We start from the raw sequence: 144,179 nt of genomic DNA, 5'->3' as shown, positions 1-144,179 counted from the left end.
AGTATGTATACACTTATACATAAAAAGATTATAGACATAGATGAAAATCTGGGAGGGTTTACATCACTATGTTAACAACAATTGACTGTTGAGAGAATTATGAATGCTTTCAATTTTCGTATTTTTGCTCATCTGTTTCAAATGTTTTTCCAACAACAAACATGTAGTTCACGTGAAAAATAATTATACTTATGTTGGGCAGATAAAATATATTATGCTCACTTTGTTAAAGACGGCACTGCCCACGAGGAGGCCATCGCCCAGGTGATATTAATGTGTGTTAGGGTGGGTTAAAGGCAGGCAGAATCCTTGTAGCCTGGGGCTTGGTTTTGAGATTAAGCCTTTCCTACCCTTTTTGATGTGGGGCGGTACAATCCAATCATGCCTCAGAGAAGTGTCTTTGTATTAGAGACTTCCCTATTTTGTATATTGGATTAAAGGTTTGGAATCTACACTATAAAATGGGGGCAGAACGAGAGCTTGCTTTCTTGGATCCTGGGATGATTAGCATGAGAGAGCAGAGAGAGCAGAGCAGAGAGCAGAAAGAGGCCATGTGGCCAGGAGAAGCAGCCAAGATGGCGGAGTGCTGAGTGAGATGTCAGTTTGTGCAGAGATTGTATCTGGGATAAGGAAGGAGATGGGGAACTGAGGAGAATAAGGCTGGTGAGCTAGAAACCTTTGATTCTAGGAAACTCGGATAAGTCAGTGGCTTTGTGAGCACTGAATGTGAGTGGGTTTTGGAGCCCAGTGTGTGTTTTTACTTGCCCGCCGGGTGCAAGCTAGAATTAAAGACTATGGCCCATCAGTTTTTGGCTCCATTGTTTCTTTACTGACTGTCCGAATCCAATGCAAACCTGCATGGGCCGGGCTGCTTTGATAGTGGCCCTGGCCCTGGCTACTGGCTTTACAACTTACTTTTCAAATTCCAGGCTTTCTTGTTTCTTCTCCTCTTCCTTAGTTTTTCAGATCTGTACTTCAGGGAACTAGAAACAGACAACATTCACTAAACCCTTAGTGTTGGGCAGATAAAATATTGATATATTATGCTCACTTTGTTAAAGATGGCACTGCCCACGTGGAAGCCCATCGCCCAGGTGATATTAATGTGTGTGGGGGGGTGTTGGGCAGATAAAATGTATTATGCTCACTTTGTTAAAGAGGCCGTTGCCCAGGTGGTATTAATGTGTGTTGGGGCGGGCTAAAGGCAGGCAGAATCCTTGTAGCCTGGGGCTTGGTTTTGGGATTAAGCCTTTCCTACCCTTTTTGGTGTAAGGTGGTACAATCCTATCATGCCTCAGAGAAGTGACTTTGTATTAGAGACTTCCCTATTATGTATATTGGATTAAGGGTTTGGATTTCTACACTATAAAATGGGAACGGAGCGGGAGTTTGCTTCTTGGTTCCTGAGGTTAGCATGAGAGAGCAGAGAGAGTAGAGCCAGCAGCGGGAGGAGGCCAGGAAAAACAGCCAATATGGCGGAGTGCTGAGTGAGATGCCAGTTTGTGTAGAGTTTGTATCTGGGATAAGGAAGGAGATGGGGAACTGAGGAGAATAAGGCTGGTGAGCTAGAAACCTTTGATTCTAGGAAACTCGGATAAATCAGTGGCTTTGTGAGCACTGAATGTGACTGGGTTTTGGAGCCCAGTGTGTATTTTTACTTGCCCACCGGGTGCAAGCTAGGATTAAAGATGACAGCCCATCTGCTTTTGGCTCCTTTGTTTCTTTACCGACTGTCCGAATCCAATGCGAACCTGCATGGGCCAGGCGGCTGTGATGGTGGCCCTGGCCGTGCCTCCTGGCTTTACAGGGGGGTCGGGCTGTGGGCAGGCAGGATCCTTGTAGCCTTGGGCTTGGTTTTAGGACTAAGCCTTTCCCACCCTTTTTGATGTGGGGTAGTGCAATCCCATCATGCCTCAGATAAGTGACTTTGTATTAGAGATTTCCCTATTTTGTATATTGGATTAAAGGTTTTGATTTCTGCACTAGAAAGTGGAGGAGACCAGGAGCTTGCTCCCTTGGTTCCTGAGATTAGCATTAGAGGAGAGAGCAGAGAGGAGAGCAGAGAGAGGCCACATGGAGGAAGCCAGGAGAAGCAGTCAAGATGGCGTAGTGTTGAAGGAGAAGCCAGTTTGTGCAGAGAGAAGGAGATGGGCAACAGAGGTGAATAAGGCTGGTGAGCTAGAAACATTTGATTCTAGGAAACTCGGATAAGTCAGTAGCTTTGTGAGCACTGAATGAGTGGGTTTTGGAGCCCAGTGTGTGTTTTTACTTGCCCGCCGGGTACAAGCTAGGATTAAAGATGATGGCCCACCAGTTCTTGGCTCCATTGTTTCATTACCATCTGTCAAATCTAATGCGAACCTGCATGGGTGTTGGTCAAATAAGTTTGTAAATATGATATATATGTTTGCTCGCTTGTGATTTATATTGGGTGTGGGGGACAGGCTATAAGCAGGCCAGGTCATTGTAGCCTAAGGCTTAGTTTTAAGACTAAGCTTTTCCCCACACCCTTGCCTGATTGTATGATCTGGGTGGTGCACTCTCATGAGGAATCCCATTATGCCTCAGATAAGTGACTTTGTATCAGAGACTTCCTTATTTGTATATTGGATTAAGGGTTTTTGTTTTTCTACACTATAAAGTGGGACAGACCAGGAGCTGCTATCACGATTGCAGGGGCTTCCCTGATCCCTTGCCCTTCATGGGAAAAGCTGGTTTTCTGCTTTTCCCTTGTCTTCTTTTGTGGTTTGCCTGTCTTGGTGAGACACCAATAAATAGGATGGCCCACCATCCTCCAACTCCGCCATTTCTTTACCATCTGCCTGAATCCAATGGGAACCTGCCTGTGAATGGCCACGATGGCGGCTCCTGGCCTTACAATGGGCCAGGCAGCTGTGATGGTGGCTGTGGGTACTGGCTTTACACTCAGTTAACAAGCCTGTTTTGAGTGTTCACTCTAGACCAGGCACTGGTCCTCACAGACCTTATATTTTAGAGGAAAACTCAAAATAAAAACATAAGGAAGGGGAGTAGACCAGACCCCCCCCCCCCCCATGCAGATGAAGTGGGTATAATTCTAGCAATATCCATTGCCTCCTCTGCCAAGCACCCTGTGGTCTGAGGTCCAACGTCACTTATTTGGATAAGGGCTGCTTATCTCATGTTAAAGTGCATGATCCCCTTGGGAGTGTCAATAGTGCTAGCTTGTACCTGAGTCTGAGTCATTTTCTGAGAGCAGGTGAGCTCTGCTGGGAAGGGAAAGGTGAGAGAGTGAAAGTACTACACTGAGCGGAGATGGGGGGAGGAGGGGACCTGGTGTCACAGCCTCGCCACCTTCAGAGAAGTAGAGGACAGGAAGATGGGTGGGGGCGGGGGAAGGGGGGCAGGGTGAGCCTGGTGTGCCTTTGACACTAGCCCGGAGAATGGGTCTGGCAGTGTGGTCGAACTTCATGCACTTTTTTAGGTTTCCATGAACTGATCTTGCTTCTAACAGCTTTCCCAGAGGGCTGAAAACAAGTGTTGCCTTCTGTAAAGCCAGCAGCCAGGGCTAAGGCCACTATCAAAGCAGCCTCCCGGCCCATGCAGGTTCGCATTGGATTCGGACAGTCGGTAAAGAAACAACAGAGCCACAAACTGGTGGGCCATAGTCTTTAATTCTAGCTTGCACCCGGAGGGCAAGTAAAAACACACTGGGCTCCAAAACCCACTCACATTCAGTTCTCACAAAGCCACTGACTTATCCGAGTTTCCTAGAATCAAAGGTTTCTAGCTCACCAGCCTTATTCTCCTCAGTTCCCCATCTCCTTCCTTATCCCAGATACAAACTCTACACAAACTGGCATCTCACTCAGCACTCCGCCATCTTGGCTGCTTCTCCTGGCCTCCTCCACGTGGCCTCCTTCTGCTCCCTGCTCTGCTCTCTCCTTTAATGATAATCTCAGGAACCAAGAGGGCAAACTCTCGTTCCATCCCCATTTTATAGTGTAGAAATCCAAACCCTTAATCCAATATACAAAATAGGGAAGTCTCTAATACAAAGTCACTTTCTGAGGCATGATTGGATTGTACCACCCCACATCAAAACGGGTGGGAGAGGCTTAATCCCAAAACCAAGCCCCAGGCTACAATGATCCTGCTTGCCCCCAACACACATTAATATCACCTGGGCAACAGCATCTTTAACAAAGTGAGCATAATACATTTTATCCGCCCAACACCTTCCCTTCTCTTTCCCTCTTCCAGTGCTTCCCCTCCTATTGTTCAGAATGATTCACTTCTTTCTTCCTTTTTTTTTTTTTTTTTTTTTTAAAGTGAGAGGCTTGAAGATAAAGAGACTGTTATAAAGTACCCAATCCACAATTTCACAAGTTTTTGTAGAGGCACATAGTCCAAATAAGTTTTGAAAAGTTTTATTAAAGGAGGAAATTTATTAAATATGCCGGCCACATATAGCTTATACGGGGAAGTCCCAAAGCTCCAAATTGTGTGTCTCATTAATATTCCAGGGATAGGTTATATATCCTTAATTATACATGGGCGGGGAAAAAGCATGACATCACAACCTTTGCCCAGAGATACACACATTAACTACATGCTTTCAGGAGGGAAGAGGTAGGGGACAAATGCCTGTAATATAAGAAAATGTTTAATTTAATTTTTTCTCTGCCTGTACCTGGATAGCTATTCACCTATTTCCCCACAGCTGTCAGAGAATCCAAGTCTCCTTCCCCTTTGCATTTATAACACAATGCCATCGACCATCTTGGTTTTATGCTAACCACACAAGTACAGAGATCATTTACAAAATCTCTCTGTATGCCTAGCCCAAGTTAATAAAATATTCTTTAAGATTCCTAAAATATTAATGTTAATTCTGTAGCCTTTGGTACCTTACAACAAGACAAACTCCCGCATGAGCCCTGACCGGGATCCACCTGGCAGCTCCATCTGGGGCCCATGCTCGAATCAGCCCGGCTATCCTCAGTGCACTGGCCTATGCTGAAACCAGTTGAGCCACTGACTGAGGGAGGAAAAGAGTGAGAGAAGGGGGAGAAGAATATGGTTGCTTCTCATGTGTACTCTGATGGGGGATGGAACCCAGGACACCTTCGGGTGGGGCTGATGCTCTATCCACTGAGCAAACCGGTCAGGGCCGGGATTCATTTTTTTAAAGAGTAGTTTAAACATTACCTATGCCGTAAGGCTTGATAAGTATTCACTGGATAAATTGAATGACTGACCCCATGAATATAAAATTTGCTACATTTGTGGGCCATGCAGTCATTCACACTGGGTTTAACCCATGGCAGTGGCCAGATGGGGTCCCTTGCCAGGGTTGTGCCCCCTTGGCACCCTCACTCTGGGCCACAACACAAAGAGAGAGGAGGAGCCTGGATCTGAACTATTGGAGCAGGGAGTTGTGGGGGGGGGGGGCAGCTGGTCTTTAGCCAGATGATTCAAGAATCTAGCTGTCAATCTAACTGAGTGGGTGGAGCCAATACAGTGGTAATCTTGGGATACTCTTGTATAGATCAAAAGAATCTTTGATTTTTCTGAGGGAAGGGGAGAGCCAGGAGAAGGAGAAGAATGCTGGGATGGTAAAAAATTTCAAATACCAGCTAGGTGTTTCACAACTGAGTCGAATTCCATACATTTCCGTTTAATGCCTGGCTGAGTGAACCTCCCCCCCCTTGGCTCTCCTCCAGCCAAAGCCAATGGTCTGAATACCCTTGAACTCCTGTAAGCGGGGGAGGCTTGAGTATTTATAGACCACTGGAGACATGAGAGCAATCATAATAATTCCTGGAGTGCATCGCCTCCTCCTGCCCAGCAGTGTGGGTGTTCTAATCCCTTCCTCACCCAAGCCATATCCGCTCTTTATGCTTCCCTAGCAACTTGACAGCAGGCAGAGGGGGATGGGAGGCTAGGAAAGGAGCGACTATGAACAGAATGATTTATAGCGAAGGTGTGTGGCTGGCAGAGTTGGCACAGCAGAGGGCAGAGGGGTTGATCTTACCTGGACTTCTCTTGTATTTCTCAGGTTCATCTCTCCTAAGACCCTGGGCTGTGTTAGTTCTCACATCCGTATTAGGCGCGCAGGGTTCAGCACCCACTGCTTCCAAGTTTTAGAAAGACAGCTCAAAGAAGAGCAAAGAGGGCAGAGCGAATTATCCTAGAGCGTAACATTTGACCAAAATTATTGTTAGATACCTTGTATTTTTACTCTGCTATTATTTGTTTCCAGTGTTCCCACTGTGGAATGAAGACGACTGCTACCAGACAACACAGAGAACAGCTGTTATGTTTCGGGAGGTGCGCTGTGAATGTCTGATACAGCCGAGGCGCTGTGAATGTCTGATACAGCCGAGGCGCTGTGAATGTCTGATACAGCCGAGGCGCTGTGAATGTCTGATACAGCCGAGGCGCTGTGAATGTCTGATACAGCCGAGGCGCTGTGAATGTCTGATACAGCTGAGGTGTCTGTCCCATGTTCTGCAAGCTCCTTTTCCTGCTCCACATCAGACTTTATTTTGGGGGGGGGGGGGGGTCAGGATCCTTTTCTTTTGTCATCAATAGTAAATAAATTATAGAACACACACCTATAAATATAATGCAATCCATTTCAACAATTTTGCAAAACTAATTTTTTTAAAATTTTATTTATTTATTTATTTTTTACAGAGACAGAGAGTGAGTCAGAGAGAGGGATAGACAGGGACAGACAGACAGGAACGGAGAGAGACGAGAAGCATCAATCATTAGTTCTTCATTGTGCATTGCAACACCTCAGTTGTTCATTGACTGCCCTCCCATATGTGCCTTGACCACGGGCCTTCTGCAGACCGAGTATCCCCCTGCTGGAGCCAGGGGCCTTGGGTTCAAGCTGGTGGACTTTTTGCTCAAACCAGATGAGCCCACACTCAAGCTGGCGACCTCGAAGTCTTGAACCTGGGTCCTCTGCATCCCAGTATGATGCTCTATCCACTGCGCCACCGCCTGATCAGGCTAATTTTTTTTTCTTTTTTAACGATTCAACACTTATTGTACGCAGACTGTGTTCCATGCACTGATCTAGGCCTTTGGGACGCTGGACAGATGAAAACCCCTGCATCCATTCTAGTTGGGGGAGAAACTAATGAATTAAGAAAATTACACAATATGTCAGAAGGGGAGAACTACTGTGGAGGCGACAGGGAGAGACAGGGGCATAGCATAGCATTTTAATTAAAAAAAAAAAAATGGGTTTGCAGGGCGGGCCACCCTGAGAAAGTGGCATTTGACCAAAGGGTGAAAGGAAATGAGGAACAGAATCATTGTGATATTTGTGCAAGGGCCTTCTGAGTGGAGGAGGCGAGCCGGCAAAGGTCCGTGGCTGGGGGCAGTGTGGCCCCACGAGCGGGGAGCTGGGCTCAGTCTGGGGCACAGAATGCACGAGAAATGGAGTGGAGGGGTGACTCCCATGAGGCAGGAGGGCAGAGCTTGTGGGGTCAAGTGAGCACTTTGACTTCAGGCAAAGGGGAACATTTAAAGGATTTAGGCAAAGAAGGGACACGCATCTTCTTGTTTTAAAAATCCTCAAGAGCTCAGGAAGACCACTTAGGGCGGTACTCCAACCATCTAGGCCAGAGGTGCTGCTGCTCAGACCCAGGTGGTGACCGTGGAGGGGGTGAGTGGTCAGATTCTGGATGTGTTAGGAAAGGACTGCTAATAGGGTTTCCTGCTGGGTTGAATGTGGAGCAAAAGTTAAAAAAAAAACCAAAAAACCTCAATGTGATATATATACATATGTATGCTGGCTCAGTTGTACTGAGCATGGTGGGTAGAACACACAGGGAACTGTTCACAATTGTCACCTGGGGGGTAGAGAAGGAGAGGAGAGGCAAGTTTCGGCTATATAGGCGTACCTTTCAGTGCTGCGTGGCCTGTTACAAATCACACTGTTGTTTTTTTGTGGTTTGAAAGAAAAACTATCACTAACTTATTTATACAAAGGTTATCCCAGCTGCTCCTTTGACTTGCCCTCATCTGTGTTTAAATCTTGGGGCCCCCTGAATGACTTGTCCCTGGCCCATTCCCCAGTGTCTAAAGCAGGACTCTGGCTGTCTGTGTTAGTTTTATTTTCACCGTCTGCCAAGTTCTTGGCACTGCAGTAGTGGGTACCCTTTGGCCCCACGCATATTAAACACAAATAAAGAGAAGAAAGTATCACCCTAACACTTTTGCTCTCTCTGATGGCACTGGGAGCTACAGGGGACTGCCTCAGGCAATTGGGGGGGGGGTTATGCCACTGGCTACCTAGTTGCTTCTTTTTAAACATTTTTTTGAGAGAGAGACAGAGACAGAGACAGGAAAGGAGAGAGAGAGATGAGAAGCATCAATTCGTAGTTGCTTCACTTTAGCTGTTCATTGATTGCTTCTCCTACATACTTGATGGGGGTGGGGGCTTCAGCCAAGCCAGTGATCCCTTGATCAAGACAATGACCTTGGACTCAAGCCAAAGACCTTGGACTTCAAGCCAGTGACCTTTGGGCTCAAGCCAGTGACCATGGGGTCATGTCTATGATCCCACACTCAAGCCGGTGACCCCATGCTCATGTTGGTAAGCCTGTGCTCAAGCCAGTGACTTTGGGGTTTCGAACCTAGGTCCCCTGCATCCAAGGTTGAAGCTCTATCACAGCTTCTTCTTTTCTTTAAAAATTATTTATTTATTTTATTTTTTACAGAGACAGAGAGTGAGTCAGAGAGAGGGATAGACAAGGACAGACAAACAGGAACGGAGAGAGATGAAAAGCATCAATCATTAGTTTTTCATTGCGCATTGCAACACCTTAGTTGTTCATTGATTGCTTTCTCATATGTGCCTTGACCGTGGGCCTTCAGCAGACCGAGTAACCCCCTGCTGGAGCCAGCGACCTTGGGTTCAAGCTGGTGGAATTTTGCTCAAACCAGATGAGCCCGCGCTCAATCTGGCAACCTCGGGGTCTCAAACCTGGGTCCTCTGCATCCCTGTCCGACGCTCTATTCACTCTGCCACCACCTGGTCAGGCTCACAGCTTTTTCTTAATATCTGGTGTCATTAACACAGAACAAAGAATGAAGCACGCTGTGCCCCAGCCTCTAAGCCAAGAGGTGGGCGAAGGAAATGGGCTGCCAACATCTCCTTCCCTTGAAATTTCTTTCTTACTTTTCTCCCTCTTTCTTCTCAGCTATTGTGGGTCTAATGAAGCCGAGATGACAATCACAGGAGACAGCTGCAGCTCTGTCCTGTGACTGCCCCCACAGACATTCCTCCTGCTCAGCTCACAGAGTTACTATCATGGTGAAAGAAAGGAATGCTTTTTAGAGTACAAGGACTTCGGTGGCCTTTGCCAACCCTATTCCCTGGTGGCGGGGCTGTGGGCTCAGAGAGGGGCAGGGTGCTGTCCACATCCTGCATAAAAATATCCTCAGGGTTTGATCATGGTAAAAAAAAATATCCTCAGGGTGCTTCAAAATATCTGTCCCCCACACAGGGAAACCTGTCCCCCTCACTGAGGAGCCTTGGAAAGGAGAACATAGAAATGATTGCTGGGAGGACTTCCCAATAGCAATTCGAGAGACGGAAGGTCTTAGTCTTGAAGGCCAAGATCTCAGCTTTCTGCATTTTTTTTTTTTTTTAGAGAGGAGAGGGAGAGACAGAGAGAGAGAGAGAGGAGAGACAGAGAGAGAGAAGGGGGGAGGAGTTGGAAGCATCAACTCTCAATTGTGCCTTGACCAGGCAAGCCCAGGGGTTTTTTTTGTTTTTGTTTTTTTTTTTTAAAGATTATATTTATTCATTATAGAGAGGAGACAGAGAGAGAAGGGGGGAGGAGCAGGAAGCATCAACTCCCATATGTGCCTTGACCAGGCAAGCCCAGGGTTTTGAACCGGCAACCTCAGTGTTTCCAAGTTGACGCTTTATCCACTGCGCCACAACAGGTCAGGCAAGCCCAGGGTTTTGAACTGGCGACCTCAGCATTTCCAGGTCGACGCTTTATCCACTGCTCCACCACAGATCAGGCTTTCTGCATTTTTTTTGCATCAGATTTAGCTCCGTGTTCTGCTTCCTTTGCTAAGTGCAAACTTGAACGAAGCACTCAGCATCACTTACCCGTGACCCCAAGATTCGTCCGGGTGTGGGGACCCATCATACCGCAGGGACAGTTCTGACTGCCCTAGTCAGGTGTTGCCTGGTCTCCATCAGATTTGTTAAGCCCTCCCAGGTGTCACTCTATCCAGGCCACTTGACCAGTCACTGGGCGGAGGGTTCCCCCTGAGGTCCCACTGGCACGATTCTTTTCTCCAGCGGTGGAAACTCAGCTTGTGATGAGTCAGAACATTTCTTTCTATGCTTGTCAATGACTTATTTATATTTGAGCACCTTCCCCAAAGACGTTCCAGTTACCGGTTCTGAGGCAAGCATTTTGGACATGCGCAGAGCTGTATATCTTCAGACTTGGGCTGACAGAGCACGCTGCCTTTGCTCACCCTGAATTGTCAATGAAGCTTATAGCAATGTGCTAGTTTTCTTTTTCTGTTTTATTTTTCCCTCCTCCATAAAACACATACAAATTCAGTTGTTGCCAAATCCCTGTAAAAGCCATGTTTCCCCAACTTCTCTGATGTGTGACAGGACTCCCAGTTTCTTCCCTGAGCTCTCTTTTGAGGTTGCCTCTATTTTTGTTTTTGTTTTTTTCTTGTTAATTGTACACATTAAGGGAAATCACAGGGCAGTTTCCTTCTCCCATCCATTCTGAGGACGTATTTCCCGTGGACTAAAACAAAATTGAGCACTGTTCCTGAAGAGTTGGGAGTCTGATAACTTGGGTACCTCAGTCACTGCCTTGGTGTTTCCACTGATAAACTTTGAACCGTGCCCCGGGCCACAATTGATTTTTACTACAGTGTTTACTCGTTAAACAGTTTATTTTTATTGATTCAACTCTTACAACCCACATCCCTCTGCTTCCTTTAGTGCAGTGGTCCCCAACCTTTTTTGGGCTACGGACCGGATTAATGTCAGAAAATATTTTCACGGGCCGGCCTTTAGGGTGGGACGGATAAATGTATCACGTGACGGAGACAAGCGTTAAGAGTGAGTCTTAGATGGACGTAACAGAGGGAATCTGCTCTTTTCAGACTTAATTATAAATAAAACAGAAATAATGTAAGTTATTTATTCTTCTCTGCGGACCGGTACCAAATGGCCCACGGACCGGTAGCAGTCTGTGGCCCGGGGGTTGGGGACCACTTTTTTAGCATACTGCTTTTGACCTTAACTCTATAGTTCATTCTTTTAGTACCCCAGTTAGGAAAATGAGAATTGTCCCTTTTCAGTAGGTATGGAGAAGATGGGTGTGACTTGTGACATGTGATAAGATCCTCAGAACAAAGGGCCTGGTAAAGTAATGGGTCTTATAATTAGTGATAGCAGAAGTTTACATCCCCAGTGTGAATATACACAGCCTCGCCCATGCCAGCCTTCTAAAATTTGCTTGTAACATTTGGAAGCACAGTTTTTCTGATCACCAACTGAATTCACACGCAGGTGGAAAGAGCCCTCTAGGATCTAACTTGAGTCCTAGATTCCCCATTCATGTGTGTGAAGTCATCCAGATTAATTGCCCTTATTTTGTAAGCTGTAGGATTCACAATACAGAACCAAAAAAAAAAAAAAAGATTATTAGTGATCTGGATAACTAGGGTAAAAAAAAAAGAAAAAAAATCAAAAGAGAGAGAGAGAAAGGGAAAGATTTTTATCTGTAGAGAAATTTTACCCTTTGAGAGAAGAGACTTGGGGGCTAATACCCCTTTACCTTGCATAATGTTAGGTAATTGTCAAGTTATTGCTCCTTTAAATTTTTTTTCTTATTATTGATGTTAGAGAGAGGAGAGAGAGCTAGAGAAAGGCAGAGGGGAGGAGTGGGAAGGATCAGCTCGTAGTTGCTTCCCGCATGTGCCTTGACCGAGCAAGCCCAGGGTTTCGAACCGGCGACCTCAGCATTCCAGGTCGATGCTTTATCTACTGCGCCATCACAGGTCAGGAAACTATTTTTTTTTTTTTTTTTTTTTTACAATATTGATAAGGACAGCATTAAGTAACTGTAAATTTGTTTATAGCTATTTCTGAAGAAATATATAGAGGGACTTAAATGGAAGAAGATTATTTCTCTCATTTCAGAGACTATCAGTAGTCTAAGATAAAATTTTGAAAAAAAAAAACCCGTCTTCCTGAGACTTTCACTAAATTCTTAGCACATGAAAGTCCTAAGAATAGCGGTGAAGAGCATGGGCCCTAAAGCCACCAGGTCTGGGTGTCAAGCCTGGCTATGCCGCTTGGGCGACCTTGGAGGAGTGGCTTAATGTCCGTCTCCTCACCTGTAAAATGGATGTCAGAACAATCAGAACAATCAGTGAGTCACAAGGCATGCGAGAGGTTTTCGTAACAATCAACATTTCCAGAACATGTCCTGTTTAGCGAACACTTCCTGTTTCTAAGAACTTAATTTCCCCAACAACCCCAGGAGGCTTACCCGTATAAGCAAATTAAGCCATGCATATAAAGCCCTTACGACTAGGCTTGTCCGGACTAAGACTCAATCAAGGCTACATAGTATTTTGTGTCCCCGGAGAGGGACACAAAGTAAAATCAGCATGTCTTTGGAGCAAAATAAATAATTTAACAGGAGGGAGGATATTTTAATATGAGGCAGTCTCCATGAATCTTAATTATGAAGTGAGTTCATTTGCCAACAACCTTCTGCTAAATGAGATCAGCTGGAGAGCTACAGTGTAAGGCTGTGATTAAAGGGTGAATTAAAAACAGTGCCGGCAGGGTGGGTGGCACGGAGAGGCCTGGCAGAGCTCCAGGCATGTTAGCTTTTGCTTCACCTCCTCTTAAATGTGACCTGAGAGTACAGTGGCTTAAAGTAGTGGAACAGCAGTGACTCAGGGGTTTGTGGCAGGTGTGTGAAGCAGCTTGGATAAAAAGCAAACCGATGAGCCTGACCAGGCGGTGGCGCAGTGGATAGAGCGTCGGACTGGGATGAAGAGGACCCGGGTTCGAGACCCCAAGGTCGCTAGCTTGAGTGCAGGCTCATCTGGTTTGAGGAAAAGCCCACCAGCTTGAACCCAAGATCACTGGCTCGAGCAAGGGGTTACTTGGTCTGCTGAAGGCCCGCAGTCAAGGCACATATGAGAAAGCAATCAATGAACAACTAAGGTGTTGCAACATGCAATGAAAAACTAATGATTGATGCTTCTCATCTCTCTCCATTCCTGTCTGTCTGTCCCTGTCTATCCCTCTCTCTGACTCACTCTCTGTCTGTAATAAATAAATAAATAATTAAAAAAAAAAAAAAAAGCAAACTGATGAAGGGGCATTAAAACCACTACAGCAGTGCCTGACCGGTGGTGGTACAGTGGATAGAATGTCTGGGATGCTCAGGGGCCCCGTTCGAAATCCCTAGGTCACTGGCTTGAACGTGGGCTTGTTGGGATCATCGATATGATCCCAGGGTAGCTGGCTTGAGCCCACAGGTCGCTGGCTTGAGCCTAAGGTCACTGGCTTGAAGTCCAAGCTTGCTGGCTTGACTAAATGACTAAAGTGAAACAACTATGAGTTGATGCTTCTCATTTCTCCCCCCTCCCCTTCCTGTCTCTCCCTCTCTCTAACCAACCAAACAACAACCCACTGGAGCAGTGACTTTCAAACTTTAAGTTTCAGGACTCCAATATACTCTCAAAAAATTATTGAGGACCTCAAAGAGCTTTTGTTTGTGTGGTCTGTTTCTATCATATTTACCTTATCAAATATGAAAGCTGAGAACACTTAAAGACATTTATTTATTATTTTACTTCAAAATAATAAAAACCTATGTCTATAAGATTTTATCATTTTAAAATGGAAAGAACTATATTATCCAAAACAGAAAGTTAGTGAGAAGAGTGCTATTGTTTTACCTTTTTACAAACCTCTTCAATGGTTTGGCTTTTTAGTAACTACTGGATTCTTATATCTGCTTCACTATTATATCTGTTGGGATGCATCCTTTTGGTTGAAATCTGGTTTGTCACAGATGTATTTAGATGGAAAAAGGAGATGTAATTTAATAGCATTTCAGAAAATCATGAGTCTTCTTCTGTAATAATATGCCAAAAATTAGTTGATTCTTAAAGATTAGTTGCAATGTGAAACATCAAACTCTATCAAATGAACTTTTTATACTCTGTACAAATGTGAGCGAGGAGACTGAAAAGGGAAATGATGCTTTCTTTTCTTCTTTCTCTTATTATTATTTAAATATTTGTTTTTTGTTTGTTTGTTTGTTTGTTTTTTTGTATTTTTCTGAAGCTGGAAACGGGGAGAGACAGTCAGACAGACTCCCGCATGCGCCCGACTGGGATCCACCCGGCACGCCCACCAGGGGGCGATGCTCTGCCCCTCAGGGGCGTCGCTCTGCTGCGACCAGAGCCACTCTAGCGCCTGGGGCAGAGGCCAAGGAGCCATCCCCAGCGCCCGGGCCATCTTTGCTCCAATGGAGCCTTGGCTGTGGGAGGGGAAGAGAGAGACAGAGAGGAAGGAGGGGTTGGGGGTGGAGAAGCAAATGGGCGCTTCTCCTATGTGCCCTGGCCGGGAATCGAACCTGGGTCCCCAGCACACCAGGCCAACGCTCTACCGCTGAGCCAACCGGCCAGGGCCTAAATAGTTTTTTTTTTAAAAAAAAAATTAAATAGTTTTGATGTCAAAGTCACCCTGCAAAGAGGTCTTTGGGTCCCTAGAAGGTCCTAGAACACATTTTGAGAACCACTGTCCTAGGTAAATGATCACCTCCTTTTGTTAATATTTTTTTATTTCAGCTCTTGTGGTTGCATAGAATAAAGACTTGCTTAAGTTTCCTCAGAAAGGCAGTTTTGTTTTATGGGTACAAATGGCCTGAACTTGACTCGTGCAATTTTCTCTGGCTCATTTTTTTGGACTATTGGTGGGCAAATGAGTTTATAAAATTTGTGTGTTTTGAGTTTGCTCACTTTTATTGTTAAAAATGGCACTGGTCTGTGAAATTGCTAATTACCTTCCTGCTTGGGATGGGCCATTGCTATGCTAATGTGGCTTGAAGAGGGGTTTCACGCCAAAAAAGTTTTGAAAAGAGCGGAGAAGGAGGAGAAAGAAGCCAAGATGGCAGGGAAAGAGAGAAGGAGATAGGGAACGGAGGCGAGGGCGTTTGTGAGCTCCACTGAACCTGGTGGGGTCTTTAATTCTAGGGAAAACCAGAGAAGATTATTCTGGTTGGTTGTGGAACCAGAGAAGATTCTTCTGGTTGTGGAACCAGAGAATGTGTAAGTGGCTTTTGGAGCCCTGTGTGTGTTTACTCGCCGGCAGGTGCGAGGCTAGAATAAAGGAATGGCGCACCATTTTTTGGCTCCGCTATTTCTCTACTGTCTGCCTGAATCTAATGGGAACCTGCACCTGCCTGGCCACAATGGTGCTGGCCCCTGGCCTTACAGCTATATATTGTTTTTTTCCATGACATTCATCATCTCCTTTCTTTCCTTTCCTTTCTCATACCTTTGCTTCTTCAAATTCAAGCCTCCTCTAGTCTCCTAAATATTAATACATTTTAGCCCAAGCCCCTATAGATAATTGCATGTCTCTTGATGTTTTTGAGCTCAGATTTAGAAGGGAAGAACTCTAGTTGCTTATATTTTTGTGCCAATCATGTCATATTCACTGGCGACCCTGTGGGTCAGCTGCCCATGGGCAAGGTGTCCCTTCTGAGACCATCAGCTATGGGTGGTGGAGCGGGTCACCTGGTACAAAGCATACTTCTCCTGTGCTCTTTTTAAGGTGACTGAGAATTCACTCCATTGTGATTAAACTTGGAACTCTTAGGCATTCTCAGTATTATTCAGGGGCTTCCCCTAAGATCCCAGCTTACCAAGAAGTGAAATGTAGCAGTGAAACAAATAGGTTCCGGAGAGAGCTGATTGGATTTGAATCCTATTCTATCTTGATGGCTTACTACCTCTGTGACCTTGAACACACTATTAAACTTTTTAGTCCTACAGCCATTTTTTAAGAAGATGTTATTTGTTGATTTTACCGAGGGAGGAGAGCGGAGGATGGGGAGCAAGAACAATCAGCTCAGCTATTTCACTTTATTTGTTCATTGATTTATTGCTTGTCATATGTGCCTGGATGGGTAAGCCGATGTGTTCTAACTGGAAACCTTAGCATTCCAGGTCAACACTCTTTCCACTGCACCACCACAGGTCAGGCAGTCCTAAAGTCTTAAGTGAGGATGATATTTGTACCTACCCTTAGGGTCATTGTTGGATTATGTAGGGTAGAGAGGGTGAGGAGAATCTGTGTAAATCACTCAGCATATAGTAAGTATCCACAGAAGTTATGCTCATCCTTATGGGTGTTCCCACCCTCTCACCATTGAAAAAATAGAGACAGTTTTGCCAGAGGATGGAGACCAGTTCCTGAACCAACTCATCAAGGCAGCTGATCCACCATGTCACCAGTGAATATGTCACGATTGGCACAAAAATACGACCGATTAGTGTTCTTCTCTTATAAATTTGAGCTTGAAAACATCAAGAGATGTGCAATTATCTATGGGAGCTTAAACTAAAATGTCTTAATATCTTAATATTAAGGAGACTAGAGGAGGCTTGATTAAGTTTGAAGTTGAGGAAGCCTGAACTGTTCCCACCACTCACCTCCCCGTCTTTAGCCAATTCTTCTCCTTTCTTTATACCTCAGTCTAGATGTCATTTTCTTAATTCTGAAGACAGTTATGACACTTGCTAAGGCCCCCACAGCATTATGACAACTCCTCCAATAGGCCCTACGTCACAGTGATGCACTCACTGGTTTGTCTGCCCGGCTTCCTGGTCTGTGGATTGCGCCATAGCAGTGCGCTCCTAGCTCCCAGCACAGTGCTTGTGCTGATGAAGAATGCCCATGTAGAGCATGTTTCAAGCAAAGATCTAACAAAGATCAGGCAAAGATCTGATGGACTGCCAAAATAGAAATGATAACAGATGTTAGGTACTACATGGCCAGTCTTGTACTAAGCACTTTTTGTTATGAATCAATTCTCACAACAAACATGTGAGGCTATTCCTATTCTCATTCCTATTTTATAAGTAGGATAAATTCCTCAGGTCACTTGGCATTTGGACTCCGGCAGAATGGGGCCATAGTCTCTGTTCCCTCCCACTGTATTACCTGGCTCCTTGGATGATAAACCACCACCCCTACACACCCTCAGAGCTCCATTGGAAGGGGCTAAATTCAACACCTTGTGCTTTGACAAACAGAATTTTCCCCCTACAGTAGTTTGAATTTCAGAGTGAATTAAGAGAATTAAGAGAAGGGATTTGGTGACTTAGATGAGCCCCTATGATCTTACTGTTTGGTGTGTGTGTGAGATAGAGTGACCGACTCATCGCCATTTGCCTGGAACTTCCTCAGTTTTAGTGTGGAAAGTCCTACATGCCAGGAAACCTCTCAGACCTTGGAAAATTCAGATGCTTAATCACCGTAGTATGTGGTTCCTGTGCTTGAATCGGAAGCTCTCCTGCCACAGCCAGGCCAGATGGACCCTGGAAGGGAGGAGACGAGTTATTGAGCTGCATTGGGTTCCCCATCCAGCCCTATTCCCTCATCCTGAGCCTGTTTTCAAATATCTTACAGATCTCCCCAGGACGGGGGGCCCTTGATGCCCTGCCCATGAGAAGAATTTGCCATCAGCCCACCAATCTGGGAATGTGATAGAAGGAATGGAATGATCAGCCTCAGCAAGCCAGATGCTGTGATTACAAACATGCCCGTTTCTCCTATGGACAGCGGAGGAGATAGGGTGTGGGTGAGGCTGGAGCTTGTTTCACTGAGGAGCTGTGATTATCCTTTGGGAATCCATCGCCAGGAAGAAACTCAACTTAATTCATTTAAAAACTTTATTAGGTGAGCCTGATCAGGTAGTGGCACAGTGGATAGAGCGTAGACCTGGGATGCTGAGGTCCCAAATTCAAAACCCCGAGGTCACTGGCTTGAGCGCGGGCTTATTCATCTTGAGTGCAGGCTCACCAGCTTGAGCGCTGGGTTGATGGCTTGAGTGTGGGATGGTGGAAATGACCCCATAGTTGCTGGCTTGAGCCCAAAGGTCGCTGGCTTGAAGCCCAACGTGGCTGACTTGAGCAAGGGGTCACTGGCTTAGCTGGAGCCCCTTCCCCCACTTCAAGGTACACATGAGAAAGCAATCAACGATCAACTGAAGTGCTGCAACTATGAGTTGATTTTTCTCATCTCTCTCCCTTCCTCCCTTCCTCTTTGTCTGTCAGTCTGTCTCTCAAAAAAACAAAACAAAACAACAACAACAACAAAATGATTAGGTAAATATTAACATATTTATACAGGTTTTCCCATGCCTCCATTATAATCACATCAAATTATGCCAGTCATTCCAGCTCTTTAGCTTATACTCAACGGGAAACATCATTTTAAGAGAAAAATAGTATTTTAAATGGTGTCTTTTTATTACTCTGTGACAAGTGCCAGAGTGATTCACATGGCCTAGGCAACTATAAAATATTCAGGAATTTCACTAAGTAATTATGATGTCACCACACTGTGAAGTTTGAGCAGTGACCTCACCTTGCTAGCTGCCAACACCCATTTTATGGATTCTCCACTCCCCCGTTAGCTTTACCCTTTGATCTTGGGCTAGAAAGTTATGATGTAGTGAACCCAAATGGGAGCCTCGAGTTGAATAATTTGTTACTTTTGTAGTCTAATTTAATAACAGACATTTTTAAAAGTTGTTAAAAAGATTTTATTTATTGATTTTAGAGAGAGACAAGAGAGAGAAAAAGGGTGGGGGGAGGAACAGGAAGCATCATCATAGTAGTTGCTTCTTGTGTGAGCCTTGACTGGGTAAGCCTGGGGTTTCGAGCCAACAACCTCTCAGCATACCAGGTTGACACTTTATCCATTGCGCCACCACAGGTCAGGCAACAACGTTGATGTTTTTTTCTTATAATGAAATAGCTCTTTAAATACCAAGCCAATGAAGTTTATTAAACAGACATTATGAAAATAGTTTATAAAATTTTCAATTACTTATATCATACAATGGCTTCCTTTCTAAGTAAATAAAACATACATTAACAATATAATCTTAAAGAACCCAGTTGACGAGAAAGAAAACATCCTATGGCACAGTGACCTTGGTTCCCTGCCCCCTCCAATTCAATATTTTCATCCAACGTTTGAGAAGAATTTTAAGTGGCCTGATTTTAAATTTGGGACTGATACAAAGCTGGGAAGGAGGGCTAACAAAGAGTCAGAATCCAGACTCAAAGTGGTCTCAGTAAATTCTATTGACAGGCATCTACAATTTATATAAAAAAATCTAACAAGGGCAAATTTTTGCCTCTACTCAGACAAAAACAAAACAAAACAACTGAATAAGGATAAGAAGCAATTTGCTTGAAAAAGACAAGCTGAAACGGACTGACAAGAAGACAGTACACATCAACGGTGGCTGTCATATCGCTGCCGAAAATCCAACGTGGCGCTAGGTGGCTTTAAGGGGAAATGGGTTCAGCACAAGGTGGGTGGTGGTCTGTTATTTTTTTAGATCGTACTATATTTAGGGACTTTCCTAAAATTCTAGATGCTGTATATTCCGAGGCACACTGACAAACTAAAATGCCTTCCGAGGAGATTTAGGGTTATGGGTTTTGGAAATAATCATGTGAAGAACATTTGATGGAAGTGGGCTGTTCTTCTAAAAAAACAGAAGGCTTTTGGGAGACCTGAGAACTATTCTCAAACACCGAGGTTAGTGGAGAACTCAGGCTTGACTTTGGGAGAGGGAGCGTCATTAGTTTCTCTACAATCCCCCTTGAAATTTCTTTTTTCCTTGGAGAGTGCACTGAAACTAGAAGAAGGTTATTTTATTTTATATATAAATCTTAAGAAATGTTTAGTGTTATAGTACTTCCTTCCTATTGTTCTATTCTTATTGTTTTAGCTATTTCCTGTGACGAATCATAGCTTCCACAGCAAAGTAGTCTCCCCTCTATCCTCATCTTTAGAAATACTGTGATTTATCTAATACATTTCATCCCTCTAGGTTTAGAATGAAGGTCTAAATGCCTTTGAAAATGACTCTGGTTTGAAGGAACCAACGGATCTGCTCTCTTGTCGTTCTCACACCTTCGAAGCTCTTCAACTTCTTGACTTGCTGTACTATCAGAGGCCATGTGTCCGTCATCCAGGTTCAAACCCACAAAACCAACTTTAACTCATCTCCTCCTTCATACTTGTGATATCACAAAGCTCCAAGTCCTGAGATGCAAGCAGATTTTGTCCATCACACGGTGGCCAGGCCCAACCCAAGGACATTGACCGGAAACGGTGGTTTCCACAATATGTGGTAATGGTTTTTATATTATCAAAGGCTCCTGTTATGAGCAAATCAGAGATTCTTGACACGAGAAAGAGGCTGAGGAGAATTTGAGGAAAACTCCTCCTTCTGACTCTGCATCAGAATGTCCAACCCTGTTCGTTATCTATGAAAGCTTCATCCTTGAAAGGGTTTGGAAGATGTATAAGGAAAGTCAACTTCACAAAGCCACGAGCGTATTTCACGATTGCCGTGTAGTCCCTCGGAGGTAGGGAGATGGCCTGGACGATCCCCAGAGTCCTTCAGCCGTGGCACAGAGAACAGCTACGGATGTGACAGGAAACTGTAGAATATGGGAATTCAGCACGAGGCAAACATGTCTTGTTTTGCTGTTCTCTGACTCCCGGGTCTCCAGGGCTTAGGGCCAAAAGTCAGATACTGGGAAATGCAGGGAATGGTGTGGTGTGTTTCTGCAGCTCTATTTATTCAGATCAAGGCTTAGATCATCAGTTTTTAACATCTGGATTGTGAAAACGTTTCTAGACAAGTCTATTGGTTTTAGAGAGTAGTCAGAGGTCACTGTTTGCTTCATTTCTCCCTCTGGGGGCAGAGGTACAGCCTAAGGTATTCAAAAGTGCATAGAGCTGGCCTCAGAGATATCAAAGGCCTCTCCCTCCCTAAGATAGGGGATCTACCTCAGGCATCCCGGCCAAGAAGTTATCTTTTCAATAAGTGGCCTTAGAGCTGACCTACACATGTTTTTAAGGGGCTGCAAGAAGTTCCCAGACACTAGGAAGCCTGGCAGGAAACTCTGGGATCTGGGGACATGTGTAAGCCCTTGTTCCCAGTCCATGGGCTCCCAGCGTGTGGTTCTAGGACACACGGTCAAAGTTGTTGAGTCTGGGGAGTGCCGTGCAAAGCGAGCTGAAGCCCTGTCTTCCTCATCCTGCCTCAGATGATCTGCTCTTGATGCTACGTGGTGGGGAGGTGTAGCCAGCTGATGTGGAGAGTCCTCAGGGGTACCTCCTTATGCAGCCTCACTCCATCACTGACTTTCCAGGAATTGTCAGGAAGGGCAGGTGAACCCCTGTGACCTCCTTGGCCCCAGAGAGTCTATTTGGAGCAGCAGGCCAATCACAGCTGAAGATTTTGAGGATGCATTACGGGATGTTCACTAAATCACATCTTTTTGGAGGTCCTGCCCATAGCAACCGGCCACGGGACTGGCTGTTCATTGGTGGGAAATCCTTGGTGAGGTGGGAAGTGAAGTTGCCTCCATTCTGCTGCTGGAACTTTTTCTACCCAAGATGATAGGTTCCTGTTTGTTGTTGCCATTCCTGTTTAATGGGAAATTCTTTTGAGACATATTTATTCATAGCATTTTTTAGTTTCTAATAGAGACAGCTGTTACTGCTGCCCCATCTGTATTTCCACGCATGCCAGGCCAGTATTTTCTAGATAGCTTTATTGAGATGTAATTGGTATTTCAAAAACAAAAGAAAAACTGCACAAACTCAAAATATACAGTTTGATGGGTTTGAACCTACTCCTGAGAGACCATCGCCACAATCAAGATCATCAACATTTCAGGACCTTCAGAGCTTCCTCCTGCAGGAAATTTGTCTTTGGAGGGGGACTCTTATAAAGCAACAGCAACAACAACGTAATAATAAACAATAATAATTTACTGTGTGCTTGCCTGGGAACAGTGAGTAGGCTAAGCGCTTGTCATGATTATCGTATGCAATCCTTTACAATGAGGCTGTGAGTAATATACTAGATTATTAGCCTCATTTCTCTGATACAAAAGCTAAGGTTTCAATAAAGTAAGGCACCTTTCTGAATCACACAGCTACAATGTAACAGAGGGAGGATGTACCTGAACACAGGTGGTCATCTTCCCTTTCATTATTGCACTGTGGTGTCCTATTCTCCTGACCTGGCTTTTGATATTCAGCTATGAACATACCAGCTATGATGAATTCTTCTACACAAGCTTCTTGAAATTTTAAAAGATAGGAAAGTTTAAATTTTTCCTTAAGCAATATTTTTTATATCACTTACCTCATAATTCATTGAAGAAGAGGTAGAGAATTCAGCCAATTAGAAGAAAGAAAGAAATAGTAAGAAAGAAAGAAAGAAAGAAAGAAAGAAAGAAAGAAAGAAAGAAAGAAAGAAAGAAAAAACAAATGAGGAAGGGAGGAAGGAAGAAAGGGGGAGGGAGGGAGGCAGAGATGGAAGAAGGAAGGTAGGAAGAAAGGGAGGGAAGGAAAAAAGTCAAGTCTAAACTACTTATATTTTGAGTTTATTTTATTCTGTAGTATTTATCTAAGGCACATTGCTTGAAGGAGAAAGAGCCCAGTAAAAATGTAGGCACTTGAATCTTTACTTGAAATACAAATAGCTTCCCTGACGTGGATGAGCGTGTACAGCTTGTTTAGAAATTCCAAGGGGGGCGGAGCTCAACAGGTTACAGGGATTAAGAGTAGAAAATGTGTGAAATAGAAAGAAGAGGAGATTTCAGGATCTGGAGTCCTGCAAGCTGGTCTCATCTGGCTCACTGTGGCTCTGGAAGGCAGGGGCAGTCCTGCAACTAGAGTTTGCTTTGGAGTCTGGGCATTTCTTCCTAGGATCTCCCAGTTCTGATTAAGTCACGCAAGCAAAAAACAGTGGCTATTGTTTCTGTCAGTGCTGGAGGGGATCATAATTTAGGCAGTTGGATCCTGAGTATAGTTAGAGAGAGAGAAGAGTCAAGATAGAACAGGAAAATCTTAAACTACTTGATGGTAAGTCATTGGCATCCAGCCGTTTAGCAACTGTTCTTAGCAATGTGGTTTGGGGGTTAGGTGGAGATAGGAACCAGTAGGACTGGCCATTTATTTACTTATCTATTTATTTACCTATTATTTATTTTCTGATATTGTTTGTACAATTTCTCTTCTTTGAGAAACTTTCACATTTTGGTGTAGACCTTAATGGACAATTTTGGCATCTGTCTATCTTCTATAATTTGTGTTATAAAATTTCCTGTCAAAACAGAACAATTTTTTTCTTAAGCTTTCTGCAAATATAAATTTAGTTACGCCTAAAAACAACTTTTGAGGACTGTGTTGTTTCCACCACTCAGACACAATTGTGCACGTATCCAAGAAAGCATATAACTTTATTTAGAATTCAAAAGATTTACTTAAGGATGCTTGACAGAAAATAAATAACAATTGAAGATTTTGTGGATCTCAAACTGGCAAAGAATGGTTGTCTTAGAGATAAGAGACATTGAAAGCCTCAGGACTTTCAATTTGATGGCCCCTCATGCATGGTTTTCAAACTGTGGGTTTCTACTCCATAATGGGTTGTGAAATTAACTGAATGGATTATGCCCAACATTAAAATACAGTAGAAAATATGAAAGTGCACTACTCGTAGGAAGACGATGCATTATTTCCTGAACACTGTTTTCAGTTATACACACACACACACACACACACACACACACACACACACACGAGTTTATGTGACTGGTTTATTATAAAATGTAGTCCTTCTTATGGCTTCCATTAAACAAGTTTCAAAGATGCCTCCATTGACCAAAACCATCTAAAACCCATGTCTTTGTTACTAAAAAAGCCTAAAAGTTTCCAGGCCCATTAATAATAATGCTTAAAAAAAACTTTTTTTAGGAAGTCACAATGACAACGTTCCTAGTATGTGAGTCAGCCAGAAGACTGTCTTCATAATAATAGTAGTGAATGCATGCTGAACACTGCTGATGTATTGGGCACGGAGCTAAATATTTTTCATGCACTATTCAATCTACTTCTCATAACAACCCAATGAGGTGGCTATTCTTATTCTTCCTGCTTTTCAGATGCTAACGCTGAGGTTGCAAGGGATAGAGTAACTAATCCCAGGTCACTCAGCCAGTAGAACTCAGCTGGTTTGGCCCCAGAAACAAAATATTTCACCACCAGGCTACATTATTTTTCAAGAACAAATCCCCAATGTAAATCTTAGTGATTTGTAAAACCTTTTGCTGTTTGATTCTTTTCAAGTGTCCTTCTGTTAGTACTAGGATGATCCAACCCCTTTGATCCCCACAGACGATTGATAAGGAGTGTTTCTATAGTTACGGGTGTGGAAGGTTGGGTGATATTGGAAGAAGTTGATTCCTGACCAGATTCTTTTTTTTTTTTTTTTTTTTACAGAGACAGAGAGAGTCAGAGAGAGGGATAGATAGGGACAGACAGACAGGAACGGAGAGAGATGAGAAGCACCAATCATTAGTTTTTTGTTGCGACACCTTAGTTGTTCATTGATTGCTTTCTCATATGTGCCTTGACCGGGGTCTACAGCAGACCAAGTAACCCCTTGCTCAAGCCAGTGACCTTGGGTCCAAGCTGGTGAGCTTTGCTCAAACCCCATGCTCGGGGTCTCAAACCTGGGTTCTCCATCCCAGTCTGACACTCTATCCACTGCACCACCGCCTGGTCAGGCAATTCCTGACCTGATTCTAAGGAAACTGTTCCTCTCCTCTCCTACAGATTCTGTCCAGACAGGCCCAAATTCTTTGATTCTGAGGCAAACCTGCCTGCTCCCCTGAACAGTGGGATTTCTCCTCATTCCTTCCTTCTACCAAGAATGAAGTTTCGCCCCACTAGACAACAACAACAATCTTAAACTTGGGAGTTCTTGGAACTAGAGTGAATTTCTCTAGGTCAGAGATCAGCAAACTTTTTCTACAAGAGACCAGGTAGTAAATATTTTAAGCCTTGAAAACCACATGGCTCTGTCACCACTGTTCAACATAGCCATTGTACTGGGAGAATAACATGGCCAATACCTAAGAACAAATGAGTGCGGCTGGATTTGCCTTGTGGGCTGTGGGCTGCCAACCCTGTGCCGGAGCCCAACACTGACTCCTCTGTTATGGCCAGTTTAGGTGAAGAAGACCATAATTTTGTTCTTTTTTTAGTTTTATATTCACCTGGAATATTGTTTTCGCTCTGTGTCCTCATCCTCCAATATTCAAACAGCCTCCTACCAGCTGTTTTGCAACAAGACCTAGTAATCTTCAGAGTATGGAGTATATCTGGGTTTTGTTCGAGAGATCTTCACATCTTGTAGCTTCACCTGTTATTGGATCATGTGATTGTGGGAGGGTCTACACATTCAATTCCAAAAGAAGGACCCTTCTGGGACACGGTCTTTTAGGATTTTGCCTTTGTTTACTTAAAAACAGAACTTTAGAATAGTCCTCACCAAAAGAAACCAATATTTTCTACAAATAACTGGTAGTAAAAATGACCCCACATGTCTAGCCACCAGTAAAGTCTGTGTTAAATGAGGGCTGTGCGCTCACATAGGAAATTTCCTTAGACTAAGAGTGTGTTCTCTGCACCTCAAATCCCACCAACACTAGGGGGCTGCTGTTTGCATCACACTCCCTGTGGTCCCATGCCTTTAACTTTCAGTTTAGCTTTTAATTAAAGAGAGTATAGTAGGCCCTGACCGGTTGGCTCAGTGGTAGAGCGTCGGCCTAGCGTGCAGAAGTCCCGGGTTCAATTCCCAGCCAGGGCACACAGGAGAAGCGCCCATCTGCTTCTCCACCCCTCCCCCTCTCCTTCCTCTCTGTCTCTCTCTTCCCCTCCCGCAGCCGAGGCTCCACTGGAGCAAAGATGGCCCGGGCGCTGGGGATGGCTCCTTGGCCTCTGCCCCAGGCACTAGAGTGGCTCTGGTGGTGGCAGAGCGACGCCCCAGAGGGGCAGAGCATCGCCCCTGGTGGGCGTGCAGGGTGGATCCCGGTCGGGCGCATGCGGGAGTCTGTCTGACTGTCTCTCCCCGTTTTTAGCTTCAGAAAAATACAAAAAAAAAAAAAAAAAAAAAAAAAAGAGTATAGTTATCCTAATTTAGTGTTGAGCTTAAACATACTAAAATTATGTATATTTCTCCCCCTTTCTTCCTTTCCTCCTTCCCTCCTCCTTCCCTCTCTCCTTTCCTCTCTCCCTTTCCCTCTCTCTGACTCTTCCTTTCCCTTTTTCTTTCTCTCTCTCTCTTTTGCACTAATATGTTAATAATCTCCTACTACTATCTAAGACAGTCTCTAGCCCAGAAACCTGCAGATTAGAGAACAGCTAAACCCCACCTAATTAGGGAACAGCTGTGGAGACATCAGCTTGAAGGAACGCAAAGTGAGCTGAATCGTTCCGCCAGGACGGGACACCCGGCCAGCTGGGAGACGGAGCTGGGCGTGGGGAGGCTGATGCCAAGAGGGAGGCTGAGGAGAGGAGACATACTGAGGTGGGGACAATGGGGGTGCAGGCGTGGATGAGCAAGGTGAGAACCCTCTTCCCTTTCCTCTTTGGAATCTTCAGGAACATCTTCAGTCTAGTGCATTGTGGGGGTGAGTTTTTATTCTGTGAGAATATAAAGAAGCAAGTTAGTGCAGTGTGATGACAGGTCTCTCTAACATGAGACAGTCAACGTGTGCTTTCTTCTTTCTCTTTCTCTCCCATACACACTTCTATAGGTGATGTGCATTTATGGAAACAGTGTCCTTAGATAGATACGTAATGGGTGACGAAACATACAAGAATCTTAACAGTTGGTAATCCTTCATGGGGGGAATTACCTATCATTTTCATTTTCAGCGCCCCCCCCCCGTTTTTTGTATTTTCTGAACTTTGTATAAGAAACATGTTAATTATATGTTTTAAAATAATGTTACTAATTTTATCCCCAGAAAAAAAAAAAGAGAGCAAATAGCCCTCTCTCAGTTATGTTCATCTTAGTGATTCTATAGATGGAGAAGAAAGGGAGAATGACTTTTGAGGATGTTGAGCGTGCTAGCAGAGCTCAGTGGAGGTGCTGAGGGGAAACTGGGTCCCAAGCCTTCCCCGATCCACTCTGACTGAGCAAAGGTTGGTTCGGAGCAGAGAAAAGCATAAATATAGCTCTGCATTTCCTTTCTGAACTCCCTCCTGGGCAAGGGCCTGGAGTGGGTGTAGAGGACATGCTGGGCTGATGAGGCTCTTTCCCACGTCTGTGTTCAGAGGGAGAAAAGGGCTGCTGAATGTATTAGGAAGCAGGAAAATGGATATTTAAAATAAGCTCCTTTTATTTTACCTTCTTAAAAAATGCTATTAACACACTTATCACCCAGCCTAAACTGATTTTAGAAATCTAATTCTCTAAACCCTAAATTGGCATTTACAGAAGGTTTCTTTCTTTCTTTTTTCCTCTCCTCTCCTCTCCTCTCCTCTCCTCTCCTCTCCTCTCCTCTCCTCTCCTCTCCTCTCCTCTCCTCTCCTCTCCTCTCCTCTCCTCTCCTCTCCTCTCCTCTCCTCTCCTCTCCTCTCCTCTCCTCTCCTCTCCTCTCCTCTCCTCTCCTCTCCTCTCCCCTCCCCTCCCCTCCCCTCCCCTCCCCTCCCCTCCCCTCCCCTCCCCTCCCCTCCCCTCCCCTCCCCTCTCCTCCCCTCCCCTCTCCTTTTCTTTTTTCTTTCTTTCTTCTTCTTTTTTTTTTTTTAGGAGAGGTGTAAATGCTAAATGAGAAAAAAGTGAGAAGAAAAGCAGAGGACGGACAGAGGGCCTGGGGACCTTCATTCAGTTCAATGAACATTCAGTAAGTGCTTACTTGAGTCTAGCCACTGTTCCAGGAGGGCAGATCAAAGACTGAGGTGGAAACTCCACCCTTTGTAATTGTGTAATCACATTTGTAATATGGTGGTTCTCATCCATAGGAACATGTTAGAATCAGCTGAGGGTCTATTGAGCAAGACTGGCGACACAGCCTGGCCGCAGACCACCGGATCAGATTCTCAGGAGTAGGTCTGAGCATCAGTATTTTTGAAAATCACATCAGGTGACTCTGATGTGCAGTCAAGGTTGAGAGCAACAGTCTAAAAGCAAAGGCAGAGCTCCCTGTGCTGTGTGCTGTGAGAGGAATGTGTGAGTCCCAGTTGGTTACAGCAGAAGAGGAAGAGATTAATTTTGTCTTGTGAAGGGAAGTTCCGTGAAAGAGTCGCAGAAGAAGGGGCAGTCAAGCTGAATCTTAGAGGTCAAACAAGCATTTATCAAATCAGACAAAGGGGGTGGGTGGGGTGCATTTCACACAAAGACATCAGCCAGTGCCAAGGCACTGGGGTATGAAACGTGGGGTGTGTCCTGCAGCTCTGTTGGGAAGGACACGAAGTGTGTTAGTGCACTTGGGCCGCAGTAACACGATAACACAAACTGGGTGGTTTAAACAACAGAGATGACTGTGTCACGTGCAATGAGCATGCAGCACGGATTATGGTAGAGGGATGGGTGAGCAGGGGCCCCGAGGTAGTGACTTGTTCTTCTCGCACTCCAGGCGTGAGATGTGGGGCCATAAAAGGAAGACTTTACAGAGGAAGACTGGATAACACTTGGGGATCAACTGACCCGCCAGGGGGGAGTGGGAAAGGAAGACTGCAAAAAGAAATGCAGAATAGTAGTGTCATTTTTTTTTTTTTTTTTAAGAAATGGAGAAGTCCATTTTTCAGAGAGAAGACAGCTCAGTCTCAGGTTTGGTGACTATGAGCGGACAGAGGACATCCGGAAAGAAACAGCAGCAGACTACTAGGCTGCTAGGACTTCGGGCTGGAGACTGAGGGAGGAAGCCAACCGCCCAGGGAGAACGGTCGGAACCTTCAGGTGCTCACGGCCCAGAGGCAACAGTAACAGCGAGAACAAGGGCGGAGGGGACCCCCCAGTTTGCTCTCCTTGTGCGCTTTCTCTCTCCTGCTCCGCCGGTGCCCTGGGGCTAGTTCTGGAGGCCAGACGGTGAGCCCCCGAGAGGCTGGCGCTTTCCCTCTCCTGCCCCGTCGGTGCCCTGGGGCTAGTTCTGGAGGCCAGACAGTGAGCCCCCGAGAGGCTGGCGCTTTCCCTCTCCTGCCCCGTCGGTGCCCTGGGGCTAGTTCTGGAGGCCAGACAGTGAGCCCCCGAGAGGCTGGCGCTTTCCCTCTCCTGCCCCGTCGGTGCCCTGGGGCTAGTTCTGGAGGCCTGACAGTGAGCCCCGAGACGCTGGCGCTTTCCCCCTCCTGCCCCGTCGGTGCCCTGGGGCTAGTTCTGGAGGCCAGACGGTGAGCCCCCGAGAGGCTGGCGCTTTCCCTCTCCTGCCCCGTCGGTGCCCTGGAGCTAGTTCTGGAGGCCAGACGGTGAGCCCCCGAGAGGCTGGCGCTTTCCCTCTCCTGCCCCGTCGGTGCCCTGGGGCTAGTTCTGGAGGCCTGACGGTGAGCCCCCGAGACGCTGGCGCTTTCCCCCTCCTGCCCCGTCGGTGCCCTGGGGCTAGTTCTGGAGGCCTGACGGTGAGCCCCCGAGACACTGGCTCTCTCATAGGCTCCAGCGGACTTGGTGCAGAGGTCAGAACCAGCAGGCCAGGCTGGCAGGGGGGCCGTCTCTGAGGGCTTGGACAGTTGCGCTGCCACCAGAAGTATGGCCTTTTAGTTTTCCCCCAAATATTTATATATTTTCATATTCTGCTGACCTACAAGAGCAGATATGGCTTCTGGAAAGTGCTGGGTTCCCCCTGCGTATAGAATAACTCTGAGGCTTTCTTGGGAGGCTTCTGTAAAAGTTATCATTCCAAATGTGGGTTTAGCCTAAAGCCTGTGCTTCATAATTTGGGACGTTAGGCCAGGAAATCCCCTTGAATGACACATGATAAGAATAAAGAATTAGCTATTAGGAGACCCAAGTTCTAATCCTGATTTGTTTTCTGAATTCAGCAAGTCCCTTTCCGGACATCGAGAATGAAAGAGGTAGACCATGTGATCTCTAAAGCTCCTTGAAGCTTGCAAATTCCATAGTTTTTTATGTTTTAACTGGAGCTCAGACCAAGGCGATTTTGTGCTTACTACCCCTGAAATTGGTGGATTGGTCTGAAAGCAATATATTTGTGAGAATGGAGGAATGAGTTATCTTTTTATTTTTATTTATTTTTGCCTCTTTTGCCCCTCAAGCTGGTTTCCTTTCGTCCCTGCTGTCTTCTGTCGCCTAATGTTGACTCAGAGAACTATAATCAACACAAATTGCTAAATGCAAGCAGCTTTGGCCAGATTGACTTCTCAGCGATTAAAGCAAATAGTTGCTCTAAGGATATATCTGCCCTTTCTCAGCCACTGTGGCACTGCAGACAAACTTCTCCCGTGGCACTGGGTCCCACTGCCAGTCCACGCACGTTACACGCTGTCTTTTTCCCTGGCCGTGGAGGTCTTCCCGTTACGGCATGAAAGGGAAGCATTGTCGGCTTTATCATTATTTTGTAATGAAAATGTTTTGAATCATTTGTTTTATGACCCCTCCTCTCGAAACTGGGTGGACTGATGACTAAGTCAAGAGGGGGCCTTACAGGTCAAGTGAGGCCTCTTGCTAGATTTGTTTTTTTTTTTAAACAGTAAATAGGTTCTATTTACTTGACAAATTGCAGGCAGCCATGGGACAATCATTCCATGTTAGTCTGCTTCTTGAACTGTGGTTCTTGAGATATAAACATGACATCGGAGAAGAGCTGACCCATGTTTCCTAAGGGACAGGACACCACTGAGAGGTGAGATAGCGTGCGGAGCGCATCTTAGAGTTCGTGATAAAGGAGGTGGGATTAGAACCTCGGGGGCTCAAACTCAACTCTCGCTGTCCTCCTCCTTCATATGTGAGTGGATGCAGCTGCTATCTTTAGAAGATGCTGGGTACCCGGCTACGCCTTCGTCTTCAGCATGGCTGTCCTCCTGATACTTCATACCTCCTCATTGTATAAAGCAAAGGGATGTCTCCAGTGACAGGAACTGGGATGACAGAGTCAGGATGTTTCAGAGCACAAGTACTTCCGAAGACCAGAAATAGTACTGTATTTTTAAAACTCCAAATTCCGTCTTTCCTATTTCCCCATTTCTCTTGGACAGTAGATGGTTTCACTTCTTTGTGACACTCCAAAACAAACAAACAAAAAAACAAGCCATAAAGAAGGTCAGACCTAATTGTGAACTGTGGACAGCACACCTCAAACAGGTATAACACAGAAGGAGGAAGATGGGGAAACGCTGTGTTTCTGAATCCTGAGGTTAACTAGAAATCAGAGAACCATAGCACCCTCAGGCAGATGTATGTGTCAGTCTAGTACGTTGTCCAATTGTAGAGATCACAGGATGCGATTATGCTATAACTCCCACGGAAGGGCTTGGCAAGTAACCTTCCGAGTCATTCTTTCCTTTATCCATTCTAAGTCTCCTTTTCTCTAACCGGAACTAAGTAGTCTCCAAAGAATAACAAATATTTGAAAAGCAAGATCTAATCATTCATCAGAGTTATTTCTCAAACAGCACACATTTCTTCATCTTTTCTTTAAATCTTCAAAACTATTTTTAGACATCAGTTTATTGCTAATTCTTAGAAATTTCTCATTCCACAACAGCCTTCAGATTGTGAAGGTTCCTCTCAGGCCAGCCAGCTTCTGCCTAACTCGGGGCATCAATATGCATGTGTATTAAAGCCCCGAGTGACCCCTGACCTACTCAGAGAGGTCTGTGCCTGGCAGCTTCACCTCTCCGAGCAAGCCTCCTGACAGCGGAGAGCCATCTTTGGCAATGGAAGTGACGGGAAAGCTATAAAGAGCAGGCAGTGGACCGAGCGAGGGCACCAGGCCTGGGCCCAGTTATAAAAGGAGCAAGTTGTTCTCTCTGCCTTCCTGGCTCTTAGCCAGCCCCTGGGTTTCAAATACTGTAAAATCAACAACGATTTTCATAATAATGATCAGGAGTCATTTAGAAATGATGCTTGCTGCCCCCGAAGGGTATGAGCAGTACAGTCTGTTTCAAGAGTTGGATGCCCGACCTGTGGTGGCGCAGTGAATAAAGCGTCAACCTGGAACACTGAGGTCACTGGTTCAAAACCCCGGGCTTGCCCGGTCAAGGCACATACAAGAAGCAACTACTCCCAGTTGATGCTTCCTGCTACTCACCCCCATTTTTCTCCTTCTCTTTCCTCTCTCTAAAATCAATAAATAAAACATTAAAATAAAAAGGAGCTGGAGAAGTATGTTTCTTAACCTAGAATGCATTTCAACCAAATTTATTCAGGTAACTTTGGTGTTGGCATAAAAAGAGGTAACTTAGATGGAAATCTTTACCCAAGTATGCTGTCAGAAAATGTAAGACAAGGTATATATATATATATATATATATATATAGTGTATATATATATACACACACACACATATATATATATATTTTTGCCTGGGTATGGGCTTTTATTTTGAATGGAAATTTATTTTGAACATTTAATCTGAAAGGTACATCAACCTCTGGGTTAAAATCACACCACAAGTGCTTAGAATATGTGTAATAGTATGGAGTAGGGAAAAGGTAAGATTGGGGTTTTGTACCACCCCATGGCCTTGAAGGATGTCTACAGTAGCTTCCTGTGCTTGTGGCATAAGCCACCCTTGTCCAGTGCCGTGTCCACCTGACTTTAGAGGGCAGGTGGGGGAATTCCAGGAAAGCCAGTAGTTTGAAATTATACCTCCATCCAGCAACTTAGGTATCTAGCTGTGATGAGGAATTCATCTTTCTCTCTCAGGAGCCCTTTTTGTTTGTTTGGATCTCAACCAGAGAGGGAGCTTAGGTCACCCCTCCTGGAAGTCACAAACTTGAACTAACTTAAGCCCTGCAAAGTTCTGCAAATGTTTTAAATACATTATTCTCTCAACATTGACTTGGGTGTTTATTGAGGGCCAACAGTGCTCTAGACTGGGGGGTGGGGAGAAAGACCAAAATTCCTGTCCTTGGAGAAATCACCTTCATGGGGGAGAGTCGAAGTTCTTTCGTAAGTGCTGTATTTTTGTCTCTAACCAAAACGAAATAGGCGCGAGTGAAACGTGAAGCAAGCACAATGCACTCAGGTGAGGAAAGAGGGCCCTGTGAGGTCAGGGCCCCAGCAGCGACCTCCTCCGGGCTGCAGGGTGAGCTGCTAGAAATACAGAGTGCCAGGCCACAGCCAAGCCCCTCTGAGTGAGTGCCCCAGGTGTGAGGGCCGGGAACATACTTCCCACAAGTTCCCAAAGCGATTCCAATTCCGATGTGGCCAGCCCAGAACTCCTCCTAAACTCCTGTTTGGAAATCCCGGAGTTAGAGGTCCTCTTGATGTTTGAATCTGTCAGCATTCCAGCAGGAAACAAAAGGAACATTCACTTGGATAAATTGAGGAGTTTACACAACTATGATTTACAAATGTGTGGTCAGGCTGTTGGGAAGCCCCAAAGGATGGCGTAGAGCCCTGAGGCCGGTTGCAGGGGGTCAACTGTTAACTTCTGTTCTAAGCTTGAAGGACTGGGACCTCCAGACGTGGAGGCAGAGGGGGCTGGGTGGAGAAGGACCTCTGTGCTAACAGAAGCTGTGACTTTTCAGCTGAGAGAAGTAGCCACCTGGTTTGGACCCAATCCATTTGAAGTCCAGGGGGCCAGGTAGTCCACTGATATAGACCACGCAGGCCAGCTTCCAAGGGTATAAAAAGGATGAAGAGAAAGGTGGAGGGAGAAACTAGAGGAGAAAATGAAGATATTCAGCCCAAGGCCTTTGTCAGCTGTGGGAACATGTAAAAAAATAGAATACTGTCCAAAGCTGATCTCAAACTATATTTTTCATGTTTCACGGCAAAACTGTTTTCACGAGCTGACGGACTCTTAGACACTTGTTAATTCTATGTGGTAGCCCCAAAACATAAAAAGCTAGATTTTTGTTCTTTTGTTTTCCTGATAGCAGTCAATATTTATTAGTAATCGAATTCCGTGTACAGTGACAATTTTATTTTAATGTATAGACCAATATTTCAAAGTAAGAATTATTTTTACAGGAAAAGAAATCAATGCACAGAGAGGTTAAGGAGTTTACCTTGGGTCACACAGCATGTCACCCTAAAGCCATGGTTTGAGGTCAGATCTGTCATGCATCAATGTTCCTGCTATTCACCTTGACGCTGTTTTGTTTAGCCTCGCCAGCTCTCCAGGGAAATGTAGATCCCAGCCACTTTCAGTAACTTGTAAGGCTACACTCTAATTTTGTCAAGAACAAGAAACCACAATTTCTTGTATTTTTGGATGTTCTTAAAGGTGGTCTCCTATTCATTCATTCCTTACTGATATTTATGTTTGTTCATTATTATGTATCTTCCCATCTAGGGCTTGTGGATTGATGGGCTTTTTTGCATTCGTGGTTGAAGCACTAGGTTGCCACAGTCCTCTGAGTGCTGCTGGCACTTCTGTGTTCAGAGCAGAGCTGGGGTGACATTTGTCCCAGTGTGTCTTAGATGGAGGGGTTTCCCGCGATGGAACTTTCAGTGCTAAAGCTGGATAGCCCCAGACAAACTGGGATGGGTGGTAGATGCCAGTTTTTAATTTTATTTTAGCTTCAATTTTTGTGATGAGCTTCAAAGTAAATTTAAAAACCACACTTTAATCCTTTTAATTTATTTTGGTGGTTGTTGTTACACAATAGTCACTGGGACATCAAGTACCGTCTAAGGAATACGGTCAATAATATTATAATGGCTATGTATGGTGCCAGGTGGGTACTTGGATAATTGTAAATTATATAATTGTCTAACCACAATGCTATATACCGGAAATTGATTAAAGTAACATTGCATGTAAACTGTAATTGAAAAATAAAATTAAAAAAGAAAACGATGAATAGAACATTAAGTCCCCCTCACTCCAAAAATATCCCACATTAAAAAAAATTTAAAAGTCTATTTCTTCTTATATTTTTGCTCTGCTCAAGTCCTGGTTACCTCTATCCCTGTAGCATCCTAACTTTAGTTTCTGGCCCTTCCTTAAGACAAATAAGCCGAGGCCCAGAAGTCATATGATAGGTCAGGGATAGGGAATTGAAAGAAGGTTCAGCCCAGACAAGTCATTTTGGTGGCCAAGGATGGCAAGTGATGAGGGTGTGGGTCACCCTCAATATAGCCCAGCTCCCCGTCTCTCCCAGTTTTAGTCCTGGACATGTGACACTTGGCTGTGAACACACTGAGCTTACTGCCCGATGCTGTCATCGCTCGGTTATTGCTTTTCTCCCTCGGTAGGCAGAAAGATCATTGAGGACACGGGCTCGGCCGCCGCAGGGTCAGAACCGGGCCTGCTCTGTGGCAGCAGCTCCGTGACTCATCGGGGAGCATTTGGGGTATAAGGAGGAGGTACAGTTCCTCCAGATTTGTTTCTGAACTTTCTCTATTCACCATGAAACTTAGCCTTGCTATCGTCGTTGAAACATACAAGGCATTTGGGGTGGGGAAGGGAGAGCTAGGTGCCTGCATTCCTGGAGAATTTCCTGCTGAGTACGTTTCCAGTCTCATTTCTCCAAAGATTGATCTTCCCTGAAGATTCTGCCAACTTCCCCTAGCTCCACAGGAGTCAGGGTACAAACACGAAGATGGCCCCAGGGCCACTAGGTTAGCTGGCTTTCTGACCATCATGCGCCCTTCACTCTCCTTGGTTGGTTGAGGGATACCAGACAATTAAAAAAAAGTGTTTATTATTTTTTTAAAGTGTAAATACTGTATGATTTTATTTATTTACTTTTAAAGATTTTATTTATTGATTTTACAGAAAGAGGAAGGGGGGAGAGAGAAGTATCAACTCATAGTTGCTTCATTTTAGTTGTTCATCGATTGCTTGTCATATGTGCAAGGTTTCGAACTGGTGACCTCAGCATGCTAGATCGACGCTTTATCTACTGCACCACCACGAGTCGGGCAAATGTTTATTTTTTAAAGGGCCAAGAATGATAAGATTTGGGTTCATTTAAGTGACTAAGGCTTTCCTAGGAGCACTTGCGGAATTCCATCCACTTTTTTGGTGCCAGGCAGATCTTATTCTGTGCCCTAAATTATGAAATTAATGACCATGTCCAGTGGCAGGTAAGGCTGGGAGGTGGTTGCATAACTTATCCAGTCATCCAGCTAGTGGGAGGCAGGGGTGGGGTCTGCAGCCAGGTCTATGAGCTCTAAACCCTCTGTCCTTGTTTGCTAGCAGGCAGTCCTGAAGCATTGCAGGGGCCTCCTGGTGGCTCTGAAAGTCTCCGGACGGGCTCCTGGGCCACTAGGTGTCCTCCAGTTTCTGATGTTACCCAGATACGCAACACGGCCAGGAAATGTTGGGTTATTTCCAGAGAAAACCGACCAGACCCAGGGAGCGAATCGTCAGGAGGCGAGGGATCCTCCCTAGAAGGAAGACATGAAGAGCCGCAGAAACCATGGCTTTGGGATTTCCTTATATCATCTGGGGGGAGATACAGCACTGATGTGTTCATAAAGTCTCTGGTTTAATTTCGGCAGTATCATTTATTCACAGAGAATGAACAACTGCTGAGAATCTCCCTTCCCTGCAGGGTAAACAGCTGGCGTGCGCAGGGTTGGCCTTGGTCTTTTGAGAATCAGTGCCCTCTGGAGGTCAGAGAAGCAAATGCGTGAGGAAAACAGGACAGAACATTTTCTGTCCCTGCTCTGTCTTATTTAAGTCCTGACCTCAAAGTACGTTAGAACCAAGGCTGGGCAACTTAGAGGACTATTTAAAAAAAAAAAATACTGTGATCCAGAGCATGAAATATCATGGAACCACTGGGCTAGCGATAAGAAACTCACGTGGTTCCTCAACTCTGTGCCATGGGGCTGGTTTGTGCCCATGGTGGATCTCCCTGTGTGTTCCATCCTGTTTTCCTGTCTCAAGCTAATGGGGCTTGGGAACAACCCTCCACCAAGAGGGAGGGGCTCCCGGTGAAAAAGCAGCACCACTACCCATGGAGGACTCAGTGTCACCCGCTGTGTTTTCTTTAAGATACAAGAAGGCCCAGAGAGGAGACCTAGATTAGCTCCTGCTGGAAGCCATCAGTCAGTGGTGGCAGGGGTTAGGGCTGAGCTGGCCTAACGTGTGTTGAGCACCCACTGTGTGCTGGGCCCTACTTTATCTCACTGATTTCCTTAAGAAGAGCAGCGCTGTCCTCTGGTCCCCTTTAAACACTTGGCCGAGTTTATTTCTAAATGCCTGATCTGTCCCCTAAATAGGACGACCCATCGGAGGAAGAGCTGCTTCAGGTGAGAACCCACAGCCAGGAAATGAAGGGATCGCCCAGTGCCAGCCGGGTGAGCCTGGCGAATCCTGTGCCTGTGGTTAGGGTGGAAAGGCAGGGCCGGGAACCCTGGTCTCTAAGCCTCCTCCTTTTTCTTCCCAGCAAGAGTGATTTAGGAAGCTCAGACTTACCATCAGGTCTAAGAAGTCTTTGTTACCAGTCTGGCCCTGACTTCAAGGCCTGTTTGGATAGCTGCACCTGGATTTTGCCCCTAAGTCGCAATGACCATCTCGTAGCCACAGTTCTGACGACCAGACCTGTGCCTTCCTCCTGTGATTGAAGCCTTGGTTTGGTAACTAGCACAGAGTGAGTGTCTCCACCCGTATCCTCTCAGCCCGCACCGTTTCTGAGCTCACTGGTCTGCCTTGCAACCATCAGCACTGGTGCCCACAGGCCTGCTGGCTTTCTCTGAGGCAGGAAGCCCCTCCGCTCCCGCAGAGCCAGGGAGTTGATGTTCACCTCTCTGGCAGCCTTCAAACCAACAACCAGTAGGAAATGCAACGTGTCAGCTGCAGAAGGGAAGGACAGTGTGAAACCCAGTACTTTGTAAGATCGTGCTCAGAAGCAATGCTTAGAAAGCTTGTTTGCTTAGAACGCCCATGGTTTTCCAGAGTCCTCCAAAATCCAATGTCCATTTCAGGTAATAATTCTCTGAAAATCATAGGTGTGGTGCTGGGCAGGATGATGTAGCATTCACTGAAATCTAGGGTTCAGTCTGAAGAGATTCACAGCTGGTGGGCTTAGCAGACTCTAGTCTCTTCCATTCAATCCCGACACCCCAGAATAGGTTTTATATGACCATATTTCCCCATATATAAGATGCATCCTTTTCTGAAAAATTTGGGGTCTAAAAACGGTGGGTCTTATACAGTGGTTGTGGTGTTTCAAATGCCATAGAGGGAACTGAGGATGAGGTAATATATGAAGACAGTGATTCGTCAACAGACACAGATGAGGACAAGCTAATGGATGGGAGTTTTGACAGCGTTGAGCAGTTGTATTAATTTTATGATGAATAAAACTTGAGTTTAATAATTTTATGTAATACATTTTTTTTTTTGTATTTTTCTGAAGCTGGAAACGGGAAGAGACAGTCAGACAGACTCCCACATGTACCCGACCGGGATCCACCCGGCATGCCCACCAGGGGGGATGCTCTGCCCACCAGGGGGCGATGCTCTGCCCCTCTGGGGCGTCGCTCTGCCGCAACCAGAGCCACTCTAGCGCCTGGGGCAGAGGCCAAGGAGCCATCCCCAGCGCCTGGGCCATCTTTGCTCCAATGGAGCCTTGGCTGTGGGAGGGGAAGAGAGAGACAGAGAGGAAGGGGGGGGGGGTGGAGAAGCAAATAGGCGCTTCTCCTATGTGCCCTGGCCGGGAATCGAACCCTGGTCCCCCGCATGCCAGGTCGACGCTCTACCGCTGAGCCAACCGGCCAGGGGCGTAATACATTTTTTTTCCCCAAAATTTGGGCCCCCAAATTAAGGAATACATGGGAGCGTCTTATACATGGGGAAATATGGTAGGTATCCCTTGCTGTGCAACTAATTACTCCAAACTTAGTGCCTTAAGGCAATAACCACTGATTATCTCTCACAGCTAGTGTGGGTCAGGAATTCGGGGTGGCTGCTCTGGGAGGTGGCTCGTTAGCCCTCATGAGGTTGTAGTCAGGTGTTGGCTGGCGCTGCAACCATTGGAAGACTTGAGTGGGGCCGAGGGGCCGCTCCAAGGACGCTTACTTCCATGCCTGGCTGTGGGTGAGGTGCCGCAGCTGCTCCTCATGGGAAGCTGTCTGCAGAGCTGCTCGGGTGTCCTTGCAGCCTGTGGCTCACTTCCCCTGGTGGCAGAGCAGCCCAAGAGGTCAAGGTGGAAGCTGCAATCCCTTTTCTGACTTAGCCTCCGAAATCACATTTCTACTCTATTCCACTGGTCACACACATCGGTCCTGGTTCAGTGCAGAGTGGGACGACATAATGGCGGGAATAGCATGAGGTGTGGACCGGGAGGGGCCATCTTGGAGGCTGGTTACCATGGGTTGCTAAGGAAAAGTTTGTTCCATAAAAGGTTTTAGGTGAGAACAACAACAACAACAGACTCAAATTACATCAGGAAGTACCTTTTGGCTGGACAACCATAAACATTTAAGTGTTTTTCTTATTCTGTAACTCCCCATAATGCTGTTGATCACAATGATCTGTAACCTTTCTGTCAGGTGTTCTCCAGCCCACAGAAAAGCTTTGCACTGATACCAAGGGAGAAACTTCTCAGACACGTGTATGTTGAGTCGCACTTGAGCAAAACAGAGATTTTGCTTCTGAGGAGGAAGGGTCCACTTTCCAACGATACCTTCTTCTAAAACCCTCACATCGTTGAATTCTCAGAGGTGTAAGTCAGGAGTTGGGCTGGAGCATGGGCTGGGTGTTGCTACCTGCGGGTGTTTTTCTGGGCCAGGTCGTGGCTGCACAGTGGAAGTCTTTGTTGTGCTCAGGGCGGAGGGAGTCCACTGGCCTGATGGCCTCAGGGCTCATTTCCTGACCGGGAAGGTTCTACCACCTGGTGGGTGGATCTGTCCAAAACAAACAGGCCTCATGCTTCTAAGCCGTGAGCCCAGTGCTGAGCCCCGAACACTGGGAGACAAACCGGGAGCTCTTTCTCAGTGGCATCAAATGCCAGGGCTTCTAAGTTTTCGTAGTCATTAAGTTCCTGCTACCAAAAGTCAAGTTCCTACAGCAGGATGGGGAAAATAAAAAGTAAAAAACCTGAGCCTGACCAGGCGGTAGTGCAGTGGATAGAGTTTCGGACTGGGATGCAGAGGACCCAGGTTCAAGACTCCAAGGTCGCTAGCTTGAGTGCAGACTCATGCAGCTTGGGTACAGGGTTGCTGGTTTGAGCCCAAAGGTTGCTGGCTTGAGCAAGGGGTCACTCACTCTGCTTAGCACCCCCCTACCTCATATGCTTTCTCATATGTATCAGGGCACATATGAGAAAGCAATCAATGAACAACGAAAGGTGCTGCAATAAAGAATTGATGCTTCTCATCTCTCTCCTTTCCTGTCTGTCTGTCCCTATCTGTCCCTCTCTCTGTCACACACACACACACACACACACACACACACACACACACACACACACACGTAAAAAAGCTGAGAAGGCAGCATTGAAAGAAACCAGGGCCTGACCAGGTGGTGGCGCAGTGGATGGAGTGTCGGACCGGGATGCGGAAGACCCAGGTTTGAGACCCCGAGGTTGCCAGCTTGAGCGTGGGCTCATCTGGTTTGAGTAAAGCTCACCAGCTTGGACCCAAGGTCGCTGGCTCCAGCAAGGGGTTACTCGGTCTGCTGAAGGCCCATGGTCAAGGCACATATGAGAAAGCAATCAATGAACGACTAAGGTGTCGCAATGAGGAACTGATGATTGATGCTTCTCATCTCTCTCTGTCCCTGTCTATCCCTCTCTCTGACTCTGTAAAAAAAAAAAGAAAAAGAAAAAGAAAGAAAGAAACCAGGGAATCTGAGAGAGTGGCAGTCAGCATGCTGAGCTTTATTTCCCAGTGGTGGAAGTAGCCTGCAAACTCCACTCTTACCTATGGGAAGTAGTCCTTTTAGCCAAAAAAACAACACAACAATAATAAAAACCCAACAGAGCTATGGTACTTTGCCTCTTCTGGTACCTCATCTTTTAGCTCTCTCAACTTTCTGAGGTTCATATTATTTGCCTCTGGCCACTCTAACTGAAATGCCAAGTCCCCTCGCTTTCCCTATTCTGCTCTATTTATTTATTTCTTCACAGAGCTTTCTACTATCTGACATGTCATCCCTTGTCTACATGTTTGTTTAGTTTCTTATCATCTGTTTCCCCTTCTAGAAAGTAAGGTCCACAGGAGCAGGGATTCCATGCTCTTTGCCTCATTCCCAGAGCCCTGTAAATGAATAGTGGCTGAAAAATAATGTTTGTATTGAGTCAATGATACCTTAAATAACTTCCTGCAGGCCTTTGGAGTCCAGACTTGGTATATTTTTCATCATGTTGTACTGCCTCTCTGTTTTCTGTATTAAGAGCCCCCAAAGCCCAAATTTTTGGAGATTGAGGCCAAGAAGTTGCAAAGTTGGGTAACAGAAAAGCTCACACTAGAACCCAGGTCTTCTGTTATTTAGTTACTTGGTTGTTGGTCAAATAAGTTTGTAAATATGATGTATATATTTGCTCACTTTGGGTGTGGGAGATAGGCTGTAAGCTGGTAAAGTCATTATAGCCTAGGCCGTGATGGTGAACCTTTTTATAAAAACCACCCACTTTTGCAGTACTGGTCAACCTGGTCCCTCCTGCCCACTATTGGGCGTTCCACCTTTCATGGTGGGCCAATCGCAGCGCCATTTGGTTGCTCCGCTACCGCCCACCATGAAAGCTGGAATACTCACAAGTGGGTGGGAGGGACCAGGTTGACCAGTACTGCAAAAGTGGGCAGTTTTTATAAAAAGGTTCGCCATCACGGGCCTAAGGCTTAGTTTTAAGACTAAGTCTCTCCTACCCCTCTAATACTAAGATCTTCTGAAAATTAAGCTTTTCTCCATACCCTTGACCAGGCATGGCCAACATATGGCCCGCGGGCTGGATCCGGCCACGTAATGAGTTTATGCAGCCCGTAATTAAATTTTTAATATTCTCCGATACTTTAAAATCTCAGCTACTCAAAAGCAGAAGCGTCTTTGATTATTGGAAATCAAGATAGTTAAGAAGATAATGATACGCAGAATAGAATTCTGCGTGTGACTAATCTAGGGTTAACTTCTAATAACTGGTTGAATGGATTTGCAATACTTCTTTATTTTTTAAAAAAATTCCATTATAAAGATTTACAACTTTTGTACTCGTCTGTACTTGATATGAACTGTTTGACGTTTAGCGGCGATGTGAAACCCACATTCTTTTAGGTGGAGTTTGCCAGTGTTCACCCAAGGTCAAACAATTCGTTATTTTTGTGGTTAAGTATGCTGAATCAAGTGGCATTGTAGCATAGACAATAGCTGCAGTTGATAACTGAAAACGTGTCCAGGCTGTTTGTAAAACAAAATAATTGTTTTATTTGCGATATAACCCCTTCAAGCTCATTTTATTAATTAAATATTGTTTTGATTGATTGCGATACAGTTTGGATATTTATATGGTATGTAATTATATTTTTATTAAAATATATTTTTAGGCCCTGGCTGGTTGGCTCAGTGGTAGAGCATCGGCCTGGCGTGCAGAAGTCCCGGGTTCGATTCCCAGCCAGGGCACACAGGAGAAGCGCCCACCTGCTTCTCCACCCCTCCCCCTCTCCTTCCTCTCTGTCTCTCTCTTCCCCTTCCGCAGCCAAGGCTCCATTGGAGCAAAGATGGCCCGGGAGCTGGGGATGGCTCCTTGGCCTCTGCCCCAGGTGCTAGAGTGGCTCTGGTCGCAACAGAGTGACGCCCCGGAGGGGCAGAGCATTGCCCCCTGGTGGGCAGAGCATCGCCCCCTTGTGGGCATGCCGGGTGGATCCCGGTCGGGCGCATGCGGGAGTCTGTCTGACTGTCTCTCCCTGTTTCCAGCTTCAGAAAATTACAAAAAAAATATATATATATATATATTTTTCTATTAAAATAATATTGTTTATTAAATTTTTTTTCACTCAATTTTAACAAATTACATAATAAAATTTTGTTTACTTAAACAAATCATTTTTGTACTTAACATTTTTAAATTTTAATATTTTGTTCAGCCCGTGAAAAAAATTTTCTTTCTAATCTGGCCTGGGGGCAAAAACTGTTGGCCACGCCAGCCTTGACTGTTGTATGATAAAGGGGTGGTGCACTCTTATGAGGAATCCCATTTATGCCTCAGATTAGTGGCTTTGTATCAGAGACTTCCTTTTTTGTATATTGGCTTAAAGGCTTTAATTTATACACTATAAAAGGGAGACAAGAACTCTCTTTCTCAGACCCTGCCATCAGCACTGCAGAGAAGAGACAGCCAAGCTGGCAGAGTGCTGAAGGAGAAGCCAGTTTATGCAGAGTTTTGCAGAGAGAAGGAGATGGGGAACAGAGGTGAATAAGGCTCATGAGGTAGAAGCCTTTGATTTTAGGAAAACTCAGATGAATCAGTGGCTTTGGGAGCCCTGAATGGAAAGGGAAGTGTTTTCCCACTGTGTGTATTTCTCTGCTGCCAGGTGCAGACTAGGATGAAAGGTAATGGCTCACCAGTTCTTGGCTCCATTGTTTCATTACCGTCTGTTCAAATCAAATGCGAACTTGCACGGGCCAGGCGGCTGTGATGGTGGCTGCGACTACTGGCCATACACCGGCCTTGTTTTGCTGCCATGGGCAACCTAAGAATTCTGCCCCAGTTTATGAAGTTAATACTTAGGTGAGGAACTATCCTCTTGCTTTTTCCACTGTGGCCATTGGCCTCTTGATTCATGGATCTGTAAATGCACTTTGGGTGTGATTCAGCATGGCTACCATCCACCCGTATGCTCACTTCACCTCTATTATCAACAAGGCCTATAAGGAAAGAACCTGAAAGCCATTACACATGGCTGCTCAGATGTATGTGTGTAAGTTTCTACATGGGAAGAGCTCACGATGAAAGCTCTAGCAAATATCTGACCCAATGGAGGGGTTAAAGCCCATGAAAGTTCAGAACAGATCTCTTCTGTCTTACTTATGTATTTTTAGAGTCATCTGACAAGGTCTTACCCACCTTTGGATTGGCCGAGGTTTTCTTCTTTACCCACCACCTGCTTCCTTCCCTGCCTCTTCGCTTTGTCTCTCCTGAGAGCTGGGAGGAGCTGTCAGGACTGAATGTGCCCAGTAAACACCCCGGAGCTTTGGTTGCCAAGTGGGGGAAACCACAGCAACCACTCCCTTAGGGCCATTTGCTTGGAGAGCCAAGAACAACCAAAACCCATCAGCTGGGAGTTGACCCTCATGAGCAAACAGAGTGATCCAGCTTGTATCTCTGAAACAGCTTGCTGGAGGAATCTGGTTCTGTTGAGAAGAAACACATGTTTATGCCGGGACAACTCAGTTCAGTGTGTTCCTCCCGAAAACGGCATTGGAGCCCATGAGTCTTTGGCACTCTCGGTGGGTTTGTTCCCTGGACCACCTTGTCCATCCCTGGTGGGGTGAGCTGCTTTTCCAGGGCTGTGCTGCATCTTAGGAGCAGACAAAACCAGCCCTGCCTGGTAAACTGCTTGAGAACTGTAGCAATTAGGCAGAAAATAAATGAGGGACATTTTGTCCCCTGAAAACATTACATCAAGTGATTGTACAGTGCATATTTTTCCAATAATTTGTCATAGTTCCATGCTATTTTTTCCTCTGGAAAGATAGCACAAAGGGCAAAGAATCAATAGAAAGACCACGGGTCTTGGAATGTGGGTTCAAATCCTAGAGCTGCCATTTATTGACTGTGAGCCCTTGAGTGAGTTGGCTAACTTTTCAAAATAGCCTTTTTTTTTGGGGGGGGGGTTCATTTGTAGAGGTATTTTCATTCTGTTAGAGGTTATATTCTGCTAAAAGTTGTTAATGTTTGCATGTTTGTGTATGGAAATTGAGAGTGCCCAGCAGAAAGTCTTTGTACATGGCAATGAATATTAGTATTATTTTTCAAGTATCCACTGTGTGGTTGAGGATTAGGGCAGCCGCAGTCTAACTGAGAGGCACTGGAGAGGAAGCTGGAGGAAGTCTTTGTCACTGCCAACTTTTGTGTTCCTTGGACAGGTCTACCTGACTGGGCCTTAGTTTTTACATCTTAAAAAAATAGGCGGCCCTGGCAGGTTGGCTCAGTGGTAGAGCATTGGCCTGGCATGTGGAAGTCCCAGATTCAATTTCCAGCCAGGGCACACAGGAAAGGTGCCCATTTGCTTCTCTACCCTTCCCCTCTCTCCTTTCTCTCTCTCTCTCTCTTCCCCTCCTGTAGCCAAGGCTCCATTGGAGCAAACTTGGCCCAGGCGCTCAGAATGGCTCCATGGCCTCTGCCTCAGGTGCTAGAATGGCTCCAGTTGCAACAGAGCAATGCCCCAGATGAGCAGAGCTTCACCCTGTAGTGGGTGTGCTGGGTGGATCCTGGTTGAGTGCATGCAAGAGTCTGTCTGTCTGGCTCCCCACTTCTCACTTCAGAAAAATACAAAACAAACAAATAAATAAATAAAGGCAAAAATGCCCTTTTTCTCACTTACCAACCAATGAATCAGCATTTTGGAGAGCACACTGGACCTGACACTGTAGAGTAGTCCCCCTTTATCTGCAGGGGATACATTCCAAAACCCTCCGTGGATGCCTGAAACTGCGGACAGTACCGAACCCTGTATATGTGATGTCTTTCCTATACATATATACCTACGATAGAGTTTAACTTATACATTAGGCACAGTGAGAGACTTAACAACAACAATGATAAAATAAAACGATTGTAACAATATATTGTAATAAAAGCTCTGGTCTCTCTGAAAATATCTCCTTGTACTACACCTAGAGCGGACACCTGCTGGACAAAGATGACTCACGTCCTGGGCGGCACGAAGCGGGGCAACTCACGATTTCACCACGCCACTGAGGTGCAATTCAGAACTTATGAATGGTTTGTTTCTGAAATTCTCCAGTTAATATTTTTGGACCGCGGTTGACCACAGGTGACTGGAAGTGCAGAAAGAGAAATTGTGGGTGCGGGAGGACTACCGTACTAGGTGTTTCTTGATATGTAACCTCACTTCTCACAACCCTGGATTGTCGCTTGGGTTTTACATGGGAGGAAACGGAACCCCAGTGCAGTGAAGTAATTTGGCTCCTCTTGTGACTCTAGTGAGTGGCAGGGTTGGAATTTGAGCCTGGATTTTTCACCATGTGTTTATATACTGTTTATAAAATGCGATAGCATATTAAAACTTCCTAAGTAGTGGGTTTATTATTATTTCTGTCAAGTGCTGATGTTATAACTACAGGGCTAGATAATTGGGATACATAGAAAATAAGAAACAACCCCTCAACACTGAGGGACTGGGAATCTCTTAGGGAGCGCGTGTTCTTTGGCACATTGAAATTGCATTCCTAAAATAGGAATAATGTTCTGGGTAAAAAGAAAAAAAAAGATATTTAAAAAATATAATTAGTATTTCATTTGGAGAAGGACAAAGGAGACTGATGGGTGACTCCAAAATGTGCAGATCGCATGAATTAATGACTAAAAAATGAGCTTGGAAAATAAAAGACATGCTTTAGACAGAGGCATTGTTGTTATTGTTCATTATTGTTATGTTTTTTATTATTAGATGCCAAAACGCCGCTGCCATGTGTGAGGTGCTGCAGTCCCTGCAGAGAGACTGGAGGGTCATCCCACTAGAAGGTGGTCTGTAAGACATGCAGAGTGCAGGTTAGAACAAGAGGAGACATTGGAGTCCAGAGAGGGATGTACCGGGGTAATCCTGCCTGATACTCAGAGATTCCTACATTCAAACAAAAGCCCTGGAGGTGACTCACCCTTAGTCTTTGCAGTATAGACCTGAAGTGTTTGGAGTGTCCTTAAATCATCTGGAAGGGCGGGGTTGGGTTTTATCTTTACAGACAAGGAAATTTAAGTTCCCGGATGTGTTCAGAGCCAGATAGAAAGGGTGAGGCAGAGACCAGGTATCTCCAAGTTTGGTTAATGGAGGTGGAAAGAAACCAGAGTTTAGAGCCAATTCCTCCTTTTACTGGCAATGTGACTTCACGCGAGTTGCCCTGAACTGCTCAGAGCCTCACTTTCTTCCTCTGCACGAAGGTAAAGAACAGAACGTCAGTGAGGTGCGGAGCTGTTGTGGGGAACAGTGGAACGGCACAAGCAAGGTTAGACCTGGTAGGGAACTGTGTTCTTTATACCCACTCTTGTCAGATGTGGCAATGCACTTAACCCCTTCTTTTCCCAGCCGAAGTCAATAAAGTGGTCACATTCTTCAGGCCAGAAGGAAGGAAGGATTTTCTTTTTCTCTTAACTGGAATGGAACTATAAACTTTCAAAGGCAGGGCTGGTGGACTTTATTTATCTTTGTATTCTCAGTAACTGTCACAGGACTCAGAAGGCACTCCAAAAATATTTATAAAGCTGAAAATATCACCAGATGGTTAATAAAACTAAAAACTGTCCCCCCCCACCCAGCAACCCCTCCCATCTTGACATTAGAAGAACTATCCAACCAACAGAGTTGAGAGAGTTCAGTTTTGGTCAAGTAGCATCCATTGAGCTAATCTTTATAAAGAAAAGAACTATGAATTCCTGGACACAACATATTGAAAACCCCCCAATTACTTGAAGAGACAAGAGAGTGAATAAAAGCTCGTGAATACTGGAAAAGAATTGATTTATGGATCATAGACACTGGTACACCTTCCCCTTCTCCCCATTTTTTTTTACAGATTTCAGCCTGAGGGTAGACTCCAATTTGTAGCTTGTGGGGGTGGATAAAGCCATTGGAAAATGGTCTCTTACTGGCTGGAAGAACCAAAAGACAGAATTCAGGGCAACCCGAACTACTGGGAAGTGAAAGGAACATCCTAAAAACAGAAGAATCAGAGAGGAAAAACTCCAAATTCTTTCTAAATTCTGCCTAAATCTCAGACTGATTTCTGAATTATGTATGCACAAGAAATAGACTTCAAAAATCAGTACTTTTCAGAGGGACATAACAGAATCAAAAGTTTCTATGATGTATTTCTCATAATGTCTGGGATATAATTCAAAATGAATTGATGTGCAAAGAAACAAATACATCATCCAAAGTTAAGAAAAAAAACAACAATTATACTATTTTAATATGGACTTTTAATGCATGTATTAGAACTATAGCATAAATAATGTGGGTGTCTGTATTTTACATAAAGCAGTACAATATTAACTCTAAATTGTCTGTGAAATATTAAGAATGTACATTGTAATTCCTAGAGCAAACACTAAAAACATAACGCAACACATACGGCCAAAAAGTGAATAAATATGTGAAAATGGAATTCCAAATTATTTTCATTTGATTCAGATATAAATCCCACCGCAGATTTTCAGGCCCATCGACAGCAGTCTCAGATTATAACCACAGAACAAAGGGGTAGCAAATCCGGACATGAACATCCCCAAGGGCTCCCCAGTGACCTGACCCCTCTAGCCCTAATGAGAACAAAGAGAAAAGAAACAGAATTCAGCAAGGACTTCCCCGATTTAGGGCTGGGAGCAAGCCGAGGAGCAGCACGTAACCAGAAAAGGGCAGAGTCCCTGCAGTGCAGGATGGGAAACAAGAGTGAGAAGCCCAGGGGCACCCCAGGACTGAGAGGAGGCTGGTGAGGCTGAGAAAGAGAGTGCCAGGCACAGCCCGCCAGACCAACTCCCTCCAGCACTTTGGGCTAATTTGGGTAAACAAGTAAGTGGGCATGTTGCTAACTCCATTTCCAAGGCATTGCAGAAGGAAGGAAAAGAGCAAAACAACACTCGCGTGCCTCTTCAGCCGGGTGTGGCTGCACCTGTGCTGATGCGTCACAGAGCAGAAGTTGTGGAACAATCCCCACTGTGTTCATGTACCACCTCCTCCCTCAGGGCATCAGCGTGGACCAAGTCAGAGTCAGGAGCCGGAGGGAATGACGGTGTCCTGAGAAGTCCAAACCAGCTCCACATGAAGTTCATGTTATTTTTGTCTCAACGAAAGACTTGCCAGGACTGAGGAAATTTTAGGGATACAAATTACAATCACTGCTCACAAAAGGTAGGGGATCAGGGAATGTGCAGACACTCCAGCACTTTCAGCCTTTTGTATGGGACATTTTCACCAATGAAATAAAAGTTGGTTTTGTATCTCATTTGCATAACCCACACCTTTTTTGACTTGTCATTTGCTTTTCTGATGTTCTTGTTTAATGAAAAAAAATCAAATGCTTCTTTTTTTTATCGCTTCACATTCATTTTGAAATATCCCCTACTTTGTGTGAGCAGTACAATTTGGGAACTCCAAATCATCTATGCATATAATGGAGACCTCTTCATGCAGTGTTTTGGAACCTGCATCTCTGACTCAGCCTTATATGTAAAGGTTCTGAGAGGAGGAGGAGGAGAAATGGCCAGAAAGAGGAAGAACATATCACTTCCTGAGGGGGATTATAATTTTAGGGAGAGCCCCCCTAATTTGGTGTTGAGTGAGGGAAAAGGGCTGAGATAAATAATAAAATAACAATATGGGCCTTGAGAGTTTTCAAGGATGACCCAAGAGGTAAAATACTGGCTGGCTATACAGGCTATTGTATCTTTGGCTTCTGTAAGGGATTAGACAGGGGTCTGGCAAGCCCTGTGGTGGGAGGAGCTGTCAGGCTACAGTGAGCAGTAGCATTGCAGGTAAGTAGGGTCAGGTGAGTGAGACACAAAATCTAAGGGACTTCCAAGAAAACTCAGTAATTAAGAACTTTTTTAAAATAAAAAATATTCATTAGCCTGACCTGCAGTGGTGCAGTGGATAGAGCATTGACCCGGAACGCTGAGGTCGCTGGTTCAGAACCCTGGGCTTGCCTGGTCAAGGCACATACGAGAAGCAGTCAATGAACAAACAACTAACGTGAAGCAACTACAAGTTGATACTTCTTGCTCCCCGCCCGTTACCCATGTAAAATCAATCACTGAAATTTTTTTAACTTACGATTTTAATTTATGTTTACACAGATTCAAGTGTCCCACCGAATACACCTCCCCCACCACCTTATTACCCCTCACCCCCCCCCATAATAAATAGAATCTTAAAAAAAACCCCAACAGCAAGCTGTTGCTGCCAGCTTATGATGCTGTGCTGTGGTGCTGGGGCCAGCTGCTTTCCAGTTAGCCCTTGGCTCTTGGGGCTGTGATGTTGTTGTAGCCCCTGCGTGGGTGTATGAGGGGTGATGATGGCGAGCAAACAAATCAGACATCACAGGGACTTTTATATAGATAATTTCGTTTTTTTAACTAAAGAACTTTCAGTAATGTTTCTACTGCATTCAAAATCTGGGAGGATTTTTTTTTTAAAGATTTTATTTATTGATTTTACAGAGAGGAGAGGAGAGGAGAAGAGAGAGAGAGAGAGAGAGAGAGAAGTGTGTGAGAGAGGGAGAAGTGTGTGTGGGTGGATGCAGAGAAGCGGAAAGCATCATCTTATAGTAGTTGCCTCTCATATGTCTCTTGACCCCGCAGGCCCAGGGTTTCAAACCTGTGACCTCAGCATTCCAGTTGAGGCTTTATTCACTGCGCCACCTCAAGCCAGGCTGAGAGGATATTTTGGTAAGTGTACAAAGGTACACACATTTCTTCTCTGCCTCTGGCTCTGATAAGGCTCCGCCCGGCACCCCACTGAGTAGGACGTGCTGCGTAGGAGGCAGAGATGGGAAAAGCCAAGGACATGACCAATGTTTCTTTCACAGAGGGGCTTTTGAGAAGTGGGGACGAGGTGATTCACAGCTGGCTGTGATTCACAGCTGGGTCGGAGGAAGAGCCAGCTGCAAATTCATATAAGAGTAAGGGTCTGGACTAAAGGAAACAGGAGGACTGGGTGTGGTGATAGAGCCCAAATAATGGAGAGAACTTGAGTGGATGAGTCAGCCACTACTCTTAGACCTGCCACTGATTTCCCATGTGGCCAGCTACGTCAAACCCTTTCTGAGCGCACTCTTCTCCGAGGAGCTCACCCGCGCCTTTCCCTTCCCCCTTTTCTTCCTGCACAGGCGTGCATCTCCTAAACTCTAAGGGTCCCCATGAGACTTGTAACCAGGGCAGCAGTGGGCAGTGGCAGCTTGTCCTGGGTTAACCCCCTGAACCCGTCTCCAAGGCCCCCTTTTCTCTGACTTCCCAGTGAGCTAAAGCCCCGCCTTGGCTCATTTCTTTCCTGTAACAGGTCTCCAGGGCTCTCCTGTTGCTTCTTCTATCCGAAACCTTTCCTTGTTTCACTGTCCCCAGCTTCAATAAATATACTCTCAAAACAAACAAACAAACAAACAAACAAATAAACCCTTTTGAGCCTTCATTTCCACCCCAGTAAAATGAAGTACTTCTCAGAGTTGTTGTAGCTGGGAGCCCTCTCTTCTAATGGATCTAATGCGGAAGCCCTAGGCAGAAGGACGGCTGACCTGGTTGAACTTGGACTGTGAAACCAAGACCCTCGCCAGCTCACCTTTTCCTGATCCCCCACAGGTGCCCGTGTGGAAACCTCCTCCACCAGTGCAGGGCTCCTCGGAGCACAATTGAAAGACTGTGTTAGGCGTCTCTGGTGTCAGGTTTAGTTCTGGTGTTCTATTCTAGCCCAGAAGAGAGCTCTGACTGTATGTGCATGATGACAATCTGACAATGGAGTGTTTACTCATGTCCCCAGACCGGAGGAGCCTCCAGCCTTGGATTGCACTTTTGGGTGTGCCCTGTTCTGTTTCTGGGCCCTTCTAGCCTGCAGGAGCCATGGAATTAGCAGAAGCATCAAAAGGATTTAGTCAGCCTCTGAGCAGTGCAATTATACAGTGGAATGAGAAACGCGGCCAGGATTTTAACATGAAGCAGGCACCCCTAGGGAACATTGACAAATGACCACGGATTGTCTGCACATGGCCAGGAGCCAGTAGCAACCAGCTGGGCCTTGCTTCCTGATGAATGTGACAGTTTCAGATCTGTGAATATTCCAGGACTGGGAATGAATGAATCTAGTGGTATTCAAAACAACAACGGGGTCTTCGTCATCGTTATTAAGGTTATTAGCCTCTCAGTTATGGTGGGTGTTATTCAATTGTTATGCATCTTCAAGGATCCAACCGCTTACTCTTGAAACACATCCTGATATGGAAAGATTGTGGGTTCACGCCCGAGTTAGCATGGCGCATACAGGAAGAGATCGATGTTTCTGTCTGTCTCAGCCCCTTCTTCTCCCTTTCTCTCTAAAAATCAGTAATAAATTTAAAAAGAATAAAACAAAGAAACAACTCCCCTCCCCACCATTGGTGACAGCGAAGTAACAGGATCTAGAGAAAAAGAAGGGAGCCCAGGTCTGTCAGATCCAAGTCGGAACTGTCAGATCCAGTCTACTTATTATTTGTGCGATTTTGGTCTGGGTGACCTGTCTGAGCTTCCAAAATAAGTAAGTAAGTAAGTAAATAAATAAATAAATAAATAAGCATGCAAGCAAGCTTGTCTGAGCTTTGAGCTTCTTAGCTATACAGCAGAAATTGCTGGATAGAGTTGTGAGGACTATAAATGTGATTACATGAATGAGATACATACAGAAGGCACTCTGTGAATTAATTCCTTTCTGTACTTTTTTCTGCAACTCTCATGTCCTTGAAGGAATAGGCCAAGAAAAGTTTTCTGCTTAAATCAACATTGACATCTCCTTTGTGGGATTACATTAATTATTTTTTTTCCTATTTTCTGACTCCTCTGTAGCAAAGCTGTACCAGGATGTTTGAAGGAGTCTAATGCCTGAACAAAACTGGGGTTTAGAAGCAGAATGGGACTCATACCTAAACAAAGGGATAATTTCCTTACTATATAAAGGGCTTCTAGAAAGTAATAAAAAATGACCAAACAATCCAATAGAATTATGAGTAAAGGAAAAGACTAGGCAGTCAGAAAATAGGGTGTGCAAATACTCTTAAAGATATAAAATAATGCTCATCTTCATTCCCAGTAAGGTAAGTACAAATTCAAATTACACAAGGATATTATTCTCTTTTTTTTTTTTTTTTTGTATTTTTCCGAAGCCGGAAACGGGGAGAGACAGACAGACTCCCACATGCGCCTGACCGGGATCCACCCAGCACGCCCACCAGGGGTGATGCTCTGCCCCTCCGGGGCGTCTCTCTGTCGCAACCAGAGCCACTCTAGCGCCTGGGGCAGAGGCCAAGGAGCCATCCCCAGCGCCCGGGCCACTTTGCTCCAATGGAGCCTCGCTGCGGGAGGGGAAGAGAGAGACAGAGAGGAAGGGGGGGGGGGAGGAGTGGAGAAGCAGATGGGTACTTCTCCTGTGTGTCCTGGCCGGGAATCAAACCCGGGACCCCTGCACGCCAGGCCGACGCTCTACCACTGAGCCAACCGGCCAGGGCAGGATATTATTCTTTACCAATGAGATCTGCAACAATATGAGACATGTTTTGTTGGCAAGGCTCTGCAGAGAGAAATCTAATATTTTTAAACGTATCACAGGTATATTTATGTCTATGAACTGATGTGGAAAGATCATTAAGATATAAAGCAATAAAGGTAAGATGCAGAAAAATAGCTATTTTTTTCTGTGAAAGGGAGACAGAAAAAGAAAACCTATGTTTGTATATACAGGGGGTTCTCAGGTTATGACAGTCTCAACACATGATGTTTTGAATTTACAACGCTCATAAAAACTTTAAAAAATTGAGACATGAATGTTTTGGCTTACGCCGTTAACAAGGTACTTATGGACTACTTAGGTGAACTAGTTTGTTGCTTGTGGCGGAAGAATACGCAGTAACGTGGATATGAGTGAGGGAGTTGGCGTCCCCAGTATGCTTACCTACGCCATTTTGGACTGTTAAAAGCACAAATGTTCCATTTGTGTTAGGCTGGCTAGAGTGTGTTTTGGCTTACACCAAAATTCGGGTTATGTCACTGTTGTAGGAACAAAACTGTGTCATAACCCGAGGACCCCCTGTACTTGATGCGCAACAAATATGGGAACTTATGCTAAGAAAAGCAGTGGGAACTGGGCAGGGAACAGGGGCAGAGAAATTTTATTTTTTAAAATGTAGTCCTGATTTTAAGTATCTTTGAAAAGAAGACAGGGAATTTTGTAGATGCATTAGTGACTGCCATAGCAGGTGTTAATTTCTAATCAGGTAAAAAAAAAAAACCCAATAATTTTTTTTTAAGGTAACCATTTCCCAACAGAGAGAACTTTATTCCTGAAACACAGTGAGTAGAACAATCTTCTAATTTGCTACAACTGAGATTCTGCTTGAGAGTTTAAGTAGTATTTTCCTGACGCCACATTCCATGAGTGCATTATTTTTAGAACATGCTTTTCCTGAATCTATGCACTCCATAGAGCACATAACCCATTTGTGAGAATTCACATTATTATTAAAATGACAGCGCATCCATAACTCCATCACCCAGAGATAGTGGTGGCTTCAGAATTTTCATGTTGGAAGAGCTGAAGGACAGCAAATTAGTCACAAGGTGGCGACTAGGGAGACTGGTATTAAAGTTTCATTCGTAAAATATTTTATTGACATTGAGATTTGTGCTTATTAAAGATGAAGGGGTAGGGTCCTGGAGCGAGCAGATACGGGTGCCTAAAGCAGACTGTATTTTCCAAAGGTGGCCCCAGAATATATCCCCTCCCTCACATTCTTCCTGTGATGTGACTGCTCCTTGGCCATTGACGGTGGTTTCCGCACTCCCTCCTGGGTGTTGGGAGCTGAACTGTGCCCCACATCCCCCACCAATTCATATATTATTGAAGTCTTAAAACCCAGGACCTCCAAATGTACCCCTATTTGGAGACACAGTCCTTTTTTCTTTTTTTGTGACAGAGACAGGGAAAGACAGAGAGAGGGACAGATAGAGATGGACAGGCAGGAAGGGAGGGAGATGAGAAGCATCAATTCTTCGTTGCGGCTCCTTAGTTGTTCACTGATTGCTTTCTCATATGTGCCTTGACGGGGGGGAGGGGGGGGGACTACAGCAGACCGAGTGACTGCATGCTCAAGCCAGCGACCTTGGGCTCAAGCTGGTGAGCCTTGCTCAAACCAGATGAGCCTGTGCTCAAGCTAGCGACCTTGGAGTTTTAACCTGGGTCCTCCATGTCCCTGTCTGATGTTCTATCCACTGTACCACCACCTGGTCAGGCCGGAGACACGGTCTATTAAGAGATGATTAATTTAAAATGAAGTCTTTAAGTTGGGCCCTAATCCAAAATGACTGGTAACCCTACAAGAAGAGGAAATTTTGAATAGGGATAAACATCACACACACACACACACACACTCACACACACACACACACACAACCAAGGGGGGCACAATGAGAAGGTAGCCATCTGCAAACCAGGGAGAGAGGCCTCAGAGGAAAGCAACCTGCCAACACCTTGATCTAGGACTTGCAGCCTCCAGAACTCTGAGGAAATAAACCTCTGTTGTGCAAGTTGTCCAGTCTGTGGTCTTTTGTTACGGCAGCCAGAGCAGACTAATACATATCCCATTTAGTTCAGGCTGCTGTAGCAAAATATCATAGACTCTGCAGCTTAAATACAGACCTTATATTTTTCATACTTTGGCAGGCTGAGAGGTCTGAGACCAGGATGCCAGACTTGTGGGGTTGTGATAAGAACTCTCTTCCCAGCTTGCAGATGGCCACCTTTCTTATGTATCCTCACATGGGGGTTAGAAGAGGGAAGGGAAGAAGAGAGAGAGAGAGAGAGAGAGAGAGAGAGAGAGAGAGATATCTGTACTCTTCTTACAAGGCATTAATCCCGTTATGGGGCTCCATCCTCTTGACCTCATCTAACCCTTACTACCTTCCAAAGCCCCCACCTCCAAACACCATCACACCGAGGACCAGGGCCTCAACATTTAGCCCATAGCACCTCCGTTTGAATTAGCATGGACCTTTATGAGCACCTTGATGAACGAAGTATGGCAGAATGACACTATGTGACTTCCAAGGCCAGGTCATAAAAACTCCGAGACTTTCTTCCTCCTGAAAGGCTTGCTCTTGGATCCAGACCACGAGGAAGCCAGCAGTCCCCGGGAGAGGCCAGCGGCAGGTGTTCCGCAGACACCCTGCACCAGCGGCCGTTGTGCGTCTTCAGATGATTTCGGAACCCGTGTCAAGGCACCCCCAGTTTTTAAGCTACCCCAGGTCATACCACATAACACAGAGACAAACTATCCAGACAAACCTTGCTTGAATTGTCTATTTCAAAGGAAAGTAAATATTTGTTTTTAGTACTCATTTTAGGGTGGCTTGTTAGGCAGAGCCCTGATTCCTTTTACGGAACCAGTGTGTCCATCCCGTACCTGCTGTGCGTGTGGGTTGCTAACAATTTACAGCTGCTCCCTGCCCTGGGCTGCTGAGTCACAAGGGAGGTTTCTCCTGCACCCCCAACCCAGGGGCAGCCTGTGGCCGATGTCTGATTAGTACAAAAACTGGTTCCCTTGCCTCAAGGCAGAATCAACTGTGCATACAATTCACACTCCCGTGGTCCCTGGGCTTCAACTAAAGCTATACCCCTGGTAAGATCACATCCTCATCTAGCTCCTTTCTGCCTCGTCCTCTTCTCTCCCTCCTTTTCCCTGAGAGCTCCCCATGCTGGAGTCCCTGTCTCAATCTCTGCTAGGCAGCTGACCTGGAACAGCCACTGATGAATGTTTTGGGAAGGTTGATGGAGAAACTTTTACAAGTCATCTCTTGGTGCCTCTACTGCCCTGAGGTATCTTTTCTTTTTTTTTTTGTATTTTTTTCTGAAGTTGGAAATGGGGAGGCAGTCAGACAGACTCCCACATGCACCCAACCGGGATCCACCCCGCACGCCCACCAGGGGGTGATGCTCTGCCCATCTGGGGGGTTGCTCTGCTGCAACCAGAGCCACTCTAGCGCCTGAGGCACAGGCCACAGAGCCATCCTCAGCGCCCGGGCCAACTTTGCTCCAGTGGAGCCTTGGCTGTGGGAGGGGAAGAGAGAGACAAAGAGGAAGGAGAGGGGGAGGGGTGGAGAAGCAGATGGGCGCTTCTCCTGTGTGCCATGGCCAGAAATCGAACCCGGGACTCCTACATGCCAGGCCAACGCTCTACCACTGAGCCAACCGGCCAGGGCTGGCCCTGAGGTATCTTGATTAATATTTTGGTGTACGTAAAACCATCTAATGCTTGTAGAACATTTAGTACATTCTCTGGAAACTAGTAAGAACTCCGTAAAAGTTAGCCATGATTATTATATCCCCCAGTACTTTTTCTATATTCAATAATCATACCTATTTATTGAGCACATACTGTGTGTCAGGCACAGTTCTAACATATCACATGTATGTAGAACTCACTGAGTCCTCACAACAATCCTATCTAGTGGGTACTCTCGTGACAAATGAAGCAAATGAGGTTCAGGGAGGTTAGGGAACTGATCCAGGGATGTAGAGCTATAGAGGTTCAGAACAAGTCACCCCAAGATATGCTTCAGCGGTATGCAGACTATTTTGAGATACAGGCAACGGAGACCCTGCAGGCTCAAGAGAAACTTCTCATCCACTGCATTGACTACCTAGAAGAATGCGAACGAGGTTATCAGCGATAACCTTCTGCTGGCCTATCTCCAATGACAGGGCACGCTCCTGACGCCTGGACACCTGCTCTTCTTACTTCCTGCAATGACCCTCTGAAGCCCCAATGTGCCTGACCTCATCGTTAGCTCAGAATGTCACATACGCTTTATTTTCCCTTTCTCTCTCTGGCTCGCTCATGTGCGTGGGCTTTCTGTGTGCATGAAATTAAATTTGATTTTCTCCTGTCAGGCTGTCTCATGTAGATTTGATTATTGAACTGGCCCAAATGAGCCAGAGGAGGGAAGGGAGATCCCCCCCCCCCTTTCCCTGAAGAGAATATAAGTGACCGAGTTGGAAGAATTTTGCATACATCTGCCTTATATTTTCATCGTCATTTAACGGATTACCTCTTTGTGGCCAGTTGCGTTGGTGTGGGGCTGGGTACTTGGCTGCCCTTGAAAGTACTGTAAGTATACCTGGTGATCTACTACAGTTGTGACTGCTTTTTCCCGGTCCTCGGACATGTTACCTAATCATAATCTTAAGTGGGTCTGTCTTCCTCAGATGACCTCACCTCTTTCCTCTAATTGTCCAAATTCTAACCATTGTTCAAGAGGCACATCAAATCCTCTCTCTCCAGGTGATTTCTGCCCCTGAAATGTCCCGCCCCTGCTGGCCCTGACACATTCCCTATCAATAGAGCCTATATACCCGTGGGGCTGTTTTCATCCGCCAGACTGCAAGTTGTTTAAGGACAGGTCTAAACATTATTTATTTGCTATTTTTTCCAGGTCTTATATAGTACCTGGCACAAAGTGGATACTTCTTAAAAAAAAAAAAAGTGTTGGTTGATTGAATGGATCAATCAGCAAACTCTTTCATGGGTGTGGGTGTTTTCTGTCTTTTTTTCTGTTTTTTTGTCTGGGTTGTGAAGTCCTTGAGGCCCTTGAAGTACTTGCTTTTCAATTTCTTTTGTGACACTCAGGTTTAGAAAATGGTAGGTCCAGGGGAAAAAATATTCATGAAACTGAACTGGAATTGTACGCCCTCAAGCACGGGTCACACATCTGTCTTGCTCTGGGAGCAGACCAGCTCTTTGTCGAAGGGAAGCCGGGCCGTGTGAAATCTTACATGGAATTAGAGAAACTGTTCATCTGAGTGTGTTGCATGGTTGGTCCACCATGTGCTGTTCCCATAACTCTGCATGTGACCAAATGTCCTTGACTTGACCTTGTGGGAATATGTAAACCACAAGACTCAAGGAGGGATGTGTGTGGGAGGAGGGGACCATGTGATGTGGAACAAACTTTATTTGCAATTCCCTGACTCAGGAGCGATTTCTGGGAAGTGGCAAGAGGTGACTCTACAAAGAGCCTTGCTGGCTTCTACAAAGACACAACTTTTCATGGGGATGGCACGCTGCCAGCCTGGCAAGAAGTGGAAAACAAAGGGACAGCTGACTCCAGGGCCCACCCTGACCCGTACCAACTGTTTTCCAGGCTTGTTTTTAGCGTGGAGTTTCTCCTTCAGGAGTTGAAAACTGACCTAAAAGAACGCTGCTATGTCCCTTTGTAGTGGAAGAATGAGCTCAGTTATTTCTATAAAAAAAAACAACAACATTTAAAAAAATGTGTTAAGGAGCTTACAATTTAAAGTATCCCAATGAACACTTTTTCAGTGTGAGCAGTCTAACTCGCCCCCCCCCCCCCCCAAGCTGATCTGTTTTGTAGCGATACGTGATCAGTACTGGGGTTTGTTCAAAGAAATGCATATTTATAATACCTTCCCAAACTAGGGAAAATGTAGCAACGTGCCAGGGGTGCAGGACAGTTTATTATGCATTGAAAGGTATTTTCATATTTGCTCTCAAAGGGGGCACACAGCTTCAAGTTCAACCCCAGGGTCACTATGGGGACGTGCTGCTTTAAGCCGGAAAGGATGAGGGAGCCTTGGGTTGGGTTAGGGTTGGGATGGGGTAGGGAGAAATTCTGGGCATCCACAGCTGTAGGAAGTGCTTGTTCTTTTCTTAATTTTGTTTACTTAAGAAGAGAAAAAGAAGTCCACATGTCTTTTTGAAGCCCTGTGGGACTGTTTTCACTCTGAGCACACAGAGCAAGCCTGTGACTGTTCCTGCAATGCTGCTCTCACCACGTACTGTGCTTGGATTTAACGCCTGCTTTGCAGTGGGGATAAAGATTCATTCATTCTTATGCCAAAAAAGAAAGAATCTTATTGTCTTCCTGCCCCGGTTGTTCCAGGACCATCTTTTTTCTTTCCCGAGGCTGACAAGTGCAGATAACATCTCTCTCAGTCCCATGATGTGATCTCCGAAGAAGACCTTGCGCCTTTTGGTCAGAGCTTTCTGCCACAATAGCGTTAGGCAGAGCAGACCAGGAAACTTGCCTGCTTCACAGGAATCCTTAACCTCTACGATTTGCCACCCAGACTTATGGTGGCAATCAACTTATGGTGATTCCCCACCATAAGACGGCTGTGTCACTTGAATGGGCAAAGTAATGATGTGACGTTGGTGGTGGCTACTTCGATCTGCAGGGAGAAATGAGTGTTGCTGTTTGGCATGCGGTGACATGCTCCATCTGACTATTCCTTGATTATTTACAAGAATAAAGGCCAATTTAATTAAAATGAACACAGAAGTTGAAAAAAAAATAAAATAAAGGGCAAAAGAAGTTCCAAGTAAGCTGGTTATCTCTTCAGAGGAAAGATCCCCAGGAGCCGCAGCCTAAACAAATTCCTTCTCCATTTCTAACAGAATGTTCTCCCTCGTGGAGAGGGTTTACTCGCAGCCATCATGACAACGGACACGTCGTCTCTTCCACATCTGCCCTCCTGAACCCTCCTCACTCCCTGCAAGCCTTCCTCTGCCCGCAGACCCGCTGGCCTCCTCCCCCCCAGCAGAGGAGGATGGAGCTGTTCCCCACCCCGCACGCACGGCCCTCTTTTCCTCGGGGTTCAGACAAAGGCAGCCTTTCTCTAGTGGACTGCCGGTCCCTTCTTTCGTGTTCTTCATCCAGAGGACTGTGCCAGGGGCTCGTTCCCACCGGTTTGATTTCTCTTCTGGAGTGTATTGTGCCTTTCTTTATCAACTGCCCAAGTGGCCACGCCCAGTGAAAGTGCTCAGGTCTCTCTAATCTTGTAAAAACACCTTCCTTTAATTTAACTCGCGTCCTTCTCTCCTTCTTCCCCCATACATCCCTTCTCTCTCCAGATAAGATCCTTCAAAGGGTCCTCTATGTTTGATGTCTCTACTGCAATCCGCACTGCGCACGCTGCACTTTTGATGGTGGTGACGTCCTCTTCACTCCCTCTAGCAAGTGCCGCCAACGCTTTTTCATATTTTGAAGATACAGTTACGTCTTTTTGGTGAGAGAACACATTAGCAATGTGAATTCTTAAGTGTTGCGAATGGATATGTGTTTGACTCTTATGTCTTAGGAACACAACTGATGTGACTGTGTGGCCTGCCGTTTCGCCTTTCACAAGCACAGCTCACACACGTCAGGAGCTGTGAGGAACACACTCTCAGGTCCACGTGTGTAGAATGTTTGCCTGAAGGTGGCAGAGAAATAAGAGAGATGATTATTATTCGACTTTCTCAAAGGTCTTTGGCTGTTGCTTTTTATTGCTGCCACACACACACAAAAAAAAATGACTGCAGGCCTAGTGACTTAAGACTCTACCCATTTATTGTCTCAAAATTCTGGAAGTTAGAAGTCTGCTGTGGGTCTCGCTGGGTTAAACCCAAGGTGTTGACAGAGCTGCGGTACGTAATGGGGGCTCCGGGGAAGAGTCCACTTCCAAACGTATTTAGGTTGTTGGCAGGATTTTGCTTCTTGCGGTTGTAGGACTTGGCTGCCAGCCAGAGCTGGTGTGTCAGTCTCTCACACACATCACGTCTCTCTCCCTTCTTGTTCTGCTGCATCTCTGCTTTCTCTTCTGGAGAATGCTTTCTAATATATATATATTTTTTTAAGTGAGAGGAGGGGAGATAGAGAGACAGACTCACTGCAACCTGGCATGGTTATCTCTTCAGAGGAAAGATCCCCAGGGGCCGCAGCCTAAACAAATTCCTTCTAGGAATCATGCATCTGACTAGGATCCACCCAGCAACCGCCGTCTGGGGCCAGTGTTCGGACCAAGTGAGCTACCCTCAGTGCCCAGGGCTGACGCTTGAATCAATTGAGCCACTGGCTGTGGGAGGAGAAGAGAGAGAGACAAGGGGGAGAGGGATGGGGGAGAAGCAGATGGTGGCTGCTCATGTGTGCCCTGACTGGGGATCGAAAAATGTTTTTTGATTTTAAGGGTTTTGGTGATTAGTGGGAGGGGTGTAATTCTGCCTCTCATAGCAGTCATCTAGAAGGGAAAACAGGTTCCAGTATGCTAGATCTCAGTATTTGTGTCTACTAATTTCCATGGGTAGAGCTAAATGACTTCTTTGAGTTCCTTCTGTTCCAGGCTTCTTAAATCCAGCCTTCTGATGTTTTCTGCCATGTCCTGGAATGACTTCCCATGAACCCCAAGGCTACAAGTTAAAGTGGGGAAAAAAGACTGTATTCTGAATACAAAGACCTTCTTCTCTGTGGCTTCCTTCTACTTTTACCTACCCCCACGCTCCAGAGTGTTTCTGAGCATTTAGGGAGAATCTGGCCATCCAGCAAGTGACCATAGATTGGGAGCAAGGAAGAGGAGACAGGGAGAGGATAAAAAGGAAGGGATGGTAAAGGGGAAGAGGAAGTGGAGCGTGACCGGGGACGGGAAGGAGAGGAAGAAGGAGAAGGAGCGATAACTCATGGCCCTGGGAGGTCAGGATGCTGGAGAGCAGCTGGCTGTAAGGATGCTACTCATCTTCTATTTGCTGAACGTCCAAGCATGGCTGTCAGGAGACGCAGACACATGAGTGCACACAGGGCCCATGCTATCCTTTAGGGAGCCTTTGCAAGAATCGGAAAAGGCCGTTCCTCAGGGCAGATGTGGCACGTGGTTTGGCAAGTGGAGACTGGGCTGAGTATCAGCCTTGACTGGCCAGGTGCCCTTTGGAAGGTGAAACCTGATAATGGCCTCTGTGGCCAGCTACTTCCCGCTGTGTGTCAGGGACGGGCCTTGGGCTGCTGGCCCTCTCACCAAGGATCTTCTACTACAATGTCGAGGGGAGACCCGGAGGCAGCCAGGCCTGGCCTGGTTACAGATCGGGTCAGGACTCTGATCAAAACCCTCCCCTTCTTCTCCAGCTGCAGAAAGTCCCGCCGTCCCCTCTTCTGTCTGTTTCTCATTTTCCCTCGAGATCAGTCACCAGGCCGGCATTAAAGGAAGCAGAGAAGCTGGCTGTCTCGCCCAGAGTCTAAACGGCAGGGGCTGTCCGGTCCTTCTGGTGAATTCCTTTGAGACAGCGGCCAGAGGAGGGGCGGGGGTCCAGGGAGGAAGGAAGCATAAATACTGTTGTTGTTCAACACTGCCCGGCTCAGCAGATGAAAGCCTGTAGGCCTTTGGCTGGAGATAGCACAGAAAGGGACGGGCAGAGCCAAGCTCCCATCACTCCTCATCAGCGTTGACATCAACGAGCCTTGGGCGCTGCCCCGTTGGCAGCCTGGGTGCTGGTAGCTGTTGGCTGGTGGCCTGATTGCAGAGAAATTCCAGATTTTGGAGGGAGTGGAGGGAAATAGGAACAACATGTCCTGTTCACTGGGACAGTATGGAAGCCTTTAGAGTGGCAGATAGATGGGCCACCTGGCCTCAGGGTGATGGACTGGGACCATCCCACTCCCAAGGCCACGTGTCCCAGGGAAACCTCAGAGCCGGAGCTGGAAGAGGCCGTACCTTAGAATGTGGTTCAGCTCTCTGACTTCAACTAGGCAACAAGGGATCCAGTACAGACAGAGCTACCCAAGCCTGACCTTACTTTAGGTTTTAGGGCTGGGAAGTAGATTGGGGGGAGGAGGGGAAGGGAGAAATGCAGTCTCTGGTCCTCTCTGGCTCCCCGCTGGGATGCTGGCAACCTGGCCGCCAGCCCGTACCAGCATGAACAACATTGGAAATAGTGCTTGCCTGTCTGCTTCTTACCTACCTCAACCCACCCACATCCCACCATCTCTTTTTCAGGAGGTGCCAGAGTCTAATTAGTCTATTATCCAACACTTAAGTATGCGGTGTTGGTTATTTAAGGGAAGTTATCCTCATAAGAGCTGAAATAGTCAGGGAGGAAATAACCATGGGGCGGAGAACTTGATTCAGGCTTTAAGTCTTCCTAAGGTTTGATGATGGAGATGGAGGAAATGGACATTCCAGGAAGCTATTTTTTTTTTTCTTTCAAGAAAAGCATTTAGTATATGCTGGCCATTAGCAAAGCACTCTACATACAGTATCCCATTTAATCTCCACAGCAATCCTAGGAGGGAGGCATGAATTAGTCCAGGTTTATGGATGGGGCCTGAGACGTGAAACACCTTGTTCACTATTGTCAGCTGATTAAGGGGCATTGGATTCAACCCTCACCAGTTCCTTTAACCCTCATTTGTCACCCCTACTCTATACCGCTTCTCCCGGCAGAATGAGAGAGCCGAAAGGGTGTTCTGAGAAGAAGTGGAGAGTGGAGCTTACCTGGCAGAGTGGGTGCCATGGATACACATCTCCTGTGGGCAGACACGGGGGCTCAGCGTTCCCTGTGCTTCTGCTGATCGGACACTTAGCCATGACAGTAATGTTAGAGAAAAATGTGCTGTAATACTGTAAGTGCGACCCCCCAAATTCAGTTTCATATGATACAGGATTAGGTCATGGGAAGCTAATGAATGACTCGGGTTAAACGCAAACTCCTGTTATTCTAGTTGAGGTGGTTTCTCTCTTATTTGTCTGTCGTCTCCCTTATTGCTCCATAGGTGCCTTGAGGGTGGGAGTTGCTTGTTTTAGCTCAGTAAAGTCCATCAGTAATTGAAGAAACTCCAGTCCCTGGTGCTCTCCACTAGCTCTCAAGTTCAGTTAATTAAATCAAGATATTGTGTCATAATCATTTCACTCTCTATCCATAGCAAATCACCACACTGTACACCTTAAACTTGCACAAAGTTATATGTCAACTATATCTCAATAAAACTGGAAAATATAAAAAATGAAAGAGTTATTTTCAGCCCTGTGATTTTGAATCGAGTCACAAAGAAGTTAGACTCAAGGCCTCCATTGCGTCTTTCTCAAATGGCTGAAAAGATTCTAAAGCAATAACTTAAATTTATATTCTGAGATTTAAATAAAAGTTCTGAGGCGTCATATCTTTGAACCAGTAGTTTCAGAAATGGTTATGTATTGGGCATATGGGGGGGGGATTCATACTTTAAAGGGTCCTAAGACTTCTTCTAAGTTTGTTTTAGTCTTTTTAAGGTGTTATTTATTGATTTTAGAGAGAAGAGAGAGAGATAGAAAGAGGTGGGGAGGGAGAGTGGGAAGCATCAACTTGTAGTAGTTGCTTCTCATATGAGCCTTGACCGGGCAAGCCCAGGGTTTTGAACCGGTGACCTCAGCATTCCAGGTCGACACTTTACCCACTGCACCACCACAGGCTTGTAAAGTTCATTTTAAGCCATATACTTAAGGCCTTGTTATTTCTAAATGTGGACCAAGAGGTACTAAGGCATAATTTAAAGATAAATGATGAAAATCTCAGGAACCCAAGGTGAAGAGACCTGATTGCCAGAGTCAGCTTTTCCACTCATTGTGTGGCCTTGGGTGAGCTGGTGAACTTTCAAGCCTTGGTTTCGTCGTCTGCAAAGTGGTAGAAAAAAATAGAGCCCATCATCGGGGGTGGTTGTGAAATTTAATTGAGAAAATACATGCAAAGTTCCTGGCACTACTGTGTGTTCCATAAACATGAAGTTAGGAGGTGAAGTTAATTATTGGGGCTGTCTCAGTTATTTTTATTCAAGGCTATTTGTGTCTCCTAGGAAGGAGTAGGTAGCAAAGGGGATGAGTAGGTGGAGGAAGTGTCGAGCTGTGTTTGTTGTGGGACAACGGCATGGAAAAGCGGTGTCAACCGGGTGAGTGAGTCAATGGTGTAATTGCACAGGCATAGTTACCCCTGAAGAAAATTCACTGCCTCCCCCCCCCCCCATAGGGAAAGGTGGGTCTTCACATTGTCTTGGAAGGGCAGTTCTCCTTGGATCTTCAGATAGAAGCCTTCATATAGACCACCTAGAATGGTCAGCCACTAGCAAAATCTTCCACTCTTTTCTTTGGATTTTTGTTTCTTGTATATAGTATGTAAGCTAATACCTCAAAGTGCCTTAATGACTAGAAGAACTCATAACTCTCTGTGTATTTCCCATTCCTAAGTGTTCCCTCTGAATAGACGTTGCCCTCGGAGACCTCATGGGACACTGGGTCATAGTAAATGAATACAGTCATGATGCTTTTGGGGTGTCTGAAGGGTCCAGACTTCAGCTAGCCAGGGTGGTGGTGGTGGTGGTTAAAGATACAACTCTTCATGTGTTGTATCTTTAACTACCTGACATTTACCAAGGACTAGGAGTCATCTGTGGGATAAGAGTAGCCAAGGTGATCTTGGTGAAGTTCTAGAAATTCTCCATGTCATTGAGATAAGATGGCAGGCTTTGTTTCACTGGTGGCATCCTCCATATGCCGAACACTTCACTGATTTTTCTCTATCTATGGCTGGGAAAAGAGATGGCTCTCAAGGATGCCTCAGGAGCAGCATGAACAAAAATGTAAAAGCATAAATTAGAGAACACAGCTGACATTCTACTGCTAGTTGGCTTGGTGTGATGAATAACTTATGTGTCAAATTGATTGGGTCATCAGATGCCCAGATATTTGGTTAAACAGTATTTTGGGTGTGTCTATGGGTGGTGTTTTTGGATGAAATTAACATTTGAATGCATAGCCTGAATAAAGCAGACTGCCCCCCTGTGACCATCCTGTGAATACACAGCATCGCCTGCTGTGGACTTAGCTGGGACGCTGGGGTTTTCCAGTCCCAGTTTAGGACTGAAACATCAGCTGTCCTGGTTCTTAGCGTTAAGACTCTGACCGGTACTACTACACATTGGCTCACTTGGGACTCCAGTTTTCTGATTGTATGACTTGAGGCATCTCAGTTTCCATATTCATGTGAGCCAGTTCCTCATATTAAATCTCCTTCTATCTATATACATATATGCATATACCTTTTTTCTTAAATGAGAGGAGGAGAGATACAGAGACAGACTCCTGCATGCACCCTGACCAGGCTCCACCTGGCAACCCCCATCTGGGACTGATGCTTGCATCAACTGAACTACTGGCTGTAGTAGGAGAAGAGAGAGAGACGGGGAGAAGGAGGGGAAGAGAAACAGATGGTCTCACTTCTCTTGTGTGCCCTGACTGGGGATCAGACCCAGGACTTCTGCCCACCAGGCTGACACTTTATCCACTGAACCAACTGGCCAGGGCCATATGCATGTATCTTATTGGTTGTATTTCTCTGGAAAACTCTGACTAGTACACTTGGTAAATTAAAAATACTGGTATGCTCAGGCATTTGATGGGCCGCTTTATTTGCTTCCCCACATTTAATCACGTCACCCCACCGCTGGCCTGCCTGCTGCCTAATGGGAGCTGCAGCTGTGGGAGAGAACCAGCAAAAAGAAGATGGATTTAAACAGACAAATTTACATCTACCCCTAAAATCCACTACATTTAAGTGGATTTTTGTTTAAAAATTTTTGTGAAAAGGTTTTATATATGACAAATTACAAATTAGTCTCCAGCTTGCAGAATGTAAGTGTGAGACTGTGTTTGATCAAATTTAAGAAGAAGAGCTTACAGAATGTGTGGAAAAAGTACTAAGTTTGATAATATTGTACATAAGAGTCTGCTCTGAGGTCTGAAAATGAAAGTTAAGACAAATTAAAGGAAGTCTTATAAGAGAGATTAGAATGACTTACAGGAGATGCTTCCACATGGCGAAGACAAAGTAAGCTCAGCAAAGGGTTAAATATATGTAACAGCACCATGATGGTTTATTAAGATGAGCAGGAAAACTAAATGTAGAGCCCCAGTCTTTAGAGTTTGACATCATAGGACAATTTGGCTGTCCCATTCCATGTTCCCATGTGCCAATTATGAAAGGGAGAGAGGACCAGCAAGTGTGACACATCTTAAGGCTTTAATTAAGTCCTTATGTTATTATGGCTATTATTCTCCTCATTGCTTTTATTGAATTTAAGCAAATAACAAGCACTGAAAATATTTATTGTGCTATCTAATATTGCTCTCATTAAAAAAAAATGTATTATTGCTGTTTTTCATGAAAAATAGTTCCTTTCATTCTGGGACCTGGTGTACTTCTGTTGTGTCTCTGACAGTACTTAACATAGTGCTAGTATATACTTGTTAAATAGAATTGAGGTTATCACCTGCTAACTGGCACCGAGGCACTATAACCCAAGGTAGTGACAGAACCAGTAGGAAGAGCACAGTTTAAAACCAAGTAACGTCATACTTTGCATTTGTACAGCATTATTCTTCCACAAAGCATGATGGCCTCAGATCTTACAGGCCCACATGCCTTGCTAAGAATGTGTATCTTCCAGAGTAGCAGTAGTCCATTGTATGGCTGTATCTCCATTTGTTTGTCTCTGTTGATAGACATTTGGGTTGTTTCCAGATTGTTCGCTATTATGAATAAAGCTGTTATAAACATTGTATACACCTCTTAGTGTGGGTATATTATTTTCATTTCCTCTGGGAAAATATCTAGAAGTTTAGTTGCTGCGTCACATGATGTTTGATTGTATAGAAAATTGCCAAACTGCTTTCCAAAGTGGTTGTACCATTTTACAACTCCTCCAACAGTGTGTGAATGTCCTGGTTGCTCAGCATCCATGTCCGCATGAAATAACAATATGGAAATATTGTTCGTGTGGAAGTTCTGGGTTACAAAAGCAGAAGACTATGCCACATGGTCAAAACCCCACAAACTAAGTATACACACATACACATATATCTTTAAAAGTGTTGCTTGATCAGAACACCAGATGTACGTGTTAATAACACATGGGTAATATTATACCTTATAGAAGATGAGCTCCAAGTTTATTAGTCACAAAGGCTATAGTGGCTGTTTCTTCAAAAAAGATTTTTTTTTAGTTTTGCTCATCTCATTGTTTGTTGTTCTTTATCGATGATTGGTACCAATGTTTACTCAGGCACTGAGCACATTCTTTAGAGGAAAGGAGCTTACGCTTCATTCACCATTTTCAGTCCCCTGTCCCCAGTATCTCCTTGCAAGGCAGAAGGAAGAGGGGGAAGGGAGAGGGGAAAAAAGGGAATAACAAAGATAGACTGATCATTGAGTATGGTCTGACTCTGTTTAAATTTCTTCTCTGTGCAGGAAAAGGGAAGCTGCCTGCAAATACACACTATACCTCAAGGCGCACGTGACACAGCAACTACACTCCCGGATATTTTCCCAGAAGAGGCGGAAGCAAGGATACGTAGCCAAAGCAGAAACATTAGTGCAGAAATGAGAATATTTTATTTGTCTCCCTGTCTCCTCCTTCCACCCCACCACACTTGCTTTCTTTTTTTTTCACTTAGTGTGTGTGGGTGTGTATGTGTGTGAAAGAGAGAGAGAGAGAGAAAGAGAGAGAGAGAGAGAGAGAGAGAAACAGACAGAAAGGAAGAGAGATGAGAAGCAATTCTTTGTTGCAGCACCTTAGTTCTTCATTGAGTCCTTCTTATACGTGCCTTGATGGAGGGCTCCAAAGGAGCCAGTGACCCCTTGCTCAAGTCAACGACCTTGGGCTCAAGCCAATGACCTTGAGATCCTGTTGATGATCCTGCGCTCAATCCGGTGACCTCAGTGTCCCGGGTCGACGCTCTATCCACTGTACCACCACTGGTCAGGCAACATTCCTTTCTATATGAAAGAAATTTACTCCTTTTTAAAGGCATATCTTTTGCCCATTTGTTCCAGACGCTGCTCCTCTTTGCAGTTTCATGGTAAACTTACAAGGGAGCATCAACCTAAGTGAAAATGCTCTCAGCACCAGGTTCCATCTCATTTTCTCTGTTAATGACTCTTGTGCACATGCAGTCACGCCTCGCAGGCCTCGGGCTGTGTAACCAGGAATCCTCTTTCGTGTTCTTTAGTGATTTAGAAAGGTTTTTCACAGTGATCTTGTATATCTGTTAGGATTATTCCTTATTATTTTATTTTATCCCCAAGTTTATCTGTACATTTAACACAGTCTCAAAAAATATATCAATACATTTTTGGTGTGTGTGTGGGTGGGTGGGTGGAAGGGGAAAGGGAGAACTAGACAAGTTGATAATAAAGTTTATATGAAAAAAATTAATAAACTACAATAGAAAGCAAAGTTTTCTCCTCCCCTTCCTGCTCCTCTTCCCCTCCCCCCTTTCTTCTTTTTTTGGTGGTCCCACCCCAAAGGGCAAACGGATTCATTGCAACCATAGGGGTTGGACTTGGCCACACGCTCCAGCTTGTATTTTTTTCTTGATAAGGTAGGGGATGGAGGAAGCCCTGGCTGCTTTTCCAGCGTTGATGAGCTCATCTGCCAGGCGCTCCGTGATGGTCTTGATGTTCCTGGCAGCAGCCTCACCGGCACCTGCACACAGCAGCCAGATGGCCCGATTCCCACAGTGCAGAGCAGACACTTCTACAGCCTGTTGCCTCACTGTTCCAGCTCGCCCAATGTGGGTGGACTCCTCCCAGGGCCCCTGCTGCTGATGGCATCCTCCAGGATCTGCAGGGGGTTCTCGCGGTGAGCGGATGATACAAAAGGCATGCTCGACAATGCTCGTGGTCAGGAACTGCTTGCATTGTTGCGGCCAGCAGCGCATCATTATGGAGTTGGTGAGGCACCACCCGATGGGGCACCATGCCTGGCGAAAGCGCTTCCTGGCATACTTCTCTTTCACTGCAACGTCATGTCCTGCAAGGACATGTCACTGTTCACCATCAGTGTTCCACTTCTGGAAGAGCTTGATGTCGGGGTGCCTGCTGCTGCAGGTACAGCGGTTCCCCCTCGGTCAGCCTGACCCCACAGCTGGAGCCCCTCTGTTGCTCTGCGTGGACCTTGTGCCACACTGGCACAGACAGGAAGAGCAGAAAGAAAAGTTCTTAAAAGGAAGAATTATGAGGGAGAATTATTTTACTGGAAATGAAAATGCATTATGAAACTACAGCAATTAGTGTTGAGCTGGTTCTTGAGTAGACACAGATAAATGAAAGGAATGCAAAGTCTGTAAACAGATCCAACAAGACTTGGGAATTCAATAAAGATGATGTTTCAAATCAGTGAGGAAAAGATGTATCGTTCAATCCATGGTGTTGGAACAGATGGGTAGAGAACTGATAAAAACAGTTAATAACGTGCTTTCATTGTTATTACCATATTCCCCCATGTATAAGATGCACATTTTGGGGGAAAATTTGGGGTCTAAAAACTGGGTGCATCTTAATACAGTGGTTGTAGATTTTTTAACTTGCGTTTCCTGCCTTTTCATGCTTGTTTTTGCGCTCATTGTTGCAGAAAGTGATTCGTCATCAGACACAGATGAGGACAAGCTAATGGATGGGAGTTTTGACAGTGATGAGGAGTTGTATGAATTTTATGATGAATAAAACTTGAGTTCACTAACTTTATGTAATGCATTTTGTTTTCAAGTTTGGGGCCCCCCAAATTTAGGTGCATCTTATACATGGGAGCATCTTATACATGGGGGAATATGGTAGCTAGTTTAGACTCTGTACTGCGAGAAAAAGATTCCAGCTCTTAGACAGGAGTAAAAAGGGGGAAAAAATAAGAACAAAAGTTCCAGGACCTGCCAGACAAAAGATATCACTAATTCCTGTCTCTAATTGGTAAAATGTAAAGCTGAGATGGCCTTTGAGTGAGTAAGGCCAATCACACCTCAGTCTCATGACAAGTTAGACAAAACTGCTCAGAGAAAAGAAACCCAAGTTGTGGCTTTCCCACCAAAGCCCGATACCTTCAAGTGCCTGCGAATGAACTGGGCGCATAGCTATTAGCCCATAGAGTTAACTGGAATAAAACAGATAAAAAGCCAACCATGTTTTTAAGAGACTTGTACTATCAAGAGAGCCACTGGAACTAAGATGAATTTTAGCTTCTTTGTCTAAAGCTACAGTTTATTCAACATATGATCTGTCATCCAAGTTCTCACCAATGTTTCGCTGCATTACACAGATGACCTCCAACCTAGTCTCCTGTAACAGACTTCTTGCTGCTCTGCTCACTGATTAGACCAGAAGCAAATGCCTCATATATGCAGGGTTTTTTCTTTTTTTAATGGAAGCTTTTGCCAGTTCTTGATATTAATTTCTGTATTAGTCACCTGAAGCTAAGTTACATGGTAGTAACAATTTCAGAATCTCGATTACTTAAAACAAAAGAGTTTATGTTTTGCACATATAATCAAGGCACAATTTTAAACAGATACAATTCACTACACCTACTGATGGACTTTTAAATGGCCTCCAATCTTCACATACTACAAATAGTCCTGTATAGGATATATTTGTATAGATGTCATTTTGTACATAAATAAGTATATCTGTAGGTTATATTTCTAGAAAATAGTATTGTTAGGTCAAAAGATATGTACAATTTAAAATTTGATAGAGACTAGCTATATATGAGGCTGTTTTCTCCCACCTGCAACAATATCATCAACCTCTCTGATCCTTGCCCACTTGAGAGGTAAAAAATAATATTTCATCAGTTCTTTATTTTTTGTTACTCTAGATTTTTTTTGTATAAATTTTAGAATTATTTTTATCCTTTTTAAAATTGATTTATTCCTACCCCTTCAACGCTTTTGGTTGTGTTAAAAAAATGATCAAAGAAGACAAATTATATTTAACACTTCATGACACAGACAGTCTCTATTTGGAGAACTACAGCATGGGTTGAAAGACAAGAAGCTTTTATAAGGTAAAGGATAAAGAACAAGGAAGAGAAAAATACAAACTATCTGATACAGCTGGAGCCACATAGTCGACCTTGTTCGGGGCGAGAAGGAACAAGGAAATGAGCATAGAGCCAGAGCTGGCTCGCTGTTTGGGAACCGGCTGACCGGACGGACTGCATTTCTGATCAAGTGGAGCATTGACAGGAACACAGAAGTCATCTAAAAAATTATGCCTTGCTGATGGGGCCCCCAAGGCAGAGCAGCTCCATCTTCAGCCTAGAAAGTTGTTTTAGCCATTGAGTCTTTTTCCTTATTGACTTGTAAGAACTATTTACCTATTTAGGAAAAGAATCATTCATGATATAAATTGAAATTATTTTTCCAGGTACAGAGAGGGTCCTTGGGTATGACACAGTTCCGTTCTTATGACAGTGACATAACCCGAAATTTGGTGTTAGTCAAAACACATCCTGGCTTAAGTCACTTACTTACTCCAAAACAGTTGTAAAATTGTAATCTAACATGTAAAAACACAACTAAGCCACAGAAAGAGGAAAAGGACGTAAATATCCTGTACTGTACACTGTACTATAGTAACAGGAAAAATGAGTGGCACCAACTCCCTCACTCATATGTCACATTGCCGCATTACTGCGTATTCTTCCACTGTGGGCAACCAGACTGTATAGTTCACCCACGTAGTCCGTGAGTATGATGCTAACAGCAGAAGCCAAAACACTCACGTCTCAATTTTTTTTACATTTTTATGGAAGTGAGTGTCATAATCTCAAAACATCATATGTTAAGACTGTCATAACCCACGGACCCCCTGTAATTATTTATATTTGGATGCTATTCATTGTATTATTTTTTACCATGAAGAATTCTCCCTCCCTTTTTTTTTGTTTTAATTAAAATAAAAATTTTTTTTGAGAGAGAGAAGGGCAGGAAACGAGACAGAGAGAGAGAGAAAGAGAGAGGGAGGAGAGAGGTGAGAAGCATCAACTATTGGTTGCTTCATTTTAGTTGTTCATTGATTGCTTCTTATATGTGCCTTGAGAGGGGGGCGGCTCCTGCCCAGCCAGTAACCTCTTGCTCAAGCCAGTGACCTTGGGCTCAAGCCAGTGACCTTGGGCTCAAGCCAGTGACTTTGAGATCAAGTTGAGTATCTTGCGCTCAAGCTGGAAAGTCCGTGTTCAAGTCGATGAGCCACGCTCAAGCTGGTGACAGCGGGGTTTCAAACCTGGGACCTCAGTGTCCTGGTTGTTGCTTTATCCACTGTGTTACCACTGGTCAGAGTCCCCCAACCCCCTTCTTATGTAGTCAAGTTTCTTTTGAAATTTTAACAATATTTTTCTTTTTGTGATGTCTGGGGTATGATCTTATTTTAGAATGGCTTTGTTATTAAATCAACAAATTATTTAAGCAATGTAACAGCAACAATGCCCTTGTTTTCTTGTCTCTTTATAGTTTTATATCTTATTTTGAAGTTGATAATTCAGATGAAATTAGTACTGGTGTAAAACATGAGGGAGGGATACATATTTATACAGTTTCTATCTGCTAACAGTGGGTGCCTTCGTAGATGATGATGTTGGCTGTGGAACAAGAGTAAGAGACTAATTTTTCAATAAATATATTTTTGTAATTTTGAGTTTTTTACTCTGTTTATGTGAAATCTACCCCAGAATTTGTTGAAATAAGTAAGTTTGGGGCAAGGATACAAAAACTGTGCTGCCTGATCTTCCCAATTTTCAAAAGAACCTGAAATCTGGATTTTCATGTGAAATCCCTGGTGTTTAAATGTTAGCAACTAATTTAGAGTTTTAAAAACACTGCACAGGCCAAGAAAAACACATCTGCCTGCCAGATGGGGCACACAGGGTGCCAGTTTGAGACCTGTGGTTTAGACATTTCTTCCTTTCATCTTCAGAGATTCACTTATGTGCTTTTTCTATGCGCTGTTATACTATAACGTGGTCAGCTCTTATCATAATATCTTTTAACTGATTGTTGGTGGCCTAGTCTTTCTATTAAACTATAAGATCCTTGACTGCAGTATTTATAGATTTTTGAGATCCCCAGGGCCTAGCAGTATTTTGCGCCTAGTACACATTTAATGTGAGTGTTTGTTGAATGAATAAGTGAATGAATGAATAAATTCCTTTGGAAGTTGAATCCTTGCCAAACGAATAGACAAAGTAGCTCAGGCTCTCAGAGATTACCTGGGTTAGACCACGCCCCCTCCCTGCCAAGTCCCCCAGGACACCCTCATGGCTTCGTCCACATTATGTAGTTGTGAATCTTGGCCACTAGATGTCTCCCTTTGCTTAAAGGACATTCCCAAACCCAGACATTAATTTGCGGTTTGCTAAGGGAACAATATTTAGGTGAGTAGGGTATGGGGGAGATAAATGGTGATGGATGGAGACTCGACTTGGGGTGATAAACACACACTACGGTGTACAGATGATGTGTTGTAGAATTGTGCATCTGGAACCTGTATAATATTGTTAACCTGTGTCACCCCAATAAATTCAATAGAAAGGAAAAAAAAAATAAAGAAACGATATTTAAGTAAAAATAACGTCTTAATCTCAGGCCACATCTTCTTCAGATGTTTGTCCTCATGAAGAAGTTGAGAACAGCCACAATGTCAAAGAGAAGTGCCCAGGGACAGAATCGGATTTATTTCTTCTGGGAGAGGCTCTCCTCCGTCCGCAGGAATGCACTCCTGGGGCACCGAGTGGCACAGTCTGCTGCCTTTCAGCCTTTAATCCACCCTGCGACAGTCTCCAGAGGCCCTGTTTGTGTTGCTTTTTTCTCTGCTGCTTTAGGCCAGCTGTGGAAATCATCTCACTGTCCAGGGTCCGGGATTCTAGAACCTGCGTAGTAAAAGCAGGATTTTAAAGAAAGGTTTTATTGATTGATTTTATGGCAGAGGGGAGTGAGAAGTATAAACTCTCAGTTGCTGCACTTTAGTTGTTCATTACTTGCTTGTTGTATGTGCCTTGATGGGGCAAGCCCAGGGTTTCAAACCGTTGACCTCAGGTTCCAGGTCAACATTCTATCCACTGCGCCACCACAGGCCAGACAAAAAGCAGGACTCTTGAGAGGTGTATCAGACTGAACTTCACTGCTGAGGCTGCCCCGACTCCATGTGAATTCTGAGCACCATATGAATGCGAGGATGAGTTCTGTAGCCTGTGGTTGTGACTTTTGTGTCGCCCCAGGAGGGTCTGCTGAGCCTGGAGAGGTGGGCTATTCAGTGCTGTATAATTCTCATTTTAAAGATAGGCAGAGTGATAAAGAAGAAAAGAGCTTATTACTTTTATAGTCCTGAGCTTTTTCTGCTCTGTGTTGTCTCTGGCATTTAAATACTATACGTGCTGAAACAAGGGAACCCTGCCTGGCTGTGTTAAGTGGACCCAGCCCCTTGAATTTAGTGACATTCGAGGCTTCCTTGTTGGATGAAATGGAAATGTGGATCCTGTAGGGTTTCAGTGGCTCTCCAAATTATTATGAAAGGTTCAGATGATAAGAATGTCATGTCTCGTTAGTATCTGGCATATGGCCTGGCCTTTGCCTTTTCTTTGGTTATTTGGCAAGGGTCAGATATTTCTGTTTGTATTTCTCACCTGTCTTTGTGAGGCAGTAGAGCGTAGGCTAAGAACACTGACTGTGAACTCAGGCTCTGTCGGTGCTCTGACCCCTAGGCTGCCCTGTTCCTCGATCTCCTCATCTTTAACGTGGGGAGGATGGCAGTCACTGGCACAGGCTACTCGGAGGATAAAAGCCACGGAAACTGCTCAGAACAGGACTTGGGACATAGTAAGTGCTCAGTAAATGTGAGCTGATACTGAGGCTGGGGAGTTCACCTCTTTAATTTGCTGTCTAGGCCCGCTCTCGTGTTTATACGCTGCTACACGTGCTTCTGATGTGGATAAGACAAGATTGCCTACAGTTTTGTGAATTCTCCCTTTGTTCATTGGATACCCTTTATTTTAATGCTAAAGAGCCATACACTTATTATGCAATGCCATTGCCTCCCCCATCCCTTATAAAAGTGTCTATGTTATGTTGACTAAACTGTCCTCAAATAGTCTAATAATTCCCCAGTTCTGAGTGTTAAGAGATTAAATCTGTTTTGATTGTCTTGTCATATTAGTTAGGAAAATCTTCTCACTAAAATTTATGTTTTATACTCAACTCTTCCCCTCTTCCCTCCTCCTTTCAGGTTTCTTAAACAATCTACTTGAAATATATATTTTTTAATTATTTATTTATTTATTCATTTTAGAGAGGAGAGGGAGAGACAGAGAGAGAGAGAGAGAGAGAGAGAGAGAGAGAGAGAGAGAGAGGAGAGACAGAGAGAGAGAAGGGGGAAGGAGCTGGAAGCATCAACTCTCATATGTGCCTTGACCAGGCAAGCCCAGGGTTTTGAACCGGCGACCTCAGCATTTCCAGGTCGATGCTTTATCCACTGCGCCACCACAGGTCAGGCTACTTGAAATATTTTTTATGGCATTTAACCATTTCACAATTATGAATGAAGCCATCTGCAGCAGTCCCGGGCCCATTTCACCCTCAAATCCCCATATCTGTCAAAGCAATCATCTGTTCTTGCAGCTCCTGGAGGAGAGCTTCTCTAAGCTATGCTCGAAGAGTGTTCAGCCTGACCAGTGGTGGTGCACTGGGTAGAACAGTGACCTGGGATGCTGGTCCCAGGTTCAAAATCCCAAGGTCTCCAGCTTAAATATGGGCTCACCAGCTTGAGTGCAGGGTCACCGGCTTGAGTTGGGGATCACAGACATGACCTCATGGTCGCTGGTTGAGCCCAAAGGTTGCTGGCTTGAGCCCAAGGTTGCTGGCTTGAGCAAGGGGTCACTGGCTCAGTTTGAGCACACTAGTCAAGGCACATATGAGAAAGCAATCAATGAACAACTAAAGCATCTGCAACTATGAGTTGATGTTTCTCATCTCTCTCCCTTCCTGTCTCTGTCTCTCTGGCTAAAAACAAAACAAAACAAAAAAAGAATGTCATGACTTCTGAGGACAGACGCTGCCATCGAGGGTCCATCCACTCTGGGTGGGCTCGTGTCCTTCCCGGTTCCACCTCCTCGTCTGTCTAATTCAGGTACCTCCTCACAACCCAGTAGTCTCGGCAACTTGGCTGACATGAGAAGATTCAGAAAGCTAGATGCAATGACATGTTTACGCTTGCCTTTTCTTTGCTCCTGGGCCTCAGGTTTGTTGCTGTTTATTCCTGTGACTCTGCTCTTTTGCTGGGAAGTCAAGCAATCAGACCATTCAGGAATCCACCACAAACAGACCAAGTTGGAAGGTTTGATGCTCTTCCTCAGTCCCAGGTCTTCTTACTTGTTTTTTGGTGGCGTCTGTCGGATGCTGGGCCTGGCCTTGCCAAAGAGGCCCTGTGGTCTATCACCAGAGAAAGAGATGTGAAGTGGGCCAGATGGACCAGAACACACTGGTGTAGCTGCCTTTGTGTACTCGGGCCAGCACCATGTCCCTGTTGCACAGGGAGAGTGTGTGAGACTGGGGGGCAGACGGAACAGGGCAGCACTCAACTGGGAACAAGGCAGCACTCAACTGAAAAGATGGCATCTAACCCTAGGACTTCAGACCTTGGTTTGACTGAATGAGAGCATATCAATCACACTGGAGGAGCCATGGGTTCTCAGCTCTACTTTCGCAGAAAGTTGGCTCCTCTTGGGCTCATTACAATGATATGTCATGATGTTGCCACAGTGCTCAAACCTGTGCTGCTTCCCTTTGCTCCCTGTCCTTTGCAGGGCCTGGGGAGCCTCCCAGCCTAACCAGGAACTATTAAAAAATTCAGCATCGCATGCATGAACAGATTATTATGAGGAAACTAGAAGGGGTGAGTCAGCAGCTTATTGAGTGAGTCACCAGTGATTCAAAAGCACACCCTATTTGTAAAACAACTCAAATATTGGGCATACTGTGATCACTTTTTATTAAATATGGAATTGACAAACTATTAAATGCATTCATTTGTTTAGACTTAGATTGACACCCCCAACCGGTGTACTCATGAAAACATTGATGCTCACTGGTTGCCTAATTTTCTAGTGTCTGTTAAAATGTTTTTGGTCTAATAAGAAACTGTAGGGACCTTCTTGGTTCTGAGGGCCATGTGCCAGGCCCTAGGACATGGCTGAGCTTCACAACACAGTGAGATGGAGGTGGATAACAGAGCTTCCATCTGAGTTTCAAGCCCTTCCCACCCTCAGCTCCACGCTAATTAGCCCTCTGTCTGCCCCACTACTGCCTTACTCCTCCCTCTGGCCCCCATCCAGTTCCACGGCCACTGTTCTCCCGAAGCAACCAGCTAATTATTAGTCACATTTTATAAACACACTCCCACTAAGGTGTCAGTGGCTCCTACACTAATTTGCATGTTAATAGAGACCCTGGGAACAGGGCAGCACTGAACTGAAAAGATGGCATCTAACCCTAGGACTTCAGACCTTGGTTTGACTGAATGAGAGCATATACTTCAAGAAGCCTTGGACCCTTTGTATTGAATGGAAATTTGGCCTCTGCTTGCAATTGGTGGATCCCGAAGACCTGCAAAACCCAGTGGAAAAGGCACATGAGGGGAATGGAATTAACTCGACCAAATTATGACATCACCTCTCTTCTGCCCAGTCTGGTTGCTGGACAAAGGCACAGTGGTTGATGCCCTTGAACAAGTCGGCGTTGTCCAATAGGCTTTGTTCCCTTGAGAACTTTTCACTGGAGCAGATCCAAACCTGATCATGAGGACTTATGACAGAGTGGCCCAGTTATGACCAAGTGGCCCATCTGATGTTGGAAGCCAGAGTGTCACATTGTGTTTAGGGCTGTTCGGCACTAACGGTCTTCAACATGAAATTATGGGGTCCAATCACAGCAGTTCACTCTAAAAAAGGCATTTCTATTAGAGTTTTGTGCTCTGAGGGCCATTTTCTCCTTCTTGAGAAGGTGAACGCTCCCTCTTTTCTGACGGGAGCCGTGCACCTGCTCAGCTGCCCCATCGCGCAGACTGCTCAGAACACTCGGCCCTGGGGTTCCGTTTCCCATTTATAAAGCACCCTAGGTTTTTATTTGCATTCTTTTTATTTTATATTTGACTCTCTGCTTTTATAGTTTTCCTTTTATAATTTGTCATTTATACAGAACTTTTATGGTTTGTGTGTCTTTATTTCTATTCTAATATAATTTTATTTTTTGCATTAGCATGTAAGCTACCTTGAGTCATTTGTAAAATACGGAGTGTTGGTTTTCAAACTGGATGACTCTTTAGAATGGAAGAAACCTTTATTAGAGATGTTAATAGGGTTTAGCTCAAGGATTTCTAAGGCTAAAGGACGTGCTTAAAACATTTACTGTGGGAAGATGTGTACATCGCTGCTCTCTTTTCTGGTCTCTATCCCATATTATTCCATCACAAAGTCCAAGGTGCCTTTGTCTGGGAAGGTAGCAAGTTTATTTGTCAGCCTTGAGTGAGAAAGTTAGAAAAGAAAAAAAAAGACCTATCCCTGCCTTCAACCCACTTGAATCACCTACTTCTCCTCTTTGGAATCATAGATAAGGGCTGCATTCCTTTTGGTTTATGGGGTATGACCCTAGGTATCCAGAGGCTAGACACCATAGCTTCACAGAGTGGCATAGAAAACTGATCAAGGACAGAAGTGTCCCTCATTCTCATCGAGCACTTTTCTTCTGAGGTTTCAGAAATCCGTCTATGTCTGCTGGGAGAATCATCGAGTCTTGGGCTCCGAGTTGCTTCTTCTTACCAGGCTGATATTGACTCAAAGGGAGAGGGAGAGTTGGATGAAGAGGGTTTCTCCTTTCTTTCTTGAAGGGGGTGTGTCCTGGGTTTGTCAGCCCGCAAGGGCAGCAGTGTGCACCAGGAGCTGCTCAGGAATCAGTGGACCTGTGCGCATGCCAGAGAGCTGCCGTGCTTCAGGTTGATCAAGGTTGTCTTTCCAGACAGCTTAAGAAGTGATTGAGCCCCGAGTCCAACAGGAGGACGGGCTCCCTGAGGCTGTGATGTGAAGAGGACTCGCCAGGTAAGCCCAATGGCTCTGATTCGACTCCTTAGAATGCATATTACTATCACTGGCACTGTCTGTTAATCTGAGGTCATTTTTCCCTCCCTCTGGGGAAGACTCTGATTTCAATATCTCACTTCCTGAAGAAGATTAAGTAAAGGAACAGAGTGTGGCCAAAGCAACGAGCAGGGACAAGAGCGCAGTCTCTTGGTCACTGTATAAATTGAGGTATTTACTGAGACTCAAACTCCGGCTTTTCTGACTTAAAGCACAGTCTTCGCTCTATTGATTCTAACACAGGACCCCCTACTCTTTGGATATGTTTGGGAGGTAGATCGATTGGAATGAAGAAGGCTTCGTAGAGAATACTTGTTAAAAATATTAATCTTAAGGCTTCCACTAATTAGAAATATATTAGTCTTACCAATCTTCTTTAAAAATACACTTGAGAAAATTAGGTTTATTTTCACTTGAGGATGGATTTATTTAACAAACTATAGAAATGATCCCTGAAAGTATAGTCTTAAGGATGGATTTATTTAAACTTTGAGCCAGTATATATCTGAAAAGTATTTCCCAAATTAATCCCTCTCTGGACTTTGGAAACCCTCCAAGTGGATCCTTTTAACCATTTCCCCTGCTATTTATTCCCCCCAAATAAATGTGAAGCAACATACTATTTTTTTTTTTGACTGACAGGCCCTGAAAATTCATAGTTTTTCTTTCCTTTTTTTTCATGAAAAATCATTTATGTTAACCTGACATTTTATGTAATCCACCCATGTCTGAGACTAACGATGGGAAGTTGCTTAGAGAGGTATAGAAAGAAGGTCCAGGAGGGAGAGGTGTGGAGTGGAGGAATGATGGTTTGGCTTGTCCCACGGTAATTTCATTAAACTAAACCTGATGAAACCACACATAGGCCGGAGATCACAGACACAGAACAAAGAATAGATAAAAATACATTTGACGGTCTGTCAGAATATTAATACAAGCCTTTCGTTATGTTCTTTTGCTATGATAAAACCACTACTAGTTATTTATAATCATAACCAGAATTAAAAACGATTTTGTAATAATGACCACATAATACTTCATTCGACCATTAATATGAAGTATAAGTTCGAGCGAATTATTTCACTTCTCTTGCTCCAGTTAATTCATTTGCAACAAGCGTGAAGATTTAAAATGGGAGCAGGTCCGTGTTGAGTCTTAGGCGCTTGACTTGCAAGCGCTCCTATTTTGTGTGCAATCACAGATTCATGTGAATTGTTGCCGACACGTCTCATAGGTATCTCTGTCTTGCTTCTCAGAGAAGACGGTCAATTCTTTTATTTATTTATTTATTTATTTATTTATTTATTTATTTATTTATTTTTAAAACAGGGATGAGGTCCACATTACGGGTTTTAGCACTTGCTGTTCTGAGTGAGGGGAAGGGAAGCGCCAACTTTTTTGTGCCCATATGTCCGTTTGGGTCATTCATTCCACAGTTAAAGATCTGTAAATTTCCTCCTAGAAAAAAAATTAATGGACACATTCATTAAAACTATGGTCTAAAGCAGGGGTCCCCAAACTACGGCCCACGGGCCACATGCGGCCCCCTGAGGTCATTTATCCGGCCCCTGCCACACTTCTGGAAGGGGCACCTCTTTCATTGGTGGTCAGCATCCATATCCTGTGCTCCTGGAGTACTGTATGTAGCAGCGTCGCTCACGTACAGTACTACTTCCGGTGACGCGGGATGCACGCATCCCGGCTCCGGAAGCGCATCATATCACTTGTTACGGCTAGCAGTGACAAATATGGAACCAGACATTGACCATCTCATTAGCCAAAAGCAGGCCCATAGTTTCCATTGAAATACTGGTCAGTTTGTTGATTTAAATTTACTTGTTCTTTATTTTAAATATTGTATTTGTCCCGTTTTGTTTTTTTACTTTAAAATAAGATATATGCAGTGTGCATAGGGATTTGTTCATAGTTTTTTTTTTTATAGTCTGGCCCTCCAACAGTCTTGAGGGACAGTGAACTGGCCCCCTGTGTAAAAAGTTTGGGGACCCCTGGTCTAAAGACTGATAGTGGCACTTTGGTTGGGAGCAAATGTAAATGAGATGTGAGAGGTTACGGGGCGCTAGCAGTAGTTGGGGCACGTGTCACGGGGTGAGTGATTCGGAAAGGAGTGGCCTCACCTGGAAAAATGTCACCGAATCCCCAGCTTTGCCTAAGGCTGCTTCATATAAAACCACGTTCCACCCAGTCTAAACATACGTATTTGCAACTTTCAAGATACCTTGCCTTGTTCTCTTTTAGTTCTCTGGCAGGGTCTACCCACAGCTACTGAGCAGAGGAAGCCCTGTTCCCAACACACTCTCCTAGATTGTGTTTGAGAAACAAAGAGCTCTGGGGATGTCAAGGTCTGCCCATGATGTCAAGGTCTTCGTAGTTCTGGGTTGGATAGATACACAGTCATCATAGCTGTTCAAATAGCCTAGAAACCTGGAGGGAAAATGCTAAAGGTCTATATGGCCTCGAGGCCTGAAAAGTACTCTCACATGCACAGCTGGGTCTAGCCTTTCTGGGTTCTACTGCTGTAGCACACAAAACTGGTAGTGAGAGCCGATGCCTTCTTACCAGCCCTCCCAGCGAGCCGTGGATAATCTAGTAAGGGCTCCTGTTCAGTGCCAGATGGAAAACCGGGCTCAGACGAGCTGAGGATGAAAATCCATAAGAATTATTAAGTGTGAAACTGCCCTGGCATTTCATAGAATTACAGTACATTCCCTATGCACAGCTGAACAAATAAAATACAAACAGCTGAGCAGCAGCAACGAGGTATGTAGCCCCTTAAACCTGTGCAAAATGTAGCTCAGTCTTGTTGATGAAGGCTATGAGGTCCTCATGGGCCTGTGCGTCCTCAGGGCAAATGTCAGTTCTTAATCTCCAGAGGCCCACAAACTTAGAAACTCCAGGGTTTTTGGGTTTTGGTTTAAATAAAGCTTTTTAAAATAAAGATTTTTAATGAAACCTTGAAGATAGTTTGCTTGTCATAAGATAGAATTTTTAAAATCTGGGTCCCTTTATTGTTTAAAGATAAGTAGGCGTGTACTATAAATTTGTGGTGTCAGGGCAGCTTGTCACAATGGAATGGATTCACACCTTCACGTTTTGGGTACAGAGACGTTGTATTAAGCAGACTATGTTTTCCATCAAAACGTTCCCCACTTGTGTTTGTATCAATACTTCAGCCAAATTTTGCTTGAAGACTTCCCTGTGCTTAATTACTTAGAGAATCAGGCTATGGTAATTCTTTCTAGTAGGAAACTTAATGATACATCCCTTAGACATAGGACATTCTTCTATGTTTTTGACCAAGTTACCAATTAAGCTAGTAACTAGCAAAAGAAATGGCACAGATAGCAGTCGAATTTAAAAAAGTAAAAAAAATATTTTTGTGCGTGATAGAGACAGAGAGAGGGACAGATAGGGACAGACAGACAGAAAGGGAGAGAGATAAGAAGCATCAGTTCTTTGTTATGGCACCTTAGTTGTACATTGATTGCTTTCAAATATGGGCTATAGCAGAGCAAGTGACCCCTTGCTCAAGCCAGCGACCTTGGACTCAAGCTGGTGAGCCTTGCTCAAACCAGATGAGCCTATGCTCAAGCCGGTGACCTTGGGGTTTTGAACCTGGGTCCTCTGCATTCTTGTTTGATGCTCTATCCACTGCAGTCAGAATTTTATTATATGACAAAGTGGTCTTTAAAACTGATAAAAGTCATCAAGATGGTCTTGATAAAGAATGGTTTAGTCAATAAACGTTGTTGAGATAACTGCCTACTCAGGTGGAGGAAAATGAAAGTAAATTCGTATTTCATACCAAAACCTGAAATAACTTCAGAAAGATTGAACATTTAAATAAGTGTTAGTAGAAAATACAGAAGAATATTTTTATAATCTCTTATAGAAAAACATTTTAAATCCATATAGAAAAACTGACAGATATGATTTCAAAAATACTTTAAACTTTTGTACAGAATATGACAACATAAAAACTTTAAAAAACTGAAAACCAATGGTGAGTGAGTATTTATAACCCAAGTGACAAAGAACTAATATTCATGCGATATAAAGAACTCTGAAGAAGTAGTTCTTAAGGAAGGAAAAAAAGTGTGGTCTGCCCGAATCCAAGGCGAACCCCATGGCCTCAATCACCAGCATTACGATGTCTAACAGGCATCCTGTATCTTGAAAGGTCAATTTTACTACCATGTGATAACTCAGCAGGACTCTGAAGATTGGAGGTGGCCCCTCGTGCTGTGTATGGGCAACGATATCAGAAGAATAGCAAAGAAATTAGGGCAAAGAGCCTCACACTGGGCTCTATATCAAGCAGCCTCTGTTAGTTATGAAATTCCCAAAACCAGAAAAAAAAAAAAGAAAAAGAAAAAAGAACATTCTAATAGAAAAACTTAGAATGACTTAAGTGGTCAAGCCAGAAAACAAACCTTCACATGGCCAATAAACATCTGAAAAACGATCCTACTAATAATCAAAAACATAAAATTTAAAGCAATTAGAAATAAATTTTGCCTATCAGTTTGGCAAATATCAAAAAGCCGTTGGGGACAGTGTGATGAAAGCAGTATTTCTGCACCTTACCAGAGAGTGTAAGCAGGTGTGAACTAGGAGGGTGATGTGGCCATAGCTACCCAAACTCAAAATGTATAAACCCTTTGAAGCTACATTTTTACTCCAACCTAGAAAAATTCCACTTTGCCTGGAATTAAGGGCGCACAGGAAGCTTCACAGCAGGAACAGTTGAGGGCAGATTCTAGGAGTCCAAACGACGACTTTGCCCTGATAACACATTTGTTCTTCATCTGTCCATAGTGTGGAGTCTGGGGGGTTTTAGAATATAGATTAACATGGTATCTGAAGGAGAGTTGGGAAGGCCAGGCAACTCGTTGTATTTCTAAAAGAATCATTTGGGAGCTATGGTGGAAAACCTGGCTTTTACTCATTAAGAAATTATAATGAAAATACTGTTAATACTCATGGGGAAACTTAAAGAATATTTTGTTTTTTTTTTCCCTTGGTAGATTTAAACAATTAAGGTTTAATCAGTGTAAGCATTGAATGAAAAGTCAGATATTATTTGTTATTTGTTTTATTCTTATTTAAAACAGGTTACACAAGACACTTTATAACATCTTTAATCTGAGCACTCACATATGAAGACCCCCCTGAGCCTGTTTTGTAGGCTTTTTCCAGTAGGCCTGATGAATTGTGTTTTTATTCTAAGACAACTGAGTATCCTTAGACACCAGTGACATTCAAATTTGTCAGAATAGCTTTGCAACATATAGTTTTCTTCTTCAGAGAGCTTATCTGTAAGGAACTTATGTGTAAGGAAATTAACAATCATGACTTTATTAAAAATCATTTCTCGAGCAACAAAATGAACTGTCCCATAGTCCAGGAGAAATCTTAGATTCTTCGGAGGGAAGAAATATAGGGAAATAGAATTTAAGTTTGTCCTTCTCATTTTCTGCAAGTGTGGAAAGGAAACAATTCCCGTGTAATTGACAAGATGGCCAAAATAACAGACCAAGACATATGAAAGCATTTTGTAAATTAGAGAGAATTATTCTTGTTTCTTTTTATTATATAACCATCATCACCATCCTTGAGTTGCTGTTTAGGTACTTTTCCAAGCAAGTAATCCAAAAGGAAGCTAAGATTCTTGGGGCTTTACCCACTGTAAGCAGAGTAAAGTGTTGCAGAGGAGAGGTGAATAGCCTGAACTGGGAATCCCGGGAGGGCTGGGTCCCCAAAGCTAAGCCGAAGGCTTGGCTGGAAGAAACAGTTTGGCACCTTCTCTGGAATGCCATTATTTCTCCTTTAGGGCTAGGTGGTAACTTCTGCTCTGCTGACTCATGGGGGACAGGAAAAAATCTTCAGTTACATGGAGTTGGAATAGAGCCAAACCCTGGAAGCTGGCAGTCAGATTTTTTAAAAAGGAACTGGGCTGGACTTGTTACCTGTGAGAAATGAACTCTATGAGGACACGAGAATTACTGGACGATGAGCTAAGAACAACATATCATCCCAGGTCTCTTCTAAGCTACAAAGTGCAGACTAAACAGATTTAATAAAAAAACAAACCCAAAGCCTTGTCAGAAGGGAACAGGCTGTGCGAGGCTGCCAGCACCAGCGGCAGAAGAAATGCTCTCGAGCTGTCGTTCCAGTGAGTGGCAAAGGACACACGGACTTGTAAACTATGTATCTCAAGTTTGGGATCAAAAAGGATCAGCTGAGGAGGTAGGGTCACACAAACTGGACTCCGAAGGAGACCCATTCAAAGAAACATCAGATCATTTAAGTAGGGACCCTGGAGCAAAAAGACTCCAGTGACCAGCGCCGGTTTTCAAAAGTGAGTCTGGCTCACTGCTTCCGGGGCTTCTCTTAGTGGGTGGAGCTCCAGTGAAGGCTCTCCCTGCACGGTTCTGTGCTTGGCACAGCGCCCGGGGAATTGGAAGCGCTCATTATACAGTGGTTGAGCAAATTGAAGTTGAGCAAATTGGTAAAGTGTCCCGGGAAGGCATGACTGAGCTAAATAATTCCTTTGGTTTATTCCAGCCTTATAATTCCAGAAGTCTTAAAAATCATACCTCCATTCTCAACTAAAGACTTAATTCGCAAGAAGTTCTCAGCCTATCTCAAAAGATGTTCCAGAATTCTAATAACCACAGACTCATGGATAACAGAGAGAAGACTGACAGTTGCCAGGTGGGAGGGGAGGTGGGGGACTAGATGAAAAAGGTGAAGGGATTAAGCAAAGAAAAACACCCTCAGACCCAGGCAACAGCATGGTAATTACCGGAGGAAAAGGGTGGGAGAGGGTAGAGAGCTGGTATGGGGACTGGTCTCTTTCATCATAAATACTGATGAAAGAGACTTGACTTAGGGAGGTGAGCACACAATACGGTGCACAGATGATATATTATAGAACTGTGCACCTGAAACCTGTATAATTTTATTAACCAATGTTATGATAAATTTAATAAAAAATTTTAAAAATACCTCAGGAAGAAAAATGATAATACCTAGTCTGAGGAGAAAACAGGAGTCAAGTCCTGTAAAAACATTTTAATCTTTCCAAGCTTAGATTTGATGACTAATGGACACTAACGAGAAAAACTAGTAAATAACATATAAAAAGAAACTGAGAAATGGGAATATAATAATAGAATCTGAAGAAAAAAAAAAGAATCTGAATGTGAATGGGTCTGAGCTCACCTTATTTTATAGTGGAGGAGAGGTTTTTTGTTTTTTGGTTTTTTTTTTTTTTTACTTTTGCAGGTTCTAACAGGTGAGGGACAGACTTGGGGTAAGGTCTAATTCATTTTGGTCTCTTTCTACTATGTTTATACCATATAAACATACTAAAACATAAAATATGTATTTAAAATCTTACTGTGCATGAATGTGTATACAGAAAATCACTGAGCTCTTAAATATCTTTATATTATACTTCTTCCTGAAGAAGTTTGTCTACCAAACTTCCAAACATTTTCTTCAGATACAAAATTGGTTATCGTCTCTGTTCCCCACCTGTATTTTCACCTGTCTTCTCCACCACATCCGCCTACTTCAAAAAGCACAAAGAAACTCTTCTCAAAGGTAAATGACCCAAGGATTTCCGTACAAAGACAGATCTCAATGCAGAGTTTACCAGAAACTCATAAAATGAGGGCTAAAATAAAATAAAGGCTTTACAGGTTCTCTGCCTCTAAAACAACCACTATTTGAGTCATGAGTTCTTTCAGATCCTAGCTGGAACTCTACTCTTGTTGTGTGTGTGAGAGAGAGAGAGAGAGAGAGTATGTATGTGTGATAGAGAGAGAGAGAGAGAGAGAGTATGTATGTGTGATAGAGAGAGAGAGAGAGAGAGAGAGAGAGAGTGTATGTATGTGTGATGCACAAGTGAGTCCAAAACAGAGGAGGGAGACATCTCTACTGGAAAGTCTTCTATTTATAGAGGAAGAAACATAATCTCATAAATATGGATGACAAGGAAATAACCCAAGGGTTCAACTGTGCCTAAGATTAGACTGTTGCTAAAAGTGTTGGAAAGAGTAGGTGTGAGCATTTCCAACTAAGCACGACTGTTGATAAGGGGACCGCTGTTGACATAAATAAATGATATTTGGAATCCATAAATATATAACTGGAAGAATGGGGAAACAATGGTCACCTCTCTCCAGGGGCTTAATAGCAAATTCTAATGATTGTTCTCCGTAAACTGAAGGACAGGGATTATCAGTGGTGAATTTACTTGAATGAATTCAAGGAAGTGGAGGAGGGGGTGGTCCTCCCATGGCCAAGCCTGCCCAGGAAGCCGGTGCCAACACAGCTGGGGGTCAGGCGTCACCGCCTGGGGCTGCCTCAGAGCAGGGGTGCTGGAAACATGCTTGCTCTGAAAACAGCAGCAGCGCCTCATCTGTGCAAGGACACACTGATTCTGAGAAGTTTTTGAATAATTAAGACGCTTCCAGCTTGAAAAGAAAGTGCTGAAAATACCCTGAGGTTTGCATCAACACAGAAGTAGCTATTATTTATTATTAAGTTAAATTGACTCAGAATTGAAGTCCAATTCTGATACAATTCAACAAGTAATTATAAAAACTGGTGGTGAGATTGAAATGTTAGCAATGTTAATATTAATAGCTAATAATAATTAAGTCTTACCATCTGTCAGGTGTTGTTCTGAGGACTTCATACGAATTTCAGAAAAATAATTCTGGACAATGAATAATATAACACTCAAGTTATTTATTATTTATCTGAAAACCAATTTCCCAACCTTATCCCAGAAGGAGCTGTATGCATCCAAAAGTGAGGAAAAAGTTTCAATTAGTTCAAGCTTGGGTCCCAAATGCCAAAAAAAAAAAAAAAAAAAAAAAAAATCAAATCACAGAATTAGCCTCAGTTTAGCCCTCTTCTTTTTCTGTCTAGGGACCAGTCTAGAATCACAACTCTCAGCATCACTTGGGTCGCTCTAGCAATGTGGAAGGCTGGGCGGGCTGTCTGAGACAGAGTAGGTTTGGGATGGGGGCACCTGTAGTTTCTAAGGAGCTCCTCAATGTCTTCTTTTCTCTCTCCCTCCACCCTAGCCTATTCTCTCTGCTTAGCAAAAGTGATGGATATTTGTCTCTAGAGCAGTATTTTTACATCATTAAAAAAAGCTTTTATTTACTGAATTTTATAGAGTGGAGAGAGAGAGAAAGGGACGGACGAGGAGGAGCAGGGAGCAACAGCTCGTAGGAATTGCTTCTCGTACGTGCCTTGACTGGGCAAGTCCAGGGTTTTGAATCAGCAGCCTCAGCTTTATCCACTGTGCCACCACAGTATTTTAAACATATTTTTGACTATAGAAAGAAATGTATATTTATACACACACAGACACACACACACACACACACTAAAACATGTATATGTCCTAAAATACTTTAGCTATTCATGATGAGCCTACAGAGCAGTGTCTGGGGATCACTGGTCTGAAACCCTGACAGTGAATTAAGTTTTACCATTTCTGCCTAGTCCACAGAAACAGCCCCAAATACACTTTCCAGTGTGGGAGGAAGGGGGCCTAGGAGGGTGAGGGTATAGGCGATTTCCCTCACCATGCCCAGAGCTGTCACCAGGCCCTGCTGAGTTGGGTTTGCAGCCTGAAGCCTGGGCTGCATGTGGGACAAAGAAGATTGTTTTCAGAGAGCAGGAGATGGAGAGAAAGGGCCACATGAGGGCCAGGCATCCCACTGGAAGCAGGCCCTGGCGCAGGGAGGACAGAGCAGACCTATATGCACGGAGACTGTTACCCTCTTTGAAAGCTCCAGCACTAAAACCATGGCCCAAACGGTACCCAGGAATCTACCTTAAACATTTTCCCTGGAGGCGGAAGAAACATGGGGAAGGGGATGGGAAGGAAGAGCACACGCTCCCTCTGCAAGATGGCCGCTCCCAAGAAGGTACCCAGAAAGCCATGGGGTTGGAGGTGATAATTAACCAAAAGGAAAAAAAAAAAAGAACAAAATAATAACAAATAGAAAATATACAAGGACATGACTCAGAGAAAGAATTAAGTTCTGTTTCATAAAACTGTTCAGTTATTTTTATGTATATATATACACACACACATTTTATTATGTCTGTATATATGCTTATATTATATAAACATGTTTTGTTATGTGTGTGTTTGTGTGTACAAATATACTTTTTATGAAACCTACTCAAAAATATTTGAAAAACACTGCCCTAGAGACAAAGGGCCGTCACTTTTGGAAAGCAGAAAGCCCGGGTTAGAGGGACGAGGACACAGAGCAGGTAAGTTCCGGGACCGGATCTAGAAGAATGAGATCCGGTGCACAGGCCGCTGGCCAGAGAAAGTTAAAGCAATAGATTTAGGAGGAGTCGCGGCAGGCAGAGGTGGGGACGTGAGAGGACTGTTCCCCTCTCTTTACCCTTGGGGGTGAAGGTAAATATGAAAGTGGTGTGTGTCCCATTGCTTATTTTCCAGGCTCCCCGGGGAAGCTCTAGAAAATGTCTCTGCTGCCCTGTCGGCCATGACTCTGGAAGTCAACACCTTGTCTCTGATGTTTTTCTCTTTTCCTGTAGATCAGAGAGTGAGGTGTGGGGAAGCGCTTTGGGGGATGGCAGGGTGTGTATGATGTTGAAAGAACACCCAGGGAGCAAGGTGAGGGCTGGAGGGGAGGGCCCAGCTCTGCCTTTCCTACTGCCAATCAAAGGCACCTTTTCTAATGGTAGGTTATCCGGTGTGGCAATCCTGGTTTTTGATCTATTCTGATAGAGATGTGAAAGAAACAGTGAGAGACTATAAGGAAGTGGTTATTAACATCCAATAAAAATTAAAAAATATCATGCTGCAAAACTCACATAACATAAAATGTATCATCTGAACCATTTTTTTAAGTGTACAAGTTCAGTGGCATGAAGTACAGTCACATTGTTGTGCAACAGATTTCTAGAACTCATTCATCTGGCAAAACTGAAACTCATACCCACTGAATCACAACTCCCCATTTCCCCTTCTCCAAGGCCCTGCAACCAGCATTCTACTTTCTGTTTCTATGAGTTTGACTCTTTAGCTACTTTGTACGAGTGGAACAAACATATAATATATAGTATTTGCCTTCTTGTGATTGGCTTATTTCACCTCACAGAGTGTCCTTAAGGCTCATCCATATTATAGCATGTGACAGGAACCCCTAATTTTTAAAGGCTAAGTAATAGTCCATGCCTAATAAAAACTTTTGGCAGTGCTGGAAGAGTTCTGTGTCGACGCTGCCTAACATGGTAGCCACAAGTCACATGTGGCTACAAAGCACCAGAGATGTGGCTAGAGAGACTGAGAAACTGAGGTTTTAATATCACTTATTATAATTAAAATTAAAATATAAGTTGCCACATGTGCTTAGCAGCTATATCAGACACAACGGTTCTAATTTACCATGATTTTTTTTTCATTCATATGAAATAACATGGATCTAAGTGATTAATTTTGTGACCATGACCATGTGCTGAATTTTGTCTAAATTATTCTGAGATAACCATAAAATCGAAGACAGTTTGTTGCAAACTACATTAACTATAGAGATAAAAATTCGCTGGATTGGTTCATGATTATTTTTATACTTACCTACTTAGAGTCGTTCCATATATTAATGTTTCTAAAAGTCCTTGGTTATCCTAATGGTTCTCCGCCCACCCTCCATCCCCTGAGATGAAAAGGAGAGCTCAGTGAAATATAAAGGGCTGGATGTTAAATACATCTACTTGCAAAGTTTAGCAAGTCATGATTTTAAAATAGTGTAACTTATATGAATGTCTATTTGCCGTGGTGTACACCTGAAAATAATACAGAAAAATGTTGACTATATACTGTAATTGAAAAATAATATAAAAATTATTACAAGTAACATTTGTAGAAATCTCAGATTTATAAATATGCAACACATAAATAGTAATTTAATAGGTTTTAAAATTATGAATTGTTATTATCTTATTTTGGCTTATTTCTATTTTATATATATATATATATTTATAGTAAATATTATTACATTGCAATAAAATGCATAATGATTTTTTTGAAAAATAGTACAATTTGAGCCAGAAAAAAAAATATCCCAGGTTTAGTCAAATTTGCTCACCTAGAAGAGAGCCTCTCAAGGAATTTTCTAGTAAGGGATTTTTATACACGTAAGTATAAAAATAAGGGATTTAATTTTTTGTAAAGACAGACCTTTACTATTTTTCTTTTTCTTTAAATTTTTTTTTATTGATTGATTTTAGCGAGATAGGCAGGAACATCAATTCGTTCCTGTACGTGCCCTGACTGGGGATTGAACCAGCAACCTCTGGCCTTCAGGATGACACTCTAAACCAACTGAGCCATCCAGCCAGGGCACTACTTTTTAATGGGAGTGGAAATCACAGTATCTCAGGCTAGGTACATGAAATGGAAAAAATAATTAAACACTTAGGGCAGTGGTTCTCAAAGTGTGGGCCAGGGCATACTGGTGCGCCCTAGAAGATTTCCAGTGCGCCCTATGGTATTCCAGAGAAATATGTGCCTGTTGGGGACCAAAAAACCAACAGGGTTTTGGGAGTTTAGATTTTTGGGGGACAGAGGTGCAGGAAATTGGGGTAAACTGACAGTCTGCCCAATCCCCCTCCTCACTTGCCTGATTAGGTTGCAAAAGGCTATTAAGCTGTGGTGCTGGATTACACTACCCCAACCACATTCCCCGGAAAGACTGGAGGCAAGTTTCTTCTATCCTTTGTTTGGTGTAAGGTTAAGATGATATGTATGGTGGGGGTTTACTGCACTCAACACAATTAAGAGTAAAAAGAGAGAAATTCATCAATGTATAGATAAGGAAATGAGAGTTTGCCTTTCAAATATATGCCCAAATATTGAAGAAATCGTTAGGATACATCAGGCTCATGTTTCTCATAAATATAAGAATGAAAAAATACATTTGTGCCCGGACCTGCCGAATTTACTAAATCTTACTAAGAATGTATCTATCTCTCTATATATATCTAAAGATAACTCTTTTCTATTTTTATTTTTTAATCCCTCTTTTTTTACAAATTCTAAAACGCATAACAAAAAAATGTAACATAAAATGTATTTTAATGTCAGAATAAATTTAATTTTGTTGTATTTATTTCATTTAATTACCATAAAAGCACGCTTAGACTTTATATTTTTTTTTTAATATTTGACTTAATTATTATAACATATTTCTTATAAATTTGTATATAGTGCACCTACAATTATTTGTAGAATTTTAAATGCACCTCAACTTCAAAAAGTTTGAGAACCACTGACTTAGAGCCTCTGATTGTCTCAGTTAGGTGCTACCATTGTGTGCATTTAAAAATTTTAAGTTGAATTACTGGTTCTTGTGTCTCGGTTTTGCATATTACACCGCGTGTCTAGTCCCAGGCTGTGAACCCAGCTGTTTGTGTTCAGTCCGGGAGAAGGACAGGACCGCTAAAGATGAGAGTCCGGGTGCTGTGGCTTCTCTCCTTCTTCACAATCACTGAGGGTGGCGCTGGCCTCCTGGAGGTGAGTTGGCTAACAGTCTGCTTTACCTCCCTGTCCCCTCCTCTCTCTTTTTGGCGCTTTAGACTTCATCACTCCCTAGCACCTGAACCTACATAATGCAGTAGACTTGGAATCAGATGTTCTGGGTTCTTGTTTCAACATTAATAATATTAGCTGGGTGGCCTTGGAGCTTAGATGACCTAACTATAAAATAAGGATCTTGGATATCTTTTCAAGCTCAATGTGTTCACTCCTCTGGCATCCTTGATGGAGAGCAAGCCTATGTATGGATTGGTGTTAGCAATCCATGGACTAGCTCAGGGGTCGGGGAACTTTTTGGCTGAGGGAGCCATGAACGTCACATATTTTAAAATGTAATTCCATGAGAGCCATACAACAACCCATGTATGTTACGCATTATTCAATAAAAATTTGGTGTTGTCCCGGAGGACAGCTGTGATTAGCTCCAGACACCCACAACCATGAACATAAGCGCTAGGAAATGAATAGATTGTAATACATGATAATGTTTTATATTTTTAACGTTATTATTTTTTTTATTAAAGATTTGTCTGCGAGCCAGATGCAGCCATCAAAAGAGCCACATCTGGCTCGCGAGCCATAGGTTCCCGACCCCTGGACTAGCTCCTCCTTATTTATATGTACTTCCTGATGCTTTTACCTAGGGTCACAGTTTTAATGTTCTCTATACACTGATGACTCCCAAGTTTATATTTCCATCTCAGACCTCTCTGTGGCACTCCACACTTATATATATATATATTACCTACTTGTTATCTCTAGTTGGGTGCTTAATAGGCCCCTCAATTTAATATGTCTCAAATTAACCTCTTGATTTTCTTTCCTCACCAAATCTACTCCTTCTTTTCTATATCAGCAAGTGGGATCACCAACTGTCCAGCTGCTTAGGCACAAAATTTACTTTTATGCTTGATTCTTCTCATAATCCATATCTGAACCATTAACTTCTTTGTTTGTTTGTTTTAGATTTATTTTTAAAATATATCCAGAATTTAACCACTTCTGTCCACCTCCATGGCTACTACTTTGGCCCATGCTTCCATGATCTCTCATGGATATTGTCTCAGTAACTCCTGAAATGCTCACATTGCTTGTGTGCTTGTCTATTCCTGATACGGCTGCAGGACTGAGCCTTCCAAAACGTAAAGTAGAGCAGTCTTTCCTCTGTTCAGAACTCTCCAGTGGGCCCCCATCTCAGTCAAGTGAAAGCTAAGCCCTTGCTGTACCTGTAGAGATCTATATAACGTGTGACCTCACTTCCTGCTCTCTCCTCTCACCCACTCTACTTAGCCACTCTGGCCTCCTCGCTCTGTCTACACAAGCTGGGCATGTTCTCACCCAGGGCCTTTGCATATGCTGTTCCCCCCTGGGTGGAAAATCCTCTCTCCAGGGATCCTCACTTCCCTGTCTCCTTCAGGTCTGTGCTTAAAACTTCTCTTAGTGAGACCTTCCCTTGTCACCTCCCCACCATACCAGACTGGGACTTTAGATGCGCGATTTCAATTTCTCTGGTACATCCAACAAGGCCTTATGAAGTACAACGTTATAAAGCCTGGACATAATTATTCTCTTTTCCCTTTTTAACAGAGAAATGCTGGCATCAGAACAAAAAGAGAACCCGTGAATAGGAACAAGCATCCAGGTGAGACACTAGCACCAAGAGAACAGGGTTCGAACCCCAACAGCGCTCCTGACTGGTTGCATGGTCTCTGGCATGTCATTAAACATGTCAGATCTTTAAAATGAGAATAATGGAAATCCTTACTAGCGAAACATCTGTGAGGATTAAACAATATAATAAAGGCGTGGTATCCTGCACCACACCTGGCAGGTAGCTGCTCCATATCCCTCCTGTCCTTCTTATCTTGATCCCAACAATGGAACTAATGGGCACAGCCTCCGACTGTGGTCTGCAGTGTAATTTGTGGGCCTGATGTTCCAAGCACTGCACGTGTTTCCCCATGGAAACAGCGATGCCCACAGATGGTTAAGTTCACAAGGCTTTCTTTTCTGCGAATTTGCCAAACAAAGATGTGCTAATCGTACCATAGAACTTAGTACCATATGAGGCTACAATTCTTCAGGAAAATGAAATAAAAATTTTACTTGGAATGCCATGAACACATTTTCCCTGGCAGTAATAATGCAGCTAATATTTATCAATCTGTTACTATGGAATAGGCATCATTTTAAATGCATTAGATAAGTTAATTATTCACACAATGGTTATCCTTATTTCTCGCATACTAGTGAAATTGAGGCATAGAGCTAAGAATCAGGAGGCATGATTCGGACCCAGCCAGTTAAACTGGCTCCAGAACCAGTGTAATTAACCTCTGACAATATGACCAGGATCAGTTTTTCCCACATTCTCCACTTCTGACCTGCTCGGGCAGTGGAAGTGGAATCCTGTTAGCTCCCACCACCTGAGGTGACTCCCAAGGCTTGGGCAGAGCTTCCGGTCTGCAGGGAGATGGGGACAATAAGTGATGGGGTTGAGGCTCGACGGTGTGAGGTGTTGGGAGTTGCAGCAGTCAGGGGTCTCCTGCCGATGTCCCGGAACATGCCTTAGCCTCAGCTAGCTTCCCGTTACCCTCTTGATTGCCTTATGACAGGGGTCGGGAACCTATGGCTCGCGAGCCAGATGTGGCTCTTTTGATGGCTGCATCTGGCTCGCAGACAAATCTTTAATAAAAAAATAATAACGTTAAAAATATAAAACATTCTCATGTATTACAATCCATTCATTTCCTAGCGCTCATGTTCATGGTTGCGGGTGGCTGGAACCAATCACAGCTGTCCTCTGGGACAACACCAAATATTTATTGGATAATGCGTAAGGTACACAGGTCATTGTATGGCTGTCATGGAATTACATTTTAAAATATGTGGCGTTCATGGCTCTCTCAGCCAAAAAGGTTCCCGACCCGTGCCTTATGAGAAGCTTTGGCATTGATTCAGCTGCTTTTCTCCACTATAAATCTCCCTTCTGCCTAAGCTCATAGGGTTCCTAAGAAATGGGACAGTCTCATAAGAGCTCCTCATGTTATCTGTTCCTGCAAAAGCTTGGTGGTGTCTGGAAGAATCTATTAGGTTTCTAAGAATTTTTACGGCAGTAAAATGAGACCAGGATAAAAGGATGTCCAGCTTTTGCCTCTTCTTCTCTAAGGTCCTTCCTATTCTTAAGCTGAGGTCCATAGATGAGCTTCGGAGGATCTCGAAATCCCATGGAATTTCATGTTTAGTGTCATGTGAATGTGCCTAAGTGAATTCTGGGTGGAATAAGACTCACAGGACTCTTCCTTTCTCCAGACAAAAATACTTAATGGCTTCTCCTTATGGAAACAGAAGGTGTAGGTGCTGGTCAGAAATGATAAGGCAGACCCAGAGGGCATTATGATGAGTGAAATAAGTCAGACAGAGAACAGAGTAGTACCATATGATTTCACTTATATGTGGGATCTAAAAAAACAAAATAAACAAAATAGAAACAGACTCATAGATACAGAGAATAAACTGATCGTTGCCTGTGGAGAGGGAGGGGGGGTTGAAGGGCTGGGTGAAAAAGGTGAAGAGATTAAGAAGTACAGATTAGTAGTTACAAATAGTCATGGGATGTAAAGTACAGTTTAGGGAATACAGTCAATAATGCAGTAACTGTATGTGGTGTCAGATGGGTGCAAGGCTTATTGGAGGATCACTACGTAAGTTATACAAATGTCTAACTACTGTGCTGTACACCCAAAAGTAATGGATATTATATACCAACTGTAATTGAAAAGAGCCCCCACCAAAAAACCAATAAGGTACAGATGAGGGTATGTGAGGGCTTAAGTAAGGTTTGTTTAGTTTTTGCATTTGATTTAAATACTCAAACTCAGCTAACAGATGCAACATTTTTTTTATAGGAGAAGAAAGGGCTCTTTGGAGAGGAAAGTTGACATTGGGGGAGGTTTCTATAGAAAAAAGGGCTCTTTGGAGAGGAAAGTTTGACATGGGGAGGGGTTTCTATAGAAAATACTTCAAGGAGACCAGAGCTGGGGGAGGTGAGGAGTGGCTAGGATTTTCTCACCTGTTCTCCCTTCTGTCTTGATACTTGAAACTTGACTCTGGCTGTGTCCTAAGGAAGCATGCCAGGTCAAGAGGGCAATACAGGGGGCGACAGAGAGCATGGGAGCAGCAGGCCTGACGGAAGTGAGAGGGCAGGCATGTGCCAGGCACACAAGCATTTATCTGCAGGTGTTTGTCTTGGATGCTCATTTTTAGTCAATGTCTGGGTGAGCAGGAGTCAATGACGAGCAGTATGGCATCATCCATGACCTCCAGGCTGAGTCTGATGACTGCCCCATGGTCACTTTCTCTGCAGTGTTTCGTTTCCCTCCCAGACTGAGAACGGAGCTTCTGATTGTCTTCCCCTCTCTAGCCCCGGTGCAAGAATATGAGCTGCTGCTTCAGGTGGCCTACAGAAATTCCAAAGAGAAAAGAGAGTTGAAGAATTTTCTGGAGCTCCTGAAAGCTCCCTCATTATGGTTACATGGGCCAACGAAGATTATCAGAGCAAAGGCGACCACTTGTAAGTCAGCTCTCTGGGGACTGAGAAAGGAGCTGGGGAAGGTGGGCGTGTCTGTCAGGATGGCTTCCATTATGCTAAGGAAACAATCACTCCTGCCCTTCTGTAGCTTACAAGAATAAATGTTTTATTTCCTCTTCACACAACACATCTCTTGCAGGTTGCAGAAGGGCTGAGTTTGTGGTAGTCGCTTGGGGGCCCAGAATGATGAATCAGACACTATGTCAAATACAACCATTCTGAGCCAAAAATATAACAGAACAAAACAAGGAATGCTGGAGGGGTTGACACTGGCAGTTGAATTTTCTAACTCTGAAGGGGCACACAGTAATTCTGTCCACAACTTGCAGTTCAGAACTGGTTTCATGGCCCCAGTCAACCTCAGGAAGCCAGGTTATGTGGTCCTGGAAGAGAGTGAACGTATCTGGCAAACAGCACTAATGACCGTGACGCTGGGGCTCAGAGGACTTAAATGATTCATCGAAAGTAAGGGCTCCCAATGTGAGGCGCCCAGCCCAGCAGCAGCAGCAGCAGCAGCAGCAGCAGCAGCAGCAGCAGCAGCAGAAGCAGCAGCAGGGCTCCATCCTGCTAGCCTGTGATGAGAAATATGTGATTCAGATCCTAAGGCAGCGCCAAGGATCAGAGCTCAGCAGTAGTTGATTTATTAACCGGGCTCCATGAAACGAAGCTGTGTTGTTGTTTTTTGTGCAGACTGTGGCAACCAGGATGGAGTCCTCCGGTGCATCTGTGAAGATGGCTACACCTGGTTTCCTCCTTCCTGCCTTGATCCCCAGACATGCTACCTTCACACAGCTGGATCGCTCCAGAGTTGTGACTGTCCTCTCAGCCACCTCGCCCAGAGTGTCAATTTCTGCGAGAGAACAAGTAAGCACACGAGGACACCAGGAGGGGCGCTCTGGGCCAGCCAGGGCTTTCTCCTTGCCCCGGGGTTTCTCTGTCGCCAGGAGCAGAGCTAGTATTTGCAGGGAGGCTGAAGGGCAGTACTGACACTCCCCGCTAAGCTTGGCTGCACACAGTGAGAGTGGCATCAGTGCAGAAAATTCAGAAATGCAGGTCGATGTGTACGCACCACTTCAACCTTGCTCCGGCTCAGCCCTGCAAATCTCTGCTTCCTTTGAGGTTTAGCAGGATCCAGCGAAATCCCAAGTCGGGGAACAGCTTGAATAAATACAAATTTTCTTCCTACCTTCTTTTCCTTTTGCCAACATCAATCTTCAGAAAAGAGAACTCTAACAGTACAAAAGCAAGGAGGAATGCGTAGTGGTTATACTGAAAACAATGCTCTAAATTGCCAAAAATATGTATGTGTATTGCATGCAATACCAAAACCAAACCAAATGTAGAGGGGTAGCTTTGAAAACCAGTGGAAGCGGAGGGAATGCCTGTCGACTTGGGCTTATGCTCAGTGGTGGATGAGGTGAGGCGGGACCTGAAGTCGCCCTCCTGGGTATCCCTGGCTCCTCTCCCCAGGACCACAGCAATTCCGCCGAAGGCAGCACGTACTGGCACCATCTTGGGCCAACTCTGGAGTGTCACAGTGAAACATTTCTCTTGCTACCGACGAATTAGCAGGCTATGCGGGCAGGCCAGGATGCTAACACAAGAGAGAAGACAGGGTTGATGAAAGCCTACCTTTGGAAAGGTGGTCCATGTCTGATCCGTCTTCCGGAGGTACAAAGATGGAGCAGACAGCAGTTACACTCACAAGGAGCTTCCCAAGGTTGAGCAGGGGCACATGTACAGGAGGCATATTCACAAAGAACTGTGTAGGTACAGGAGACTGTAAGGGAGTATGGAGAACTGCTCCAGGAATTTAGAGGAGGAAAAGACTCATTGTATCTGAGGATCAGGGAAGGCCTTAGAGAGGAGGTGCTTTGTGCCATGAATGAAGGATAAACAAGACATGTCCATAAAGAGATGGGAAATGACCTATTCCCGTAGAGAAAAGCACCAGTGATGGGTAATAAGGGGTATGTTGGAGTTAGCAAGTGATTTATTTTTTAAAATTTTAATAGAGCAGTGTTTAAACTCAGTGCCTAGATGGGGATATATTTTGGTGTTTAAAGACTGCTTTTTTAAACCATATCTGACTGGCCACACATTTTCCTGCTTATAAGGTTGTCTTGATTATTAGCACTTTCCTATAATGTTCCAAATCCACAATAGGAAATTCTGGTTGTATGCTCCTATATTATTTGAAGTGAACATTTGTTATAAAAATAAACCAAAAGACAGATGTCAAATAGATGAGTTCCAAGTTGTACTTCTGTAATTTTATGCTGTAACAAAATCAAGTGAGTAGTTTTTATATCTGTAGTTTTTTTTTTTTACTTCCCATAGAAGTTTGGGGCACTTTCGAAATAAATAAGAGATTTACGAAAGACCTTTTGAATTCATCTTCTGCTCTATACTCCAAGTATACCTCTAGAATTGAAACTCAGGTAAGCACCTTCTAGTTATGGCCTAAGAAATTGTTGGCTAAACGAAAGTTCAGATGCTTCCAATTCAACATGTTAATTTAATACATATTCTTAATTATTCATTTTCAATGGGTTATTTCATAGTAGTTAATCCCTCTGCCCACAACTGACGTACTTTGAACATTTTCTTTTTTTTTTTTTTTTTTTTTTTTTAGGGGAGTTCAGCAGTTGAATCCTTTTCATTTCTTTTGTGTTCAGTTTTGTTCATTTACTTGGATAATATTATGACTATTTTATTTTTTATTTTTTTCTTTGTCAAAAGAAATTTTTCACAATCTAGGCTCAATTGTCAGCACCTGGAATTTGTTCTAGAAAGAGGCCTCCCTTGTTAGAGGTGAAAGAGAGGTACTAAACAAAATTCTGGTCTTCATAATGAAGTCACATACAACTAGACCAGTGTGTTTCCACCCAGGCTGACGGTTCAGGTGGGGGTCTAACAGAAGACGCACACAAACACTTTGCAGATAGATTCAGTTTTAAGCATCTGTAAAAATGGCTTATTTGGGGGAAAAGATGAGATACATTTTGGGTGAATTTATTATGTTATCTTGTATCCAATTCATCCTGGAGTCGAAGCGGTTGATTCTTCATTCTTTATTAGCAACCTCAAAAATCAATTATGTGTGTGTGGACATTCTCAGTTGTCATTTTAACTGTATTTTTATAATGGGCAATGACCTCCTGCTGTGTCTTTTTCCTCTGCTCAGTGTTTCTGTTGGTTTGTTTATTGTCTGTTTCCATGTTTTGCTCAAATGTTTTTCTTGTGTGGGGACAAAGATCAACACATTGCCTTTTTTTTTATAAGCTTAAAGAAGCATACAAAAGAATTCAAGGTTTTGAGTCAGTTCGTGTCACTCAGTTTCGGTAAGTAACACGGGCCCAGATCAAGGGCGCTCCTAGATTTGCACATCGGCTGCACCCAATGCCTAGCGCTGCTGCCGAGTGCCTTTGACAGAAAATAGGTCAGACCTGGTCTTTGTGGTGGGACTCTTACCAAAACTGGACAAAAGTCTGTGATATTTTAAAAAGTTTGAAGAGGAGCCTGACCAGATGGTGGTACAGTGGATAGAGCATTGACCTGGGACGCTGAGGACCCAGGTTTGAACCCCCCCCCCCCCAGGTCACCAGCTTGAGCGCAGGCTCACCAGCTTGAGCATGGGATCATAGTCTGACTCCATGGTCCCTAACTTGAGCCCAAAGATTGCTGGCTTGAGCAAGGGGTCACTGGCTCAAGAAAGCTGGAAAACCCCCTCCCCTATCAAGGTACATATGAGAAGCAATCAATGAACAACCAAAGTACCACAACTACGAGTTGATATTTCTCATCTCCCTCTCTCTTGCTAAAAAAAAAAAAAAAGTCTCAAGAAGAAAGCTTATATTCCCATGAGTTTAAGAACTTAAATAGTAAATGACTTTCTTGATCAGAGAATAGAATTGGAAATGCCCAGTAGAGGGGCAGAACTGGAAGGAAGCAGGAGCTCCCGGGGTGTGTGTGTGTGTGTGTGTGTGTGTGTGTGTGAGTGTGTGTGTAGGGGGTGGTGAAGGAGTCAGGGGTGAGGATGAGGGCTGTAGAGGGATGGATTTTCTTCTTCCATAACCACAGCAGGGTATGATGTGTAATTGGGAGCCAGAAGCGAGGCCTTGGGTAAAATAGTATATTTTTGTGTAGATATCATCATGTATACACCATAGTTCAAGACCTCATTATCATTGTCTACAGCAAATAAAGAGATATTTAGTAAATCATCTTTTTGTTTATACTTTAATTCTAAAGTTATTTGGTTAGTTAGCCATGTGTGCATTGATTACCAACTGTTTACAGTCTGCTTGATGGAGGAAGTGGCTTAGAGGTCAGAGAACTTGACTTTTTATAGGATTTTTTTTCTCACAGTTAACAACAACTATAAGAAATTTTCAACAGCATTTGCTATAAATGTATCTCCTTGGACATTCTCCTTTAGCTACTCATGACCTCATAATGTCTTTCTAATCAAGGCCCACATGTATAATTTTCTCAAAATACAAATGCTAGGGAAAACAGCACTTCTTTTCTTTTTTTTTTTTTTTTCATTTTTCTGAAGCTGGAAACAGGGAGAGACAGTCAGACAGACTCCTGCATGTGCCCGACCGGGATCCACCCGGCACGCCCACCATGGGGCGATGCTCTGCCCACCAGGGGGCGATGCTCTGCCCATCCTGGGCGTCGCCATGTTGCGACCAGAGCTACTATAGCGCCTGAGGCAGAGGCCACAGAGCCATCCCCAGCGCCTGGGCCATCTTTGCTCCAATGGAGCCTTGGCTGCGGGAGGGGAAGAGAGAGACAGAGAGGAAAGCGCGGCGGAGGGGTGGAGAAGCAAATGGGCGCTTCTCCTGTGTGCCCTGGCCGGGAATCGAACCCAGGTCCTCCGCACGCTAGGCCGACGCTCTACCGCTGAGCCAACCGGCCAGGGCCAGCACTTCTTTTCTTAAATCAAGTTCTATACGATTAATCAGACTGTTTGACTTGACTGTGATTGAACTCATAGACAAAATTGAAACTCAATCACAATAATTTTTATGTTCGATATTTATATTTTCTTTTCTGTAGTCCTGGTTTTAAAAATCTTTATTGCAACCTTCAGGCATAGAGAAGCAATCCCAATTCTTTTTTCTTTTCTTTTTGTATTTTTCTGAGGTGAGAAGCGGGGAGGCAGAGAGACAGACTCCTACACGTGCCCAACCAGGATCCATCTAGCATGCCCACCAGGGGGTGATGCTCTGCCCATCTGGGGCGTTGCTCCATTGCAACAGGAGTCATTCTAGCACCTGAGGTGGAGGCCATGGAGCCATCCTCAGTGCCTGGGCCAACTTTGCTCCAATGGAGCCTTGGCTGCAGGAGGGGAAGAGAGAGATAGAGAGAAGGGAGAAAGGGAAGGGTGCCCTGGCCAGGAATCAAACTTGGAACATCCACATGCCAGGTTGATGTTCTACCACTGAGCCAACTGGCCAGGGCCAGCAATCCCAATTCTTGACCTGACACCTAGTCTTTCAATTCATCAGACTCAGATATTTCCCTACCTCAAACCCTTTGCACATGCTGGCATGCTATCCCAATAGTTTTTGCATCACTGGCCTTTTCTTCTCGTTGCTCAGGCCTCAGCTGCAAAGACCCTCTGCACAGAAAAGCCTTCCCTGATCAGTCTTATTTGAAGTGGAGCCTCATATCTACCTGCTATTCTTATCACTGTAACTGTCTTCCATCACACTTAACAAAAAACAAAAATAGTTACATAAGTACGTATATAAATGCTTATATAGAGAGGTTACTTGTTTCTTATTTGTCTTGCCTTCTTCACCAGAATGTTAGCTCTGTGAAAGCAGGGATCAAATTCGTTTGATTTATTCTTGTGGACCCAATGCTGTCCACACACACAGTGGGCCCTCAGTGACTGAATGACTGAATGTCACTTTTCTTCCCACACAGTCATCAAAGAGACGGCAGCATCATTGCTGGGTATGAAGTTATTGGATCCTGCAGCACATCCGAGCTGCTGTCAGCCATTGAACAGGTGGCTGAGGAGGCTGAGGAAGGCCTTCAGAAGCTGTTCCCACTAGAAGATGACTCGTTCAGGGTATTTGGAGAAGGTAACACTACATTTCCATCCTCTGCTTAGGTGCGAGGAGTCCTTTAGTAAGTAGCTCATTCGTATCTTTAGGAGGTAGGTTGGAGGTGTTTCTGACAGAATTATTCTAAGACCGACTTTCAGTAGAAACAGGCAGGTGTTTATGATGAAACTTGGTTCCAGCTGACTAGCTCAGATCCTTGCTAATCAGTGATCTGATCTCCACCATAAATGTTGTGGAAGACTGATTTCACTGCAGGCTATGATGGAAATGATTTAGCAGTTGTTTGGTGGCATACATGTCTTTGGGGCTGACAATATTCTTAAGTAATAATCCAAAGAACCCCGGGGGAAAATGCATACATCCAGGTCTTTAACATGCACATAGACACACACACACACACACACACACACACACACTTTTCTTCAGGTATTTTTTTCTCTTTTACTTCTTTCCATTCATTGCTAAACCTCTCCTATCACAATCTGTGCCACTTTCAACACTTATTCAGCAGAAATCTACTAAGTGTTTAAAGCGTTGAGGCACTTAGGACACAGCACTGGGAAAAACAGACAAAAGACACAGCTCAGTGGCTCTTCCATTCATGGTCCCCTTCCACCAGTCCCATTCGTGGGCAGACCATATAAGGAAGGGTCCCCTGGGAGAGTGACTAGTGGCTGGCCACAATGCAAAAAGCTTTTAAAGGGGTACAAAGTAGAACATTTCTTCCCCAAATGGCTAACTTCTCATCTTTTAACCATATTGTTACCGCTTTCTTCCATCATGCTTTGAAGATTTTCTGGTTTTCTGGTACTCCCTTAAAGAGTAAAAAGATTTCCTGGGAATGGTCACACCCCGTCTTATTTTCCACCTAATGCATATTAGTTGATTGCCCCCCAACAATAGGATTGTCGGCACAGCCCAGACACCTGGGGGGAGCAGGGCCAGCTGCGGGGCGGGCAGAGCGTGAGGAAGGAGGAAAGGGTGCTGGTGAGGATGAAACCGGGCGTCAACGACAAGCTTCTGCTCCTGCACCTTGCTGCGTATTGTCTCTGGACATGTGATCTCTAAAGCACAGCTCTGTGGTTTATAGCGAGGGCCAGGATGCTCAGAGACACTTCCTCTCTCTGTTTCCATTCTTTTCCAGTTCAGTGTAACAGCCTTTTCTTTGGATTTGGGTTTAAGGATGATGAGTATACTCTTCCCTGTAGTAGCGGCTACACCGGGCACATTGTGGCCAAGTGCCGGCCCTCCGGGTGGGAGGTCATCAGGGAGACATGTGTGCTCTCTCAGCTGGAAGAACTGAAGAAGGTAAGCATTCCCAGCCTGCAGACTTGCAGACTTGGTTTTGAGCTTCACAGGGGGTTACCTCCCACTGAGCAATGGGAGGCAGAACACGAGGGTGACATCACACCCTGGTGCACCCAAGGAATGTGGGCATGAGTAGCGGAGTCTGGACAGCAGCTGGGAAGATCAGAGAATGTCTGAGTTGCTGGTTTTGCTGGGGGGGGGGGTTGCCACAACTGGGTGAGTCAATGCTGAAGAAGTCTACAGTAGTAGATGGTAGAACAACAACTAAGCTGGGCTCGGGGGTCCAGAAATCCCAGGGATCAGAGACCCAAGTAAAGGTGTGAGTCAGAAGTTATTGACTTAGTACAAATGAGCATGTAGACATGTCAGAAACCAGGGTAGGGATTGGGGTCCGCCGAAAGTCAGCCACATAGGACAGAAGTGCAATGGATCTTAAGGGTCACCTTGCTTTATCACACTCCTTTTATAGATTAGGAAACGAAAGACTAAGGGGCCAACAGTTGGTCCTTCTGGTAGCAATAGTGTTGAACTAGAAACGTGGTCATTTGATTCCCAGTCCTGTGCTGTGACCTTCACCCAATGCCCTGTTTGGAAGTTTCAAGTGCTGAACACAAGACAGATAGAAGCAAATAGTGAGAAATTAGGAATCAAGAGATAGGAAAGAAGGAGTCCAAGACTACTTCGCAGACACTGTTCTGCAAATAGATCTCCATACTGGGCAGAACGTCTGTCCTAGCCAGAGACTCTGCTATTGCAGTAGGGGACTTCCCAGTGGTGTTCATTAAAAGACTGGGGAAGGTTCACTTCCCCCTCTTTGGACCTCAGTTTCTTTATCTGTACACTGGGGAGGAAGATTGGACCAGATAGCTTCTGGGGTCTACCCTTAACTTTTGACTTTTTTGCTTCAGCTATGGACATGGACCGTGGCCATGTGCAGGTGGGAGGGTGAGGGCGGGCAGATCCCAGGTGCCTGGGGCAGAGAACAGGACTATCAGCCAAGAAGAACAAAAAGGAAAACATATAAGATCTGGGCTCCTTGATTGACTTGTTTTGACTGAAATGGAATCCCCCTTCTTGGCTGCCTTCCAAGCTGGCCCAGAGCAGGGGAAGCAGATCGGAAGAATTTTACTTCAAGGAAGAAGTAAAATTCCAAATCCAGTGACAAAGTGTCATCAAATCTCCACATAAGTCCCTCTACTTTCCCATCCTACAAGGATTTCTCAGCATAATATAGTGACTATAACAGGAACTTGTACCACTTCCTAGTTGGATACTGTTTGGAAAATCACTGGATCTCCCCAAAAGTCAGTTTCCATATCATTAGGATAATAATTTATATGAAAATGCCTTTTAATAAATCTCTTCAAGTTTTGATTTCCTTAATGGTACCTCCCTCAAAGGGTGGTGCAAGAAACCTCCCTCAAAGGGAGGTATAAGAATGAAATCAACGAATCCCTGCTAAAACACTCAGCATAGAGAAACAGCTCAGAAATATAGAAAGTGCTAACTGGCAGCCATTGGCTTTAGCACCGTTATATAATATTCTGCATTATAATGCACCATATAAATCTGATTTATATAATACACCGAGAAATCTGATTTAAATTTGCTGGAACACAAGCGTAGTTGTGTTTTTTTTTTCAGACTGTAACCATTTTTATTCCAGAATTTCAGCGTGATGGCAAGCAATGCCACCAAGGCCGCCGTGTCATCCCTGGTGCGGAATCTCTCAGTCATCATTCAGCAAAACCCGTCAACCACAGCCGGGAATCTGGCCTCGGTGGTGTCACTGCTGGGCAGCGTCTCATCTCTGTCACTGGCACGCCATTTCCGGGTGTCCAGCTCGACAATGGAGGTATGCTCGGCCTGTGCGCGAAGGGTCCACTTTATTTATTATTATTATTTAAAACTTTGTTCTAGTCCCTGGCCGGTTGGCTCAGCGGTAGAGCATCGGCCTAGCGTGCGGAGGACCCGGGTTCGATTCCCGGCCAGGGCACACAGGAGAAGCGCCCATTTGCTTCTCCACCCCTCCGCCGCGCTTTCCTCTCTGTCTCTCTCTTCCCCTCCCGCAGCCAAGGCTCCATTGGAGCAAAGATGGCCCGGGCGCTGGGGATGGCTCTGTGGCCTCTGCCTCAGGCGCTAGAGTGGCTCTGGTTGCAACATGGCGACGCCCAGGATGGGCAGAGCATCGCCCCCTGGTGGGCAGAGCGTCGCCCCTGGTGGGCGTGCCGGGTGGATCCCGGTCGGGCGCACGCGGGATTCTGTCTGACTGTCTCTCCCTGTTTCCAGCTTCAGAAAAATGCAAAAAAAACCAAAAAAAAACAAAAAAAACTTTGTTCTAATTATTCAATTACAGTTGACACTCAATATTATGTTAGTTTCAGGTGTACGGCACAGCAGTTAGACATTAATGAACTTACTAAGTGATCTCCCTGATCAGTCTGGTAGCCATCTGACACTATACATAGTGATTACGACATTGTTATTAACTATAGTCCCTATGCTGTTCCGTACATATTTGTCACTGTTTTATAAGTGCCCATCTGTACTTCTTAATCCCTTCACCTTGGGCACCCAGCCCTCAATCCCCTTCCTGTCTAAGCAGCCATCATTTTGTTCTTTGAATCTATGAGTTTATTTGTTTTGTTTGTTCATTTATTATTTTAGATCATAGTATTAGTCTTTCTCTGTCCTACCTAGCATAATTATTTTACCTAGCATAATACCCTCTAGGTTCATCCATGTTGTTGCACATGGTAAGATCTCATTCTTTTTCATGGCCAAGGAGTATTCCATTGCATATATGCAACACATTTCCTTTAACCAGTTATCAGCGGACACTTAGGCTGCTTCCATATCTTGACTGTTGTATATATATAATGCTGCAGTGAACTTAAGGAGAAGCGTATCTTTTGAATTAGTGGTTTGGATTTCTTCAGCTATAAACCCAGTGGTGGGATTGCTGGGTCACATGGTAATTCCATTGTTAACTTTTTGAGCAACCTCCATTCTGTTTTCCATAGTGGCTGCCATCCCACCACCAGTACACGAGGGTTTTGAAGGGCCCGCTTTAAATCTCCTAGGAGGAATAAAAAAAGCCCAAGTTAAAGGGCAACTATTAAAAAAGACGGAGGAAGCCACATAACAGTCTCTGTGGGATTTTTCTGCTTCCTCCACCATGTACAAGGAACTCATGAGATCAGCGATGTGGTTCAAAGTGACAGGGAGCACCCCCTCGGCAGGCTGGCTGGGCAGCACCTGGCTGAGAGGAAGGGACAAGGCTCTGCCCTGGATGACACTGGGCGGCACAGATGCCAACTTCTTTTTTTTTTTTTTTTAATGGGGCGACATCAATAAATCAGGATACATATATTCAAAGATAACATGTCCAGGTTATCTTGTCGTTCAATTATGTTGCATACCCATCACCCAAAGTCAGATTGTCCTCTGTCACCTTCTATCTAGTTTTCTTTGTGCCCCTCCCCCTCCCCCTTTCCCTCTCCCTCTCCCCCCTCCCCCCCGTAAGCACCACACTCTTATCAATGTCTCTTAGTCTCACTTTTATGTCCCACCTACGTATGGAATAATGCAGTTCCTGTTTTTTTCTGATTTACTTATTTCACTTCGTATAATGTTATCAAGATCCCACCATTTTGCTGTAAATGATCCGATGTCATCATTTCTTATGGCTGAGTAGTATTCCATAGTGTATATGTGATGCCAACTTCTTAATATCTGTTTTCAGTCTGAGTTGTTCTTTCTTATGGCCACAAACTCAGACTTTAGTGGTGTATATTTTAAGGACTTCCTTTTTTTTTACTGTGAAATTCATGCTTTGGTTTGAATTTTTAAAAATTAACTTAAAATGACAGAAATAAGACTTGGTCACTAAAATAAATGCAACTAAGTGAAAAGAAAAAAAATAAAGATCTGTAATCTGGTCACCATAGAATAGACACTGCTTATATTATATTTTAGGTGTCCCGTCAGTGCCTAGAAGAATGACAAGTGATGTGTAGTAGTTATTTAATAAATATTTATTAAATACATATCTTTCCAAACATTTTGGATGTATGCATTTTATGTTAAAGCACACAATAGTTTGAAAAATTGGATTATATAATGCATATTACATAATCACACAATTATACGAACTATATAAGGTGACCATTACAGTGGAGATGACACTGAATGTGAATAAATTAAACTTCCTAAATCAAAGAAAAGATGCTAATAAAAACAAAAAAGTTCAACCACATGTTCTTTGCAAGAGACCAACTAAAACAAAGTGACATAAAAAAGGCTAAAAGTTAATTAAAAAGCAAAAACAGAGCAGGCAAACACAAATCAAAAGAAGGCGGAGGTTCCCGGAGGCGTGGCGGAAACGAGCTGTTGGGTCCCGGCCAGAAGCCACAGAGCGCTCGGTGAGGATAACACTGGGCTAGAGTGACAGACACCCGCGCAGTCACCTGGGAACCAGAGCCCTGAGAGAGACAGTCATGAGGGGCAAAGCACCCATGTTCAAGGACTGCTTTGGAAAAGAAATCTCTCAAACTGAAACTGACCCTTAAAACCAACCACAACTCAGTGATGCTTCTTTGTTGCTTGCCTCCAGTTTTTAAGGATTTTTACTTTATATTCTCTCCTCTATTAAACAAAAATAATGAATACACGTGAGTTACAACTTAAACATCCATGACATGGATTTAGAACTTCTGATGTCAGCAAAACACACACCCCACGGGGAAGCAGGTCACAGTAATGTCACGCTCTGTAAGCTGAGGAGTCATGCAGTCCTGCTTGTCATCTCAGGACAAGGACGTGCACGCTACTGCAGCCCAGTTGAGGAATTCTGTTTCGACCACGCCGAAACCCCGGTGTGCACGTGATCTCGTGGGGTGGCCACTCTGGAACTTATATGATCCTGTAGACTCAGGTTGCTTAACCCACAGCTTCCACTGTCAGAGCAACTGAGCTGAAGTTCTCTAATCAGTTTTTTTTTTTTTGGGGGGGGGTTGTATTTTTCTGAAGCTGGAAACGGGGAGAGATAGTCAGACAGACTCCCACATGCGCCCGACCGGGATCCACCCGGCATGCCCACCAGGGGGCGATGCTCTGCCCACCAGGGGGCGATGCTCTGCCCATCTGGGGCGCCGCTCTATTGTGACTAGAGCCATTCTAGCACCTGAGGTAGAGGCCATGGAGCCATCCTCAGTGCCTGGGCCAACTTTGCTCCAAGGAAGCCTCAGCTGTGGGAGGGGAAGAGAGAGACAGAGAGGAAGGAGAGGGGGAGGGGTGGAGAAGCAGATGGGCGCTTCTCCTGTGTGCCCTGGCTGGGAATCGAACCCGGGACTCCTGCACGCCAGGCTGACACTCTACCACTGAGCCAACCGGCCAGGGCCTCTGATGAGTTTTAATGTGATCCTCAACTGAGCCAATTCTCAGGGCAATTTTCTGATACTTAGTACTAATGACTCTCCTCTTATCTGCTTCCTCAAAATACAAACTGACTCTCATCCTTGCATTTCAGGATGTCATCACTATAGCGGACCATGTCCTTAATTCAGCATCAGTCACCAACTGGACAGTACTACTGCGGCAAGAGAAGCGGGCCAGCTCACAGTTACTAGAGACGTTGGAAAACATCAGTGTTCTGGTACCTCCAACAGCTCTGCCTCTGAATTTTTCTCGGGAATTCATTAACTGGAAAGGGATTCCAGTGTCCGAAAGACAATATAAAATAGGTTACCACTATCAGACTGAAATGTTCCCCCCAAACGCCCCCACGCCCATCAGAGGCCGTGTGTTAATTGGGTCAGACCAATTCCAGGGGTCCCTTCCAGGAACTATTATCAGCATGGCCTCGTTGACCCTGGGGAGCATTCTACCCATTAATAAAATTGGAAATGCTCAAGTCAATGGGCCTGTGATATCCACGGTTATCCAAAACTACTCCATAAATGAAGTTTTCATGTTTTTTTCCAAGATAGATTCAAACCTGAGCCAGCCTCATTGTGTGTTTTGGGATGTCAGTCATTTGCACTGGAACGACGCTGGCTGCCACCTAGTGAATGAAACTGCAGACACCGTGATATGCAGGTGTACTCACCTGACCTCGTTCTCCATGCTGATGTCACCCTTTGTCCCCCCTGCCATCATTCCGGTTGTGAAATGGATCACCTTTGTGGGACTGGGCGTCTCCATCGGAAGTCTCATCTTATGCCTGCTCCTTGAGGCTCTGTTTTGGAAGCAGGTCAAGAAAAACCAGACCTCGCACACTCGACACATTTGCATGGTGAACATCGCCCTGTGCCTCCTGATGGCCGATGTGTGGTTTATTGTTGCTGCCACCGTGGAGGGCATGGCGAACCCCTCTGGTGTGTGCATAGCTGCAGTGTTCTTCACACACTTCTTCTACCTCTCCTTGTTCTTCTGGATGCTCGCGCTCGCCATCCTGCTGGCCTATCGGATCGTCCTCGTGTTCCATCACGTGGCCATGCCTTTGATGGTGGCTGGCGGGTTCTGTCTGGGCTACGGGTGTCCTCTCGTTATAGCTGTCATCACCATTGCAGTCACGGAACCCAGCAATGGCTACACACAGAAAGATGTGTGTTGGCTTAACTGGTCTGATGGGAGCAAACCGCTCTTGGCCTTCGCTGTTCCCGCGCTGACCGTCGTGGCTGTGAATCTGGCTGTGGTGTTCTTAGTTCTCATGAAGCTCAGGAGGCCCGCCGTCGGAGAGGGGCTGGGTCAGGACCACAAGGCCACTACCCTCCGCATGGGGAAGAGCCTGCTCATTCTCACCCCTCTGCTGGGGCTCACCTGGGGCTTCGGCATAGGAACAATGGTGGACAGCCAGAATCCGGCGTGGCATGTTCTTTTTGCATTGCTCAATGCATTCCAGGTGAGCACAATAAGAATAGCCTATCATACCGTCAGGTAACCGGGGTAATTATAGAGACCTGAGGTTGGTAAGACAACTCTAGAGGCTATCTTATCTCCCTTCCTCTAGCAGAACTATAATCAAAACTGCCTGGCAACAGGGAATAGAAAAAAAAGAGAAATAAAAAAAGATCCATTTTCCTAACAGTTCCTCTCACACTGAAGCAGAACATTAGACTTCTTTAGTAATCCATTCCAGCGTTTTAAATCAGCTAGACTTCACACAGCTAATGTTAGTCTCTCGTGCTGTGGACTCAGTCCTCCTTCTCTGGTGCAGACCTCTGTCAAAGCACACAGGGGAAGGGAAGTAAATCAGGAGGATTTGCTGACTCTGAACGGTGCACAGAGAATCCCCAGAGTGTGATAGAGCACAAGCTGGCAAACTGCAGCCAACAATGTTATTTTATTTGTAAATAAAGTTTTATTGAGACAGAGTCACACCCGTCTGTTTACATGTGATCTGTGGCTGCTTTCCTTATACTACCAGCAGAGGGAAGTAGTTGCAACAGAGACTGCATCACCTTCACAACCTAAAATATTTACTGCCTGGCTCTTTACAGAAGACATTTGCCGACCCCTGCAGCAAATAATGGATTCTACACGCCACAATCAGAGAGTGTTTGGAGAGTAGGTGGACTAAGTAATCCTTAGATTCTGATGAATCTGGAAGAGACCCTTCAGTGCTGGTTCAGGGACAGTTTTCTGGGTCATCTCTGCACAGTGACTCAGAACTGGTGGTTAAACCTTTGAGCACAGGACTTGAATAGGTCTGGGCTCAAATGTGTCCCATTTTCAACTGCAGGACTTTTCACAAATTGTTTAATCTCTCTGCCCCTCAGTTCTCTCACCTGTTAGACAGGACTCATGTTATTACTTATAGAGTAGATTATAAGAATTAGATAAGATACGTTAGCATTTACCACTGTGCCTGGCACATAGTAAATGCTCAGCAGGTGTCTCCTAGAAGCACCTGGTTCTTCACCCACATTAGCATAGCAGGGGACGTTTAGGTGGTGACCATGAAGGCAAACATGGACAGCACGCACCTAATGGTGGCAAGTTCAGGTAGAGGGCAGGCCCGTGGTGATACGCTGTCGGAACAGGCACAACCAAGGGTGCTGACTGGGAGGAGGTTTTCAAGGTCAGGTGAGCCTTTGCCAAGGTTTCCCCAAGGACGAGACTGGATGGGAAGGGGGGCCTGGCAGAGGTCAACTTCCTCCACCCGGCCTTAGGGTTGGGCCTTGGTGCCTCTGCCCTGGCAGCCACTCAGTAAGTGTTTACTTAATGCTCCTCCTGAAGAAAGGCTAAGATATAGAAGCAAATGGAATTGATTTGTTTGGGGTTTAGGATGACACCAACGGGAAAAGGAAGGTCCACACGCACTTGCAGTGCTACTCACTCAGTAACTTATTTATGTATACATTTGATAAAAGCTTTTTTTGAGTGCTTTGTCTCACGTCAGGCATTGGGGAGGTCACACGGTATCCTTGCCTTCAAGGAACCCACAGTCTCGTAGGGAGACAGACAAGAAAACCGCTTCAGCGTCGGGTGATAGAATAGAATAGCATTCCATATAAATGTTTTCTTTTCTTGAAAAAGATAAGACATGTGATTTATTCTATTTTTTTTTTTCAGGGTTTTTTCATCTTCTGTTTCGGAATGCTCTTGGATAGTAAGGTAGGTGTATTCACTTTTCTCTCTCTCCCCTAACCCAGGCATCTAACCCTTCCCCTTCAGTTCTGAGGCCCCTACTCATATAGAAGAGGCTAGATTATGGGTAGTATTTTGGTAATAATCCTATAATTTTACAAAAGGCAAGCTCAGTCAGGAGACAAAGGACCTAAACACTGACTGCTGATAATAAGCTATCTAGAACTAACTGCAGCCTGCAATGTGACGATATAGAAAGAGAAGGAAAAGTGTTTTTTTTTTCTTTTAATTTTTGTGCTTTATATTATGGTTTGGCAATAATTAAAAGCAAAGGTACTTTCCTTAGGGGTGAATTCCCTGTTGTTCCTTTAATTTATCCATTTATTTAGAATATACTGACTGATATATCTACTTTCATGTTTCTAGAGTTTTATATAGAGAGAGTAAATAGCTTCTAAAATTAACTAAAATTCTTATAAAAGAATGGCCAATGTACATAAAAGATTATAGAAAAAAATTTAAATGAATTCATGATTTTCCCCAAGCATTGAGCAATTTTGTTGAGAGAGGTCAAAGCAACAAGCTAATAGATGTAAGCTTTGTTTTTAATAAGAATACAAGAATATTTTAGAATTAGCACAATTGTTGGACATGCACAAAACCCCTGATTACAAAGAAGCAATTTGTTGTTCTCAATTGGCCTAAATAATCCTCTCATTTGTACAAATCACATGGTTAGGAAACTCTTCACTTCAAAGATGAACTTCCATTTAGCAATTATTGCCAATTACTAATGTCTGGGATCTGAATTATTATGGCTTTCAGTGCTGTTGCTCTTTGTTTGATTCTAGGTTGGTTTGTAAGTAAAGAAAAATAATAAAAGAAGATCAGTCCTCTCATCAGATACCCGTGCCTATAGTCTATTAGCTTCCAGGAAACACTACTATTAAATAACAGTTGCAATCTGCAGTTTTGTTCTTGACTCACTTATGTATGTTTGTATCCGTATCTCAGTGTTTCTTCGTTGCCCTTACAGCTGCGGCAATTGCTGTTCAGCAAGTTGTCTCCTTTAAGCTCTCTGAAGCAACCATCAAAGGTAATTATCTTACACTGTCATGCATCCAGGGCACAAAGTTCCGGTTTTCCTTTTTATGCAACCCCATAGAAAGACCACTTTTATGTAAGCCCCTTGAGTTTCTGTCACCATTATGTTCTGGTTATCTGTCGCAGTGCCCGCACAGGCTCAATACTCATTAGAGTTGAGTGACAGGCCCTCGCCAGTTGGCTCAGCGGTAGAGCGTCGGCCTGGCGTGCAGGGGACCTGGATTCGATTCCCGGCCAGGGCACATAAGGAGAAGCGCCCATTTGCTTCTCCACCCCCCCCCCCCCTTCCTCTCTGTCTCTCTTCCCCGGGCGCTGTGGATGGCTCCTTGGCCTCTGCCCCAGGCGCTAGAGTGGCTCTGGTCACGGCAGAGCAACGCCCTGGAGGGGCAGAGCATAGCCCCCTGGTGGGCAGAACATCGCCCCTGGTGGGCGTGCCGGGTGGATCCCGGTCGGGCGCATGCGGGAGTCTGTCTGACTGTCTCTCCCCGTTTCCAGCTTCAGAAAAAAAATACAAAAAAAATAAATAAAAAATAAAGAATTGAGTGACAGAGAGGATGAATGGATGAATGAATGAATGAAGAAATGAATGAATGAGAAGCCATGGAAGGCTTCAAGAACTCTCAGGCATCCAGGTGTGTGGATGCCATAGGAGCAAATACCTGTGAACAATCTCAGTTGTTTTAGTCTGACTTGCCTCCCAATAGCTAGAGTCGGTATGGCTCTTTTCTCTGCCTGACTTTTGGGCTCTTCTATCGACCATTTTTCCTTCCCCAGAAAACTAAGAGGTGAAGTCTTGACTAACTTCTAATATATAAAATGCAGTTTCTAAATTTTCTTTCTTAAGCTCATGTACTTTCATCCATATTTTGTATTTTTGACATTAATTTACACTTTTATCTCTCAGCAAAAACACTGAGGGCCCTTCAGAAAGGTTTCTAAAGTAGAGATATCTGAGTTTGATAAAAGTCTACTGACCTAAGTGCATGAAAACCTACATGGAAGTTGAGAGATTTTTTTTTTTACAAGGGACAATATAACCTTTTGAAATAATAGTGAGGAAATTAACCCCTGACATTAAAATTTTTTCCCTGAGTTTGCATTTCATAGTAGATAGAGGGTCCTGCTATAAATTATGTATTGGTGGGCCACGAGCCAACCGATTTGTCCTGCATTTCTTTTCCTTTTATTTACTAATTGTTATTATTATTATATATTTTTAATTCATTTTTTCCTTTCAATTGAATTTATTGGGGTGGCACTGCTTAACAAAATTTTACAGGTTTCGGGTGCCCAATGTTACAACCCATCACCTGTATACTGTATTGTGTGTTTTTTTTAAATTAAAAATAATTGGTTAATAACATTATTTAGGTTTAATGTGTACAATTCTATATTATCTGTGTATTGCATTGTGTGCCCACCACCCAAAGGGGGTGATGGAGGGAGACTGGGCTTTGGGTGGTGTGCCCTGTATTTCTGACTCAATAACCAACCGGCAGAGTGATCTTAGGAAAGTCACTTGGTGCTTTTTGGTTTCAATGTCAATTGTTAAAATTGAGTGTTGGACTAGTTACTCAAGGCAAAAGTTCTAACATTTTGTGATTTTGAGTTTATGTCTTGAAGAATTTAAATCCCTTCAAACAGAAAATACGAAGCTAATAAATAATTCACTACTCTTGCAGCCCTGGCTGGGTAGTTCAGTTGGTCAGAGCACCGTCCCAGTACGCCAAGGTTGCATACTTAATCCCGGGTCAGGGCACGTACAGGAATCAACCAATGATTGCGTAAATAAGTGGAAGAACAAATAGATGTTTCTTTCTTTTGCTTAAATCAGCCAATAAAAATTTTTTTAAAAAGAATCATTCAGTACTCTTAAGAAAAGGAGGAAGCTGCAGCATATGTGGCCGCATTAAAGAAAAGCCTAACTTTAAATTGAATCAAGACCATCTTCACCCTACAAAGCAGGAGGTCAGAATTTTTCTCATTTGAAAAGCCAAAGAGGGGAAAGCACCCAAAAGTAAAACAAATCAAACAAAAGCAAAGATGCCTGACAGCGTCTTTTCTCCCTGTTTCTAACATGGTGTTGACACTTTCCAGAAGGCTGGGTGGTCAGTATGGGGGAACTGCATTTTCAAACCAAGTGATAAAAATGGGATTTTGTTTTCTGGTTAGGTGGTTCATTTGCTTTAAAACAGAAGTACACATGGGAGAAGAAAAGATGAGTCGTCGTCATTTCCTGAGGGAGTTGGAATGAACAAGCAGGAACCCAGGTTACAGTGGCTGAGGAGTGGAGGGGGAAGCAGGGGAGATAATTTAGGAGGACACACACCCCTGTCATGGTCTCTCTCGTGAGAGCGAGGGTGGTAACAGAGGCAGATGCGGGACCAGGAGTGACAGGGTGGAGCTGAGTTGCTGGGATGTGAGCAAGTCCACATGTTGGAAGGGAGGAGCCAGCAAAGAGAAGGTCTGAAAACAAATGAGAGAGGGAGGGTAATTGACAGAAGAGGGTTACTGGGAAGTCAGGATCAGTGTCTGGCCGGCAGATGGAGGGATCAGCCTCTTCCCCGGACACAGGAAGTTTCTGGCTGGTGCAGACAGAGCAACGTGTGCAGACTGGGGACATGATGTGGGACAATTCAGAACTGGATACTTATTTTTTTAAAGTAAGAGACAAGGTTATCCACTGAACAGTGGGCAAAGGGGTGGTCTTGAAAAGAGCAGTGAACATGTGGATAGTTGGCTGGAGGCAATGGAAGTAGGAGCCAACGGTATTCTCAGCAAACATCACCCCTCAAGCCCCCATTCCTCTGTGGGGACCCACGATGAGGTTCCTCTCAAAACTTCTCCCTGCTGAGGGCTCAGGACAGACACCTCTATGGTCCTTCCATTGTTGCTAGTTACATTCTCTACAACTCTGGACCGAGAGGCAGATGCTAGTGACTGCTCCGGGCTCCCCCTTCACAAACAAAGGGTTTACCTATTCTCAGTTCTGATGATTCAAGTCCTTCTTTCAAGCAACAGCTTAAACGCTTGAAATGGCACATGCCTAAAAGGCTGCTTCCCCCAGACCATGGGGAGTCCTTGAGTGGGTTATAATCTAAGCCACTTCTCTCCAAATGGGGCAGGATGTAGTTTAAACTGCAACGATCATGACCTTAGAATTTTTCTGTCAGATTATAATCATAGATGTTTATGAACTCTGAATTCCAGAAAATCAATTCTTTGATTTGGAACTTTCAGACATCCCTTATTCTTACCTCTATGGTTACTATTATTATTTTTAAAGATTTTATTTATTTATTTATTTAAGAAAACAGAGAAAGAGAAGAAGGGAGGGAAGAGCAGAAAGCATTAACTCATAGTTGCCTCTTGTATGTGCCTTGATCGGGCAAGACCACGGTTTCAAACCAGGGACCTCAGTGTTCCAGGTTGATGCTCTAACCACCGTGCAACCTCAGGTCAGGCTGATAATTTTATTTTTTTCGGAGCTCATTGTGGAGTAACCATTTTTATATTTCAAGGAAAATGAGGAGACTGTCTCTGGGCTACCCACTGCATAAAATAAGGGCCATTTCTCCTCTTTTGATTTGGCTTCCTCATGACATGAACTACAGTAAGAAGTGGGACTTATTCCTTTCGATATCTGTGGCGTCTGAAACAGTGTCTAGCACAGTCCTGGCTGGGTGGCTCAGTAGACAGAGCATCGTCCTGGTGCGCTGAGGTCGTGGGTTCCATCCCCGGTCAGGGCACATGTGAGAAGCAACCACTGAGTGTACAACTACATGGAAGAACTAAGTGGAACGAGCTGATACCTTTCTCTCTCTCCCCCTTCTCTTTCTCTCTCTCAAATCAATGGGAAAATATTTTTTTAATAAAATAAGTAAGTAAAATAAAATAATGTCTGGCACAAAACAGCACTCAATATAAAGTGTTAAATTAATGAATGACTTAGTTAATATGTGGGAGAAGGATATAAAGGACCTTAACACTTTTACCTTTCTCAGTAAGTGCATGCTGTTGATTTTAAATATTTTATTTCAGCTCGATCATGTAGTTAAAAAGTTTTAGATTTTGTTTAGCTTCTGCACCAGTGACTAAAGGATTCTTCACAAAGGAATTGAGTATTAAGAGAAGACAGAATAAAGCAAAGCTTTACTGGAGATGATTTCTACTAGAAATTCTGTATTGTTTGTCCTCCCTTCGTTCCTCTTATGAGAAATGTGTGAACCAAGAAATGTCAGCACGGGTGTGAGAAAGGATAGTATCTCCTTGAGAATTGTTGTTCTAGTTCATTGTTAAAAGACGTAAAAATAAACAGGAATGCAAGATATCCTTAAAAACAGCTTCTTAGGCAATCTAAATTGATTAAGGCAGAAGGAAGAATGAGGAAGTAAGCACTCTTTAATTCCTTGAAAGGAGACTAGTGCACTATGGAGATAGTAGAAAGGATTTTTAATGACGCCAAGAAGTCAGGAAATGCACACCATTACCGAAAGAGCACTATTAATGTCTAAATGAATTGTTTTTCTTTTGTGCAGCAAAACTCATCAGAATTATCTGCCAAACCCAAATTCGCCAAGTCTTTTGACCCATTGCATCACAAAGGTGAGTGACAATAGAGCCGAGGATATGGAAGGTCGGAAGAGAGACTCTGACCTCACCATCTAAGGAAGACTCAGCGCCAACTTTTTAAAGGATTCATATGGGAAGTGTGAGAGTATCAGCTGGTTGCGTGTCTGAATGGTGCTCAAGGATGACACAGTCATGTTGGGGATTTGATGCTCATGGCGATCAGCGAGTACCACTTTCAATCCCATCACAAATCACCAGCACTTTTTCTAATTAGACATTATATTGTATAAATCTCTGACATTGGTCATTGAGGCCACGGGGTGAGGGAGTGTGTTTAGACTAACATCAATTGTGTCCTTATTACAGAGTCACTCTTTTTTGTGCCAGCTGCTGAGCACTGGGTATGGGCCAGGTGCTTGTGTCCTAGTGTTGAGCATATCCTCTTCCGTAAAGTGTTCCTGGAAAAGGAAGGGCCGCCATTTTCTCTCAGGGAGAGAGCACTGTCCTCTCTGCCCATGACATGCCTTGCTTCTATGCTCATATACTGGCTGTTGCTAATGTCAATGAAATTCAGCTACCAGAAGAGTGATGTTTAAGCAAGGCAGATAGTTGCAGTATTCCTGGAGGAGAAGGTTGCATGCAGCATGGAGGGCAAGGAACATTGCATTACAAGTTAAGTTGAAGTCATACTTAAGGGTTGTATTTCAGGTCCTGGCGGATTAGCGCTGTTAGTTAGAGCATTGTTCCTATTTGCCAAGAGTGTGGGTTCAATCCCCTCTCAGAGCACGTACGAGAATCAATTAATGAATGCATAAGTAAATGGAACAACAAATTGATTTCTCTCTTTCTTTCTCTCTCTTCCTCTCTCTAAAATCAATAAAAATGAAGAGCTCCATTTCATGTTAAATTCCATTAATACTTTATTAAGTTAGGAAAACAAGCAATTTATTTTAGATACTGATCAAAATTATTTAAATTCCAGATGAAGTTCAAGTGTGTGAACTTGAAAAAGCACTTCCCTCCCAAAATGTTTAACGTGCTCATCCAGAAGCCCTGGGTCAGGCTATCGCTGCCACCAACCAGCTGGTTGAGAGCCTTTTTTACAGACTGTTTTGGATTTTGTTCCTCATCAGTAAAATAAAAACAAAACAAAATGGGCCCTGGCCGGTTGGCTCAGCGGTAGAGCATCGGCCTGGCGTGCAGGGGACCCGGCTTCGATTCCTGGCCAGGGCACATAGGAGAGGCGCCCATTTGCTTCTCCACCCCCACTCCTTCCTCTCTGTCTCTCTCTTCCCCTCCCGCAGCTGAGGCTCCATTGGAGCAAAGATGGCCCGGGCGCTGGGGATGGCACCTTGGCCTCTGCCCCAGGCGCTAGAGTGGCTCTGGTCCCGGCAGCGCGACGCCCCGGAGAGGCAGAGCGTCGCCCCCTGGTGGGTGTGCCGGGTGGATCCCGGTTGGGCGCATGCGGGAGTCTGACTGTCCTTTCCCGTTTCCAGCTTCAGAAAAATACAAAAAAAAAAAAAAAAAAAAAAGAAAAGAAACGAAACAAAGGAAGAGATCACTAAGGTTTCTTACAGCAATAACATTCTGTGATCTCAAATCTACTTTATCTCACTTCCCAGCGTAGCTGAAAAAATATGGTGCTTCTCTCTCTCTTTTTAGCGAGCGAGAGAGAGAGAGAGACAGAGAGAAGGACAGAGAAACAGGAAGGAGAGAGATGAGAAAGAAGCATCAGTTATTTGTTGTGGCACCTTAGTTGATCATTGATTGTTTTCTCATATGTGCCTTGACCGGGGTTGCTACAGCAGAGCAAGTGACCCCTTCCTCAAGCCAGTGACCTTTGGGCTTAAGCCAGTGACCATGGGGTCATGTCTATGATCCCACTCTCAAGCCAGAGACCTTGAGGTTTTGAACCTGGGTCCTCTGGTTCCCAGTCTGATGCTCTATTCACCGCGCCACCACCTGGTCAGGCAGTGCTTCTCTTCTTAAGTCAGGGCTGACAAACGCAAGTCCGTGTCTCTGCCACTAGTGAAAGCTATTCCTGTCCAGATCTTTCCCTGCTGTCTTCCTAGAACTGTCCCGATTTGTGAGGCATTGCATAGGCTTATTTTCATTGTGGTTTCACGCTTGATTCCAATAAAGTAACTAGAATTCTACTCCTTTTATTCCCCTTCTAGGCACTTATGAATTTTCTCACACTGGAGAATCCTCACACGACATCGTGCTAACTCAGTTTTTATCAATTGAATAAGGCTGGGAAGTATAAAATCAAGAAATTTTTTTTTTAGAGCAACATTTAGAGCTAAATGTCAGTGAAAAAATTAGCTCAATATTAGATGAGATTTTCTGATTTAAAAGTCAGAATAAAAGATGGAGGTTTCAGTGGCCCTATCCCTGCCCTCTTTATCCTTAGTTAAATGGAAAGATTGATGTTCCCATGGTTTGATTCAACGGAATTGCGACGTAAATGTAGAAGAATAAGTTTGGTTGGAAGCTATGTCAGCTGTATCAGCCTCCCGCTGCCACAAACTATGGTCTCTTTTTTCATAAAATAGCATCATTGACATGGCATTTTCAATCATCTGAATTGGAGTAAGAAAACTTCATGAAATCGCCTTAGATAAATTGATGGACCGCATTCACTTTTTTTTTTTTATCAAAAAGTCATTGCGGGGAGAGAGAAGATGGCAGCGGAGTAGGCGGATGCACAGACACCCAGCTCTCAATACCAAACTGGAATACAAATCAATTTAGAAAAAATCAGCATGAAAAACCAACACTGAACTGCAAGAACAGCTCTCAAAAACCAAGGAGCAAAGAGGAAGCCACAATAATCCTGGTAAGGAGTGCCTGAATCTCCTCTGCTTACAGGAAGGGAAGGAGGGGGGTGAGGCTGAGAGCCCAGAGAGGATTTCACAGAGGAAAAAGAGCAGAAACTACTGCTCACAGCCACTTACCTGGCGACCAGGGAGCAAGGTGGGTTGAAAAGACCAGCTTATCTCCCAAGTGGAAAAGACAGGGAGAGGGACAGACTGTGAGGGGCTAAGGTATGCAAGAAACAAAATAAAAAAGCTGACTCATTCGTGCTGGAGGCGGCCATAGCTGGGGGAGGGACTGAACCTTTCACAAAACAGAGCTGAAGTGCTTCCGGATCAGAGATCTCCGGACATCTATCCAGCTCTAATCAGCACAACAAGACACAGCTGAAAACAAGAAGTGGGGAGGAGGGGCAGTAACTCAGGTCTCCATGGAGATCTGAGATACACCTCCCCCTACTGAAGCTGAGAGAAAAAACCCTGCCCCCAGTGAGATTAGTTGGAGGAAGAGACCTTCAGCGTCTCAGGTTACACCCACCGCATTCCTGGATACAGTTTCAAGGAAGCCCCCTGCTGAGATCAGTTAACAAGACTATCACCTGTTAAGAAAACAAACAAATCAAGACTTCAAAGCTGCCCAAATCCGAAAGTGGATTACAAATAATAGCTGATACCAACCCACGAAGACCTAAAAATAACACAACTGAAAACTGGAGGCAGACAACACCAAGCCTAGACTCAATCAACTCTACAAATAAAAAAAAAAAAAAAAAGAAGAAGATGAGAAAACAAAGGAGTGCAATCCAAATGAAACCACAAGAGACACTTTCGAGAGATGAACTGAGTGATATGGAAATAATCAAACTTCCAGATGCGGAGTTCAAAATAATGATTGTAAGGATGCTTAGGGATCTTAGAACAACAATGGAGGGGGAGTTTGAAAACCTAAATAAAGAAATAGCAAGTATAAAAAAGAATCAGTTGGAGACGACAAATACAATATCAGAAATAAAGACCACAATGGAAGGAATTAAAAACAGGATAGATAGAGCAGAGGATCGAATCAGCGAGTTAGAAGACAACTGGAATGAAGGCATGAAAGCAGAGAAGAAAAGAGAAAAAAGACTTAAAAAGTCAGAGGAAACTCTTAGAGAGCTCTGTGACAACATGAAGAGAAATAACATCCACATCATAGGGGTTCCTGAAGAAGAAGAAAAAGAACAAGGGATAGAGACTTTGTTCAATCATATCATAGCTGAAAACTTCCCTAAATTAATGCAAGAGAAACTCTCACAAATCCAAGAAGCACAGAGGACTCCATTAAAGAGAAACCCAAAGAAACCTACACCAAGACACATCATAATTAAAATACCAAAGCTAAGCGATAAAGAGAAAATATTAAAAGCTGCAAGAGAAAAAAAAGTTATCACCTACAAAGGAGCCCCCATAAGGATGACATCTGACTTCTCAACAGAAACACTTGAGGCCAGAAGGGAATGGCAAGAAATATTCAAAGTAATGCAGAACAAGAACCTACAACCAAGACTACTTTATCCAGCAAGGCTATCGTTTAAAATTGAAGGAGAAATAAAAAGCTTCCCAGACAAAAAACAACTCAAGGAATTCATTACAACCAAACCAATGCTGCAGGAAATATTAAGGGGCCTGGTGTAAACAGATAAAGTGGGAAAAGAATACAGAAAAAAAAAAAAAAGAAAAAGGAATACACCTTTAAAGAAGAAAATGGCAATAAACAACTACATATCAATAATAACCTTAAATGTAAATGGATTAAATGATCCAATCAAAAGACATAGGGTAGCTGCATGGATAAGAAAACAGGACCCATACATATGTTGTCTACAAGAGACACACCTTAGAACAAAAGACACACACAGATTGAAGGTAAAAGGATGGAAAAAAATGTTTCATGCAAACGGAAATGAAAAAAAAGCTGGGGTAGCAATACTTATATCAGACAAATTGGACTTTAAAACAAAGGATATAGTAAGAGATAAAGAAGGCCACTACATAATGATAAAGGGAGTAATCCAACAGGAAGATATAACTATTATAAATATCTACGCACCTAATATAGGAGCACCCAAATATATAAAACAGACTTTGATGGATTTAAAGGGCGAGATCAACAGCAATACTATAATAGTAGGGGATTTCAATACCCCACTAACATCACTAGATAGATCCTCAAGAAAGAAAATTAACAAAGAAACAGCAGACTTATTGGAAACACTAGATCAACTCGATTTAATAGATATCTTCAGAACCTTTCACCCTAAAGCAGCAGAATATACATTCTTTTCAAGTGCTCATGGTACATTCTCTAGGATAGACCACATGTTAGGGCACAAAAGTGCTCTTAACAAATTTAAGAAGACTGAAATCATATCAAGCACTTTCTCCGATCACAACGGCATGAAACTAGAAATGAATCACAGCAGAAAAGCTCAAAAATTCTCAAACACATGGAAACTAAATAGCAGGGTGTTAAATAATGAATGGATTAAGAATGAGATCAAAGAAGAAATAAAGAAATTCCTAGAAACGAATGACAATGAGCATACAACAACTCAAAATTTATGGGACACAGCGAAAGCAGTGCTGAGAGGGAAGTTCATAGCACTACAGGCACACTTTCAGAAGCTAGAAAAGCTCAAATAAACAACTTAACCCTGCATCTAAAAGAATTAGAAAAAGAACAGCAAGTAAAGCCCAAATGTAGTAGAAGGAAGGAAATAATAAAGATCAGAGCAGAAATAAATGACATAGAGGCTAAAGAAACAATACAGAAGATCAATGAAACTAGGAGCTGGTTCTTTGAAAAGGTAAACAAGATTGATGCACCTTTAAGTAGACTCACCAAGAAAAAGAGAGAGAGGACTCAAATAAATAAAATTAGAAATGAGAGAGGAGAAATAATAACTGACACAACAGAAATACAAAATATTGTAAGAAAATACTATGAAGAACTGTATGCCAAAAAACTAGACAACCTACCTGGCCGGTTGGCTCAGCTGTAGAGCGTCGGCCTAGCGTGTGGAGGACCCGGGTTCGATTCCCGGCCAGGGCACATAGGAGAAGCGCCCATTTGCTTCTCCACCCCTCCGCCGTGCCTTCCTCTCTGTCTCTCTCTTCCCCTCCCGCAGCCAAGGCTCCATTGGAGCAAAGATGGCCCGGGCGCTGGGGATGGCTCTGTGGCCTCTGCCTCAGGCGCTAGAGTGGCTCTGGTCGCAACATGGCGACGCCCAGGATGGGCAGAGCATCGCCCCCTGGTGGGCAGAGCATCGCCTCCTGGTGGGCGTGCCGGGTGGATCCCGGTCGGGCGCATGCGGGAGTCTGTCTGACTGTCTCTCCCTGTTTCCAGCTTCAGAAAAATGCAAAAAAAAAAAAAAAAAAAAACAAAACAAAACAAAACAAAACAAAAAAAAACTAGACAACCTAGATGAAATGGACAAATTCCTTGAAACGTACAATCTTCCAAAAATCAATCTGGAAGAATCAGAAAACTTAAACAGACCAATTACACCAAAGGAGATCGAAACAGTTATCAAAAAACTCCCAACAAGGAAAAGTCCGGGGCCCGATGGCTTCACAACAGAATTCTACCAAATATTCAAAGAAGAACTAACTCCTATCCTTCTCAAACTATTTCAAAAAATTCAAGAGGAAGGAAGACTTCCAAACTCCTTTTATGAGGTGAGCATAATTCTGATTCCAAAGCCAGGCAAAGACCACACAAAGAAAGAAAATTATAGGCCAATATCTCTGATGAATATAGATGCTAAAATCCTCAACAAAATATTAGCAAACCGGATCCAACAATATATGGAAAAAATCATACACCATGATCAAGTGGGATTTATTCTGGGGAGGCAAGGCTGGTACAATATTCGTAAATCAATCAATGTGATTCATCACATAAACAAAAAGAAGGAGAAAAACCATATGATAATTTCAATAGATGCAGAAAAAGCATTTGATAAAATCCAACACCCATTCATGATCAAAACTCTCAGCAAAGTGGGAATACAGGGAACATACCTCAACATGATAAAAGCCATCTATGAGAAACCCATAGCCAACATCATACTTAATGGGCAAAAATTAAAAGCAATACCCTTAAGATCAGGAACAAGGCAGGGGTGTCCCCTTTCACCACTCTTATTTAACATAGTCCTGGAAGTCCTAGCCACAGCAATCAGACCAGAAGAAGAAATAAAAGGCATTCAAGTTGGAAAAGAAGAAGTAAAACTATCATTATTTGCAGATGATATGATATTGTATATAGTAAACCCTAAAGTCTCAGTCAAAAAACTACTGGACCTGATAAATAAATTCAGCAAAGTGGCAGGATATAAAAATCAATACTCAGAAATCAGAAGCATTTTTATACACCAACAATGAACAGTCAGAAAGAGAAATTAAGGAAACAATCCCCTTCACAATTACAACCAAAAAAATAAAGTACCTAGGAGTAAACTTAACCAAGGAGACTAAAGACTTGTACTCGGAAAATTACAAAACATTGATAAAAGAAATCAAGGAAGATACTAACAAGTGGAAGCATATACCGTGCTCATGGTTAGGAAGAATAAACATCATTAAAATGTCTATATTACCCAAAGCAATTTACAAATTCAATGCAATACCAATTAAAATACCAATGACATACTTCAAAGATATAGAACACATATTCCAAAAATTTATATGGAACCAAAAAAGGACACGAATAGCCTCAGCAATCTTAAAAAAGAAGAATAAAGTGGGAGGTATCACACTTCCTGATATCAAGTTATACTACAAGGCCATTGTACTCAAAAGAGCCTGGTACTGGCATAAGAACAGGCATATAGATCAATGGAATAGAACAGAGAACCCAGAAATAAACCCACAGTTCTATGGACAACTGATATTTGACAAAGGAGGTAAGGAAATACAATGGAGTAAAGACTCTTTAACAAATGGTGTTGGGAAAATTGGACAGCTACCTGCAAAAAAGTGAAACTAGATCACCAGCTTACACCACTCACAAAAATAAACTCAAAATGGATAAAAGACTTGAATGTAGGCCGTGAAACCATAAGCATCTTAGAAGAAAACATAGGCAGTAAGCTCTCCGACATCTCTCGGAGCAATATATTTGCTGATTTATCTCCACGGGGAAGTGAAATAAAAGACAGGATAAACAAATGGGACTATATCAAACTAAAAAGCTTTTGCACAGCTAAAGACAACAAGAACAGAATAAAAAGACAAACTACACAATGGGAGAACATATTTGACAATACGTCTGATAAGGGGTTAATAACCAAAATTTATAAAGAACTTGTAAAACTCAACACCAGGAAGACAAACAACCCAATCCAAAAATGGGCAAAAGAGATGAATAGACACTTCTCCAAAGAGGACATACAGATGGCCAATAGGCATATGAAAAAATGCTCAACATCACTAATCATTAGAGAAATGCAAATTAAAACCACAATGAGATATCACCTTACACCAGTCAGAATGGCGCTTATCAACAAAACAACACAGAATAAGTGCTGGTGAGGATGTGGAGAAAAGGGGACCCTCCTGCACTGCTGGTGGGAATGCAGACTGGTGCAGCCACTGTGGAAAACAGTATGGAGATTCCTCAAAAAACTGAAAATCGAACCGCCTTTTGACCCAGCTATCCCACTTTTAGGAATATACCCCAAGGACACCATAGAACGGCTCGAAAAGGAGAAATGCACCCGCATGTTTTTGGCAGCATTGTTCACAATAGCGAAGATCTGGAAACAGCCCAAGTGTCCGTCAGAGGACGAGTGGATTAAAAAACTTTGGTACATATATACTATGGAATACTACTCAGCCATAAGAAATGATGACATCGGATCATTTACAATAGCATGGATGGACCTTGATAACATTATACGGAGTGAAATAAGTAAATCAGAAAAAAAACTGAGATGAATCCATACATAGAAGGGATATAAAAATGAGACTCAGAGACATGAACAAGAATGTGATGGCAACAGGGGCGGGGGGGTTGGGGGAGGGGGGAGGGGGTGAAGAAGGAGAGAGGGGTTAGGGGAGGGGAGGGGCACAAAGAAAACCAGATAGAAGGTGACAGAAGACAATTTAACTCTGCGGGAGGGGTATACAGCACAATCAAATGTCAAAATAATCTAGAGATATTTTCTCTCAACATATGCACCCTGATTTATCAATGTCACTGCATTAAATTTAATAAAAAAAAAAAAGTCATTGCTATATATTTCCTAAGAAAAAAGTCATTTCCCTCCCAAATTTTCCAGTTATATCTCATGCTTATTTTTGCTTTTTAGGTTCAGTTACTTAACTTTGAAAGTTAATCCGAAATAAAATGAAAACTTCCACTTCATATTTAATGCATATTTTTCAGTTTACAAGGCACTGTCATCTGGTCCCCAACCCAGGGACGTATGGTGAGCTGGCAGACCTAGCACAGATTGAGGAAATGCAGGCTTGGAGAGGCGAAGAGATTTGCCGAAGATGATAAGACCAATAAAAGGCTACTGGGGACTTGTAGGACTTTTGGTTCCTAGTACATGTCTACAGCCCCATAATAGCTTTGAAAATTCCCTGCAATCCTAAGATGGCTTTATGAGGTTATACACAAGGTTCATCACTCCCAGAATTCTCTCTGTGTAAGCGGGAGAGAGAGGGCAAGTTTGGTTGTCAGCCTCAGGGGAGATAACCCTAAAACATCCTGGATATTTTCACAATACATTGTAGGTACTTTATGGAAGTTATTAATATGTATAGCCAGTGCCACTTTTGAGTGAAAGACAGCAGCAGCAGGTGGATAGACCCCGTGTGAAGTGACATTTTCTTCCGTACTTCCATTTCTTGGGGCTCCCCTGAGTGTCAGCCTGACTACAGCGCCCAGAAGAGCCGAGGCCTTTCATTCCTCCATGTTTCCAGAGTCTCCTAGAGATTGCACTTGATTTCCCTCAACAATAATTGTGATGATGATGAGGAGGAGGGGGGTGGTGGCGGTGGTGGTAAGAAGTTAAAAGGGAACCAACATTTATAGAGTGCTCACTACATACCAGGCAGTATTCTAAATGCGTTGCCTATATTAACTCAATCTGAACAATAATGTTAGTGTACAACTGCAGGAACTAAGCACAGAGAGGGTAAATAATGCGAGGCGGGCACGGTGGACGGGAAATGGCTGTATGGGGATAATGATCGCTGTGGAGTTTCAATAAGAAGACGGTTCGATAAGTCAGGCTGGAAGAAAATGGCATTGTTTATTTAATTGTAATTAGAACCCTAGACCAGGGGTCCCCAAACTACGGCCCACGGGCCGCATGCGGCCCCCTCAGGCCATTTATCCAGCCCCCGCCGCACTTCCAGAAGGGGCACCTCTTTCATTGGTGGTCAGTGAGAGGAGCACATTGACCATCTCATTAGCCAGAAGCAGGCCCATAGTTCCCATTGAAATACTGGTCAGTTTGTTGATTTAAATTTACTTGTTCTTTATTTTAAATATTGTATTTGTTCCCGTTTTGTTTTTTTACTTTAAAATAAGATGTGCAGTGTGCATAAGGATTTGTTCATAGTTTTTTTATAGTTCGGCCCTCCAACGGTCTGAGGAACAGTGCACTGGCCCCCTGTGTAAAAAGTTTGGGGACCCCTGCCCTAGACTCTGGTCTGTAAGGGATCTCTGGCTTCACAGAGACACTATTTTTGCATGTAGGCCTGATGTCCAAAATCTCAGCAGCCTGTGATTACACAATGAAGTCATGGCCACATTTAAGGGCTATCTGCAGTAGGATATTAGTCATCTTGGGCTGCCGTAACAGAATACCACAGACTGCTCAGTTTAAACAGAAATTTATCATATTAGCTCTGGAGGTTAGACATCTAAGATCAAGGTGCTTTTAGGGTAGTTTTTTTGTGAGACTGCACATCCAGTCTCACAGACTGTCATCCTCTTGCTATGTCCTCACACAGCCTCTTCTCTGTTAAAGTAGAGCTTTCTGGCATCTCTTTCTCTTCTTATAAGGACACCAATTCTATAAGATTAGGGTCTCACCCTCATGATTTCATTTAGCCTTAATTACCTCCCTAATGGCACTATCTCCAAATATAGTCACATTAAAGGTTAGGGCTTCAACATTCCAATCTTGCAGAGACACAATCCCATCCACAAGCAGCTAGAATGCACACTTACCTGTTTGACTGGAATTAGGGTCTTTCAGCCTGTCTTCCCAGTTGTTTCTTGAAGACTCCAAGGGAATGGTGAAGGACAGTCTCACAGGTAGAGTGACCACAGTTTTCCAGGGCTACTGCATATGGCCACATGGACTGTGCCATTCAAACACTCTACAGTAAGTAGTTCGTGCCCTTCACAGAAACTGTGCAAGTTAGATAACAGTGGGGGATGCCTTCAAAATATTGTCAAGAAATGGTTGCCACCTAGAAAAAAATTAAGTGTGAGGAAGAATAAAGATATTTTCAGTCCTGGCTGAGTAGTTCAGTTGGTTAGAACATTGTCCTGACATGCCAAGGTTGTGGGTTTGACCATCAGTCAGGGCGCATGCAAGAATCAACGAATGAATGCATAAATAAGTGGCACAGCAAATCAGTGTTTGTCCTCTTTCTCCGTTTCCTTCTCTAAAATTAATCAACCAATAAACAATTTTTAAAAAGATATTTTTACACTAAAGTTCTTGATAAAATTTCCTCCAATGCTTTCTTTCTCCAAATATTTTTTTGAGGGGAGGGAAGTGCACAAAATGTGGCAATAACCCAGAAAGAGGAAGACTTGGGTCCCCTCAAAAGAGATGCAACAGCAGAGAGAGCTGAGGGAACCCCCAGGGTGCAGGCAAGAGAAGCGGCTCCCCAGACAACAGCTGTGGGGCAGGTCCAGACTGGACCTGCAGGGGAGGGTCCGCCAGAAGACGAAAACGATTGGATTCGTAATGTATTTGAGTGTTGTTTAAAGAACTTTACATACCTAGGGTTGGGTAGGGAATGAATTTTTTATAAGAACACAGAAATTCAAGAAAGTAAAAAAATAAAAAAGTATTATACTTACAAAGAAAATATATAGAAAAGGAAAAGCAATGAAACATACTACCTAGTTCAGCTATGAAGGGAGTGTACAGCACACCAATAATGTAAAATGATTGTGATGTAACAGAATAACAATATAAGTCTATCGGGAAGGTGGACAATAGGAAGTATATTTTGAGGGGTGGGAAAAAAAAGGTCTAAATCTTCATCCTTTGTTTTAGTAAATCAATAAAACCGAGAGGCCAAAGACATAGCATTATAATGATGTTGTTTAGAAATACAGAAAAATAGACCAAAAGAATAATCTAAGTCAGTTAAAAGAGATTATCTGTAAGAAGTAGAAAATTATAGAATTATTTGACACTTGAAATCATATCCATGTAACTGTGGCTAAATATAAATAAATGTTTGTGTCTGTGTATGCATGTGTGTGTGCACATATAGGTATAAATTGGGGAAAGCATGGATATCTTATATTTGGAAGTCCCCTTGGTTCATTTCCTTGAACTTGGAGGCCACAGTGCTCTCTAAGCTTATGTCAGCTGCTTCAGGTCTTTGAGATGTCTATGAAACCTCCAATTTGAGATATCACGGACCAGTAGTCCCCAACCTTTTTTGGGCCACTAACTGGTTTAATGTCAGAAAATATTTTTATGGACCTGCCTTTAGGGTGGGATGGATAAATGTATCATGTGACCAAGACAAGCATCAAGAGTGAGTCTTAGACGGATGTAACAGAGGGAATCTGGTCATTTTTAAAAAATAAAACATCGTTCAGACTTAAATATAAATAAAACGGAGATAATGTAAGTTATTTATTCTTTCTCTGTGGACTGGTACCAAATGGCCCATGGACTGGTACTGGCCCATGGACTGGTACTGGTCCATGGCCCGGGGGTTGGGGACCACTGACATAGACCACTGTGTATGTGCTAATCTATTGGTCAAGGGAAAATCTAGGCTAGAAATACTCGGGGTCATCATACTTGTAACAATAGAATATGACAAAAGTGATGGGATATCACTCCCTTGATTACCTTATATAATACTCTGTCTTAAAGGCAGGCTGGAGTAAGAGACTCTTCTTGTTGGCTTAATGACATAAGTGGCCATATCAAAGAATCTCATGTGACAGGGAAGGGTAGGTGACCTTGAGGGTATCAGGTAGTCTCTAACCAATAGTCAGCAGAAATCCAAGGTTCTCAATCCCACAACTGGACTGAAAACAGTTCTGCCAACAACCTGAGTGAGATGTAAGTGGATGCTTCCCCAGGTGAACTTCTAGATGATGCTTAAAGCTATGGGACTAGATATTGCATAGTAGACACAAGGAGAGAGGTAAGGACGTCCAAGCACTGCGCCAGGGTACCCCATCTTCACGAGGCAAGGAGAGGAGGAGGGTCCAGTAAAGGGAAGGACAAGGAGCAGCCTGTGAAGTGCAAAGGAACCAGGAGAACGTGCAGTCCCTGGAGCTAAGCAGAGCATAGCAACTGGGTTGAATACTGCTGAGAGTCAGGGAAGATAGAGTACCTGACTTGCCCATCTCTATTTGAAACGCGAAGATCTTTGATATATAAATGTAATAGGCACTCAGAGTAAGAAATCTCACTGTTGGAACGTTTCACAATAGAGTGGAATCATGTTTAGCCTGTGCCTGGCTTTTTATCAACCAGCTCTTCTGGATATGAAACTAGCTATTGTTAAAAAGATTAATTTCAAGTTTTTCTCATGCTTCCAGAACAAATAAAGGGACTGAAAAATAGTCATTCAGTAGCGCTTGAATGTTTTTCAGACTGATGCAGATTTCTATAAAATCTTCAAATCTATATTCTGCTAAAGAATTATATATATATATATAACTTTTTATTGAACTTATAAGGGTGACACTGGTTAAAAAAATAAAAAATATATACTGGTTTCAGGTGCACAGTTCTATAATTATCATCTGTACACTGTACTGTGTGTTCACTGCCCAGGTCAAGTCTCCCTCCATCCCCATTTCTTCCACCTTGACCCTCCTCCATCCCACCCCACCCCCTCCCCCTTGAAATCACCACACTTTGGTCTTTGTCCATGAGTTTTTTCTTTTTTCTGAATTTCTCTGCCTCCCCCTCGCATCCCGCCCACCCCAGACAGTGTAGCCTGCTCTCCATCTAGGAGTCTGTCTCGAGTTTGCTTGTTAGTTCATTTTGTTCATTAGATGCCACATATGAGTGAAATCATATGGTATTTGTCTCTTTCTAACTGGCTTATTTCACTTAGTATAATGCGCCCCAGGTCCATCCATGGAGTCGCAAAGGGTAAGATTTCCTCCTATTTATGGCCGAGTAGTATTCCATTGTGTAAATGTACCATGGCATTTTTACCCACTCATCTCTGATGGGCACCTGGGCTGCTTCCAAATCTTAGCTGTTGTAAATAACACTGCAGTAAACATGGCTATGCGCATATTCTTTCAAATTAGTGTTTTGTGTTTCTTCAGATCCATCTGCAGAAGTGGAATTGCTGGGTCATCCGGCAGTTCCATTTTTAATCGTTTGAGGTAATTCCACACTGTTTCCCACCGTGGCTGCACCAATCTGCATTCCCACCAACACCAATAAATCCACAAACAACATGTGTTGGTGAGGATATGGAGGAAAGGGCACACTCTTACATGGAAAGCCAATTTCCCCTGTAAGAAGGCAGCAGGGCTGTGCTGTACTTACCTTGATCAAACTTCAGGGGGCAGACTCTGACCAAGAAATCAATCTTGGACAAATTGTTCTAAGCTTAAACACACCTGAGATCCACTCTGGTATTTGGGGGTTTGAAATACATTTAATCCAGCGACTCTAATTAGGAACAATTTTCAATATTCCTGCTGTGTTTTGTATATTCAAAGGATTAGGGACTTAAGACCATAATAGCTCTGTTTCGGAACAGCAAACAATACCTCTTGTTTTCCTTTCCTGGGTTTATGCCCAAGGGTGCAGGTCCCAGAGAAGGTAGTTTCTCAGCGAAGCAGGAATTAGCCCTGGTTGGTGTGGAATTTTCACCTGCTAGAAAACCAGTTAATTCAAGTATGTCGTGCAAAATGTATAGATGGGAACTTTCTGTTTTTTGTTTGTTTGTTTGTTATTACTTATTTCTTACCTTGGGGAGAAATACCTTGGCAAATTTTATACAATTCTGTCAGACACAAGCCACACTTTAGTGACTAAGTTGCCCAAACTCTTTAGAAACTCCATTTTGTACGCAAGGTCTTAAGGGTGGAAAGAACAACAACAACAAAAACAAAACAACAACAAAATAAACCAGGGACTGCGTTCAGAGCAGCGACTGCGTGGATCCCCCAGGTAGTCAGGAGAGACCGGGGCTGCCTGAAGCTGGCTCGCCAGCCCTCGTCTCCCTGGGGGAGAGTCTTGTAGGTCGCAGATCGCCACGCATCCTCCCAGACTCGGTCTGCAGTTCACGGGGCTTGATCCTCACCCAGCGTGCTTGAATGGCCCCCCGTGGGGCCAGGGTGGAGGCTTCTGTCCCAGAGGGAGTCCTGGGGAGGCCTGGCCTCCACGGTGCCTCGGCCCTGTCCCTGCTTTTCGGTTTCCCGTCAGCCCAAGCACAGATGTGCGTTCATGAGATAAGTTCAGAGTCCCTTCCAGTCCTGGCTTTCTCTGATTCTGTGTCTCTTCATAGGTAACACCCTGGGAGAAGAGAAATTTATCACCAAAGAGTGCCGGCCCGAGTAGGTTTGGCGGGACCTTATCTTGCTGGGAAGGAGTCCCAGATAAAGTATTGCCAACAACTACATTGATGCCAACCAGAGGGGAGGCAACACCCCTTTTATTATAAATTCTGGCCTGATGCTCGAAGCCACAGCCGAGGAGCGCCCCGGTGTGATGTGTTGCCAAGGGATACACTGCTTTTGCGGATAAGATTGCCCGGTTCTCAGCTGTGTCCTCCAGCGGGGCCTGGGCAAGGCAGCTGCAGATGCCACGACCACACGAGCCGGCACTGCCAAGGACAATGCTCCGCGGCGAGAAAGCTCCGCCTGGCGCTCCTGATAGTGTGACTTTGTTTTCCTGGAGTCAGCTGGCTGGGAAGCTGGACCCACCTGTCCGCTATTTCACCTGATTGTGGAAGATGTTCCGCAGCCCCTCTCCCTGTCAACTTAAAAAGAAATAAAAAAGAAGTTGCATCCGTGGAATCACGCCCAGAATTTATGTTGATGATTGTTTACGTATTAACGTCTGCGTAACAGGAAGGGCTCACGTTCCACTTTCCCTTAGACAAAGCAATGATTCTCGAAGGGTCCCCACACCCCGAACTGGCAGCACCAGCCTCTCCTGGAACTGGTTAGAAGTGCCGATTCTTGGGCCCTACCCCAGACTTAAATCAGATCTGAGGCCCAGGGACACCCATTATCAGCAAGCCCTCCAGGTGACTCTAATGCAGTGATTTTCAACCCAGGTGTCACAAGAATTTTTAAAACACGCAATACCAGACTATTCAATCTGGGGCACTGACCTCTTTTCTCTTAGATTGTCAAACAAACAAATGACAACCGCCAATACAACAATAACTGTCTAGTGTGCATGAACCAAAATGATTCATAGTTTTTTTCATGTCAGATCGGCAAAAAATATGTTTTCTTGCGTGTGCCAGAAAAGCGTAGTAGTTTCTGTGTGCCTGGGATGAAAGAGGTGGAAGAGTGCTGCTCTAGAGCACGCTCTACTTTGGGAACCAGTGACTCAGGGAACTCTGAGGCTGGCGATTTGTATCACAGGCTCGGGAGCCTCCCCTTGTGCAGGAGGGAACAGAGGGGTGGGAGCCAGGACCTTCTCCAGGTTCCTTTTCTATTCTCAACACTTCTGTGAGTCTCAGGAACCAAGGACGTCTGTGTGACGGTGTGAGCAGAGACGTGTCTAAAGTGGGGTGGCCGTGTTCTGGGCGGTGCGATAGAACTGTAAAAAGAAAGGGTTTGACGCCTGGCCCCCACACTTTCTAACTGTATGAAGTCGGTTACATTACCAAACTTTAGTCACTTCATCCATCAGCTAACTCCTTGCAAAGTCACTGTTAGGAGGACATTAGAGAAGTTTGAACATTCTTAGCATACTGCTTGGTATTGGGCAAGGGTCCTACAAATGGTGGTATTCGTTTGTTTTTTATTTATTCATTTTAGAGAGGAGAGAGAGAGAGAGAGAGAGAGAGAGAGAAGTGGGGGAGGAGCTGGAAGCATCAACTCCCATATGTGCCTTGACCAGGCAAGCCCAGGGTTTCGAACCGGCACCTCAGTATTTCCAGGTCGACGCTTTATCCACTGCGCCACCACAGGTCAGGCTAAATGGTGGTACTCGTAATGTTAATAATGTAGCAATAATTCTATAGATCATTGTTACTGTCTCAAAGCAGTGAGTTTAGAGGAAAGATACAATCTCCAGGGACCACAGACAAGCGTTCAAATCTCAGTTGTGCTACTGAGCACTTGGGAGGGACGACCCTCCCTCCTTCAGTGTGTTGGGTGGGAGCGATGACCTCCCCCCCCTTGCAGCATCACCGGAGGCTTAAATGGAGAAGTAAGTAAAGCGGCTTGTTGAGTGCCTGAATACTATAGTCATTCAATACATTTTCTTCTTTTTCTCCTCTTTTTCCATGGGAAAATACACCCCAATTCTTAGGGGTATGAAGGTTGGTGTGCCAGGGATTTAATCAAGCAAAGTGTATTGGGGCATTCTATCCAGATGGCTTAGAAAAACACCTGTTAGAACAGGGGTCGGGAACTTATGGCTCACGAGCCAAATGTGGCTCTTTTGATGGCTGCATCTGGCTCACAGACAAATCTTTAATAAAAAAAAATGACGTTAAAAATATAAAACATTCTCATGTATTACAATCCATTCATTTCCTACCGCTCATGTTCATGTCTGCGGGTGGCTGGAGCCAATCACAGCTGTCCTCTGGGACAACACCAAATTTTTATTGGATAATGCATAACGTACACGGGTCGTTGTATGGCTCTTATGGAATTACTTTTTAAAATATGTGGCGTTCATGGCTCTCTCAGCCAAAAAGGTTCCCGACCCCTGTGTTAGAAGGTGAGGGCAAGGCTACAGCAGACTGTGAAGGAGACAGGAACCCCTCGGAATGTTTCTCTTCCTTGTTCCTTATCCTAGAGAAAAGTGTAAGAACCCTTGACAAGCAGAAAGAAAAATAGCCCAGGCAAAAGAAGTTTTTAAAAGGAAGACTACTGCAGGGTAACAAAAAAAAAGGGAATTTCTAATTATTTTTCCTTATTGATATAAAACAGACTCTCAAGGGTGTCACAAAGCGTTACTGTAACTGCTGATTAGGGCGTCTCCGACTGGACGGCACGCTCAGGCTCCTACATTGCAACCCCTGTCCGGCCGCTCTCGTCCTCTGCCTTCCGTTTGTTTGCTGTAAGGAAGAGCAGCCACCAGCCTGAGACGTCTTTTCCGGCCTCGCTTCCTTTCTCCGGCCCCGCCCACCCGGCCTGTGTACATTTCCTCATCCTGGCCCTGCAGGTGCTGGGAGGGGCTGTGGAGCGCAGTAATATACATTTGTTTGAGTGTGTAAGGCAGCCAGAGTTTACACTGCAAGTATAAGCACAAGATATATGGGAAGCATGACTATGAGGTGGCGAGACTGACTCTTTGTTTCCCAAAAAGGAACTTTAAGATTTATTTATTTATTCATTTGAGGAAGTTGAGTATGGTGGCCAGGAGTATAGAATCTGGACCCAACAATTTGCATTACAGTTTTGACATTTAGCCTAATGTCCTTCCGGGAAAGTGATGGAGTCCCTCCAAGGCCACATTGAGGCAGTGACACTACCTGCCCATGGGGTTGTTATGAACATGAAATGAAATAGTGTATGGAGAAAAATTCCTAGGACATTGTAGGTGCTCAATATAGCTTAGTTATTTTCTTTTCACTTTCATTTTATTATAGATATAAAAGTATATAAGATAGAAAATAAAAATCCCTTTCCTTATTATACTTTTGCCTGCTCACTTTTTCCCCACAGACAAATAATCAGCATTAAACACTGGGAATACATCTTCTAAGACTTCGTCCTGCCACGTAAACGGGACCCAATTTATACATGTATGCATTCTCCCTTATAAACTTATAGTTGGTGCTTCTTTCAAAAATTCACAAAAGAAGTTTGGCAACATTTTCTGAGACTGAATCAGGCATGAAATACAGAGGGAACTCATCTCAAAACTGTAGAGCATCACACTTAATTTCCAAAATAAAAGTCACCTTGTTCTGCATGGCTACATCTACACAGACACACAGACACACAGACACACACACACACACAAATGGGTCTAAACAAATTTTATTTTCTCAAAGCATTCATGACCCTCTCAAAACTGCTGATAGTGTCATCATATCTGATATTCAGAAGATTGTGACACAGCTCTGCACACACACATCTTTCTCCCCTAGCTCCCTGCCTGCTCAGTAATACTGTAAAGTCCCAAACCTCAGGGTTAACTCTGGGATTCCCACCTCAGTGTGGCTGATCAACCGAACCTCATGAGCAAAAATACACAGTGGACTCAGGTACAGGCAATGAGCAACCTTGTTCAGAATCTGACCTTCTCTGGACCGTGGCAGGGGCCAGCAGCTTCTAGTGCCAAGAGGTAAGACTTCACTACTGACTTCCAGCTTCGCCTTTGCAAATGCTTCCTCCTGCTAACAGAGCACCTCATATCGTACGGCTCCTACGCAGGCTCAGTTATCGTAAAACTTTCCCAGGAGGGAGAATGGTGGCGAGAAGTCCAGGAGTTCATCCATATATAGCCCTGTAAGCCCCAGCCCTGGCTGCGGGTTGAACATCGGTGTAGGTATAGGGTCTTTTCCTTGTGCCACCACTGACGAAATGCTCATGTTTACTATATCCACCTTGTTTATCTCCACTCAAGGCACATCTTATTGAAAACCAATGCCTTCTAGGCTCAACAAACCTCCTATTACAGACCCTCTGTCTCCCAGCTACACATCTCACGATTAGATTCTGTACACAAAGAATGCCACGTAATCTTCCTTACAATTGCCCTCTCGGTTCTACTGAGGTGGAAACGGAGGCTAGGGTCACCTAGAAGGTGACTGAAGTGACTAAACCTAGGTGTCTCTCACTCCAAAGCCCATGTTTTTTTCTGCTCCAAAAACGACTCAAAACGCAAGAGTCACTGGAAGGCTGGCGAGGGAGGCATTATCAAGATGCCTCTAAGTATCCATCACATTATTCTATTTTTAATTTCTTCCTACCCACCTGTCCTGTTAACTTAGCCCTACCAGGAAATGTCATCACTCAGCCACTAAAACACAGGTTGTAAAGGTCATGGCCTGACGGGTGTGCTGCTGGGTCTGCCCGTGACCTTCATAGGCCCTATCGCTGTGTCAGACATCAGGGGCTCCAATCTTCGCCATCCCAGCCTGAACTCCCGGACCCTGTGGACAGTCCAGGTGGTCAGGACTGACGTCCTCGGAGTGTGAGTGCACGCTCTCAGGAAGCCAGGCTTCCAGGCTGAATTTTTTAAATGGGAAGGTAGCTTGTTTTTCCTTCCACAGTGGAGAAGTGAAGCCCTATCCAAAAAACAATGGAAAAAAAACCCCAAAGTAAGTAAACAAACCAACCAACAAGCCAACCAACAAAACTTTATTGATGCTGTAAAGCTTAGATGATGAGGGGGAGGAAAAAAGTAAAAAAGGAGAGAAAAAGAAATAATTTCTATTTCTACTGCTACTAAAAGCAGGTGGTGGAGAGATTCCAGAGGGTTTTATATTCTAGGAGGAACACGAAGGGCAGGCAGCAAGGATTACTGTCTGAAGGACATCGACCTGGCTTTTTTCCTGACGGGCTTATGAGACCACGCAAGGAAAAAAAAAGAGACGCGTGCTGAGGAGAATCTCTTTGATTTCTTCTATTTGCCTGAAATAAAAGGTCAGGATGGAAGAGGTGGAAAGAACGAGAGGAAAGGGCCATTTTAAAAAACAACCCTGAAATATCACAGTAACCCCTAGTTATGGGATAAAGAATAAAGCCCACTCTCCTTTTTTTTTATTATATGAAATGGCATCTCAACTCATTCCATTTTTTTCTCAGTCTGAGCTTTTTTTTTCTTCTTTTCTTTGTATTTAGTTGAAACCAAATCAAGGGATTGGACGAGATTTGAAGCCACTCTGCACGATAAACTCCACCATGCCCCCTCAATCTTCAGGGTGCCCAGATGAGACACGCAGAATAAATATCTGGCTTGTTTGTAAAGGGCTGAGCACGTTTGTGACCTTTAACCCTGGTCGCCATGCAGACTTTGGAATACGCAGTCACGCTTCATGCTTCCAGGCCTCGGCAGGGAGCAGCTGGGTTTAGAAAAAAACATTAGCGTCACACACTTCTGAAGGGAAGAGGACATTCCTTGAGTTCTTGCACCTCTACTCTAATGGGGAAATGGGCAGGTATTTTTAGCAAACACCGCTGGAGACCAGCTTATTCAGGAAAACAAACACAGCATTAGCACTGCAGGTCTCTGAAATGGTTCTGCTGGGAAGTGTACGAGCTTGGGTCTCAGTGGGAGCCTTTCCAAGATTCATTCATCTACTCAACAAAAAAATCTATTGAGTGCCTACTAAAGAGCTGGGCGCTGTTCTAGGTATTGGGGACACAGTGGTGAACAAGATGAACAAGGCAGATGAGGCTCCCGCCCTGATGGAACCTAGGTATCTCTCTTGCCCATCATGCGTTTCCACGGGGTTATAAACCCATCCGAGGTCAACAGCTTTTCAGCTGGCCTGGTCGGTTTCTCCTTCCTCTCTCTTAGCCTCTGCTGTTTTGCCAGGTGGAATTTTTATTTCTTTGGAGTACTTAGGTCCTGTCAATAAATAACATGGTATTTATCTACTTCTATGTTCTAGTTCCAAAAAAAATCACTCAGCGTATTGTTTCACTCACTTTGAAAGCCCACCACTCTCTCTTCCACCTTTGCAAACCACCCTAGTTATGCGAGGCCCAGGTGGCATCTGGGGTCCTGCATTGAAGACACACCTGCCTGCTCCAGCCTCGATCTGCTCCCCTCTCTGAGCCTTGTGGTACTTAGGTAGCCACAAGATCTTATTGGCAGATATTGAATGCAACTTTTTTCAATCATTCATCTCCACTGGTTTCACCTGCCAGATGAGGCATTCCTTGCCAGTGAGGGTCATATTTTATATTTTGATGGGATTAACTCATTGGCATTACACCCGAATCTGAATTGTATACATTTGAAGTATACCTTTTCATATGTTACTTTAAAAGCTTTTAATCAATGAGTTATGTTCTGAGTCATTCATACAGATATATATACACACTCATTTAACATTCTGAGTTCCTGTTATGTCCAACACAATGTGATGCCTGGGGGACAGAAAGGAAGTTGCAAACACAATATATGCCCTTGAGGGGTTCATGTTCTCCTAAATGAACCAAGGAAGGCCAAAAAACGACTCAACGATTTTGAAATGAAAAAACAACACCATGTTGTAATTCTTGCCTTCAATTACTATAAACTGCTTGTGTGTATGCATGTTGTGTGTGTGCATTCATGAGTGTGTGTGGTGTGTAATTACATTTGGCTGATAAGAGGAAAGGTCAGCTTTGCGATGTTTTAGAGAACTTTTGTATTACACTAAACTTGTCCAGAGAAGAGCTAAATGATTGAATAAAAGCTAAAAAAAGACTCGGCTGATCATCCAACCATTGAAAATGTAGAGAAGGAGCCACCAGGAGAGGAATCTGTATTTTCTCCACAATTTCCAGTTAATTCGTGAACTAGTTCTGAGTTGTCAGTTTTTGTTTTTTTTTAATTTTTTTTTGTTTTTTTTTAGAGAGGAGAGAGAAAGGGAGAGAGAGAGACAGAGAGAGAAGGTGGGGAGGAGCTGGAAGCATCAACTTCCATATGTGCCTTGACCAGGCAAGCCCAGGGTTTCGAACCAGCGACTAATAGAAACACTGGTTTCAACAAAAGAAGTGTTTTGAGCAAAACTTACCAGGAGAACATTGTATTATTTGGATAGGTAAACTTCTTTTTCTTTCCTTTTTATTTATTTATTTATTTATTTTTGGTAATGTTAGCATGATGGGGATGGGGGGGGGACTTATTCAATTGACTTTTCCAGACCAGTGATTTGCTAAATACTTTCCCAGGATGGACAGAGAAAAGCATTTGAGCAGCAGACAGCTCTCGCCGCCGTGGAATTGTAATGCTAAGACCGCAGGAAGAGAGAGCTAGAAGCACAGTTGGAACCCAGGTCAAGTTCAAAGTGCTTCAACTTTGTGTTCCAGGGTAAGTAACCTCGCAGAAGCTCGTTCCCTTCTCAAGCAAGTGCGTCCCTTCACCAAGACCTCAGTCTCAGCAGAAGACTGTGCCTCCTCTCTGGTTTTCATGATCAGCCCTCTCTCACTTGAATATATTTCAGCGTTGCT

General features: G+C 44.0%; 1 protein-coding gene and 1 pseudogene across 2 annotated transcripts; one reads left to right on the top strand and one right to left on the bottom strand.

Moving 5' to 3' along the window:
• Positions 1 to 62,694: 62,694 nt before the first annotated feature.
• LOC136319169 (small ribosomal subunit protein uS7-like) lies at positions 62,695 to 70,889 on the bottom strand (annotated as a pseudogene).
• Positions 70,890 to 80,613: 9,724 nt separating this feature from the next.
• Positions 80,614 to 136,881, top strand: ADGRF1 (adhesion G protein-coupled receptor F1). 2 transcript variants are annotated; one of them, XM_066252216.1, is made up of 15 exons: positions 80,614 to 80,896; positions 94,410 to 94,538; positions 96,147 to 96,201; positions 98,983 to 99,132; positions 99,841 to 100,014; positions 101,491 to 101,591; positions 102,436 to 102,494; positions 105,094 to 105,254; positions 106,381 to 106,544; positions 108,211 to 108,399; positions 112,075 to 113,448; positions 115,122 to 115,163; positions 116,173 to 116,232; positions 120,779 to 120,845; positions 136,379 to 136,881. In XM_066252216.1, the coding sequence occupies exons 2-15, from the start codon at positions 94,470 to 94,472 to the stop codon at positions 136,429 to 136,431; spliced, it is 2,718 nt and encodes a 905-aa protein (XP_066108313.1). In that variant the 5' UTR covers positions 80,614 to 80,896; positions 94,410 to 94,469; the 3' UTR covers positions 136,432 to 136,881. The 2 variants fall into 2 exon arrangements, with proteins under 2 accessions (XP_066108313.1, XP_066108306.1); XM_066252209.1 differs by lacking the exon at positions 136,379 to 136,881 and adding an exon at positions 122,990 to 124,489.
• The last annotated feature ends 7,298 nt before the right edge of the window (positions 136,882 to 144,179 follow it).

The sequence above is a fragment of the Saccopteryx bilineata genome, chromosome 1 (assembly GCF_036850765.1).
Source record: "Saccopteryx bilineata isolate mSacBil1 chromosome 1, mSacBil1_pri_phased_curated, whole genome shotgun sequence".
NCBI classification, from domain to species: domain Eukaryota; kingdom Metazoa; phylum Chordata; class Mammalia; order Chiroptera; family Emballonuridae; genus Saccopteryx; species Saccopteryx bilineata.
The sequence above is the reverse complement of the archived record's forward strand: the minus strand, read 5'-3'. Positions and strand labels throughout refer to the sequence as shown.

Bases quoted from the DNA above. Each gene is read 5' to 3' on its own strand.
- ADGRF1 (XM_066252209.1), top strand. From the start codon at position 94,470: ATGAGAGTCCGGGTGCTGTGGCTTCTCTCCTTCTTCACAATCACTGAG. The intron at 106,545-108,210 runs GTAAGCATTCCC...TTTTTATTCCAG, and splicing joins AGCTGGAAGAACTGAAGAAG to AATTTCAGCGTGATGGCAAG. The intron at 113,449-115,121 runs GTGAGCACAATA...TTTTTTTTTCAG, and splicing joins CATTGCTCAATGCATTCCAG to GGTTTTTTCATCTTCTGTTT.